Below are 144,179 nucleotides of genomic sequence, written 5' to 3'. Positions count from 1 at the left end.
GCTAATGACACATCTACTCAGTTCTAACACACACAGTCCAACTCTAAATTCATACAGAATAGACCACAGCTTGCTGATAACATCTTTAAATCATGAGAAAGGTTCACTTGTTTATTCTAATTTAGTGCCAACAGATGTTCCTGCTCCGCTTCTCAACTTTTACATCTCTAAAGAGTTCAGTTTCTTGTTTAGTTTTAGAATAAATTAGACAAATTCAACATTTAAATACTTTATATCTGAAGTAAATATCAGAGTTGTTCTCATCAGGGGTAATTATCTTAAAGCTTACAGCTACATGTTTGATCAAGTTAGATGTTGAGTTTCTGCTGAAATGTGCGTTTGTTTTGGTTGACACAGAAGACACATAACGTAGCTGCTGTTTCTCACTCTTTTTAAGGTAAACTCTTTCTTCAAGAGAGTAATAACTCAGCATCAGTGAAGCAAACGTGTTCATAAACTGGCTGTATATCTTTAATCAGAAGCGTTTGTGGACATTAACCGTCATCTTTGTCACAGGCATAGTTTATTTATAAAGCACATTTAAAACAACCTCAGTCGACCAAAGTGCTGCACAGAAGCAAAAGCATAATAAAAATAATCATAAACACTACAACAACAAATACAACACAAGGGATACTAATCATTCAATATAAAACAAATTAAGATTAAAAGTGAAAATAAAAGACAGTAAAAGAGGGATAAAGACAAAGCGAGAGAGCCAAGATTCCTCGCTCAGCTGGGAGTGAACGCCAAGGAGAAGAGATGCATTTTGAAATGTTTTAAAATGCCCAACAGCTCTAACATGGAGAGGTGGGCTGTTCCACAGCTTAGGAGCTACTGAGAAGGCTCGAGCCTGGACCGAGGTCCTGCCAGGAGCAGCTGGTTTGACCACCGAAGTGCCCGAGCAGAACTGTGAAGCTGTAGAAGCTCTGATAAAAAAGGTGGTGCCAAACCATTTACACATTTAAAAGCAATTAATAAAACCTTAAACTAAATCCTAAAGTTAACAGGCAGCCAGTGTAAAGAGGCAAGGACTAGGTGATGTGCTCACACCTTTTCTTTCCAGTCAGCAAGCTGGTGGAAGCATTTTGAACGACCTGCAAACTGCGCAATGATGTCTGGTCAAGCCCAACAAACAAGGAATTACAATAATCTAAACGTGACATAATAAAAGTGTGAATTAATCTTTTTAAGCTTTCGCTTTTGCCAAAAGTCTAAGTTGAAAAAAGCTTGTCTTGACTATATAGGATGTATGTTTATCAAACCTAAAGTTACTCTCTAGGATAACACCAAGGTTTCTCGCAAAAGGATGACAATGAAACTTAAGGGAGCCAATGGCGCTGTCAATAGCAGATTTTGTTGACCAAATAAAATTATTTCAGTTTTGCCTTTGTTCAAAGACAGAAAGTTCACTTCCATCCAAGTCTGGATATCTTTAAGGCAATCCAGTAGAGCCTGAACAGAGGCTCGCTCATTTGTCTTTAGGGGTAAATAGATTTGTACATCATCGGCAAAGCAATGAAAAGAGATGTTGTACTTTCTAGGAATGGATCCCAAGGGCAACATATATAACGAGAAAAGGAGGGGGCCTAAAACAGAACCTTGCGGAACTCCACAACTTAGGGGGGGAAGTCTTATCTTTGAAGTGATTATCTTAGACTAAGATAATCACTTCAAACGAGCAGTGTTCCTCAGCATGAGCCACTGAAAACTTCTTCACACACAGAAAACAATCAGAGAGAGAATCAAAGCTGCAGAGGAAAAAGGAAAAACTCTCTGAGTCTTCAGCAGGTCTGGGTTTAACATATGATGCAGAATGAGCCGCTGGACTGGAACATCTGGAAGATCTGGAAGAAAAAGAAAAAGTTTTCAGTGCAATCTGTTGGTTTCCTTAGCTAGGAAATTGTTTTTGAATTGGCTCTATATGAACGAATTGGATTATTTTATGAATAATTATGATTACAATGAATTGAATTCCAATTGGCTTGAATTGGACTTTATTATCTAAGTGCCTTGAGATGACATTTGTTGTATTTGGCGTTATATAAATAAAAATGAATTGAATTTCATTGAATCTGGAACAGAGGAACAGAGAATCCTCATTAAAATCTTTGTTAGGCCTGGGCAACGATTAAAATGTTTAATCTAATTAATCACATTATTTCCCTGATTAATCACGATTAATCGCATTTGTACGTAAAATCCAAAAATGAATCCAAAAGTAGTGTATAGCTTTTAGCATTTAGCTTTATTTTAAATGTGCTGCCATATGAATGAAAGTGCCATAACATTTGTTGTGCAAACACACTTTTAACATCAGCATCTTTCTGTAGTTTTTATGTAGAAGCCTCGCTCCACTGTCTGTTTCCTTGAATGACTTGCTGCTATCAGTTGTGTGTTTTGCCTTTAAGTGATATTTTAGACTGGAACTACTACGCTGAGAAGACAATTCAACTTGGCTGTAAATGCAGGAGTTTTGTTTTTCAATTTATTTTGAAATACGTGCTTTTATGTTGAAACTAGTAAAACAGGAAGTAGCGCCGGTTAGCTCCGTGAGCTTCACACCTGTAGCGGTGATGTTACCTGCTAGTTTATCTTTATTTTATTCCTCCATGCTTCGTGGTGTTTGCTGTAACTGTGTGTATGTGATGCATTCAACAGACTTTTACAATAATAAAACCTGCGTTAATGCGCCATAAAATATTTATCAGCGTTAAATAATTAACAAGTTAACGCGATAATAACGAGTTAACGCATCCAGCCCCACTCTTTATGTAACCGTCAATCCAAACTGCTCCACCACTTTTTACATTTTCAGCTCGTCTTCTTTTCATTCCCCCAAAGTGTTCTTCGTATTTCTGTTTAAAATAGTTGGCTTTTTAACGTTAAACACACACAGATCTTTCCTGGAAGCAGACCTTGTTACATTCGTTATCCTCGCTCTTCTTCCTCCTCCTCCTCCTCCTCTTTGTGGAAGATCTCCCCATCTGCCTGCCTCCTCCAGCTCAGTTTGATGTCTCCATTCACTCCCTGATCCTTCAGCTTCTGTTTGAGCTGAAACACAGATAAAATGCCTCCTTCTCACAGGGAAAAACACTCTCCTCTATTCTCTTCTTTTTGTGACGACACTGTTCCAAACTTTTAATTATTCAGCTTCAGCTTGCATCAGGCTGAAGAAAACTCTCATCTCCAGCCTGATGTCATCAGCTGAATCTTATTAGAGGACCCAAACAGCTGCTGTGGGTGGGCCTTCAGAGAATATCTAACTTTTTCATGAAGAAATATGAGACATTTTTACTGTAAAATGCTCTGAGGGTCAGAATTGAATTTGCCTTCCCAGAGAGGCACAAGCTAACGTATCTGCGGGATTAACAGAACATAGTTTACCTGTTGCAGTAGGTCTTCCTGCACATCGGGGTCATTCAGGTCCACAGAGGAGCTTCTCACCAGCCTCACTCGCACCACATGCTTTGAATGAGGCACCAGGTCTTTGAAAACAACCAACAGACTGAATCAGTAACGTCCACTGATGGCTTTCATCTTCCACTTCTGTCCTCCATCTCGGGCGTTTTATGGTTCAAACAAGCCTGACTTACTTGTGTTCAACCCAAAGCATCTGCAGGTGTTAACGTTCTTCTGTCCAGCTAATGGATATTTCACTTTATTTTCTGTACTTCTTGTTCAGAGGTGTTATTATGGGTGCCAATGCCGAAGGCATGAGACACACATATTACTCTGTTGCCAGACTCTTATTATTCTCCCGTTTCCGCCCTAAAGTTCAGCGCGCTACTAGTCTAGCACCGATGGTCCGACCGACATAAAAAGCACACCGCTGCGTGCACAACGACCTTGATCGGTGTGCTATTACGTTTGGCTCTCATTAGTCGAAAGGAATTCCGGCAAAATGGGAAAAAGTGGGAAAATTGTGGATGGGAAAATGCATTGAAAAGCACTTAACTTAAGGGCATTTTGGCGCCAAAATGTCCTATTTTAGAGGCCTTATAACTCAGCCATAAAGCATAACACAGACCTCATTCAAAGTTTATATGTGACAAGAGACTCTCGCCTTTAACTGAACCAAAGGGTTTGTTGATACATTATGCAGCTTTGACACAACGGCAGTTTACGTTTTAGGAAGACTACATCTCGGCCGAGGTGTCTCTCCCACTCTGTTTCTCACTCTAATTTCGATACCGCACCAATTCCTCGAACAAATGTCTCTCATGTACAAAATATCTGCCCGATCTGGACAAATTTTACTTCAAAACGTAGGCATTTATGTCCTCTTTCACCCAAAGTCACACTCATTGACCTCTGCCACGCAGATTTATCAGATATCGCCTCTGAGCGCAGAGAGTCGGCCCTCCAGCTGACATTCCGCCCATTATAAACGCCTAAAATCATAAGAGACTCGCAGAGGCCCAAAATTCAAAAGCACTTAACGAGCTCCAAAATGCATTTTGAAAATGCCATAAAAATCTGTATTTTAAACAGGACCTTGATCAAAATGACATAGCTGTCTTCAGCAGACTCGTCTTCTGAATTTTGGGCATTGCAGGGACCCAAAATTCAATGGGAAAATCGATTGAAAAACACTTAACGAGCCAAAAATGCCAAAAACTGCCCTATTTTGGAGTTCTCATAACTCAGCCATACGACATCACAGAGACCTCATTCAAAGTTTATATGTGACAAAGACTCTCAACTTCAACTGAACTATGGGGTTTGTTGATAGGGCGGGCAGTAGATTGGCACCCATCAACATTTCTTCAGAAATTTTCTAGTGTTTAATTCATGCTGTTCTTTTGTTATTGTTTCTAATGGTATAGGGCTGGCTGCTTTTCTTGTTTCGGGTCTGACGGGCCGGCTTGGAGGAGCACTCTCACACCTTTCGCACCTGTGGCTCATCATCAATCGAGCGCCGGTTAAAGCTGCTCCCTCCTGTGCTCCGGTGCCAGATGATCACCTCTCTTGGGTGTGTTACCTATGCCTGCTCTGACGCCCAGCCAGACTTTAGTTTTCTGCTCAGCCTTCCACCGAAACCAGCCAGCAGCCCACATCCGAGCCCCTCTTCACCAGCACCAACCAGGATCACTGAACCTGGACCCTGAATCCTTTTCCAAGCTTCCTGGTGTCCCAGCTCCCCCCTCCCTAAATAAACCTATCTATTACACCTGTTTTTCAGTCTCCTGTTCGCCTCTGGGTCCCGTCTTCTCCAGCCCCAACAGTGTTTATTCTTTAACTCTCGTGCATCTTGTTGAGCTTTGCTACCTGCCTTTTCTAACAAGTCCTCACTTCCCTCGGTACACATGCAGCCAGGTCTCCCTTGCTCCTCGTCTTTGTTTTGCCCTGTACTCTTTCTCATACCTGCCCTGTTTTCTTTGCACCACCTAAGTCAACAGGTAATGGGTGGATTAACCATGTGAAAGCAGATACTGAAGGTGATTCTGCAGAGTTTCATGTCACACCATCAGCAGGGGAAACCTTTTAAGATATTTTCGATAGATTGAGACAAAAAGCTATTTTCACATCCAGGACATTGTTAATGTTGGCATGGTAACACGGTGTTGAGATTAAATTTTCGTGCCATTTCTTGTACTAAGTTCAATTCAAGTACAATAAAAAGAAAGCTAAAAGCTGAACGAATCACGACTCACCTTCATAGCACACAAATGGTGCCTTGGCGTCACATGTCCGGTCCTGCCATCTTCCAGATGATCCAAAGTTTGCTACGACACAATTCTCCTCCCTGGGACGTGGTTCTCCACTTCCCCAGTAACTAAACGTGACCTTCTCTCCATTCGACCACTTCCAGGGGTTTTTAACGAGACCAATCCAAACCGGTTCTGCTGTGGGATTCGCAGCTACTATCTGCTGGTTCTCGGATGTGTTCCTCACACTGGCCAGGTCTGTGTGATGCTCTCTGCAGTAGTTCTGAGCCTGAGTCCAGCTCATCTTTGCACTGACATAGACAAATGTCGCTTCCTGTCCTGAAAACAGAACAACACTGAAGTGAAGGGCTATAACTGAAACCTACTGTGCACATCTGTGCCCGGTTCCCACCATGAAAGAGTCCACATTTATTTTTTTAATGATCTCTCAGGAGAGCACAAAAAACTGGATGCAGGTGCAGAACATCTGCCCAAAAATGTACATTTCTGGAAGACTTATATAATATAATAACTGAGAGTTTTAAGGGATGCAGCGACGTGTTTAAAGTATTTTTGGATGGCTGTGCTGCATCACCTCTTCTTTTAACATCACCCTGTTTGGGAACTGAAAGGATGTGATGGAGGGGGGGCATCCTCCTCGTTTTGGTTCTCTTAACGTTGTGTCATATAAATAGCAATCGTTTCATTTTGTGAACTTGGACAACTCTGGGCCAACTTCCTGATAGTTTTTGTGGACTTGTCTCCTTCTTGCAAGAATAAATGTGTTGTGTTAATTGTCTCCAGCGACTCTGAGCCTAATTTTGAGAGAATTTTTTTGGCATTTTCCGTTAATGTATTAAAGGAATACGCGGTTGTCGGTGCCTGCCGACAGCAGCACCTGTTACGGTGTTTGCTGCTCGGTCTGCACTTTGGTCTGCACAGCAGGCAGTGATACGAAGGGAGAGAAAATAGGGCCAAGAGATTGTGAGGTCTGACTTTTTCCTGGAGAACGATTTTGTGATGCAAATGTATTACTCTGTTGAACGCATATTGTTTTGAGAAGCAAAACGCTTTATTTTTTAAGCCCCAGCCAACTAGCCGGACTACCTTCATCAACACCAAAACGAGGCTGGAACTCTGCTCACAGGACGCAGCAGGGGGTAAGAAGATGTTCATAAATGATGTTGCTGATATGGGATGTCATACAGCTTCATGTCAAAAGAGGCGAACTGTCCCTTTAACCCATCCAGGTTGGCTCCTGTTGAACACACACATTCACAGATGCCATACACTGGAGCGGTGGGCAGCCATTCACAGCGCCCGGGGAGCATGGGGGTACGGTGCCTTGCTTTTTGGGTTATTGGACAGTCCACTCTAATCACTGAGCCTTGGCCATCACAGGGCCACTCACACCCATTCCTGTGGTCAGTACATGATCACCAATCAGCTGCACAGGCGTGTTTTTGGGTGGTGGGAGTATTCAGAGAAAACTCAGGTATGTACAGAGAGAACATGCAAATGTTCAAGCAAATAAAAGCAGAGAAAGGAAGCACCAAGAGAACCTTTGAATAATTTGTTTAATGGATTTGCTTTAGTTAAAATCCTCACCATTGACATCAGAGCAGACTGGGCGATGGAGCCAGTTGCAAGGTGCATCATTCCAGAATCCAGTATTCAACAACTGTCCACACTGTATTGTGTTCCAGGGGCCATTTGGTTCTCTAGCCCCCCAGTTTCTGAACTCATCGTGTGGGTAGAAATCTCTGTCTGACATCGACCAGCTCCAGTTGTTGGTATACAGACCAATCCAGGCTGCCTGAAAACAACAATTGATTTGCATATTTTCCTTTTGTTTGATTCCAAATTAGATCTGGTTTTAACCCTGTAACACTGCTGAATAATTCCTCAGGTCATTTTCTTTAAAGAAACTCGTTTAGACACTTCAATAGAGTATATCCCTCTTCGATAAATCTGCTGGAGAAGCTGTCATATTTAGCAATATTTTAAAAGGAGTGATGTGTAATTAGTTACTTTTATCCAAACATTAGTGAAGTAGACATATACTCAATGATTTCCACTTTATCGTTAAAGTTATTGTTACTTATCTGCTGGATCTTGTGCTGTTTAACCCACAACTCAACTCATGTGTGTTTTGGTTTCCTCGCTGAGGTTTTTGTGATTTTCGTCAGCGAGCTAATGCCAGCATGCTAAATTAGCCATAGTAGCATTGTTCCATCGTGGTGTGCTTAGAACTCATGGGTTCCTGCTTCTTTTATTGGTTATTCCTTCAAGTATTCAGATATTTCTTTGTAGTTTATAACTATATGTTTCTTGCTTCTTTCTCCTTTCTTTGAACATCCCTCCTCAAGGTAACCAATGACCTTCTTTTAGCAGCCGACAGAGCAGAGAGTGCAATTTTAATTATTTTAGACCTAAGTGCGGCCTTTGACACTTTAGATTATGCCATTTTAATTTCAAATTTAGCACTTAGATGGTTTTATTCCTACCTTTTAGATAAAACCTTTGCGGTCACCATAAGCAATCACACATCCTCTAAAACCCAGATTTTCTGTGGTGTACCGCAGGGTTCAGTTTTAAGTCCAATTTTATTTTCCATTTACCTGCTCCCGCTTGGCCAGATTATTCAGCGCCACAATGTATCTTTCCATCGTTATGCGGACGACACACAGATATACCCCTGAGACCAGATGAACCAGGAAGCCTAGCTGCTGTGTCAGGCTGCCTCAAAGATATTAACTGCTGGATGGCCCAGAACTTTCTCCAACTTAACAACTCCACATCAGAAGTCATACTGTTTACTCCACCCGTTTCCATCATTCCTATCAAGAATGCTCTTGGTCCCCTCGCCGCAAATGTCAAGTCCAGTGCCAGAAATCTCAGAGCTGGGCTTCTCACTGGTTTTATCACATTTATCACATATTTTTTTTTAGAAAAGAATAAATAAATAAAACATGCGTTAATGCGCGATAAAATATTTATCGGCGATAAATAATTAATGCGTTAACGCGATAATAACGAGTTAACTTGCCCAGCCCTAATAAAAACATTTGTAAGCTACCTCAGATTTGTTGTTATCTAGCATAGCTATCAAATAATTACTGTTGATTAAAAAAAAATACAGGTTCCTTTAAATTTAAAGATCAAAAATTGGAAAAGAAGAGGAAATCGCCTGAGATCATTCCTCACACTTACACGATAACCCTAAAAGGTTTTTAAAGATAAGACAGAAGAAAATGGAATTTACCTGGCTGGTTCCCGAGTTGGCCGTTTGGACGGAAGAAGCCAGGTCGTTCAGGATCTTCACCATCTCCAGGCTGTCCACGGTGGCCAGGTCTGTGTGCTTCGCTCTGCAGTAACTCCGAGCCTCAGTCCAGTTCTTCAACTCTTCAACAAAACGGTACCGGCGTTCTGGGACCGAGGCGTCGGCCCACAGCGCTGCGGTGACACAAACTGATTAGGAACATAGCATGGATCTGGAATATTTCCTCTGTCAAATGTGGAGTTCTAGAGATTCCCTACTAACAGAGAACGGAAATATAACGTTTGACTTTGGTTCTCTAAAGGTTTGGTTATAACCAAACCAAAATCTACCACTTAAAAACGTTCCCTTTCGGTACAGTGAAACCCAAACGTTCCTTGGATGTTTAGGGAACCACCCATATGAAACGTTAGCCAGTAGTTACACTGCTACCAACCAACAACGTTATGCTTAGTTGTTTTTCGGTTGTTTGCAGAACTTAAGGTTAAATGTCACAAAAATGTCACAGGCTGGCCATAATGACATTGACATTGACATTTTTCATTAATTTCTTACAATGCATGAATTGCTCATTATTAGTATTATTCCACCAAAAAGAAAATATTAAAATACAAAATGTATGATATATTTGTTTTAAAGAAGGGACACAAAGGTCACGAAGAAGTTATTGTTTCATTCCAATTTAAGTGGGCCCATTTATTGTTTGTGTGTGCGTGTGTGCGCGTGCATGTGCGCGTGTGTTTTGTAATGTTTACAAAAAGTGGAATAATTGTTAATATTGCATACAATATTAACAATTATTCCCATTCCGGTGCACTGTGTAAGATGGTGGCCAGAGTAGGTATTAGCTGCAGATTGAAACTGTGCTGTCTACTGCCAAATTTGATCTTTTCATGAATATTTACTAAATAATGATCTCATATTTACTAGTACGACCAATGAACATTATTTTTTGCAGGTAAAAATGTATATTTTTGGAAATTGTGTGTGTGTGTGTGTTTCTGGTAGGCACGCGCTGCTATTAAAATTCCCCATAGTAAATGGCAGATTAGTTGGCCACTGCATTTTATCTTCTGCAAACATGTTTAAAGACAACATTATTGGATTTGTCCCTTCCATCAGCTGTCTCCTGACATGATCAGGGGTGAAAGTCAGTGTAGCGGTGAGGCGTGGAGGTGTTATGCCGGAGAGTGCAGTCAGCCTGGGAGCCGGGGGAGGAGGTCTGAGGGGGGCCATCACAGGAAGATGAGGCTGTGGGACGGGGGAGGTTCACAGAGTCTGTTGAAAAGCAGATTCATCTCGTTGGCCATGTCCACAGTGCCTTCCAATCCTCTGTTGCTGGATGGTCTGAAGCCAGTGATGGTCTTCATTCCACTCCAGACCTCTCTCATGTTGTTCTGCTGGAGTTTTGACTCCAGAATTCCTCCTGTACTTATCCTTGGCCTCTCTAATCTTCCCTCTCAGCTCCCTCTGGATCGTTCGCACCTCCTCTCTGTTGCCAGCTCTGAAAGCCCTCTTCTTCTTGTTCAAAGCTAAAATAATAAAGTTGTATGAAGTAAATTAAGTAGACTGCAATACAAATTAAGATGTGATGTCTCAAAGTAACCTATTACAAACTGAGTTTTAAATTCACACAAAAATAACTAGACATGATCCATTTGGCCTACTTTAATGCCTTGCCAGGGGTAGGCCTACATGAAATGGCTGGGCTATTAAGGTCATTGTGTGCATTCTGGCTTTTGGGAACTGGTTTGACTAGTTTTGTTTTAGACAAAGCAGCTACAGCAACACTTTGCAAGTCCAGCACATTGCCTTTCTATATAAAGTCCAACAGATTGCATTGCCTTGTGTGTAGCAGTGGACTGAAATTAATAATTATAATAAAAAAGAGGTATGCCTTTAAGACTTTCTCCAGTGTATGTGACGTCATGGCCTGCTCAGGCCTGCGTTATGTACAATAGAAGTAAATGCTATAGTTTGGATTAAAATAAAGAGCATAAGCTTACTACAACAGCTCTGTACTTTAATGCAGAAAGCAATTTTGTGGACAGGGAACACTGCCGTCCTGCCAGTAGGAAAAAAAGTGTTGCTTCCACATAAGGGATATACTCTATTTACTAGAATGAAAGGTTGTTGTTGCAAACTTTATGGCTACTGTATGTGGATAGAACATTAAAAAAAATGGTTTTATTTATCTATTTTAGTCATTTTAAAGACTTTACCATCTAAAGTTTAGATATCACAAAGACCGCCCCAGAGCCATGGCTCTGGACCGCCCTCAGTTTGAATTCCAAATAGTCTGCTGATTGGCCACCAGGTTAACTGACGTTGTGGGGGCGTGGCTGTGGGGACAGGTATGAATGGGCTGAGCACAGTGAACAGGGTCATTCCCTTTGGACGCAGCCGGGCACCTTTTGGATTCTGCTGGAGGACCTGTTATTGACTATTGAAAAGGTAACATTCATTTTTGTTGACTAGTTAAAGTTGCACTATGTAGAATGGCAGCAAAGGCGTTTTTTTTTAATCTCTTGGACTGAGCATACCACATTAGTGCAGCTTTCATTTATTGTTTCTCCATTCATTGTTTATATAGCATATTATTGAACCACAGATGAAATGGAATAAGTAAAATAGGCTACAGTAAAATAAGCTGTTGTTTTAAATTCAGTTAAATGCAGACACACTCAAGCAAGTCAAGGGCCTAATTACTTGATAATGAGTTCCATTGTTAGCTGCAGTGCCTGCATGTTTTTGTAGCCTTCCTTTAGCAACGTGCCCTATGCACCAAATCACCAAAACCCATGTTTTGGGTTCTTGATGATCTGGGGAAGTGGAAAGACAACTGGAGCATTCTTAGAAATGTGTTTATTACTAGCTTATTTAAAACAGCCTAAAAAAAAATTGCTCAAATAAAAACACCCATTTACTGCAATTTATTATTGTACGGACTGAATTATTTACAAAATTAAATAAATGTTTCCCTGTCAGTACAAATTATGGTCTTTCGTTGCAGAAGAGTCTGCTCTGCAGCCAAGGAAGCAGGCCAGGAATGTGCGGCGACGTGAAAGCCCAGTTGGTAAGTTTGGTGCCAACATCACAGAAATCACCCATTACATGTTATGTGACTAATCTAATTGGTTCTTTTTTTTCTTTTCAGAACAACACATTCCTTCACCACCATCATGTAAGAGTTTTCCCAATTGTGCGATGTATTGGCATGGGCTTCTGTTTTCAAATTACATTCATAAGAATCTCGTCATAACATAATTGACATCTGTGTCATCTTTCTATGCAGATCAGAGCCGTGTAGCCGCCAGTCCCTCCAGCCATGCACCCAGCACACAGACGGGTGAAGACTCAGATATTGAGCATGAAACACTACCCCTGGAATTCGAGGGTATATTTGCTTTGAATTATATATTTATGCGATTACAAGCTACTAACCAAGAAAGCAGGCTAACAATTTTCTTTTCAAAAACTTCAGGAATGACCCTTGGCGAAGGCATGGCTGTCCTAATAAAGCGTAAGTACTTGATACACAATTGATGTTCACACAGCAAAAGTGTTTTGAGTGTAAAACTACAATGAATTTTATCTCAATTCCACCTTTAGTTATGAAGGAACAGAAGGCCATCCAGTTGCAAACAAGAAGAAGTAAGTACTACATGCACACATTTTCACATATAACAAGTATATTAATTTTTAAAAAATAAAATCAATTCTATAATAAATACACCTAGCAATGGAAGGCTTTTCATTTGTTTTCACTTCATTTAATTTGTTTTGTCTTTTTCTAGAAACGTTTCCTGGGAAGCCTGGGTGGGGCGAATCCGGGGGCCGCCGTTCGGCGCATGTTACGCCAGGTGGCTACAAATCAGGTCCTGGGGGAGTACAGCCTGAGGGGGAGGAGGGCAAAAAAGGCCTTCCAGGGCCTGGCCCTGTACAAAGTTGTTACCGGTAAGTTTAACAGGTATTTTTTTACAATTCAGTGTTATGCCAAGTTTGATTGAGGTTTTAAAGTGTAACTTTGTTTAAACTTTCATTTAACTTTCATTTGTAGAGGCCTGAATGCAGAACTACCCGCTAACAAAGGTTGCTGACATAGAAGAGTGCATTAGCCATGCACTGAAATTTGCACCGCACAGAAGGTAAATGTAAACTTTAGTCTGTCATATCAATCTCTGAATAGTCACATTAATGAAATTAAATATTGGTACTAAGTTGGATTAAACCGTTTTGTATTCTTTTTAGGCCAGCTCCTCAAGACGGAACAGACTGAACCATATCACCATCAGCACCAGCACCAGCACCCACACCCATTTTTTTTATTATTGTAGTAAATTGTATTTTATTCATACTGTTTTTTTGTTTATATTTTATTATTATTGTTTTATTGTAATAAAACCATGCAAATACACCCATTTTTTATGTTTATTCTTGTATTTAACAGTATTGATTTGGTAAACATTCTCGTCCTGCAACATTTGCCATCACTGCTTAGCTCTGAAGTAAATAGTTGTCGTGCATTTTTACAAACTAGAAATATGACAACATTGTGGGAAAGAACCCAAATATGTACCATGTTACTAAAGTGCATAATAACCTTGTTACAGAGAACTGAAACGTTTTGACTTTGGTTCTCTAAAGGTTTGGTTATAACCAAACCAAAATCTACCACTTAAAAACGTTCCCTTTGGTTGTATAGGGGAACCAACACATAATAAACAAGGTTGGGGGAACCTCATGAGAACATCTAGGGAACCAAATATCTAACCAACTACGTTGTGGGAACCATATGGGAACGGCAAGGGAACCATATGGGACCCACAAACATAACGTTCTGGGAACAAAAATAGGTGTAACCTGCTAACCATATTAGAACCCAAAAAAAAACAAAAATCAACGTACTCAGAACCTAAAAACAACCAAGGGCTAACGTTCCAGGAACATTCTCGGAACGAAAAATTGTTAGTAGGGTTAAAGCGAAATAACTTCCGAATGCGATGTTTCCTTCTGCGTGGACAGCAGAAAATAAAGAGGCACAGTGTGTGCTATGATGAGTATTCTCATTGGAAGGATATTTATTACCTGATAAAGAGAGTATGAGGCGCTTACCTGATGCAGCGATGATGAACAGAACCGCCTCCATCCTCCTTCAGGCTGATCTGCTCCTTCAGGCTGGGACTTCTCTAAATTTCAAAAGGAACATGCAAAATGCTGAATCCATTTGCCTTTTAGGCGGCTGAAGTTTATTCAGACATGGACATCACGTCAAAACAGCCCAAGTCAGTTTTAAATCACAAATTACTCATTTGCCTTCAGGCTTCTGCAGCTTGTCAACACCTGACGGCATCCTGAGAGCCGAGGGCCTCAGGAGGATACCTTCATGAAGGAAGGAGAGCAGAGCGCCGCAGACAAAGGAGACCACGTCTGTGTTCCAAACCGCATACTTCTTTTTTTTTATGAATTATATATTTATTCAGGTTTTTTACATAAGGTGAAACAATACAGAAAAGGGGGGGGGGGGGGGGGGGGAACACAGCAACACACACACAAAACAAAATAAAAAAATAAAAATAAAAAAAAATAAAAAATAAAAAAAAACTAACAAAACAGCGCTGGGTGAGTATGAAAAGTAACAATACAGATGTGCATCACAAGTATCAATATATTTACACACAAAAAAAAGAGGTAAGCGGTACACTTTTAAGCTTGACTGCAATCATCCTGGGTAAGGTGGTCTAGAATGGGCTGCCAGATCCTATGAAATGTTTTCAGTCTGTTTGACATGTCATATCTGAGTCTCTCCAGATGTAATACACCAGTCATTTCTGACAGCCAATCCTTAAATGTAGGCACAGATTCTGATTTCCACAGTCTTAATATCAATCTTTTAGCAATAATCATACCGTACATGAGAGTATTTTGAACAGAGAGGCTTTGGTCCAGTAGTAAGAGAGAGTAACCAAAAAGTGCAATTCGAGGATCTGGCTTAAATTCATTATCATATATTTCAGAGAACCATTTGAAAATCTCACACCAGAAATTATACAGGTTAGGGCATGTCCAAAACAGATGGGCAAGAGAGCCCTCGGCAGACTTACATCGATCACATAAGGGAGAGATAGTAGGATAGATTCTGTGCAACTTGGTTTTTGAATAATGAAGCCTATGTATTACCTTAAATTGAATTAGCTGATGTCTTGCATTAACCGAACATGCCTGGATCCTGTTGAGGCCCTCATCCCAAGTAATATCATCGATTTGTAGTCCCAGTTCCGCCTCCCATGATGTCTTAATAAATTGTGTGTCAACATTAAACTGTTCCAAAAATATTTTGACAAAATCAGAGACCAAGTGTTTAGAGTCAGGACGGCTCAACAAGAGTGTGTAGCACCTTTGTTCTTCAGGAAGCTGCTCAAAGTTAGATATATTCTGACGGGTATAATTCCTTATTTGTAAATACCTAAAAAAATGTGTTGATGGAATAGAAAACTTTTCTTGTAATTGAGAGAAACTAGCAAATTGTTTATTAATATATAGATCTTTTAAAGTAACAATGCCTATTTTCCTCCATTCATCAAAAACCCTGTCAGAAATAGATGGGAGGAAGGCATGATTATGATGAACTGGAGTATATATGATGGTATTGGGGAGTTTACAATTCTTCCTGATTTGCTGCCAAATTTTCACACTGTTCAGAACCATTCTATTGTGCAGCTTTGTGTTTGCAGGGAGACCAGGAGCTGAAAAGAGGAGTGCTGGCAAAGAGCTATTTGTAACACTATTTTTTTCAATAGCAACCCAAGCAGGGGTATCTTCTGAGACATCCATAGAATAACCATACTGCCAGTATACCAAGGCTCTTAGATTAGCTGCCCAATAGTAGTGCAGAAAACATGGTAAACCTAGCCCACCCTTCTCTCTGGATTTATGTAAATGAGTTTTTGATATTCTGTGGGATTTGAAATTCCAAATAAAAGGAACGATTAAAGAATCTATGGTTTTAAAAAAAGATTTTGTGAGAAAAACAGGAAGACTTTGAAAGAGATATAAGAATCGTGGCAGGGTGACCATTTTTATTGCATTTACACGACCTATCATAGAGATGGGGAGATTGCGCCATCTACCTATGTCTTCCTTCATCTTTTCTAACTTAGCAAGAAAATTGAGCTTGAAGATTAATTTAGGGTCTTTTGGTAAAACAACCCCTAGATACTTAAATTTATCTGTGATTTTAAAAGGTAAATTGAGCAGAAAGTTAGCATCCAGGTCCTTATGCAATGGCATGAATTCACTTTTCTGCCAATTAATTGTATAGCCAGAAACCTCACCAAATGACTTTATAAGATCCAATAGCACAGGGATGGTCTGCACAGGTTGAGACATAAAAATGGCCACATCATCTGCATACAGTGAAAGAAGGTGGTCCACATTCCCAAGACGTATTGGTTTGAGAGCTGGGTGTTGCCTGATACTAATAGCAAGGGGTTCAATCGCAATTGCAAAGAGTAAGGGGCTTAGAGGGCAGCCCTGCCGTGTCCCTCTATGTAGTGAGAAAGGAGTGGACCGATCTTGATTAGTTAGGATACATGACGAAGGATTAGCATACAGTATTTCAATCCACGAGATAAACTTGTTGCCAAATCCAAATTGCTCCAGCACTTTCCACATGTATTTATATTCCACCTGATCAAATGCCCGTTGTGCGTCTAAACAGAGTGCAGCTACCTCCTGGCCCTTCTCATATTTATGATACAGTATGTTCATTAACCTTCTTACATTAAAAAATGAAAATCTACCTGGAATAAATCCAGTCTGATCCGCGTGAATGATAGTGGTAATGTACTTGTTTAACCTATTTGCTAAGATTTTAGTAAAAATCTTCACATCTGTATTTAGCAATGCGATGGGACGAAATGATGTGAGATCCATCTCATCCCTCCCTTCTTTTAATAATAATGAGATATTGGCCTCATATAAAGAACCTGGGAATTTCTGAGCTTCGAATGAGTGATTAAACATTCTTAGCAAAAGGGGGGCAAACTGTCCTGGAAATTTCTTATACAATTCTATACCATACCCATCTGGGCCTGCACTCTTACCATTGGGAAATGACTTTATAGCATCTAAAATCTCCTGAATGGTAATGTCAGCATCTATCGCCTCCCTTGCTTCATTGTTCAATTTAGGAATGTCTAAACGTGCCATCCAGTCAGCAATGTTTCCCTTGGCTTTTGATTCATATGGTTCTTGGTAATATTCCCTAAAGGACTCATTTATGGTCTTAGGGTCTGTTATAATCTCTCCAGTTTCTGATCTGATTTGATGTATGGCCCTGTCGGCCTGCAAACTCCGCAGTTGTCTGGCGAGAAGTCTTTGGGGTTTATCTCCTAATTCAAAATATCTTTGTTTCAGTTTCAGTAACTGGTGCTTAACTTGATCAGATAAAATATTATTATATTCATACTTAAGCTTAAGAATCTTTTGCAGAATGGAAGAGTCAGTAGTGGCAGATTTATAAATGGCTTCCAGTTGTGTTAAGTCCCTTTCAATGTCCTTAAGCTGTTTTTGCTTTTCCCTTTTCATTGAGGATTCAAAAGAAATTATATGTCCCCTGAGCACAACCTTAAACGTCTCCCATAAAGTGGAGTATGTTACTTCTGCATTGTCATTAGTGTTCATGAACTCAGAAATTTTAGAGACAATAAACACCTCAAATGAGGGATCAGAAAGCAGTGAAGGGTGAAAGCGCCACCTGTAGTGATGCTGTTTATGATTGAGATTCAGAACTAGTGAAACAGGAGCGTGGTCAGAAATGAGAATATTATGATATTTGGAGGAAAGCACATTCACAATTAGATTAGAGTCTAATAAAAAGTAATCAATTCTTGAGAATGATGCATGTCTCTGAGAAAAAAATGAGTAGTCCCTGTCTGTGGGGTGTTGCAGCCTCCATATATCTACCAAGTTCAAGGAGGTTGCTAGACTCTGCAAAACCTTAGATGCAGCTGAAGGAGACTGACTTGTCTGGGCCGACCTATCCAAAAAATAATCTAGCACACAATTGAAATCACCGCCTATAATTAGGTGTGTATCAGAAACACTGGGGATCAAATTAAACAATTTAGAAAAAAAATCAGGGTCATCAAAATTTGGACCATAAATATTCAAAAGAGTAATATGAAATGAGTATAAAAGGCCAGTTACCAGTATATATCTGCCATTTGGGTCACACACAGTGGAAATATGTCTGAATGGTATAGTTTTACGGATCAGAATTGCCACGCCCCTGGAATTACTAGAAAAAGTTGACTGAAATATCTGGTTAACCCAACTACACCTCAGCAATTTCGCTCCAGAGGGCCTAATGTGAGTTTCCTGTAAGAATAAAATATCTGCAGCTAAAGATTTTAAATGTGAAAAAACTTTGGCACGTTTAACAACATGACCCAATCCACGGACATTCCAACTGACAAATGTAATGCCGCTACCTCGAGGAGAAGTGTTAGGATGACTTCTTTTTTTTTAACAAAAAAACACACACTCATACAATCGGTGTAAACAATACTTCAACATAACAGCATTCACATCAATTATAGTCACAACAAGAAAAATACATAAGCTAAATGATAAACAAATACAATTTAAGGTTTAACAAGGAAAAGGAAAAAAAATTATCATAAAAAAAAAAGAAAAAGTACACAACATAGATATACTTGCAGGTTAAGTTATGCAGTAGCCTGTACATAATGAAATACTTTAAGTGGCTAGGTCTAAACATAAATTAAGAGAAGTGCTATTTTGCAAAAAGGTCACAAAGCTTCCCCAGCATTTATCAAAAAGCAGAGTTTTTTTCCTGAGATTAAACATAATCTTTTCTGAGGGTAAGTATGATGAGAGCTCTTTAAGCCACAAGGAAACACCAGGGGGTTCCCCACTTTTCCAGCGAATGGCTATAAATTTATTTAGCCGCAATTAGAGCCAGTCTGATAAAGCGAACTTTGTCCCTCACATTGATTGGCAAAACTGAGACGTCCCCCAGTAGCGTCAGTCTCGGGTTGGTTGGGATGTCTACCCCCACAATTCCTTTAATATTGTTTAAGATAGACCTCCAGTATTGTTCCAGACAACTACATGTCCAGAACATATGTAGAAGAGTCCCTTTTTCCATCTTACATCCAGGACAATATTCTGAATAGCGACTACTTATTTTGTGAAGGCGTTGAGGTGTCAGGTAAACCCTGTGTATAAGGTTAAACTGTAAAATTTTGTGCCGGCTATTATAGGAGAAAGACTGAGAGCTATCACAAATCAGCTTCCATTCAGAGTCCTCGAAAGCATAGCCGATGTCCATTTCCCATTTAACCTTTGCATTAAGGAATTTACTTTCATGAGTCTGCTATAGGCAAAGGATAGAAAACCCCTTAGAATTGTGTTTTTCTCGCATCATAGTATCTATCTGGAAATCCTCTAGAGGGGCAAGTTTCCCACCCTGTTGTACTCTAATATAATCTCTAACCTGTAGATAGTGCGCTGAAGAGAGTCCAAAAGAGGATCTCAATTGTTCAAAGGACGAAACCGCATACTTCTCCTACTTCTCCTACTAACTTTTTGAGTTAGTATGCGAGTTTGAGTAAGCGAGAAGTTCCCGGATGCATACTAGATTCTCTGAAATGTTGGGTATGCATCATGAGGTTACTACTCATACTCAAACTACCCAAGATGCAACGTAACGTGACGTCGCCGATCGTCATTTCCTGTCAAAACGGCAGTTTCAAGCTAGCTACAACGAGGGTAGGTTCACTTCCTGTTTTCAAAACAAAAGCACCAATTGTATGGTAATGGCTTTCCCTGTGATAAAAGGCAACGGGTATTTTATTTTGTGAAAATAACCTGAAGTGCGTTGCTCACTGCGGCTAGCTTTAGTAGCGCCGAATTCGTGGGAATAAAATTGTAAACAGCCGGTATTTTGTCAGGTTTTCAACACGTTGGGGATCTAAACGACTACTTTCTCGCCTGAAAATGTTTCAAATGTTGCTAAAGTTTACAGAGTTTAGAGCTTAAGAGAAATCAGCTTCAGGCCGGCTGATTTCGGCTCGGGCAGGAGCAAGATGCATTGTGGGTAAACGCTCTGCATACTGTCTGATCGATGAGTATGTAGTATGGAAGTATGTAGTATGTACTATGTAGTATGTAGTATGCAGTATGCAGTATGGAAGTATGGAAGTATGTAGTATGCAGTATGTAGTACGCAGTATGTAGTATGTAGTATGGAAGTATGTAGTATGTATTCATGGCTGAAAGTGCCCTTGAGCAAGGCACCTAACCCCACATTGCTCCAGGGCCTGTAACCAATACCCTGTATCTAAATAGATGTAAGTCAGCTAAGTGTAATGTAATGTAATGTAGTAAGTAGTATGCAGTATGTAGTAAGTAGTAAGTAGTATGCGGTTTCGAACACAGCCCACATGTCAGTTTAACTTATTAAACACGCGCCGGTTGTGTCCGTGTCGTATGAGGAAACATTTCAGCCATGACAACATGACAAGGCGCGGAGCTACCAACCACCAAACACCTCCGTCAGATGTGTTGCTATGGAAACCAGAACAGACCCAGCCTCGGAGAAGGAGCTAAAATGGTTCCAGGAGCTGAGCGTCATGGTCCCTAGTTCCTGTATGTGGGAATGTGGGGAAAAAACGACCCCGTTCCTGAAAAGGTTCTAGGAACTGCAGAAGGTTCCTACTTTGTCTTGATCCCAGAAAGTTTAGGTCCCTGATCTACTTTCTCATCACCTGCAAACAGTCTGAATCCACTTTTATTCATCATCCTTCTTTCCATGTCATGTCATTTCTCTATGTGAAAAAATAAAGTGCTATGACAGTTTCTCTGTGTATTTGTGCTTTTCTTAGGCTTTTAATACGATGCTGGATCCATTGTTTCCGAAGGCCTCTATGATACCCAGAAAAAATGGATTCATTTGGTTGGCCATATATCAGCGTTTCAGTGATCATTGTCTCTGTTACTTTGAGCCTCTTTGAGCCGCAACTTCTCCTGAAACAGCAGGATTGATTCTAAATTACTGTGTGCATGTAACAAACAAAAATTACGGTTATGGGGATCTTTATTGACGAGGCGGTAAGTTAGGCACAAGCCTTTCCGCCATCTTATAATTGTCACGCCCACGGGACTTTCCCCATGTTTTTAGTTTTATGTTTTATCATGTTTTAGGTTATGTTTTGGTTTTCAGTTCATGTCCTGCATTTAGTTTGGTGTTCTAGGTTGTTTCATGTCTTGGTTTTTGAGTTCACGTTTCGTTTTTTTGTCACTCACTCAGTTCGTTAGTTTTCCCCATCAGCTGCACTGCACTGCATTCCAGTCTCTCAGTTTGTGATTTCCTTACTCCGATTTCACCAGTCCCGTTTCATGCCACGCCACGTCTACCCAAGCTAAGTGCTTTCTTGTCATGTCAAGTCATTTGTTTTATTTTGTCAGTCTAGTTTCATCATCCGGCTCAGCCGCGCCTTGTTTTGACTTTTGTTATTTTTTAAATAAACCAAGTGTGCTCTCACCTTTTGAAGTCCGCATCCGTGTCCTACCATCCCACCCCAACTTGAAAATAATTACATCTTATGAATGTGTTTAAATGTTAGAATAAAGTGAAACACCAGTCAAATAAACAACCCACAAAGATGAGCTCAGATTATGTTCTTTAATGTCAATCCAAAACTGCAGAGAAACATTACAGTATTCTATAATATCATATGTGATAGTTTAAAGACAAAAGGACCAAACTTTGGTTGGTTGTCCCAGATAATGTGAAAGCATGATAATAATTCATCTCTGCTTTGTTAGATGTCAAAGACAACGTGAGATAATCCAACACAAAACAGTTAAGATGCTATGGAGCAACAGAAGGAAATTAAAATAGAACCAAAACCCTTTTTGCTAATAAATGTGAACCCCGTATTTAAATAAAACAGTAAAAACACAACACCAATCAAAAAACAGTAATCAAAGGTCAGACAGTAGACATGGTCGAAAATTACAAACATCTTGGGACTATTCTGGATAATAAATAAAATTTCAACCGCCTTTCAGAGAACCTGCAAACAAAGGGCCAGAAACGACTGTCCTGTCTGAGAAAACTCTCCAGGTTTCAGATGGATAAGTCCCTGATGATCTTAATTTATAGACCATATACAGAATCTGTGCTGACCTTAACACGAGGTCCAAAAATGCACTGAACAGAGAGATAAAGACGAGCAACAAGATTCTGGGAGTCGAACTTTCACTACTTTGTAGGGGCTGCTAATGATGTTGTCTCAGCACACTGTATCATCCCTCCCTCTTAGACTTTTAATTATATATCTTTTATGTTTTATGTCCTTTTTACTTGCTGCAACACTAATTGCCCTACGGGGACACAAATAAGACTAATCTGAATTAAATATTACGCTACTATTCTGTACTTATTGTCACGTGTCATCAGCATATTGTATGAACTTAAAGTAAAACGCATAATTTTCGGTCCTCCTCCTCCTCTTTGTGGAAGATCTTTCCCTTTTGAATTCAGGACAGGGTAGGAGGAGTCGTACCTGATTGGTTGATATTGTTTCTGTTTCTTGTCTCCATGTGGTGTTATTGATGATACGAACTGTTCGAACTTTCGCTCCTTTGTAGGAGCTGCTACGGATGTTGTCTCAGAACACTGTATCATCCCTCCCTCTTAGATTTTTAATTATATGTCTTTTATGTTTTATGTTTGTAGAAGCTAAGCTAATGCTTTAAGCCACTGAGGTATTTCGATCTTAAAACCTAGTTGACGCGCTTGGACCATACCATCACGGATGAATAAGAATCTTGTTGTTTTTGAGTTTTGATGCAAACAACTCCATTTAATTTGCATCTCACTAAATCACATATCTCATGGTTACATCCACACGGAGCAAAAAGAAACATGCAATATATAGGCTGACCCGCCAATCACAATCTGACAATTACACACAACAATTAACATAGATCTGCTCTTACAATGTCCTTTTTACTTGCTGCAACACTAACTGCCCTACGGGGACACAAATAAAACTAATCTGAATTAAATATTACGCTACAGTTCTGTACTTATTGTCACGTGTCATCAGCATATTGTATGAACTTAAGGTTAAACCCATTATTTTCGGTCCTCCTTCTCCTCTTTGTGGAAGATCTTTCCATCGGACTGCTTCCTCCAGCTCAGTCTGATGTCTCCTTTCACTCCTTGATCCTTCAGCTTCTGTTTGAGCTGAAACACACACAAATTCAATCTCCTGAGCACACCTCAGGAACATGCACCATTGTGCTGCATATATACCGTATATGCTATCTCTTTACTGAAGTTTGAACTCACGAACACACCCCCCCGGGCCTGTTTAACGCCAGAGGGGAGAGCACACTTGCCTCCCTCCTATCTGCAAAGTTAAGACACTTTCACACATTTCAATGCTTTGTCCATCAGAGTCAGACGTTGACTGGTTTGGACTTACTTTGGCCTCAGCTGTTCTGTGCAAGCCCGCCGATAGGGGGGGACAAACGGGTATTTTGTCCCGGGCCCAGGAATGGGGGGGCCCAAAAAAAAATAATATATATATATATATATATATATATTGTTTAAAATAAGCCAGTATAGACAAGGCAACGTGTGAAATTGCCATTTAGATAGAGTTGAATGTAACGAATGGGTTATAAACGTGACGTTTTGGGGTAGCCTGTAACTTTCCTTTAGACTGGGGGGGGGGGCATTCAGAGAATTTTGTCCCGGGCCCAGCCAAACCTGTCAGCGGCCCTGGTTCTGTGAGCATGACTCCAGATCCAAACCACTTTTATAAGCTAACCACGCTCGTGCTGCCCAGACGTACAGGAACTGAAGCCTTTCAGGGGCCGTGTAAGCTGATCTCTGAGCATTATTCTGGGACGTGTTTCACCTTCTTCAGCAGGTCTTCCAGCACAGCAGGGTCGTTCAGGTCCAGAGAGGAGCTCCCCGCCAGCCTCAGTCGCACCACTTGCTTTAAGGCAGGATCTTTAACAAACAAAAACATGAACAAGTTGATCAGCTCCATGAGTGCTGGTTAGATGTTGATGCCGTTCTCTGACGGGACTTTTTTTCAGCTTCGTGTTTTAGTGCATTTAGCTTAGCATTCTAGCATCAGTGAGTTGGAGTTCAGCAACAACTACATCTAAAGGTGAGGATGACAAAATATTAACTCTCTCGTTAATCTCTTCAAATTTGTTGGATGTTATTTCATTTCCTATAAATAGATTACTGTGGAAAAGTCTCCTCATTCTTTATATTTTGTCATGAAAAGAATAATAAAGTTGAGCTCCGGGCTCTGGGGAGGATTCATCCCTCCATCAGACCTGCTGCCACTGATTTTCAGCCCACTTCTTGTGTCCTTTGGCACAGCTCAGCCTTTTCTCCCTGTTTCCCTTCCTTGACCCTCATACCTGATTTTATACACAACTTAATTTCTTAAAGGGGACATTTTTGTCCCAGACCATAATTATCCCTACTCAATAATTCCACTTTGTATTCCATATCTTGAAAATACTGGCACCTTAAAGGTTTAAAATTTGGGCTAAAAAGTTCAAATTGGCATCTAAAGGGTTAAATTTTTGAAAATAATTGAAAACTTGGTAGTTATTCTGAAGCATTTCTGAAGCAGGTTGAGAAGAATCAAAATTAGGCAAATACCGGAGACAGCAGTAAACATCAAAAAAGCGGTGAGGGGGGTTCTAAAACATTGCAGACGACTCAAAAAAGAGGCTTAATGTTGAAAATACCGAAGTTCCCCTTTAAGGACATCACTTTCAGATCCTGTTCATCTGCTGGAGATAGTTCTTTAGGCCTGACACTTCTTCTTCTGTCCTCCACTTGTCCAGTTTCCTCAAATGTTTTAAGGACACGCTGCACACCATGCTGAGATATGCCAAGTTTTCAGCTAACAGCTCTTTGGGAATCACCTTGTTGCTGCAGAAATCCTGTTTTCTGTCTGTCACACTGTGTTATCTTAAAGGAAAATGGCCGACCTTTGTTTACTGCGGACCAAACGCTGTGTTGCATTATGCTGGAAGAATGCTGGTTGCCCCTCTTTTACCCGCTGGTTAAATAACTTAACATGGAGTTTGGCTCTTGAGAAACTGACCTATATTGTTAGAAAGAGGGCTTCAGAATTTTATGATATTCGGAGGATATTTCTGGAACTGTTGAGGGAGAATGAGATAATGAAAATTATTTAATTTGTTGTTGGGAGTGTAAGCTGTAACCTACATTTGGAATACTTTTTAAAATTTCTTCTTCTTCTTTTTTTTATTTATATATGTGTTTATTTTCTGATTTATTTTTATTATTTTCATTATTTCATATTCACAAATTACTATTTGCTATTATTACTATTAGCAAATAGTAATTTGCTGACTAATTACTGCGGTTTAATGTATCTTTTTTAATCATTTAATTATTATTTTCTTTACTGCCAAATGTTTTGGATGTTTAAATTGTTGGATGTTGTTATTTTAACGTAAAAAAAACAATAAATATATATATTTTTTAAAAACTGTTATCTTTGCTGTTTTTCACAGATGCAACTAAAGAAATGGGAACAAATGATGTGTCTCTGTGACAGGCTGCTGGGAACAAAGTGCCTAAAGATCCAGTTTAAAGTGGCTTCTTTGCTAAGTTGGACACAACACTGGTTCATCCCTTGAGTTAGGAGCCTTTTTCCTGTCTGAATGGTTCATAGCTCAGAGTTACGTGGCTTAACAAAGAAAAAACAGACTGAAAATGAGGGGAAAAAGCAGAAAATGTCCAAATAAAAACGATGAAAAACCTTCAGAAAGTGTTGAAACTATTGCTGAAGATCACTTAAGCTGCTTGAATGCAAAATATAAAGAAATGAGAGGCGCCTCGTGACCAAAATGCTTCAAATACCACATAAAATACTTAATATGGCTGTCAAAGTCATACAAATATGGTTGGAAATTAATTATTATACAAGAAATTATAATTAAATGTCTGTTTATGTTCATTTTAGGACCCTATTTGAGTAAATTAATGTTGCTCGTCTGACTCCAAATCTGAGTGAATTTTATTCCTGTTTGGTGATATAAAATCCTGTTTTTCACTTTTACTGGAGGAGAATGTGTGACAGGCTGCTGGGAACAAAGTGCCTAAAGATCCAGTTTAAAGTGGCTTCTTTGCTAAGTTGGACACAACACTGGTTCATCCCTTGAGTTAGGAGCCTTTTTCCCGAGTTCAGTGGCTTAACAGAGAAAAACTCTCTGCTTGGAATAAATATATAAAGAAATGAGGGTTGAATCGGGACTTCTTGGATGTCTGCTGCTTTGAGTGATTTCGGCCACAGTAACTTCAGACGATTTTCTGTCCTTCTGGCAGAATTTTAATATTCAAACTGTTCAATACTTTGCTTTGTAACTCTACATGCTAAATGCTAAAACTGCTAGCATCTTCTGCAGGGATGGCGGACATGTTGACCAACCTGCATGTTTTAATGTTATTTTGTGTGAACACTGAATAAAGTGTGGCTCACCGGTAGGGATGGGAATTGATAAGATTTTTACGATTCCAATTCCATTTTCGATTCTGCTTAACGATTCGGTTCTTTGTCGGTTCCCTTATCGGTTCTCATTTGGAGAAAAGGACAACAAACCGGTCGATTAGCATCAACTTTGTTTAGTTTAGAAGTAACACGAGTCATGACCTTACAAACCCAACAACGGTGAGGTCCACATTGGTCTATCCTGGCCTGGGTAATTTAACTCTTCCCTGCTCTGGTGAAAGGAGAAGCTGGAGGTAGAGGTGAACTGGGGGTAGTACCACCAGCCTCTGGCTCTGAGCCAGTCTGCAGTGTTAGCCGAGGACATGCTAACATTGCTAACGTTGCTAACGTTGCTGGGTTCAGATTCACCAACGTTAGTCCGGAGCGGATCGAAAACGCGACATTCATTCATAGTTATTGCATGTTGGTAGTTTTCCTCCCTTTGGTGAAATATTCACTTTGCAAGTTGCCCTGTTGTCGTCTTTTTTAGGGATGTGTAACCAAACTTTCGAGCGTTTGTACCGCTTGGGCGCCATGTTTACTGTTGGCTGCTGGCTGCGCTGGACTCGCCACGCAACGCTGCGTGGTGACGTCATTCGCGCCCACTGGAATCGATGAGGGAATCCTTTGCAAAATTGCCAAACGATTCCAAGGAATTGAAACACTGGGAACCGGTTCTCAACAAGAACCGGTTTTCGATTCCCATCCCTACTCACCGCTGTAGCAAACGAACGCTTTCTTCTCATCACAGACCCAGGACTCCCATTTTCCAGAATCCATGAAGTTTGCTGCTGCACAGTTATCACGGTGGCCGTCAGGATCATTTGCTCCCCAGTAGCTGAACGATGAGTTGCTTCCATCCGCCCACTTCCAGGCGTCTCTGGAAAGACCGATCCAGGCTACACTTCCTGCAGGCATCACCTGCGTTACCCTCCCGTTCTCGGCCATGCTTCTCACGCTGGCCAGGTCGCTGTGGTGCTGCCTGCAGTAGCTCTGAGCCGCAGCCCAGGTCATGGGGATGCTGATGTAGACAAATGTTGCATTCCGTCCTGAAATGAAAGCACGATGAAGTGATGTGTAGTTACGGAATAAAGCCTGAAGGATTTCCAGCTGTTTCCAAAGATGTGCCAACTGTTGAAACTCTTTAATGAACTGAAAATGCTGTTAAATAAAAACTGGTAAAACCAAAATTTAAGCTGATTAATCACGATTAATCGCATTTGTACGCAGAATCCAAAAATGAATCCAAAAGTAGTGTATAGCTTTTAGCATTTAGCTTTATTTTAAATGTGCTGCCATATGAATGAAAGTGCCATAACATTTGTTGTGCAAACACACTTTTAACATCAGCATCTTTCTGTAGTTTTTATGTAGAAGCCTCGCTCCACTGTCTGTTTCCTTGAATGACTTGCTGCTATCAGTTGTGTGTTTTGCCTTTAAGTGATATTTTAGACTGGAACTACTACGCTGAGAAGACAATTCAACTTGGCTGTAAATGCAGGAGTTTTTTTTACATTTATTTTGAAATACGTGCTTTTATGTTGAAACAAGTAAAACAGGAAGTAGCACCGGTTAGCTCCGTTAGCTTCACACAGAGACCGAGGAGCACCTGTAGCAGTGATGTCCAACTTTAAAAGGAAAATGGCCGATTAAAAGTTCCATACCCTTCTCCATGTTTGGTGGATCCGCAGCAGAAAGCAACAGACTTTTACAAAATAAAATAAATAATAAAACAAGGGTGGCGTAGTGGGTTGAGTGGGTTTTAATTGTTGTAACTTTAACGTTTTGGCCAGGCTTCCCTTGAAAATGAGGTCATTACATCTCAACGGGACCTGCCTGGTTAAATAAAGGAATAAACGTCTTATCGCCATAGATCAAAAGGTTGTTTTGGTTGTGTGCATCGGATAAAGATTGGAAAATATCTCACCAGGTTAAAGAAATATGAAAATAAAACATTAAAATGTAAAGGACTGGTTATAAGAAGAATAAACTACGAGCTGCGATAACTTCTGTCGGTTCCAACACTCACTGAACACATTTTAATGAAGGAATTAACAGATTTTTCAGCCTTTAGAGTGTTTATGCTTCTAGAAAAAAATGCTTTATTGATTTTTAAATGAAATGTTTGAACAAATGTTGATGCCAGGGATATAATATAATAAATGGGAAGGAAAACATCCTCACCTCTGACATCAGCGCAGATGAAATTACCTTTCCAGTCACAAGGCGCATCGTTCCACACTCCGCTGGTATACACCTCTGCACACTGAAATCTGCCACCGGCATAGTTGGGCTCCCCAGTGTTCCAGTTCCTGAACTCCAGCTCATCGGGTCCGTAGAAGTCTCCGTCCAGCATCGACCAGCCCCAGCTCGTCATGCTGTTGTACAAACCGACCCAAGCTCGCTGAACAAAGAAGAAATCACATAAATGACGCGTTTCTTTGGTCTCTGCAGTGATTTAAAGTCGTTCATCTGGTCTCGTTCACAGATTTGAAACTACCTGTTGTTATTTAGATATATAAATGATAATCATAACTCTACGGAAGCCCAGAGCGGACGTGGTACGTATAAACTTTTTTGCTGCTGGTCCCCTGATTTAAAGAGAGAATGGAATTATATAACTACATCATCATTTGTTTACCTAATTGAATTAACAGATGCTAATTTCAATAAGTTCAAAATTGTCTTTAAAGTAATCAAATTTCATAGTTTTAAGTTAATTTTTAGATTATTTCATCTGGGCTATACTGAGTTAAGATTGATATTCATAGAAAATGTCTCCAACCGTCTTTCGGGCTTACTGTAAAAGTGTTCGTCACGGCCCTTACTTTGGAAGATTTGCACAATAATATAATAATAGGTGAAAGAGATGCTATAAAATGTGCAATTGTCGGATTATTACGGAAGCCCAGAGCGGACGTGGTTACGTATAATCTTTTTTTTTTTATGGTTTTCTCGAGATAACGAGTTCATTTAGCGATGGGTTTCGAGGCCACTTTTTCTCCCCAGTCCGCCCCTGTTTTTATGTGTTTATATGTGTTTATATGTGTTCGCAATTTGTTTGTTTTGTAGAGATAACTTTCATATCAGCCCGCATCCTTTAAGGAGCCGGCCTGCTCCCCTCAGCTGGTCACTGATGAAGTCGACTACGTCAGCAGGATCACTGAGGTGTAAACGCCTGCTGAGCTGCAGTCCAGCCGGCCGTCTGCTTAAAGGACAAAAACTGATCGTGAGCGTTCAAGGAAAGATAGTTAACTCTAAAGCCATCGGTAAATGAACTCGTTATACTTATGCTTCGGCTCCCTGTGGCTTTGGGGAAATAAACGATGAGCATTTCATCTGAATTTATCACATTTTTAAAAAATATAATCCTAAATGTGAAGATAACGGTCATAGTTTATCATTAAAACGTGTTTTATGTCGCTCAAAATGCGCCTTAACCCCACGCGAGTTACGAGATAATTATGTCGTTATCTCGAGAAAACCATGAAAAAAAAGTTCATGGGTACCACGTCCGCTCTGGGCTTCCGTATAACTCCACCCTTTCTCCAGACATTGCACATTTATTCCTCATCTTTAAGGTTTTAGACTCATTCTTAAGAGTGAAGCATCTTCAGCTGCTGCTTATCTAACTCGTGTTGGAGACTTTGAGCTTTAAGTCTGCACAGTTTTAGCTGTGACTGGAAGAAGCCGTTAGAACGTGTTGCACTGATTTAACTACATCCCCAAAGAGTTTACTTTTATGGACAGATCATACAGCAAACAGACACGATACGAAGGGTTTAGTGTGAAGGATTAAATGATATTTAGTGCAGAAGAGCAAAAACATGCTGGAGGAGAACCTGTGTCCTCAGCTTTTTTTGAGTCATTAAAGGGACAGTTCGCCTCTTTTGATATGAAGCTGTACGACATCCCATACTAGTAATATTATTTATGAACATTTTCCTACCCCCCGCTGTGTCCTGTGAGCAGAGTTCCAGCCTCGTTTTGGTGTTGAAGTAAGTAGTCCGGATAGTTGGCTGGGGCTTCACAAATAAAGCGTTTTACTTCTGAAAAGAATATGCATTCAAAAGAGTAATACATTTTCACAAAATCACAAAATCGTATCTTCCGAAAAAGTTACACCTCACAATCGCTTGGCACTAGGTTGCAGTATCAATGCGCGCTGCCGCCTGCCGACAGCTGCGCCTGTTTCTCGGTGTTTACTGCTCGGAAGGTTAACGTAGTCATGTCTGACTACGACACCCATGATGAAGACATCCCTTTCACCACAGAGCTAAAGAGATATCTTTATGAAGCAGAATATACAGATGCCGAACTTCACCAGATGGAGTTAGAACGGGCAGAGAGAGAGGGGGGGGGGGGCAGAGAAGTGGTCCCAGCTGAAGTTGGAGCCACAGCTGCAGCTGTGAGACACAGGGTGACCGACAAATGGTGGTGCACTTGTTCGAAGCGCCCAGTAATGCCAACGGAGGTGGAGAGCTGGCCTGGGTCGCTTCTTCCAGTTCATTTTGGGAACGTGGAAAAAGGTCCAGCATTCAGGATTGCGGGGAAGTCTTTATGATTTGTGATGCAGACAGAACAGAAGCTGGTACACTGGCCTCTTCATCAATTGAAAGGTCTCGCATCTGTGGCATGATGAGTTCCCATTCGTGGCAGCAGTAGCTCTCCACCTCCGTTGGCATTACTGGGCGCTTCGAACAAGTGCACCACCTTTTGTCGGTCACCCTGTGCCAAGCGATTGTCAGGTGTAACTTTTTCGGAAGATACGATTTTGTGATGCAAATGTATTACTCTGTTGAACGCATATTGTTCTGAGAAGCAAAACGCTTTATTTTTTAAACCCCAGCCAACTAGCCGGACTACCTTCATCAACACCAAAACGAGGCTGGAACTCTGCTCACAGGACGCAGCAGGGGGTAAGAAGATGTTCATAAATAATATTACTAGTATGGGATGTTACACAGCTTCATGTCAAAAGAGGCAAACTATCCCTTTAATGATGCAAATACAATGTAAAAATCCACAGCTCCATCTGAGCTGTGAGGAAGGAGAGATTTAAAATAGGGCTGGGCGAGTTAACTCGTTATTATCGAATTAACTCGTTAATTATTTAACGCCGATAAATGTTTTATCGCGCATTAACGCAGGTTTTATTATTTATCTTAATTTTGTAAAAGTCTGCTGCTCACAGGCTTTTATTTTGTAAAAGTCTGCTGCTGTCTGCTGCGGAACAGGAAAAGAAAGTAATCGGCGGATCCACCAAACATGGAGAAGGGTACGGAACTTTTACTCGGCCATTTTCATTTTAAAGTTGGACATCACCGTTACAGGTGCTCCTCGGGCTCTATGTGAAGCACACGGAGCTAACCGGCGCTACTTCCTGTTTTACTCGTTTCAACATAAAAGCACGTATTTCAAAATATATATTTTTTTAAACTCCTGCATTTAGTGTGTTTGCACAACAAATGTTATGGCACTTTCATTCACATGGCAGCACATTTAAAATAAAGCTAAATGCTAAAAGCTATACACTACTTTTGGATTTTGCATACAGATAGATAGATAGATAGATAGATAGATAGATAGATAGATAGATAGATAGATAGAAATATTGAGTATATGGATAAAATATAGGGTATATGGGTAATTTACATTATATTGTGAAGGTATTTGTGCAAATGTTATTAGTGCAAAATGAGCAGTTGTGCAAATTGTCATTGTTATTGTTCAATTAGTGCAATTAATTAATAAATTAATTAATTAGTGCGATTAATCGTGATTAATCAGGGAAATCATATTATTAATTTGATTAAACATTTTAATCGTTGCCCAGCCGTACTTTAAAGAGATTATTTTAAGAATCTAAACACTGAGGACAGAAACTAAAACACAAGACAAGGGATAAGCTTAAATAGACCGACTAATAACCAGAGTGAGAAAGGGAAGGAGAAATTAGATTCAACTTTATTGAACACAGTAACGACAAAAATGCAGTTTTTATCTGAGCAGAAGTGCAGAGTAAAGTGCAGAGTTAACCCAAAACAGAGAAAATCACCACACAGCTAACTATGGAGGACAGAAACGAGGTGAAGAAGCAGCATAAATGTATTAAAATGCTTCCAGAGCAGAGAGGCAGAAAGCTGTATTTACATGGCTGTACTCAGGGTAGATCATCCTGCCTGGATCTGCCATGGCCTTCAGGAGCCCCACGTCCTCCATGTTCCGGACTGTGGCCAGCTCAGAGTACATCTCTCTGCAGAAACTCTGGGCCTCGGCCCAGCTCTTCGGCTCATAAACAAAGTGATACACGCCTCGCGGGAGCGAGGAGACGGCGCCCAGGACTGCAGCGACACACAGTAACGCAGTGATTAGGAACGGAACTCACACTGTAAACCATTTCCCCGTTAAATAACAGTAAAATAACAGTAAAATAACAGTAAAATAACAGTTAAATAACAGTAAAATAACAGTTAAATAACAGTAAAATAACAGTTAAATACTGACAGCACACTGGAAAAAGTGACTTTTTGGTGAAGTAAACTCTATTAGAGTCATAATTTCTACCTTTTTAAGATTCAGTAAGAACTCGAGCTTCTTAAGTGAAATTAAACATTTTATTAACGTAATACATGAATTATGGGGGAAGAGTAAGTTTTACTTAGGTTTCCTCATACAATTTAAATGTTTAATAGTTGTATGTACATAAACCTAGAAATACTATTTTGAGTAAAATGATGTTCCTGCCTATGAAAAACAAGTAGACTTGACTTAATTTGTTTAAATAAATATTTAAAACTTAGATGTAATTAAGTAAATGTTACTTAATATCTTCAAAACTGTTATGTTTTATGGTAAGTAACATTTACTTGATACTGCAGCATTAAATATTACTTAAATCATTTGAGTGCAAATACTTACAAAGGGTTTTTTAAGTAAATCTTATGAGTTGTTTTTTTCAGTGCAGGGACGCCAGTATTTTACTGTTATTTTACAGTGCAACTACTGTTATTTATTTTAACAGTATACTGTTTTTTGGATTACAGTATATGACGGTAGGATAACTGTGTTTTAGTCATTTTACAGCGCATCTATTTATTTAACAGTATAATAACGTATTTTGGATTTGGACAGCAATTCATTACAAATACTGTTTTATGCTGTTAAAACACAGTTATCTACTGGTATTGTTAAATGATTTAACTGTTAATTTACAGGTGAGGGATGAATATTCAACAGTATTTTACAATTATTGTCAAATACAGTCGGATACTGTTGTAAATCCAGAGTAAATATACAGCGATTCGTTACAGTGTACTTATTTAGGATTGCTTTTAATACCCAGTAGTATGACGGCACTTTTATCTTATTTTATCCTATCCTATTTATCCTTTTATCCTCGATTTTCTTATATTTTGAAAATATAAGAAAATATTATTTGCAATTATTATTTATCTAAATTAATTATTAATAATTGTAATAATTGTTATAATTGTAAAACAGTATTTTACAATTATTGTCAAATACAATCGGATACTGTTAAATCCACAGTAAATATACACCAATTCGTTACAGTGTACTTATTTAGGATTGCTTTTAATACCCAGTAGCATGATGGCACTTTTATCTTATTTTATCTTAATCGATTTTCTTATATTTTGAAAATATAAGAAAATATTGTTAAATTACTGATTTAACTGTTAATTTACATGTGAGGGATGAATTAATTGTAAATAATTATTAATAATGATCTATTATTATTATTTATTACATTATTATTTTCGCTTTCTGTAACCATGACAACCAGTTACTATTTCTCAGAAGATATAAATGTTTTGCCGTCATCATTTCCCTGATTCTGTAAATATTCTGTAAATATTCCCTGACATTTTGTCAATATTACAAAATATTGACAAAATATTATTTACATTTATTATTTATTTAAATCAATTATTAAGAATTGTAAGAATTGTTATAATTGTAAAACAGTATTTTACAATTATTGTATGTAAGAGCCAGTTTTCCTTTGTTCCACATCATACCATTATTGTCCACTGGGTGGCACCGTGATGTAATTGGGTTCACACCAATATAAGGGGGAACCTTTGTTCAGGTGACAGGTGTTGCCTGATGGAGGGGAACACATACAGTTTTGACCGCTGCGCTCTGCGTCTGCATAATAGACTTCAGTTGTGTTTAATATGCGTTTAATCGACAAAAGTAATGGATGATTATTTTGGATGTACTACTACTGGATACACTTCAACATTGCGGTGAGCCACAATAAATACGCAAAGAAAAGAAGACGTCAAGTTGTTTATTCGTGCATACAAGTGATTCCACCGGCAGAGCAAGCGGGTCTGATTGGTGTCAAGTCAAGCAATGCCTCAGGGGCTTTAAGAGTAGCCTTAGCCTCTACATTGTAAAATGTTGTAAATCCACCGTGGATATACAGCAATTCGTTACAGTGCACTTTCACTGTGCACTTTCCCATTTCCATCCGTCTTTCCAACAGGAGCACGAGATTACTTCCAAATGTAAAGTTTCCTTCTGACTGACCTGGGCTCCGGTGTTATTGGCGGGACCAGCAGGGGATGCATACTTCGGCAGACCTTTGGCAAACTATGCCTCCCCTGCTGGTCCCCTGATTTAAAGAGAGAATGGAATGATATAACTACATCATCATTTGTTTACCTGATTGAATTAACAGATGCTAATTTCAATAAGTTAAAAATTGTCTTTAAAATAATCAAATTTCATAGTTTTAAGCGTAATTTTTAGATTATTTCATCTGGGCTATACTGAGTAAAGATTGATATTCATAGAAAATGAAATTACTGTATTTACTAATTTACTTTCAGGTTTGCTGTAAAAGTGTTCGTCACAGCCCTTACTTTGGAATATTTGCACATTATATAATAACAGGTGAAAGAGATGCTATAAAATGTGCAAATGTCGGATTATCATAAGTGTTCATGTATTATTGATCCACATGAAAAAATGGGGAAGAAGATGAACGAATGTAACACCTGTCAGCTCAATATTATCACTGTAACTTTAGTGGATAAATGGAATAATCCACACCTGAAACGCTCCCGCGAATGAGGATGCATTTCTAAGAATAACACGGTGTGGAAGTCTGCGGCTCCACGTATAAAACAACTGTTAACGCAACAGTTATCCTACAGAAACGAGCCGTACGTTATTAATAAGGTTCATTACTGTGCACATACTCCCCCACTGTTTATGAAATCACATGATCTGGTATATTACAAAATAATGCAAATAATGTATAAATCAAAGTTACTCCCAGTCAGCGTACAAAGGTTTAAAGTATAATTTAAGAGACAAACTTACTGTAGCAAAGGCCAAAAAAGAAATGAAAAGGAGACGCATACCTGCTGTTGAGCTTTCATTATGGAAGGATGCTAATATAAATGTAAGAAATTGTACATTTATTATTTATTTATTATTATTATTATTTATATTTTTTTTATATTATTTACATTTTTGGTTTTCATGAGGATGGTTTCTAAGAGATTTTTGAGGGCTTCAAGTATTTATAATTTGTGAAGGATTTTGTGTTTATTCATGATTTTGCTTCATTATTCTTCTAATTAATTATTGAAAATTTTCTGGTTTTTTGTCTTTTCTCTTTTTACTATTACTTTTCTTCTTACTTTAGTATTTATAAAAAATATATAGGTTGAGGGGTAGCTTCATTTTGTTCAACAGGACAGGCTTAAATACAAGCATTACGCTTCAGCCTGCAGGCCTTTTCAGGCACTTAAAGAACGCTGATTGTACTGTTGTTGTTTACTGTGTGACTGAATAAAACAAACAAACAAACAAACAACACCTTTCAGCTCTGCTGCGGCTCCCTGTGGCTTTGGGAAAATAAACGATGAATTTATCACGTTTTTTAAAAAATGTAAGCCTAAATGTGAAGCTTATGGTCGTAGTGTATCAGGGAGGAGACTGCGGAGCCTCCGAGCCAGAACCAGCAGACTGAGGGACAGCTTGGTTCCCCAGGCAGTCAGGAGGATCAGCCCCTCCCTGCTCTGCCTCTCTAACCTCATCTTAAAACACAATGACTCTACTTAACTCACAAATTCAACACCGAACTCATTAAGAACTGTTTCTGCACACATCTCTGTACAAATCTGAACATTCAACTTACACTACTGTTTATATTTGCACTACTCTAAATCCACTGCATACCATCATGTTAAATCGTAGGAATACATAGAGGACCTTTACATTTAGTTAGCACATATATATTTGATGTCAATGTCAGAGACTTTATATATATATATCCACATTGTGCTGTCACTCTGTTTACCGGTTACTATAGTTTATTATTAAAGTGTTAAGTTAAAAGTTACCGCCGCACTACGGAGTCTGAGAGAAACGTAATTTCAATCCTGTGTATGTCCTGTACGTATACAGATTTGACAATAAAGTTGACTTTGAAACCCCACCCGAGTTATGGAGCCGGCAAAAACGGGTCCAAACGGACCAATCAGAACACGGCAGCAGTGCCAGGTGGACAGCAGGGAGTGTTCTGTAACCGGTTAGTTCTGAGAGCGCTGATGGAAGTAAAAGACTCACCTGATGCAGCCATGATGAGCAGAACCCTCTCCATCCTCTCCGTCCTCTCCTTCCTCTCCGTCCTCTCCGTCCTCTCCGTCCTCTCCGTCCTCCTCCAGCCTGTGGCTGCACATATATTCTGCTTCTGGAACATTTCAACACGAACATGCAAAGAGTTTGACAGCATTTGCGTCCCAGGCGGCCGAAGTTTATTCAGACATGCTCCGTCATTTTAAAACAACCCGAGAATTTGCCTTCAGGCTCCTGAGCTCAGGGTCACGCCACCGACAGCCTCCTTCATGATGTCTGAGTTCCTCTCAGGATAAATAAAGTATTTTATCACATTCAGTGGGGTCACATGGCTCTGAAAGGATCGGATTATTGGCTAAATTACAATCAGACTGAGCTGAGCGAGGGTAATTCTCCTTGGATATATGGCGGTGAATGAATGTGATCAGAGGCACAAAGCGTGTCATACCCCGGTACGATAGGTGGCGCTGTACCCATTCCAGCTGTTGCTAATAGAGCCACTTCCTGTTGACCTCTTCACCACCAACAACAACAACAAACTCAGGCATTGGAGAAAGATGGAGAACGCAGAGCCAGATGAAGCTACGTCCCTCTACATTTGGTCTGTGATGAGCTGCTTGTTGCACAAACTCGATGCCCAACGGAGCATTCTCCATCGCGTTGTTTGTTTCTTTCTGACGGCGACAACAACAGGAATATCGTCTCCTTTGACTTCCGGGTCACGACCCCGGGAAAACATCTGGAGCATGCGCAGAACGCAAAGTCTGATTCACCACGTGCTTCAGCGTCTACAAGCAGGTTTAGAGTGACTTTAATCCAGTTATCTCGGGGTCTGAATCCCATCCGATCCAGTTCTTAGTCAGATTAAGGTGTCTACATGCACTTAATAACTCAGTCTGATTGTGATTTAGCCAATAATCCGATCCTTTCAGTGTCATGTGACCCCACTGAGTGTGAGCCCAGCAGACTGCCATCATGGAGCCTGATGTAGTTCTCACAGCTTGGATGAGATTTGGATCTTTTCCTTAAATCTTAAATATTTTCCTTTTAATACCACGAAGGCTGTTGATTTTATGTACACAGATATTTTATTCACCAAATGGAGACATTTTTAAATCCAGGTTATGAACATTTCTGTTCTCATGTGTCTATGCATGAAATCTGCACGATATCTTTTAACTTATCTGGACTGTTGCTGGTTTTTAAATTCATTTAAATTATTTTATTTGTTTGTCTTTATATTCTATTATGTATTTTTAATGCTTCTTCCACTCCCTGCTGCAATGCTTTTATTTCATGTGAAGAACTTTGAACTGTTTGTACATGAAATGTGCTACAATTAAATTTGATTTGATTTGATTGGATTTACTGTTAAAGCTGTGCAGTGGACAGGATGCAAATCCTCCCTTATTCAGATGCTCTGGTCTGCGGCTGCTGCTCCTCTTTAACCCGCTCAGACTGCGGCAGCAGATTTGTGTAACTGATCCTTTAACAGCTGTCTGCACCGTTTGATGCATCCGTAACGACACACTGAGCTGAGACTCAGATAAAAACGAGCAGGTGTCTGTGTTCTGTCCTGCTGGAACACATCGGCCTTCTTAAGGTGGATCCGTCCCCCGTCAGTTAGGAACCGAACTTTGATCAGCCTTCTTAAGGTGGATCCGTGCCCCGTCAGTTAGGAACAGAACTTTGATCAAACTTCTTAAGGTGGATCCGTCCCCCGTCAGTTAGGAACAGAACTTTGATCAGCCTTCTTAAGGTGGATCCGTCCCCCGTCAGTTAGGAACAGAACTTTGATCAGCCTTCTTAAGGTGGATCCATGCCCCGTCAGTTAGGAACAGAACTTTGATCAGCCTTCTTAAGGTGGATCCGTCCCCCGTCAGTTAGGAACAGAACTTTGATCAGCCTTCTTAAGGTGGATCCGTGCCCCGTCAGTTAGGAACAGAACTTTGATCAGACTTCTTAAGGTGGATCCGTCCCCCGTCAGTTAGGAACAGAACTTTGATCAGCCTTCTTAAGGTGGATCCGTGCCCCGTCAGTTAGGAACCGAACTTTGATCAAACTTCTTAAGGTGGATCCGTCCCCCGTCAGTTAGGAACAGAACTTTGATCAGCCTTCTTAAGGTGGATCCGTCCCCCGTCAGTTAGGAACAGAACTTTGATCAGCCTTCTTAAGGTGGATCCATGCCCCGTCAGTTAGGAACAGAACTTTGATCAGCCTTCTTAAGGTGGATCCGTCCCCCGTCAGTTAGGAACAGAACTTTGATCAGCCTTCTTAAGGTGGATCCGTCCCCCGTCAGTTAGGAACAGAACTTTGATCAGCCTTCTTAAGGTGGATCCATGCCCCGTCAGTTAGGAACAGAACTTTGATCAGACTTCTTAAGGTGGATCCGTCCCCCGTCAGTTAGGAACAGAAATTTTATTTTGTATTATTTTTATATTATTTTGTAAAAGTCTTTTGCTCACAGGCTTTTATTCTGTAAAAGTCTGTCGCTCACAGGCTTTTATTATCGTAAAAGTCTGCTGCTCAAAGGCTTTTATTTTGTAAAAGTCTGTTACTAACAAGCTTTTATTTTGTAAAAGTCTGCTGCTCACAGGCTTTTATTTTTTAAAAGTCTGTTGCTCACAAGCTTTTATTTTGTAAAAGTCTGTTGCTCACAGGCTTTTATTTTGTAAAAGTCTGTTACTAGCAAGCTTTTATTTTGTAAAAGTCTGCTGCTCACAGGCTTTTATTTTTTAAAAGTCTGTTGCTCACAGGCTTTTATTATTGTAAAAGTCTGCTGCTCACAGGCTTTTATTTTGTAAAAGTCTGTTACTAACAAGCTTTTATTTTGTAAAAGTCTGCTGTTCACAGGCTTTTATTTTGTAAAGGTCTGTTGCTCAAAGGCTTTTATTTTGTAAGTCTGTTTCTCACAGGCTTTTATTATTGTAAAAGTCTGCTGCTCATAGGCTTTTATTTTGTAAAAGTCTGCTGCTCACAGGCTTTTATTTTGTAAAAGTCTGTTACTAACAAACTTTTATTTTGTAAAAGTCTGTTTCTCAAAGGCTTTTATTTTGTAAAAGTCTGTTTCTCACAGGCTTTTATTTTGTAAAAGTCTGTTTCTCAAAGGCTTTTATTTTGTAAAAGTCTGTTTCTCACAGGCTTCTATTATTGTAAAAGTCTGTTGCTCACAGGCTTTTATTCTGTAAAAGTCTGTTGTTCACAGGCTTTTATTATTGTAAATGTCTGCTGCTCACAGGCTTTTATTTTGTAAAAGTCTGTTACTAACAAACTTTTGTTTTTTAAAAGTCTGTTTCTCACAGGCTTTTATTTTGTAAAAGTCTGTTTCTCAAAGACTTTTATTCTGTAAAAGTCTGTTGCTCACAGGCTTTTATTTTGTAAAAGTCTGTCGCTCACAGGCTTTTATTGTCGTAAAAGTCTGTTGCTCACAGGCTTTTATTCTGTAAAAGTCTGTTGCACACAGGCTTTTATTTTGTAAAAGTCTATTGCTCACAGGCTTTTATTTTGTAAGTCTGTTTCTCACAGGCTTTTATTTTGTAAAAGTATGTTTCTCAAAGGCTTTAATTTTTTAAAAGTCTGTTTCTCATAGGCTTTTATTTTGTAAAAGTCTATTGCTCACAGGCTTTTAGCTTGTGAAGGTCTTTTGCTCACAGGCTTTTATTTTGTAAGTCTATTTCTCACAGGCTTTTATTTTTTAAAAGTATGTTGCTCACAGGCTTTTATTTTGTAAATGTCTGTTGCTCACAGGCTTTTATTATTGTAAAAGTCTGCTGCTCACAGGCTTTTATTTTGTAAAAGTCTGTTACGAACAAGCTTTTATTTTGTAAAAGTCTGCTGCTCACAGGCTTTTATTTTGTAAAGGTCTGTTGCTCAAAGGCTTTTATTTTGTAAGTCTGTTTCTCACAGGCTTTTATTATTGTAAAAGTCTGCTGCTCACAGGCTTTTATTTTGTAAAAGTCTGTTTCTCAAAGGCTTTTATTTCGTAAAAGTTTGTTACTAACAAACTTTTGTTTTTTAAAAGTCTGTTTCTCAAAGACTTTTATTCTGTAAAAGTCTGTTGCTCACAGGCTTTTATTTTGTAAAAGTCTGTTGCTCACAGGCTTTTATTCTGTAAAAGTCTGTTGTTCACAGGCTTCTATTATTGTAAATGTCTGCTGCTCACAGGCTTTTATTTCGTAAAAGTTTGTTACTAACAAACTTTTATTTTGTAAAAGTCTGTTTCTCAAAGGCTTTTATTTTGTAAAAGTCTGTTTCTCACAGGCTTTTATTTTGTAAAAGTCTGTTTCTCAAAGGCTTTTATTTTGTAAAAGTCTGTTTCTCACAGGCTTCTATTATTGTAAAAGTCTGTTGCTCACAGGCTTTTATTTTGTAAAAGTATGTTTCTCACAGGCTTTTATTATTGTAAAAGTCTGTCGCTCAAAGGCTTTTATTTTGTACAAGTCTTTTGGTCACAGTCTTTTATTTTGTAAAAGTCTTGGCACTATTATCATATCGTGTTAAATATTGTACCATAAACAAATAAATAAAAATGAGGAGTTGATGGGCATCCAGGGGAGCTTTACATTCATAAAGCTTCCCTTAGCACAGCAAATGTGTTTAGCATAAACGGTATTCAGATTACAATTCTGCTGCCATAATGCTGGACAGGACAAGGGTAAAAAATAAAAATAAAAAATAAAAAAAGCAGATGTTCCTTCATGAAATCTGCTCTACACTGCCATCTACTGGACAAAACTAATGAAACAGGTTAAATTATGACAGTGACACGACTTTCTGAAGTGAGTTGAACAGCTGGATTACAGCATGCGTTAGCTTTGAGGAGGCACCTTAGGCCACTTCTGGAGCCCTGAACCAGCCCTGGGAGCACTTTGGTGTGAGAAGGAAGCAGGCAAAGAATGACCATCAGTCACATTAATGTTGGCATCAGTGGCCAGATCAGCCTGTAGGAAAGACCGAAGGACCAACACTGCTTCTATTAGACTGAACAAAGCAAAAAAAGAGAAATTAAAGACTCCAAACAGTGAGAATTTAATTTATCAGTAAATTTAATCAGTAAAGCAGCCTGGCTGTCAGCAGCGTTCACATGGTTTCATGGCTCTGCTCCTTTAAAGCTCCTCTCGTTTCTCCTTCTTGTCCTTCTCCTTTTGGAAGACCTTTCCATCGGATTGCTTCCTCCAGCTCAGCTTAATGTTCTTACGCTCTCCGTCCTCCCCCAGCTTCTCTTTGAGCTGAAACACAGGAAGATCAGCGTCCTTAACATCACGCGAGGAGAAAATTACACAGAAAAATGTTGTCGTTAAGACATTTCTGCCATTTTTTTCCTCTTTTGGAAGCTCTGTTTGAAGGCCCGTAAACACCAAGTCAACAGATGGTTGTTGGGAGCGTCTGAAGGGTCAGTAAACGTCTCTGTTGTGTTTTTAAGCTGCGTTACCTGCTGACGCCGCGTGTGACATCATCAGCTAAGCTGTTGCTACGCTACGAAAACAACACCCAGATGCATTCAATACATTTATGTATAAAAATAGAATATTTCAAATGATATTTTATTAGGACTGGGCGAGTTAACTCGTTAATAATTTAACGCCTATAAATGTTTTATTGCGCATTAACTCGTTTTTTTTTAAAATTTATTTATTTATTTGGGGCTTTTGTACCTTTTATGGATGGAAAGTTCAGAGAGACAGGAAGAAGGTGGCAGAGAGAGGGGGAACGACACGCAGCACTTTCTGTAAAAGTCTGCTGCTCACAGGCTTTTATTTTGTAAAAGTCTGTTGCTCACAGGCTTTTGTTTTGTAAGTCTGTTTATCACAGGCTTTTATTTTTGTAAAAGTCTGTTGCTGTCTGCTGTGGAACAGGAAAAGAAAGTAATCGGCGGATCCACCAAACATGGAGAAGGGTACGGAACTTTTACTCGGCCATTTTCATTTTAAAGTTCTTCCAGACGGCGGAGTCGACAGAACCAAAGTCATCTGTAAACACTGCCAAGTTGAATTGTCTTCTCAGCGTAGTAGTTCCAGTCTAAAATATCACTTAAAGGCAAAACACACAACTGATAGCAGCAAGTCATTCAAGGAAACAGACAGTGGAGCGAGGCTTCTACATAAAAACTACAGAAAGATGCTGATGTTAAAAGTGTGTTTGCACAACAAATGTTATGGCACTTTCATTCATATGGCAGCACATTTAAAATAAAGCTAAATGCTAAAAGCTATACACTACTTTTGGATTCGTTTTTGGATTTTACGTACAAATGTGATTAATCGAGATTAATCAGGGAAATCATGTGATTAATTAGATTAAACATTAAATCGCTGCCCAGCCCTACAGAAATGAAATCAAACTAAATGATAAAATACTTTATTTATCCTGAGAGGAACTCAGACATCATGAAGGAGGCTGTCGGTGGCGTGACCCTGAGCTCAGGAGCCTGAAGGCAAATTCTCGGGTTGTTTTAAAATGACGGAGCATGTCTGAATAAACTTCGGCCGCCTGGGACGCAAATGCTGCCAAACTCTTTGCATGTTGGTGTTGAAATGTTCCAGAAGCAGAATATATGTGCAGCCACAGGCTGGAGGAGGACGAGAGGACGGAGAGGACGGAGAGGACGGAGAGGATGGAGAAGGTGGAGAGGATGGAGAGGACAGAGAGGATGGAGAAGGTGGAGAGGATGGAGAGGATGGAGAGGATGGAGAGGATGGAGAGGGTGGAGAGGGTGGAGAAGGTGGAGAGGTTGGAGAGGATGGATGGAGAGGTTGGAGAGGGTGGAGAGGGTGGAGAAGGTGGAGAGGTTGGAAAGGATTGATGGAGAGGGTGGAGAGGATGGATGGAAAGGATGGAGAGGGTGGAGAGGGTCGAGAGGGTGGAGAGGTTGGAGAGAATGGAGAGGGTGGAGAAGGTGGAGAGGTTGGAGAGGATGGATGGAGAGGATGGAGAGGGTGGAGAGGGTGGAGAAGGATGGAGAGGGTGGAAAGGATGGAGAGGGTGGAGAGGGTGGAGAAGGACGGAGAGGACGGAGAGGACGGAGAGGGTGGAGAGGACGGAGAGGACGGAGAGGGTGGAGAGGGTGGAGAGGACGGAGAGGGTGGAGAGGGTGGAGAGGACGGAGAGGGCGGAGAGGGTGGAGAGGGCGGAGAGGACGGAGAGGACGGAGAGGACGGAGAGGGTGGAGAGGACGGAGAGGGTTGAGAGGACGGAGAGGGTGGAGAGGACGGAGAGGACGGAGAGGGTGGAGAGGGTGGAGAGGACGAAGAGGGTGGAGAGGACGAAGAGGATGGAGAGGAAAGAGAGGGTGGAGAGGACGGAGAGGACGGAGAGGACGGAGAGGGTGGAGAGGGTGGAGAGGACGGAGAGGGTGGAGAGGACGGAGAGGGTGGAGAGGGTGGAGAGGACGAAGAGGGTGGAGAGGATGGAGAGGACGGAGAGGACTGAGAGGACGGAGAGGACGGAGAGGACGGAGAGGACGGAGAGGGCGGAGAGGATGGAGAGGACGGAGAGGACGGAGAGGGCGGAGAGGGTGGAGAGGGTGGAGAGGACGAAGAGGATGGAGAGGGTGGAGAGGGTGGAGAGGGTGGAGAGGACGAAGAGGATGGAGAGGGTGGAGAGGGTGGAGAGGGTGGAGAGGACGAAGAGGATGGAGAGGGTGGAGAGGGTGGAGAGGGTGGAGAGGACGAAGAGGATGGAGAGGGTGGAGAGGGTGGAGAGGACGAAGAGGATGGAGAGGGTGGAGAGGGTGGAGAGGACGAAGAGGGTGGAGAGGATGGAGAGGACGGAGAGGACTGAGAGGATGGAGAGGACGGAGAGGACTGAGAGGACGGAGAGGACGGAGAGGACGGAGAGGGCGGAGAGGGCGGAGAGGGCGGAGAGGATGGAGAGGACGGAGAGGACGGAGAGGGCGGAGAGGGCGGAGAGGGTGGAGAGGGTGGAGAGGACGAAGAGGACGGAGAGGGTGGAGAGGGTGGAGAGGGTGGAGAGGACGAAGAGGATGGAGAGGGTGGAGAGGGTGGAGAGGACGAAGAGGATGGAGAGGGTGGAGAGGGTGGAGAGGATGGAGAGGATGGAGAGGACGAAGAGGATGGAGAGGGTGGAGAGGACGAAGAGGATGGAGAGGGTGGAGTGGATGGAGAGGGTGGAGAGGATGGAGAGGATGGAGAGGATGGAGAGGACGGAGAGGACGGAGAGGACTGAGAGGATGGAGAGGACGGAGAGGGTGAGGAGGACGGAGAGGACGGAGAGGGTGAGGAGGACGGAGAGGACGGAGAGGACGGAGAGGATGGAGAGGGTGGAGAGGATGGAGAGGACGGAGAGGGTGGAGAGGACGGAGAGGACTGAGAGGACGGAGAGGACGGAGAGGATGGAGAGGACGGAGAGGATGGAGAGGACTGAGAGGATGGAGAGGACGGAGAGGACGGAGAGGACGGAGAGGGTGGAGAGGACGGAGAGGGTGGAGAGGATGGAGAGGGTGGAGAGGACGGAGAGGATGGAGAGGGTGGAGAGGATGGAGAGGATGGAGAGGGTGGAGAGGACGGAGAGGATGGAGAGGGTGGAGAGGATGGAGAGGATGGAGAGGGTGGAGAGGGTTGTGTTGATGTGTCCCACCTGCTTCAGCAGGTCTTCCAGCACAGCGGGGTCGTTCAGATCCACGGAGGAGCTTGTCGCCACCTTCACTCTCACCACGTGCTTGGAAGAGGTCACAGCATCTTTGAAGTTTACAACAGAAAACAAGATTTGTGTTACTTTTGCACGACTGCTCTGGATGTTAATGTCACTCCTCAATGCACAGAGAATGCATTCCCCAGTAAGTAAACACGTCTCCTTACCGGAATAATATTATATTTAATAACAGCTTTAATCTCGTAATTTATTCTCGCCATATTTAATAACAGCTTTAATCTCGTAATTTATTCTCACCATATTTAATAACAGCTTTAATCTCATAATTTATTTTGGCCATATTTAATAACTTATTTCTCGTATTTTATTCTCGCCATATTTAGTAACAGCTTTAATCTCTTAATTTATTCGCGCCATATTTAATAACGACTTTAATCTCGTAATTTATTCTCGCCATATTTAATAACTTTAATCTCGTAATTTATTCTCGCAATATTTAATAACAGCTTTATTCTCGTAATTTATTCTTGACATATTTAATAACTTTAATCTCGTAATGTATTCTCGCCATATTTAATGACGACTTTAATCTCGTAATTTATTCTCGCAATATTTAATAACTTTATTCTCGTTATTTATTCTCGCCACATTTAATAACGACTGTAATCTCATAATTTATTCTTGCCATATTTAATAACAGCTTTAATCTCGTAATTTATTCTTGCCATATTTAAAGCAATACTATGTAACATTTCTACCTTAAAATAACAGATTGAATAATAATTGTGCGGCTGGAATGAGTTTTAATATTACGATTGGCCTGTCTCCTATACCCTTCGGGGGTCTGAGTTATGAAAACTGCGCTATGTAACTTTGCTGGAGCGGCCCGGGAGCTGAGCGGAAGTACTTCGACTTGATTTCTGGCACACCTACCGCAAAAACAAATAGACCCCTCTCACGCTCCCAGGTACATTTGATTACTCTTACCTTCTCGGTCGACATAGCTTGCACCTTCTGACTCCTCGCCGGTTCATTAACAAACGTGAAACATGAAAGCGAAAGGGTGTTGTATTTACGACCATACATTACCTCCAAGCCTGTTGGGGGAGCTCCATAGTGGGCTTATTGAGAAGTTAAATTGTATTGCTTTAATAAAGACTACATCCTCGCAATTTATTCTTGCCATATTTAATAACGACTTTAATCTCGTACTTTTTTCTCACCATATTAAATGCCGACTTTAATCACGTAATTTATTCTCACCATATTTAATAACAGCTTTAATCACGTAATTTATTCTCGCCATATTTAATAACTTATTTCTCGTAATTTATTCTTGCCATATTTAACAACGACTTTAATCTTGTAATTTATTCTCACCATATTTAATAACAGCTTTAATCACGTAATTTATTCTCGCCATATTTAATAACTTATTTCTCGTAATTTATTCTCACCATATTTAACAACGACTTTAATCTCGTAATTTATTCTCGCCATATTTAATAACTATATTCTCATCATTTATTCTTGCCATATTTAATTACAGCTTTAATCTTGTAATTTATCCTCGCCATATTTAATGACGACTTTAATCACGTATTTTATTCTCGCCATATTTAATAACGACTTTAATCTCATAATTTATTCTCGCCATATTTAATAACAGCTTTATTCTCGTAATTTATTCTTGACATATTTAATAACGACTTTAATCTCATAATTTATTCTCGCCATATTTAATAACAGCTTTATTCTCGTAATTTATTCTCGACATATTTAATAACGACTTTATTCTCGTAATTTATTCTCGCCATATTTAATAACTTTATTCTCGTAATTTATTCTCACCATATTTAATAACGACTAATCTCATAATTTATTCTCGCCATATTTAATAACAGCTTTAATCTCGTAATTTATTCTCGCCATATTTAATAACTTTATTCTCGTAATTTATTCTTGCCATATTCAAAGCAATACTATGTAACATTTCTACCTTAAAATAACAGATTGAAAAATAATTGTGCGGCTGGAATGAGTTTTAATATTACGATTGGCCTGTCTCCTATGCCCTTCGGGGGGTCTGAGTTATGAAAACTGCGCTATGTAACTTTGCTGGAGCGGCCCGGGAGCTGAGCGGAAGTACTTCGACTTGATTTCTGGCACACCTACCGCAAAAACAAATAGACCCCTCTCACGCTCCCAGGTACATTTGATTACTCTTACCATCTCGCTCGACATACCTTGCACCTTCTGACTCCTCGCCGGTTCATTAACAAACGTGAAATGTGAAAGTTTAATAACGACACTAATCTCATAATTTATTCTCGCCAAATTTAATAACGACTTTAATCTCGTAATTTATTCTCGCCATATTTAATAACAGCTTTAATCTCGTAATTTATTATCGCAATATTTAATGACGGCTTTAATTTCGTCATTTATTTTCGCCATATCTAATAACTTTATCCTCGTAATTTATTCTCGCCATATTTAATAACGACCTTAATCTTGTATTTTACTCTCGCCATATTTAATGACGGCTTTAATTTCGTCATTTATTCTCGCCATATTTAATAACGACCTTAATTTATTCTCTTTAATTTTTTTTTTAAATGTGGCCCTAATACTATGTCGTAGCGTATTAACCTGATGTGTAATGTCATTCTTCAATGCACAAAGAATGCATTCCCCAGTAATTAAACACGTCTCCTTACCAGAACAGACGACACCAGCGTCCTTACTGTGTCCACAGTTATGAACCCCAAACCCACGGTGAGAACACTCAGACAGGCTGCTTTCACTTCCTGAACAGGCCATGTCATCCAGCCAGATGGGCCCAGCTCCCCGACCAAAGTGTGCCCCTCCCGGAGCCTCCACTGCCCGCCCACAGCCCAGCTGCCTGCAGACCACCTCAGCATCCTGTACGCCCCAGCCGTCATCGCAGACCATTCCCCAGGAGCTGTTGTAGAAGACTTCCACTCTTCCAGAGCAGCGAGTTGGGCCGGATACTCTGATCAGAGCGTCTGCTGCACCTAGCAGATTAAAGATATTCTCTTTGTTAGCATTTATACAGAACATGAGGCCATGCATCTTTTCCATGTTCTCAGCATAACTGAACCATTTGTTGTCATTATTATATCCATCTTTAACTTTTCCATATTGTTGGGAAGCTGAACAGAGCGGGATAAGTAGGAGGCAGTTTCACGGCAGTTTGTCCAAAAATATCACCACAAGCTGTTTATTTACATGTTCCTTCTGCTTCCCATGTAGCAAAAAAAAAAAAAAATATATATATATATATATATATATATATATATATATATATATATATACAACAAAAATATAACTGAACAGTTAACTTAGTTGAACTAAATAAACAACAAAAATAAATTAATTTAAATGTAAATTGCTACACCCAATCAGCATGATGGTTGCCACTGCTTAAATAGCCTCACCTCACTGGGCACTGCCTCCTGGGTCGTACCAACAGAGGAGGGGACTCTACTGGCTTCTAACTTCACCATTTCACTGTTTCACACGTCACCAATCAAACAAATTACAGTAAAAACACTGTTACCTGATTTACCTTTTCATTTACATGTTAAACAAACATACATAAATTAAATACCAAATAAACCTAAATGATATCTAAACCTAATGTGTCTCACCTTCCTGATGTGGACTAGTCCAATGACCTCCCCCAATCATGTTCCCCAGAGTATAAAAGCAGAAATATTGCAGCACTTCCTCCCTTTGTCTCACACTTAAATGTTAATTTAACTCGTTCTAAGGAAATATAAATCAATAAATTATAACTGAATTTAACAAAAGTTGTCAGTGTTTATTTAAAGAAAATATGTTGAACTATGAAATATAACCAAACATAATACAAAACACAAACGAACCTGGGATAGTCTGTATCTGTACAATGATAATTACTGATAGTAAAATGATTGAAAAAAACCAAGTATGGTGAACTAAAGATGATATTAATAAAGGAGACAAATGGTCTCACCCACTTTGATCTTTGATCTTGACTTAAATCTCGTAATTTATTCTCGCCATATTTAATAACGACTTTAATCTCGTAATTTATTCTCGCCATATTTACTTCTCTTATTGACGTAGTTAACGATTATTATTATTTCTGGGAAACCTCTTATTATTAGACTTGTAAGCGAGAGTTTTATATATATATAAAAAAATGTAATTACATTTTTTTTTAATTTCTAAATTAAAGGCACAACAGCCCTAAATTATTATTATTTTTTAAATTGTAAAAAAAAATTTAAAAAATGCGTTAATGCACGAGAAAATATTTATCGGCGTTAAATAATTAATGCGTTAACGCGATAATAACGAGTTGCCCAGCCCTAATATGTATATATATATATATATATATAAATACAAAGATTTTCATACATTGGAATGTCTGTTTTACCGTCGTATTTAAGGAAAAGGGATGCATACTGAGCAGCCACTCCCTTGTCACAACGAGCTGGGTGGTAAAAGGGTCACATAAGCATGGATGAACCCCAATTAGTCAAGCTGAGCGCTTACTTGCAGCAGTTATTTCAACCCCAGCCACGTTATCTGGGTGTGTTAATTCCACTTTTAGAGCTTTTTTGTTCAGTGTTGTCCAAATTCGGTCAGACTTATATGTTTACATGTAATTTTAAAGTCACGTTTAAATCAATATTCTTTAATTATTCTCACTGATCTTCGACCATTAAAGTCTGATCAGTTTATCCGAGTCAGAGTCGATGATGCTGCCAAATCTGAGAAAAATCCCCTCAAAGCTCTTTAGAGATATCACATTCAGGAAAAGAGGATTTTCTTTCCTCTTCAGGACAAACGGGTAAGAGTCTGAGAGCATGAACGCTTTCAGCCGGGGCCAACGCCAAAGTTGAGGAATTCTGCTTAACTGCACAACAACACAATCTTCCCTCATTTAGCTCCAGACTGTAGTTAATGGTTTAGTTTTTATTAGTCCCTTATTATCATTACTCATCAAGCGTATTTTGATTAGTGGCAAACTCGGGGCCAAACCTCCAATCAGAGCAGGGAGTCATGAATAATGCAAAGTTAATGTAAATAGCTTCTCAGAGCTCAAAGAGTAACATGAACTAGAAAATTTTTGAAGAAATTTTGATGGGTGCCAATCTACTGCCCGCCCTATAAAAAAAAGTTAAGTTTAGTTGAAGTTGAGAGTCTCCTGTCACATATAAACTTTGAATGAGGTCTCTGTGATGTATGGCTGAGTTATGAGAACTCCAAAATAAGGCAGTTTTTCGCATTACAGGCAAAAGTGCCTTCTTTTTCTCTCCTTATGACCATGAGTTTTAATCCTGATGCATATGCTTGGAAGAAACCCTGTAAATATGAGAGTCTCCTGTCACATATAAACTTTGAACGAGGTCTCTGTGATGTTGTATGGCTGAGTTATGAGGCCTCCAAAACAGGGCATTTTTGGGCATTTTTGGTTTGTTAAGTGCTTTTGAATTGATTTTCTCATTGAATTTTGGGCCTCTGTGAGGCCCAGATTTCCAAAGACAGGTCTGCTGTAGACAGCCATGTCATTTTTATCAAGGTCCTGTTTAAAAAAAACAGTTTTTTTAGCATTTTAAAATGCATTTTGGGGCTCGTTAAGTGCTTTTCAATCGATTTTCGAGACAGGTCTGATGAAGATAGTTAGATCATTTTTTTATCAAGGTCCTGTTTAAAATATAGCTTTAATGGTATTTTGAAAATGGCCTCATTTTGTGCTTTTCAATCGATGTTCCCATTCCATTTTGCGCCTCTGCCAGTCCCTAAATGAAGGAGACATTTATGTCATTTTTATCAAGGTCCTGTGTAAAATACAGTTTTTATGCCATTTTAAATATGCCGAAGTGCTTAATATTAAGTGCTTTTCAATGCATTTTCCCAATGCATTGTGGGTACTTGCATAAAGGCATCTGCAAGGCCCAATATGGCTCCAAAAGGGCTCCATCTTGGCTTTGCCCACATAACCAGTGTCAGCCCAGAGCAGGCTGTTAAGCTTGTTGCTAGGAGACAGCTCGTCAGCATGCGAGCAGCTGCACCAACTGACACAGACTTTTGCCTGTTTAATTTGACCATTTTGGACTTTCGCCTACTTTCTCGAACAAACGGTCACAGCTCGAAAAGTAAATGTCGTATCTGAATCATTTTTGTACCGTGAGCGCCCAAGGGACGGCAGAAGCCAGTGGTGTAATTTTCATTCGGCTACCAAGTGGGGCTTGTTTTTTATGGCAGTTTTAAAATCATATCTAAACATTGATTTTATGATTTTAGCCATTTATAATGGAGTGGAGGGACGAAACTCTGCGCTCAGAGACAATTTGTGATGAATCTGTGTGGCAGAGGTCAATGAGTGTGACATTGTGTGAAAGAGGACAAAAATGCCTATGTTTTGTGATAAAATTTGTCCAGATCGGCCAGATATTTCAGACATGAGGGAGTTTTGTTTGACGAATCGGTGTAGAATGAAATTAAGAGTGAGAGGTAGAGTGGGAAAGACACAGGACCTGACACTTTGGCACCCCAAAACGTAAACTGCCGTTGTGTCAAAGCTGTATAAGATATATACAAACTTTTCGATTCAGTTAATGCCGAGAGTCTCGTGTCACTTACAAACTTTGAATGAGGTCTGTGCTATGCTGTATGGCTGAGTTATAAGGCCTCTGAAAAGGCCATTTTCAAGCTTGTTAAGGCCCAAAATGGCTTTTTTTTAAATTTTCCATGCGTTTTCCCATCCGCATTTTTCCGACATTTTCCCATTTTGCCGGAATTCCTTTTAACTAATGAGAGCAGTGTGCTTTTTATGTCGGTCGGAGTATCGCTGTCAGACTAGTAGCGCGCCAAACTTTAGGGCGGAAACGGGAAAAATAATAATCTGGCACAAGAGTAAGATGTGTGTCTAATGCCTTCGGCATTGGCACCCATAATTATTGTCAAATACAGTCGGATACTGTCATGGGCGTCAGTTTGATTTTAGAAGTGCTGGGGACAATTACCATAAACCTGAGTAAGGTTTGAAAAGTGCTGGGTACAAGCTAGGCCCATTACTTCCGAATTGAGGTTTCATGATAAATAATAGGCATTGCATTAGATGATGCGTATTGACGCGATATTGTCCCCATATTAAAAGTTAAAAGCCATCTGCGCGGTCTTGTTTAGGCCGTCGGAAACATCACTGCAGTCACGCCATCTACGCTTCAGAGAGGCACAGTCGCACGATCTACACTTGAAAATCGAGTGCGCGTCTACATCGCGTCATACGGTAAAGCGTTTGAGCCCAATGCACGATGTATATGGCTAGATTAAAATATTCATAAAAACAAAAATTCAAATTGTTTTCTGCAAACTCCATCTGATTCTTGTTCCACATGTCCCCAGCTACCTTTGTTGTAATTTTCAAGTTATTTCACTGCATCATTGTTTAATAATCTGATGCTGAAATCATACCCAATGCATGATGTATATGGCTAGATTAAAATATTCATAAAAAAATTTTAAATTGTTTTCTGCAAACTCCTCCAGATTCTTGTTCTACATGTCCCCAGCTACCTCTGTGGAGATTTCCAAGTCATTTCACTGCATCATTTTCTAATAATCTGATGCTGAAATCATCGGTGACATCCCCCCATCTCTTTATATCACTCTCCTTCTTTCCTTTTGCATAATGTGGTTTCATTTCACAATTTTTGCCTTTTACTTGCTTGATGTCCTTGTATGTGTATGTGTGTGTGACCATATTCCTTATTGGACATCCAGCCCTACCTGCACCAGCCCAAATCAACTCGTCATCTCTACCTTGTCTGCACCTCTCATCAGTGTACTATAGCCAAACAGGGAAGAGACAGAACCAAACTCAAATTATCACCACAACACCTCACAGTGAGCAGTTTAAAAAATACACCTATCATATCACTTGCATGGAAGATTTTGTTGAGAATTTTCATAAAATGTCTTCTCAGATTCCCAAAGAAACTTAATGTTGATAAATCTGATGTAGCAATCAAATTTAACATATTTAAAACTCAACATATTTAAAAATGATTTAACAGAACTATATATGATGCCGTTACACAACTCAAACTATAATTTCTTTTCCATCCTAATGCCTACACTGAACTGTCAACTTCGATATAGATTTCTGAGTTCACAGGGTGCACTTGAATGCACCATAAAACCGCTCACACGCTTTACCGTACGACGCGATGTAAACGGGAACTCGATTTTCAAGTGTAGATAGCGCGACCGTGCCTCTCCGAAGCGCAGATGGCGTGACCGCAGTGAAACATCCTGGGTTGGGACAAACTTAAGTGTAGGCCCTATTCGTAATTTTCAAAATCTGCATTTTAGTACAAGACACGATTTCAGTTATTGCACAGCCCTTGACACACCAACAAATCTCAGACAAACCTCGACCAAGCAAGAGCGCATCAGGAGACGTAGCCTGGCTACAAACAGCCCTCGCTTGACAAAGTTTTCAAACATCGCCAGGCTATGAAACGACGGGCAAAAGTGAACGAGCAGCAACCCCTCTGTGAAATAAGTTTTCATTCATTGTCTATCTCGCCTGATATGCATCATAAACACTGACGAATCTTCACCTGCAACACCAGCGACGTCTTTCATTACACTGTAACAGACTGCAGACCGCCAGCGCAGTGTGTGGGAGCGGATTCAACATAGTTGCTATTCAGCAATGGGGGCTGATCGCAAGCGCATTCATACAAGAAGAGTGAAAGCAGAGCGGATCAAATAGTCTTTGGTTAGGAGAATGCCATGATATAAAATGATAGTTTTTAGGTTCTGCACCAAAAGCGGCGTTTGCACTTTCTCTACTTTTTTAAAGTGGTGGGGACAAATCTGCTCGTCAGACAAAGTGCCGGGGACGCGTCCCCACCGTCCCCGGCGGAAATGACGCGCCTGGATACTGTTGTAAATCCACCGTAAATATACAGTGATACAGATACAGTGCACTTATTTAGGATGGCTTTTGATACCCAGTAGTATGATATAGTATATTTTGAAAATATAAGAAAATATTGTTAAATGACTGATTTAAATGTTAATTGTGTAACCATGACAACCGGTTACTATTTCTCAGATGATATGAATGTTTTTGCCGTCATCATTTCCCTGATTCTGTAAAGATTCTGTAAATATTCCCTGATATTTTGTAAATATTACAAAATATTTACAAAATATTATTTACATTTATTATTCATTTAAATTCATTATTAATAATTGTAATAATTGTTAGAATTGTAAAATAGTATTTTACAATTATTGTAAAATACAGTCGGATACTGTTGTAAATCCACCGTAAATTTACAGCAATTCGTTACAGTGAGTTTCACTTGTGCAGTTTCCCATTTCCATCTGTCCTTCCAACATGAGCAACGAGATAACTTCCAAATGTAAAGTTTCCTTCTGACTGATCTGGGCTCCGGTGTTATGCTAAGTGCTCCCACATTGGTGAAAGAGATGCTATAAAATGTGCAAATGTGGGATTATCATAAGTGTTCATGTATTATTGATCCACATGAAAAAATGGGGAAGAAGATGAACGAATGAAACACCTGCCAGCTCAATATTATCACTGTAACTTTAGTGGATAAATGGAATAATCCACACCGGAAACACTCCCGCGAATGGGGATGCACTTCTCGGCACAACACCGGAGCCGCGGCTCCCTGTGGCTTTGGGGAAATAAACGATGAGCATTTCATTTGATTTCATCACATTTTATTTAAATGTAATCCTAAATGTGAAGATTACGGTGGTAGTTTATCATTAAAACGTGTTTTATTTTGTCGCTCAAAATGCGCCCTATTCAAATGACGGTATGTGTAATTTTTTGATAAAAGGTCTAATTTGTGTATATGTGGTGCTAAAGAGATGGTCTGACCTTTTTATTTATCTTTGTTCAGCCAAACTCTACCTTTCATGGTCAGTTTCAGAATAAACAGCATGTTGATTGTTGTCATTGTTATTTACAAATACTGAAATAAAAATAAAAAACATGTTCATAATGCCATTTTGTCAATTTTTATTTTTAAGTTGGATAAACTAAGATATGTTAAGTACATTTATTTAAAATTAAGTAGTGCTCACTTACTTTGGAACAGTATATTAAGTTAATGTCACTTATTTTTATTGAGTTCCTGTCAACTTGACATATTGAAGTGGATTACACTACGATGCCTCAAGTGTAATTTATTGCAAATTTCAAGTGATGCCCATTTTTTTTGGCCGAATATATTAAGTTAATGTGACTCAAAGTATTTGAGTTGTAACAGCTTGATTTTAATTTAACTATACTGAGATACATTAAGTTCTCACAACTTCAAATACTTAAATACTTAAATTCACTTAAATATAATAATTTCACACTACTTCACACAATTAAGTTTGTTTACTTACTTTTCCCAAGGTAATCGGTTTCCTAAATTTATTTAAGTAAACTCAACTTGTTAGAATTTACAGTGTAACCCCAAACCCCACGCGAGTTATGGAGCCTTTCGACCCCCGGCAGGCTCCCGGTGTCTTCTTTTTAGTGGGAAACGAGCCCAAACGGGTCCAAAAACGGGTCCAAACGGACCAATCAGAACACGGCAGCAGTGCCAGGTGGACAGCAGGGAGTGTTCTGTAACCGGTTAGTTCTGAGAGCGCTGATGGAACTAAATGACTCACCTGATGCAGCCATGATGAACAGAACCCTCTCCATCCTCTCGTCCTCCTCCAGCCTGTGGCTGCACATATGTTCTGCTTCTGGAACATTTCAACACCAACATGCAAAGAGTTTGACGGCATTTGCATCCCAGGCGGCAGAAGTTTATTCATTTTAAAACAACCCGAGAATTTGCCTTCAGGCTCCTGAGCTCAGGGTCACGCCACCGACAGCCTCCTTCATGATGTCTGAGTTCCTCTCGGGATAAAGAAAGTATTTTCTCATTTAGTTTGATTTCATTTCAGGACTGTGAGGCTCGCTGTTTCTCACTGTGAGCCCAACAGACTGCAGTCACTGCCGTCATGGAGCCTGATGTAGTTCTCACAGCTTGGATGGGATTTGGATCTTTTCCTTGGCTTTTAATAGGCTGTCAATTTTATGTACACAGATATTTTATTCACCAAATGTAGACATTATTAAATCCAGGTTATAAACTAGGGCTGGGCGAGTTAACTCGTTAATTATTTAAAGCCGATAAATATTTTATCGCGCATTAACGCAGGTTTTATTTACTTTTTAATTTAAAAAACATATATATTAAATTAAAAACTTTTTTGCGGGGCTTTTGTGCCTTTAATGGATAGGAAAGTTCAGAGAGACAGGAAGCAGGGGGCAGAGAGAGGGGGAACGACATGCAGCACAGGGCCGTCTGATGAGGGACTCGAACCGGGGCCAGCTGAACCCACTATGCCACGGACCACCCCTGTTTTATTATTACCTCCGCCAAGGAGGTTATGTGATCGCCCGAGTTTGTCTGTTGGTTTGTCTGGATGTTCGTCTGGATGTTCGTTCGTCTGTTCGTGCTGCAATCTTGCGACCTCCACAAGGTGGCGCGACCTCAAGGTGCCAAAGCCAAACAGAGACAAAGCCAGACAGAATGCATGTTGCGCGGATTTGCTGTAATTAGCACAACAAAAGATTGCAACGGTAAGCCAGTGTGCATAACTGCATATAGCGTAATAATAACGGCGAACACTGCTTCCCCACAAAACATTATAATAATAATAATATTAATAATAATTAATAATAACGGCGAACACTGCTGTTCAATAATGAATAGGGAGAAGGGAATGCCTCTTCTGCTGACAGCGCCAAACAACAAGTAGCCCACATCAGGAACGTATGTCCATACATGGCTCGCTATCCACAGGTAGGTTGGCGGTTGGCGGAGGTCTGCACTCTCTGAGTGCATTTCTAGTTATATATACAAATGCAATGAATCGTGATTAATCACAGAAATCATGTGATTAATTAGATTAATCGTTGCCCAGCCCTAGTTAAAGACATTTCTGTTCTCATGTGTCTATGCATGAAATCTGCATGATATCTTTTAACTTATCTGGACTGTTGCTTGTTTTTAAATTCATTTAAATTATTTTATTTGTTTGTCTTTATATTCTTTTATGTATTTTTAATGCTTCTTCCACTCCCTGCTGCAATGCTTTTATTTTATGTAAAGCACTTTGAACTGTTTGTACATGAAATGTGCTACAAATAAAGTTGATTTGATTTGATTTGATTGGATTTACTGTTAAAGCTGTGCAGTGGACAGGATGCAAATCCTCCCTTATTCAGATGCTCTGGTCTGCGGCTGCTGCTCCTCTTTAACCCGCTCAGACTGCGGCAGCAGATTTGTGTAACTGATCCTTTAACAGCTGTCTGCACCGTTTGATGCATCCGTAACGACACACTGAGGTGAGGCTCAGATAAAAACGACCAGGTGTCTGTGTTCTGTCCTGCTGGAACACATCGGCCTTCTTAAGGTGGATCCGTGCCCCGTCAGTTAGGAACCGAACTTTGATCAGCCTTCTTAAGGTGGATCCGTCCCCCGTAAGTTAGGAACAGAACTTTGATCAGCCTTCTTAAGGTGGATCCGTCCCCCGTCAGTTAGGAACCGAACTTTGATCAGCCTTCTTAAGGTGGATCCGTCCCCCGTCAGTTAGGAACAGAACTTTGATCAGCCTTCTTAAGGTGGATCCGTCCCCCGTCAGTTAGGAACAGAACTTTGATCAGCCTTCTTAAGGTGGATCCGTCCCCGTCAGTTAGGAACAGAACTTTGATCAAACTTCTTAAGGTGGATCCGTCCCCGTCAGTCAGGAACAGAACTTTGATCAGCCTTCTTAAGGTGGATCCGTCCCCGTCAGTTAGGAACAGAACTTTGATCAAACTTTTTAAGGTGGATCCGTGCCCCGTCAGTTAGGAACAGAACTTTGATCAGCCTTCTTAAGGTGGATCCGTCCCCCGTCAGTCAGGAACAGAACTTTGATCAGCCTTCTTAAGGTGGATCCGTGGCCCGTCAGTTAGGAACAGAACTTTGATCAGCCTTCTTAAGGTGGATCCGTCCCTGTCAGTTAGGAACAGAACTTTGATCAGCCTTCTTAAGGTGGATCCGTCCCCCGTCAGTCAGGAACAGAACTTTGATCAGCCTTCTTAAGGTGGATCCGTCCCCCGTCAGTCAGGAACAGAACTTTGATCAGCCTTCTTAAGGTGGATCCGTCCCTGTCAGTTAGGAACAGAACTTTGATCAGCCTTCTTAAGGTGGATCCGTGGCCCGTCAGTTAGGAACAGAACTTTGATCAGCCTTCTTAAGGTGGATCCGTCCCCCGTCAGTTAGGAACCGAACTTTGATCAGCCTTCTCAAGGTGGATCCGTGCCCCGTAAGTTAGGAACAGAACTTTGATCAGCCTTCTTAAGGTGGATCCGTCCCTGTCAGTTAGGAACAGAACTTTGATCAGCCTTCTTAAGGTGGATCTGTCCCCCGTCAGTTAGGAACCGAACTTTGGTCAGCCTTCTTAAGGTGGATCCATCCCCCGTAAGTTAGGAAGAGAACTTTGATCAGCCTTCTTAAGGTGGATCCGTGGCCCGTCAGTTAGGAACAGAACTTTGATCAGCCTTCTTAAGGTCGATCCGTCCCCGTCAGTCAGGAACAGAACTTTGATCAGCCTTCTTAAGGTGGATCCGTGGCCCGTCAGTTAGGAACAGAACTTTGATCAGCCTTCTTAAGGTGGATCCGTCCCCCTTCAGTTAGGAACAGAACTTTGATCAGCCTTCTCAAGGTGGATCCGTCCCCCGTCAGTTAGGAACCGAACTTTGATCAGCCTTCTTAAGGTGGATCCGTCCCCCGTCAGTTAGGAACAGAACTTTGATCAGCCTTCTTAAGGTGGATCCGTCCCCCGTCAGTTAGGAACAGAACTTTGATCAGCTTTCTTAAGGTGGATCCGTCCCCCTTCAGTTAGGAACAGAACTTTGATCAGCCTTCTTAAGGTGGATCCGTGGCCCGTCAGTTAGGAACAGAACTTTGATCAGCTTTCTTAAGGTGGATCCGTGGCCCGTCAGTTAGGAACAGAACTTTGATCAGCTTTCTTAAGGTGGATCCGTCCCCCGTCAGTCAGGAACAGAACTTTGATCAGCCTTCTTAAGGTGGATCCGTCCCCCGTCAGTTAGGAACAGAACTTTGATCAGCCTTCTTAAGGTGGATCCGTGGCCCGTCAGTTAGGAACAGAACTTTGATCAGCTTTCTTAAGGTGGATCCGTCCCCCTTCAGTTAGGAACAGATCTTTGATCAGCCTTCTCAAGGTGCAGGGGCGTCTGTAGCTTGAGCAAACATTCGGGGCTGTAGCCCAGACATGAAAATAATTTTTAACGGGGGTCAGGGGGTTTTTCCCCCGGGATTTTAAAAAAAAAAAGGGGGTGTTAAAATGAAAATTTAACACAGTTCATGACCAGCTGCTTAACATGTTGAATGCCGAGCTGTGAATGTTGGCATTCATGTTTTGATAAAATGCCGAGATCCATATATCCAAATGCTGCCATTGTGTCTTTGTTAGCCTAATGCACAAGAGAGAGAGAGCGAGCGATTCTGTTGTCAAGAACCTGGGAGCTAATGTGCGCTGTTAGCACTTAAGCACTTCGTGGATACTACTGAAACGTGAAGATTGTGACGACGTGACAAATTTGTTTTGTTTAGATCAACCACTCTCAGAGATCGCATGAAACACCGATGACGGTGTCTTAGTTCTGTGTTTTGGTAACCCAGCTTGACCGTCGGAGCCCAGTCCACTGACAGCAGCTAACAACGCGCTGGGGCAGCCTTCAAAACAAAGCCCAAACGTAGCCCGTATTACATTACTGTTGATCGGCATTTAGCAACATAATACTTTACTGCACTACTACAAAACTGTTAGATTTACCACATACCTTTGAAAAGTGGTCACCGCAGACACGAGCATTTGCAAATTCAGCTCCTCCAGTCTGTAAACGTAGGTTAACTATCCACTTTTTGCGGCGTTGTTCTGTGAGTTTTTTTCCATTTCTCACCTCTATGGGCGATTACCTTCGGTACCCGATAGTAACCCTTTCCCTTCTCTCGGTTAGACCGATTGCTACATCCAAAAACGGCACAAAACTGAGGTATTTTGGGCAAAAAGTGGCAGACAAAGAGAGAGGGGGAACGACATGCAGCACAGGGCCGTCTGATGAGGGACTCGAACCGGGGCCAGCTGAACCCACTATGCCACGGACCACCGCTGTTTTATTATTACCTCCGCCAAGGAGGTTATGTGATCGCCCGAGTTTGTCTGTTGGTTTGTCTGGATGTTCGTCTGGATGTTCGTTCGTCTATTCGTGCTGCAATCTTGCGACCTCCACAAGGTGGCGCGACCTCCACAAGGTGGCGCGACCTCCACAAGGTGGCGCGACCTCAAGGTGCCAAAGCCAAACAGAGACAAAGCCAGACAGAATGCATGTTGCGCGGATTTGCTGTAATTAGCACAACAAAAGATTGCAACGGTAAGCCAGTGTGCATAACTGCATATAGCGTAATAATAACGGCGAACACTGCTTCCCCACAAAACATTATAATAATAATAATATTAATAATAATTAATAATAACGGCGAACACTGCTGTTCAATAATGAATAGGGAAAAGGGAATGCCTCTTCTGCTGACAGCGCCAAACAACAAGTAGCCCACATCAGGAACGTATGTCCATACATGGCTCGCTATCCACAGGTAGGTTGGCGGTTGGCGGAGGTCTGCACTCTCTGAGTGCATTTCTAGTTATATATACAAATGCAATGAATCGTGATTAATCACAGAAATCATGTGATTAATTAGATTAATCGTTGCCCAGCCCTAGTTAAAGACATTTCTGTTCTCATGTGTCTATGCATGAAATCTGCACGATATCTTTTAACTTATCTGGACTGTTGCTTGTTTTTAAATTCATTTAAATTATTTTATTTGTTTGTCTTTATATTCTTTTATGTATTTTTAATGCTTCTTCCACTCCCTGCTGCAATGCTTTTATTTTATGTAAAGCACTTTGAACTGTTTGTACATGAAATGTGCTACAAATAAAGTTGATTTGATTTGATTTGATTGGATTTACTGTTAAAGCTGTGCAGTGGATAGGATGCAAATCCTCCCTTATTCAGATGCTCTGGTCTGCGGCTGCTGCTCCTCTTTAACCCGCTCAGACTGCGGCAGCAGATTTGTGTAACTGATCCTTTAACAGCTGTCTGCACCGTTTGATGCATCCGTAACGACACACTGAGCTGAGACTCAGATAAAAACGAGCAGGTGTCTGTGTTCTGTCCTGCTGGAACACATCGGCCTTCTTAAGGTGGATCCGTGCCCCGTCAGTTAGGAACCGAACTTTGATCGGCCTTCTTAAGGTGGATCCGTCCCCCGTCAGTTAGGAACAGAACTTTGATCGGCCTTCTTAAGGTGGATCCGTCCCCCGTCAGTTAGGAACAGAACTTTGATCGGCCTTCTTAAGGTGGATCCGTCCCCCGTCAGTTAGGAACAGAACTTTGATCAGCCTTCTTAAGGTGGATCCGTCCCCCGTCAGTTAGGAACAGAACTTTGATCAGCCTTCTTAAGGTGGATCCGTCCCCCGTCAGTTAGGAACAGAACTTTGATCAGCCTTCTTAAGGTGGATCCGTGCCCGTCAGTTAGGAACAGAACTTTGATCAGCCTTCTTAAGGTGGATCCGTCCCTGTCAGTTAGGAACAGAACTTTGATCAGCCTTCTTAAGGTGGATCCGTCCCCCGTCAGTCAGGAACAGAACTTTGATCAGCCTTCTTAAGGTGGATCCGTGGCCCGTCAGTTAGGAACAGAACTTTGATCAGCCTTCTTAAGGTGGATCCGTGCCCCGTAAGTTAGGAACAGAACTTTGATCACCCTTCTTAAGGTGGATCCGTCCCTGTCAGTTAGGAACAGAACTTTGATCAGCCTTCTTAAGGTGGATCCGCCCCCCGTCAGTCAGGAACAGAACTTTGATCAGCCTTCTTAAGGTGGATCCGTGGCCCGTCAGTTAGGAACAGAACTTTGATCAGCCTTCTTAAGGTGGATCCGTGCCCCGTAAGTTAGGAACAGAACTTTGATCACCCTTCTTAAGGTGGAGCCGTCCCTGTCAGTTAGGAACAGAACTTTGATCAGCCTTCTTAAGGTGGATCCGTCCCCCGTCAGTCAGGAACAGAACTTTGATCAGCCTTCTTAAGGTGGATCCGTCCCCCGTCAGTCAGGAACAGAACTTTGATCAGCCTTCTTAAGGTGGATCCATCCCCCGTAAGTTAGGAACAGAACTTTGATCGGCCTTCTCAAGGTGGATCCGTGCCCCGTCAGTTAGGAACAGAACTTTGATCAGCCTTCTTAAGGTGGATCCGTGCCCCGTAAGTTAGGAACAGAACTTTGATCAGCCTTCTTAAGGTGGATCCGTCCCTGTCAGTTAGGAACAGAACTTTGATCAGCCTTCTTAAGGTGGATCCGTCCCCCGTCAGTTAGGAACAGAACTTTGATCAGCCTTCTTAAGGTGGATCCGTCCCCCGTAAGTTAGGAACAGAACTTTGATCAGCCTTCTTAAGGTGGATCCATCCCCCGTAAGTTAGGAACAGAACTTTGATCAGCCTTCTTAAGGTGGATCCGTCCCTGTCAGTTAGGAACAGAACTTTGATCAGCCTTCTTAAGGTGGATCCGTCCCCCGTCAGTTAGGAACAGAACTTTGATCAGCCTTCTTAAGGTGGATCCGTCCCCCGTCAGTCAGGAACAGAACTTTGATCAGCCTTCTCAAGGTGGATCCGTCCCCCGTCAGTCAGGAACAGAACTTTGATCAGCCTTCTCAAGGTGGATCCGTGCCCCGTCAGTTAGGAACAGAACTTTGATCAGCCTTCTTAAGGTGGATCCGTCCCCCGTCAGTCAGGAACAGAACTTTGATCAGCCTTCTTAAGGTGGATCCGTCCCCCGTAAGTTAGGAACAGAACTTTGATCAGCCTTCTTAAGGTGGATCCATCCCCCGTAAGTTAGGAACAGAACTTTGATAAGCCTTCTTAAGGTGGATCCGTCCCCCGTCAGTTAGGAACATAACTTTGATCAGCCTTCTTAAGGTTGATCCGTCCCCCGTCAGTCAGGAACAGAACTTTGATCAGCCTTCTTAAGGTGGATCCGTGGCCCGTCAGTTAGGAACAGAACTTTGATCAGCTTTCTTAAGGTGGATCCGTCCCCCTTCAGTTAGGAACAGATCTTTGATCAGCCTTCTTAAGGTGGATCCGTCCCCCTTCAGTTAGGAACAGAACTTTGATCAGCCTTCTTAAGGTGGATCCGTCCCCCTTCAGTTAGGAACAGAACTTTGATCAGCTTTCTTAAGGTGGATCCGTCCCCCTTCAGTTAGGAACAGATCTTTGATCAGCCTTCTCAAGGTGCAGGGGCGTCTGTAGCTTGAGCAAACATTCGGGGGTGTAGCCCAGACATGAAAATAATTTTTAACGGGGGTCAGGGGGTTTTTCCCCCGGGATTTAAAAAAAAAAAAGGGGGTGTTAAAATGAAAATTTAACACAGTTCATGACCAGCTGCTTAACATGTTGAATCCCGAGCTGTGAATGTTGGCATTCATGTTTTGATAAAATGCCGAGATCCATATATCCAAATGCTGCCATTGTGTCTTTGTTAGCCTAATGCACAAGAGAGAGAGAGCGAGCGATTCTGTTGTCAAGAACCTGGGAGCTAATGTGCGCCATAGCCGTGGGAACTAGGGGTGCAGGGGGTGCGGCTGCACCCCCTGCTGAATGTGCATTGCGAGATGGTGGGGAGCTAACAAAAATATATTTCATGAAAACTTATTGTAGGCTACAGTCTCCTCCGATCGGGATTTGAACACGCGTCTCAAAACACAAACGTTCCGACTCAAGCAACGGAAGCACGTCTCTTACCAAATGAGCCACTGCTCCGGTCTACCGTTACAAAGTTGTTATTGACATCTGTAGCTACTCCGTAATGCGAGACAGCGCGGTTTACTTATGTAGCCTATGCTTAGACTCGACTGTTCTCTGCTAGTTTGCATCCATTACAAATGCATCGATAAACATAATAAAATAGTAAAAAAAAAAGGTTAAACAAAAATAAAGTTAAGACTCAGGACTCGCGTGCGGCACGCGAGTCCTGCTCCTGCGTGTAGGCTCATTCCATGAGGAGGCTGAGAATGAGACGTGGTTTATGATATTATGGCACCTCTGGTTTAATGTCCACCGTCTGTCTGTCCGTGCTCGTCATCCACAGAGACCCTCGATGGAGGTGTGGCCAACAAGTTCAGGCCAGCAACATTCTGTTCTCTATATAGCCGATTTTTTTTTTTTAAATGCTGTTAAGCCAGCTGCCGCCGAGCAGTAATGTATGCATAGTTATTTTTTTGAGTTTTGAGTTATTTTCGACGATGCTGTTATTGCAGCTACCTCCGCGCAGCATGTAGTTAATTATTAATTAGTTCTGTTAGTGATTACTTTCGACTGATGCTGTGTGAGCTGACGTGGGACACATCACACACATGAGTTCAGTAGGCTTAATGTATAGGCTACCCTTGTTGCCATGAATTTTTAGTGCTTTAATAAAATGCAATATTTTACCAGTTGATGAGGCTGCATACTTTTTTTTGGAATGGTATGGGTGTTTGCGTTGACCATAACGAGGGCGAAAAAGCCGCCACTGACCTAAACTGTGTGTTCAGGACACGATTAAACACAATGTAACAACAGGAACTTAAACAACGTTCTAATATAATTAAAGCTCGCAACAATGTTGCAAAATATGCGCCCTTTACACACGAGCACGGGTAGAGTTCCACGGTCAGATTGCAGGAAAGGCTCCGTTTTTTGCTCATTAAAATATTTCATTGAAGGAAATATATACAGCTATTTATTGTATTTACATAATATTCTACAAGTTTGAGAACCCCCCCCCTTTTTTTTTTCTTTTTTTTTTTTTTAAACCGCACCCCCTGTTAAAAACTACTTCCCACGGCCCTGATGTGCGCTGTTAGCACTTAAGCACTTCGTGGATACTACTGAAACGTGAAGATTGTGACGACGTGACAAATTTGTTTTGTTTAGATCAACCACTCTCAGAGATCGCATGAAACACCGATGACGGTGTCTTAGCTCTGTGTTTGGGTAACCCAGCTTGACCGTCGGAGCCCAGTCCACTGACAGCAGCTAACAACGCGCTGGGGCAGCCTTCAAAACAAAGCCCAAACGTAGCCCGTATTACATTACTGTTGATCGGCATTTAGCAACATAATACTTTACTGCACTACTACAAAACTGTTAGATTTCCCACATACCTTTGAAAAGTGGTCACCGCAGACACGAGCATTTGCAAATTCAGCTCCTCCAGTCTGTAAACGTAGGTTAACTATCCACTTTTTGCGGCGTTGTTCTGTGAGTTTTTTTCCATTTCTCACCTCTATGGGCGATTACCTTCGGTACCCGATAGTAACCCTTTCCCTTCTCTCGGTTAGACCGATTGCTACATCCAAAAATGGCACAAAACTGAGGTATTTTGGGCAAAAAGTGGCAGACAAAACACAGTGTTTTCAATGGGCTCCAGCTCAGGCTGCCCACCACCTGGGTAGAAAAATACGGAAGTGACGTCAAGTGAAACCCTCCTATTAAAGGCACAATGTGCGATTTTTATGTCATTTTGAAGTGTATTGCATACAAAAAACACCTATACATACCATAAGAGTGTGCAGAAATGATCCTACTGGCATGTCCTAACCAAAGTTTATACGCAGCATAGCTGAGTTTTACTGCAGAATTAGCAGGCTAACTGATAGCGCCGGACCGGCAGTTTTTCTGGCCAGGAGGTGGCGATATAGAGTAAAATCAACCTCCGTTCAACCCCAGGCAGGAGAAGAAATCGCTGGTCTGGCGCTGGCGCTGCCCCCGCCCCCGCCGCCCCCACCCCACTCACTCCTCCTCAGAGCAGGTGGAGCCTGCGGTCTGAGCTGGTTACAAAGTTGCATGATGACAGCAGCGCCGCGGTAGTCTATCACCGCTCAAAGTGTGGTCCCGTGACGGAGCTCTCCTTCTTTTTCTTCTTCTTCGTTCTTCTTCTTATTATTATTATACATATTTTTCTTTATGTCAGTCCAGAGAGATTCGGGGCTGAAGCCCCGAATGACCAGGTCTCTCGACGCGCATGTCAAGGTGGATCCGTCCCCCGTCAGTTAGGAACCAAACTTTGATCAGCCTTCTTAAGGTGGATCCGTCCCCCGTAAGTTAGGAACAGATCTTTGATCAGCCTTCTTAAGGTGGATCCATCCCCGTCAGTTAGGAACAGAACTTTGATCAGCCTTCTTAAGATGGATCCGTCCCCGTCAGTTAGGAACAGAACTTTGATCAGCCTTCTTAAGATGGATCCGTCCCCCGTCAGTTAGGAACCGAACTTTGATCAGCCTTCTTAAGGTGGATCCATCCCCCGTAAGTTAGGAACAGAACTTTGATCAGCCTTCTTAAGATGGATCCGTCCCCCGTCAGTCAGGAACAGAACTTTGATCAGCCTTCTTAAGGTGGATCCGTCCCTGTCAGTTAGGAACAGAACTTTGATCAGCCTTCTTAAGGTGGATCCGTCCCCCGTCAGTTAGGAACAGAACTTTGATCAGCCTTCTTAAGGTGGATCCGTCCCCGTCAGTTAGCAACAGAACTTTGATCAGCCTTCTTAAGGTGGATCCGTGCCCCGTCAGTTAGGAACCGAACTTTGATCAGCTTTCTTAAGGTGGATCCGTCCCCCGTAAGTTAGGAACAGAACTTTGATCAGCCTTCTTAAGGTGGATCCGTGGCCCGTCAGTTAGGAACAGAACTTTGATCAGCCTTCTTAAGATGGATCCGTCCCCCGTCAGTTAGGAACAGAACTTTGATCAGCCTTCTTAAGGTGGATCCGTCCCCCGTCAGTTAGGAACAGAACTTTGATCAGCCTTCTTAAGGTGGATCCGTCCCCCGTCAGTTAGGAACAGATCTTTGATCAGCCTTCTTAAGATGGATCCGTCCCCGTCAGTTAGGAACAGATCTTTGATCAGCCTTCTTAAGATGGATCCGTCCCCCGTCAGTTAGGAACAGAACTTTGATCAGCCTTCTTAAGATGGATCCGTCCCCGTCAGTTAGGAACAGAACTTTGATCAGCCTTCTTAAGGTGGATCCGTCCCCCGTAAGTTAGGAACCGAACTTTGATCAGCCTTCTCAAGGTGCAGGATCCGTCCCCCGTCAGTTAGGAACAGAACTTTGATCAGCCTTCTTAAGGTGGATCCGTCCCTGTCAGTTAGGAACAGAACTTTGATCAGCCTTCTTAAGGTGGATCCGTCCCCCGTCAGTTAGGAACAGAACTTTGATCAGCCTTCTCAAGGTGCAGGATCCGTCCCCCGTAAGTTAGGAACAGAACTTTGATCAGCCTTCTTAAGGTGGATCCGTCCCTGTCAGTTAGGAACAGAACTTTGATCAGCCTTCTTAAGGTGGATCCGTCCCCCGTCAGTTAGGAACAGAACTTTGATCAGCCTTCTTAAGGTGGATCCGTCCCCGTCAGTTAGCAACAGAACTTTGATCAGCCTTCTTAAGGTGGATCCGTGCCCCGTCAGTTAGGAACCGAACTTTGATCAGCTTTCTTAAGGTGGATCCGTCCCCCGTAAGTTAGGAACAGAACTTTGATCAGCCTTCTTAAGGTGGATCCGTGGCCCGTCAGTTAGGAACAGAACTTTGATCAGCCTTCTTAAGATGGATCCGTCCCCCGTCAGTTAGGAACAGAACTTTGATCAGCCTTCTTAAGGTGGATCCGTCCCCCGTCAGTTAGGAACAGAACTTTGATCAGCCTTCTTAAGGTGGATCCGTCCCCCGTCAGTTAGGAACAGATCTTTGATCAGCCTTCTTAAGATGGATCCTTGGCCCGTCAGTTAGGAACAGAACTTTGATCAGCCTTCTTAAGGTGGATCCGTCCCCCGTCAGATAGGAACAGAACTTTGATCAGCCTTCTTAAGGTGGATCCGTTCCCCGTCAGTTAGGAACAGAACTTTGATCAGCCTTCTTAAGGTGGATCCGTCCCCCGTCAGTTAGGAACAGAACTTTGATCAGCCTTCTTAAGATGGATCCGTCCCCCGTCAGTTAGGAACAGAACTTTGATCAGCCTTCTTAAGGTGGATCCGTCCCCCGTCAGTTAGGAACAGAACTTTGATCGCCCTTCTTAAGGTGGATCCGTGGCCCGTCAGTTAGGAACAGAACTTTGATCAGCCTTCTTAAGATGGATCCGTCCCCCGTCAGTTAGGAACAGAACTTTGATCAGCCTTCTTAAGGTGGATCCGTCCCCCGTCAGTTAGGAACAGAACTTTGATCAGCCTTCTCAAGGTGGATCCGTGCCCCGTCAGTTAATAACCGAACTTTGATCAGCCTTCTTAAGGTGGATCCGTCCCCCGTCAGTTAGGAACCGAATTTTGATCAGCCTTCTTAAGGTGGATCCGTCCCCATCAGTTAGGAACAGAACTTTGATGGTTCAGTTGGCCTTCAGTGGCTCACTTTTACTTTGTCACTGTGGGTCCATCTGAGCAGATTTTAAACTGCACACAGAAGCAAAAATGTTTTGTTTCTGACCCACTCATAAAGCATCTGTTGTTGTTGGTAAGGCAAATGTATTCATGCAACACATTTCAACAAAAAAAGTGCTTTACAACAAAATTTAGTTTAATACGAGAGAAAAGGTTCAGGGTTGGGATAATCTGCAGCAAAACCTCTGAGGAATGTTTGCCCTGAAGATTCGCTGCCCGGCCCTACAGAAATGAAATCAAACTAAATGAGAAAATACTTTATTTATCCCGAGAGGAACTCAGACATCATGAAGGAGGCTGTCGGTGGCGTGACCCTGAGCTCAGGAGGACGTCAGCAGCTGACGAGCTGCAGGAGCCTGAAGGCAAATTCTCGGGTTGTTTTAAAATGACGGAGCATGTCTGAATAAACTTCTGCCGCCTGGGACGCAAATGCTGTCAAACTCTTTGCATGTTCGTGTTGAAATGGATGGAGGATGGAGAGGATGGAGAGGGTGGAGAGGATGGAGAGGATGGAGAGGATGGAGAGGATGGAGAGGGTGGAGAGGATGGAGAGGGTGGAGAGGATGGAGAGGATGGAGAGGATGGAGAGGGTGGAGAAGGTGGAGAGGGTGGAGAGGGTGGAGAAGGTGGAGAGGATGGAGAGGGTGGAGAGGGTGGAGAGGATGGAGAGGGTGGAGAGGATGGAGAGGATGGAGAAGGTGGAGAGGATGGAGAGGGTGGAGAGGATGGAGAGGATGGAGAGGGTGGAGAGGATGGAGAGGATGGAGAAGGTGGAGAGGATGGAGAGGGTGGAGAGGATGGAGAGGATGGAGAGGGTGGAGAGGATGGAGAGGGTGGAGAGGGTGGAGAGGATGGAGAGGATGGAGAAGGTGGAGAGGATGGAGAGGATGGAGAGGACGGAGAGGGTGGAGAGGATGGAGAGGATGTCTCGCCATATTTAATAATGACTTTAATCTCAAAATTTATTCTCTTTTTTTTTTAAATGTGGCCCTAATACTATGTCGTAGCGTATTAACCTGATGTGTAATGTCATTCTTCAATGCACAGAGAATGCATTCCCCAGTAATTAAACACGTCTCCTTACCGGAACAGACGACACCAGCGTCCTCACTGTGTCCACAGTCATGAACCCCAAACCCACGGTGAGAACACTCAGACAGGCTGCTTTCACTTCCTGAACAGGCCATGTCATCCAGCCAGATGGGCCCAGCTCCCCGACCAAAGTGTGCCCCTCCCGGAGCCTCCACTGCCCGCCCACAGCCCAGCTGCCTGCAGACCACCTCAGCATCCTGTACGCCCCAGCCGTCATCGCAGACCATTCCCCAGGAGCTGTTGTAGAAGACTTCCACTCTTCCAGAGCAGCGAGTTGGGCCGGATACTCTGATCAGAGCGTCTGCTGCACCTAGCAGATTAAAGATATTCTCTTTGTTAGCATTTATACAGAACATGAGGCGATGCATCTTTTCCATGTTCTCAGCATAACTGAACCATTTGTTGTCATTATTATATTCATCTTTAACTTTTCCATGTATTTGTCTTACTTTTAGCACAATTCTGTTTTTTAGGGGTGAAAGAAGCTGGAGCTCCATAACTTTTGTTCTGAAGACTCTTTTTATTTTCATCTCCACCGGAGTTTGTGTTGGTTTAATATTCATGTGAATGTCAACATAGTATTGTTTACTAAATGATAAGCAGTAGTGGCAATGTTTGTCTACCTCAACTCACACTCAAGGAATTTATTCTCGCCATATTTAATGACTTTCTTCTCAAAAATTTTTCTCAATTTTTTTTTTTTTAATGTGGCCTTAATACCCCGTCGTAGTGTAATAACCTGATTTTTAATAAATCTATATATTTTGGTTTTGATTAAACGCTTTTCTCTAGTACTAGTTACATTATTTCATGGTTTGATGTAGGGGTGGGCGGTATGCACGGTATCATACCTTATGCGGTATTTTTCACCAACGGTAGAGATTTTTTTGCCATACCGTATACCGCAATAGCTCATGAGTCCTGTAGATGGCAGTAATGCAAAGTTTTGAACATCCGCTTGGATATGCCGGGCAACAGTAATCGCAAGACAAGTGTTATGTATGGGAAATGGGGACCTATTTTATGTTATGTTAGTTGCGCATTGATAGTAATTGTTTAACAGGTAACAAGCGCATGAGTACAACTGTGTATGACTTCTTTTGAGCAAGTTCAAAGTAAAGGAGCCACGGCTCGTTAAAACGGAAACTTCTTGTCTGTGCTTATTGGAGCACATAAGGTTGAATGTGTGTAACTGCATACACAACAACAAGGTAACACGAGTAATTTGTTTTACCACCTGCGGGCTAACCGTGCTCCAGAATATGAAACGAGTCAAAGCCGGTGTTCTGTCGATTTCTGCTACTTGTCGAGATTTGCTACTTTGTGGTTTTGCGCATGCGCCGAGCCGATTTTCTAAGTTTCGTTTTCACGCCCATAATGTTTTGCTACCCTGCGTCTCAGCTGGTGTGTAACAGTAACATCCTCAAAATCCTGATTATTTTCTCTTTTGGAAGATATGCAAAGTAATAAAACACTTATCGTATAACAAGCAGTTAGCTTAACATGCACAAATGGGGTGTCTGAAACATGACGCATATTTGAGCATGTTGAATAAGTGGAAGGCGCCTATGAAAGTTACGTTATCCAAGAGGCAGCAGCTTTTCTCTCAGAGTTTATTCGAGGAAATGTACCTTTTCTTATTTTTTAAATATAAATATAACGTATATATTTTTTATATTTCCTGTTTTTTCTGTTTTGCACAATACATTTAATTTAATATTGCTGCAAACATCCTGATTGAAAGTGTTTATTTGGTGCTATGGTAACCACTGAGAAACTGTTCTGTTGTAATTTATATACAAAAGTACCATACGGCAATATATACCGTAAACCGTCAGTGGCTCAAATTTTACCGGGGTATACATTTTAGGCCATACCGCCCAGCCCTAGTTTGATGTTAAAATAAGCATTTTGCATAATGTTAAAAACGTTTGTAAATATTAAGAAATTCATAGTTATGTTGTCAACTGAAAAGTAAAACCGCAGATCCATTTAGATTTATTATTTTTAGGATGCTTTGAGCGTGGGACGTTAAACCGGAAGTGGAGAAAAAAAGGGAGAGTCAAGAGGCGCGACGAGGGCATGAGCATGTCGTTCTGATGCATGGAGGACACGTGCGCTTGGGAAAACACTAAAATAATAAAAGCTAAGTTACCTGGAACCTGGATAACTGTTCCTCACATCCGTGGACTGCAGAGGAGTTTATGAACGACGCGAGCTGAGTGAGCTAGGCTAAGCTAATTCTGAAGCTAACGCTAATTCTGAAGCTAACGCTAATTCTGAAACTAACGCTAATTCTGAAGCTAACGCTAATTCTGAAACTAATGCTAATTCTGAAGCTAACGCTAATTCTGAAGCTAATGCTAATTCTGAAGCTAATGCTAACTCTGAAGCTAACGCTAAATCCGAAGCTAATGCTAATTCTGAAGCTAACGCTAAATCCGAAGCTAACGCTACTTCTGAAGCTAATCACCTTTGTGGAGGACACAGGGAAGAGGGATTCTGCATGCTCTGTGTCGGGAGGACGAGGATTTTACTTCAGACTGGTAGGATTATCGCTTTCAAGGTGTTTTCCAGTGGATATGAGCTCCAACGCGCGCCAACGGTCCTAACTGCTAGCTTGCATAAAACTTTCATAGCGCACTTTTAAAGACTAAACTGGGATTTAACAGGGTTAAAACATTATTTTATATTCCTATTTAATTGTGTTTCTTTTTTTTGCATTAATTTAATACAAAGGGGAAATAATCCTAAAACTGCATTTATTGTGTATGTTTATTAATTATTTAATCCAAGCGGTACATTAAAAAAAAGTAATATTCCTGAGTTAACTGGTAAATTACTTCTCTAATTGACGTATTTAACGATTGTTATTATTTCTGGGAAACCTCTTATTATTAGACTTGTAAGCGAGAGTTATACATATATACTAGGGCTGGGCAACGATTAAAATTTTTAAATTAAATTTTTTTTTTAATTTCTCCATTATAGGCACAAAAGCTCTCAAATTTATTTATTTATTTTTTTTATCAATTGTAAAAAATAAAAATAAAACATGCGTTAAATAATAACGTTAACGCGATAATAACGAGTTGCCCAGCCCTAAAATATATATATATATATATATATATATATATGTATATACAAAGATTTTCATACATTGGAATGTCTGTTTTACCGTCGTATTTAAGGAAAAGGGGTGCATACTGAGCAGCCACTCCCTTATCACAACGAGCTGGGTGGTAAAAGGGTCACATAAGCATGGATGAAGCCCAATTAGTCAAGCTGTTATTTCAACCCCAGCCACGTTATCTGGGTGTGTTAATTCCACTTTTAGAGCTTTTTTTGTTCAGTGTTGTCCAAATTCGACTTACATGTGTAATTTAAAAGTCCCGTTTGAATCAATATTCTTTAATTATTCTCACTGATCTTCGACCATTAAAGTCTGATCAGTTTATCCGAGTCAGAGTCGATGATGCTGCCAAATCTGAGAAAAATCCCCTCAAAGCTCTTTAGAGATATCACATTCAGGAAAAGAGGATTTTCTTTCTTCTTCAGCCCCAAACAGGACAAACGGGTAAGAGTCTGAGAGCATGAACGCTTTCAGCCGGGGCCAACGCCAAAGTTGAGGAATTCTGCTGAACTGCTAGCCTGGGAATTCCCATGCTGCTTTGCGCTCGATTTCATTCTCACTGCAAAGTCAGCCTGGAAACCACCGCCCTTATTTTTGCCAGAGTTTGGGAACCAATCACAGAACGGGGGGGCAGCAAGACGATGACGACGTCTATGCGCTACACCGAAGCTTGTAGAGTGTTAATCCAACATGACAGCGGACACAACGTTACCGTTCGATGCAGCCTTAGAAAGTGTTTCAAGTAGATTCACCCTGGGGTCATTTGAACCGTGACATCCAGCCAAGTAGCCCACCCGAAGTTTTTCCGATCTTGGCTGAACATCAGCTGAGTTACTGAGTTATCCCGAATAGCTTCGTACAAGGGTTAATGGATCCTGGCAGTATCTCCAAAATTACCACACTAAAATCACATGCCATGACACCAAACTTCTACAGTAGCACAAATATGGTCTGTACTCACAAAACGATGCATTTGGAAGTTTGTACATAGTCCAGGAGTTTATTATTATCATCAACACAAGCCTGATAGCTTTTCTGCTGCTAAAGCTTTGTTGACGTCACTTCTGGGAGCTGGGAGCTTCAAAGTAAGATGAGGGTTGATCTACTACTGTAGGCAACAAAGCAAGGCTGCTCAATTTCTCCATTGATAAAATAAATTCACAACTCTACAACATAAAAATTCATGTAGAGTATAGCATATAGGCCTACTTTGTTGTCAATTTAAGTAGCTTAGAACGCAAGTTTACTTTTATTTTACTTTTTTTTCTTCTTCCTCGTCGAATTTCTGTCGTCATCTGGTATAAGTGATACAATTGGCTATGAATCGCGCGCAAAGCAGCATGGGAAGAACCTGACGTCATTTGATAGACATTCGTAGCGCCCAATAAACGGCTCTAGGCATTCGTAAACCACGCCTCATATACGAGAAAATGCACACCTAGTTCCCAGACCACCATCTCATCGAGATTGTGGACGCGTCAGCCAGGCTACTGAACTGCACAACAACACAATCTTCCCTCATTTAGCTCCAGACTGGAGTTAATGGTTTAGTTTTTATTAGTCCCTTATTATTATTACTCATCAAGCGTATTTTGATTAGTGGCAAACCCGGGCCAAACCTCCAATCAGAGCAGGGAGTCATGAATAATGCAAAGTTAATGTAAATAGCTTTTCAGAGCTCAAAGAGTAACATGAACTACAAGGAAGGAGGGTCTAAAAAAATCCACCTGGAATCCACCCGTCTGGAAGAACTTTAAAATGAAAATGGCCGAGTAAAAGTTCCGTACCCTTCTCCATGTTTGGTGGATCCGCCAATTACTTTCTTTTCCTGTTCCACAGCAGACTTTTACAAAATAAAAGCCTGTGAGCAACAGACTTTTACAAAATAAAAGCCTGCGTTAATGCGCGATAAAATATTCATCGACGTTAAATAATTAACAAGTTAACGCGATAATAACGAGTTAACTCGCCCAGCCCTAAGATATATGCATCCATTTCCTATACCTGCTTCATCCAACTCAGGGTTGCAGGGGGCTGGAGCCTTTCCTAGAGGGGCGGGGTACACTCTGGACAGGTCATCAGTCGAGACAAACAACCATCCACACTCACAGTCACTCCAAGGGACCATTTAGAGTTACCAGCATTCAAGGACTCCAATAGTGCCGCACTGTGGCCAAACCTGGAGCACTAATTCAACCTCTTGGCAGACCTGCCTCTCTCAGATATCCCTGCCCTTTGATTTGAATATAAGGAATTGAAATAAAAGGAAGCCATGAAATAAAAGTGGTGAAAATTTCACATTGTATTCACTTTATTTCTTATTTAATTGACATCATTTAATTACATTGCTTTTTGAAAGGGCTCTCCACATGTATGATAACTTTATTTATTCTTGAATGTATGCATGAATAAAAACAATCTTCTCCTCTATATCTCAGCCATCTCACCACTAAAGCCCTTTTTCCTTACAAAAGCTTGATTATCAAAACAAACAATGCTACTTGAGTCATGTGCTCAACATTTTTATAACGGGAATGCTTTTTGAAAATCACCACACCAGCAAATTATATTTTCATAGATATAAACCATTGTATCAGGTTGTATGATCCAGCCAGGACTGACAGATGGGTTTTTTGTCTGTCAGTGTGACAGTTGCATGATTTCTCAAACTGAAGCTGATCACTCTCAAATTATTTCATATATTTAAAAATAGTTATTAAAAAGATGAAACAGAAGAAAATCTTTTCTGGACCAAACTTTTCATTGTTAAAGCTCATCGTTCTTTGAAATGGACTTTCTCTTCTTTGTCTCCTCCTCGGCCTTGTGGAAGATCTGTCCATCTGCCTGCCTCCTCCAGCTCAGTTTGATGTCTGCATTCAGTCCCTGATCCTTCAGCTTCTGTTTCAACTGAGACACTCAAAACATTCATCACTATGAATATAAGATGGAGGAAAAAAAAATGACTGGTTAATTCCTAAATGTTTTTCAGTGCCATATTTCTATGCTTTTCCAAACTCAAACCTGCAGACTTCTCATTAGATTTTTCATATATATATATATACATAAATACACTTTATTGCCAAAAGTATTCACTCACTCATCCAAATGATTAAATGCAGGTGTTCCAATCGCTTCCATAGCCGCAGGTGCATAAGTTCAAGCACCTAGGCATACAGACTGCTTCTACAAACATCTGTGCAACAAGTCCAGTGATGAAACTTCCTCCCTGCTAAATATCCCACAGTCAGCTGTCAGTGGTATTATAACAGAGTGGAATCGATTGGGAACGACAGCAGCTCAGCCAGGAAGTGGTCGGCCAGGTAAAATGACAGAGCGGGTCAGAGGATGCTGAGGTGCATTAGCTCAGGAACAGTGCGTGGAGAGCTTCATGGAATTGGTTTCCATTGCAACTGCATCCAAGCCGCACATCACCAAGTGCAATGCAAAGCGTTGAATGCAGCGGTGTAAAGCACGCCGCCGCTGGACTCAGAGCAGTGGAGACGCCTTCTCTGATGTGACCAATCATACGCTTCTCCATCTTGCGATCTGATGGAGGAGTCTGGGTTTGGCGGTTGCCAGGGGAACGGTGCTTGTCTGACTGCATTGGGCCGAGTGTAAAGTTTGGGAAACTTTGTGGAAACAGTTTGGGGAAACAGTTTGAGGAAACTGTCATGGACTATGTTTTAGATCATGTTTGGTTTTAGATCATGTCTTAGTTTAGTTCTTAGTTTTTTCATGTTTTAGGTTCAGGTCTTGTGTTTAGTTTCATGTCCTGCCATCAGCCTCACGTCCCTCACCTGTGTTTTCCCCTTCAGCTGCACTCTATCCCTAATCACCCTCCACAGTATTTAGTTTCCAGGTTCCCTTTCAGTTTTTGTGAGATCCTTCCCTGTCACCATCCATGCGACGCTACGCCACAGATAAGTCACAGATAAGTTTCCATGCAATGCCAAGTGTTTTGTTTTGTTACATATTTTTCCACAGTTTAGGTTTTTGAATCCAGCTCAGCCGCGCCTTTTGTTTGTTACTTTGTTTTGCAAAATACATCAAGTTTGCTTTTTTTCAAATATCCGCATCCGTGTCCTTCTCAAACCCTCCCACACTGACAGAAACAGTTTGGGGGAAACAGTTTGGGGAAACAGTTTGTGGGAACAGTTTGGGGGAAACAGTTTGTGGGAACAGTTTGGGGGAAACAGTTTGTGGGAACAGTTTGGGGGAAACAGTTTGTGGGAACAGTTTGGGGGAAACAGTTTGGGGAAACAGTTTGGGGGAAACAGTTTGGGGGAACAGTTTGGGGGAAACAGTTTGTGGGAACAGTTTGGGGGAAACAGTTTGGGGGAACAGTTTGGGGGAAACAGTTTGTGGGAACAGTTTGGGGGAAACAGTTTGGGGAAACAGTTTGGGGGAAACAGTTTGTGGGAACAGTTTGGGGGAAACAGTTTGGGGAAACAGTTTGTGGGAACAGTTTGGGGGAACAGTTTGGGGGAAACAGTTTGTGGGAACAGTTTGGGGGAAACAGTTTGGGGGAAACAGTTTGGGGGAAACAGTTTGGGGGAACAGTTTGGGGGAAACAGTTTGGGGGAACAGTTTGGGGGAAACAGTTTGGGGGAAACAGTTTGGGGGAAACAGTTTGGGGGAACAGTTTGGGGGAAACAGTTTGGGGGAAACAGTTTGGGGGAAACAGTTTGGGGGAACAGTTTGGGGGAAACAGTTTGGGGGAAACAGTTTGGGGAAACAGTTTGGGGGAAACAGTTTGGGGGAACAGTTTGGGGGAAACAGTTTGTGGGAACAGTTTGGGGGAAACAGTTTGGGGGAAACAGTTTGGGGGAAACAGTTTGGGGGAAACAGTTTGGGGGAAACAGTTTGTGGGAACAGTTTGGGGGAAACAGTTTGGGGGAACAGTTGTGGGAAACAGTTTGTGGGAACAGTTTGGGGGAAACAGTTTGGGGAAACAGTTTGGGGGAAACAGTTTGGGGGAAACAGTTTGTGGGAACAGTTTGGGGGAAACAGTTTGGGGGAAACAGTTTGGGGGAAACAGTTTGGGGGAAACAGTTTGGGGGAAACAGTTTGTGGGAACAGTTTGGGGGAAACAGTTTGTGGGAAACAGTTTGTGGGAAACAGTTTGGGGGAAACAGTTTGGGGGAAACAGTTTGTGGGAAACAGTTTGGGGGAACAGTTGTGGGAAACAGTTTGTGGGAACAGTTTGGGGGAAACAGTTTGGGGGAAACAGTTTGTGGGAAACAGTTTGGGGGAACAGTTGTGGGAAACAGTTTGTGGGAACAGTTTGGGGGAAACAGTTTGGGGAAACAGTTTGGGGAAACAGTTTGGGGGAAACAGTTTGGGGGAAACAGTTTGTGGGAAACAGTTGTGGGAAACAGTTTGTGGGAACAGTTTGGGGAAACAGTTTGGGGGAAACAGTTTGGGGGAAACAGTTTGTGGGAAACAGTTGTGGGAAACAGTTTGGGGGAAACAGTCTGTGGGAACAGTTTGGGGGAAACAGTTTGGGGGAAACAGTTTGTGGGAACAGTTTGGGGGAAACAGTTTGTGGAAACAGTTTGGGGGAAACAGTTTGTGGAAACAGTTTGGGGGAAACAGTTCGGGGAAACAGTTTGTGGGAAACAGTTGTGGGAAACAGTTTGTGGGAAACAGTTTGTGGGAAACAGTTTGGGGGAACAGTTTGGGGGAAACAGTTTGTGGGAACAGTTTGGGGAAACAGTTTGTGGGAAACAGTTTGGGGGAACAGTTTGGGGGAAACAGTTTGTGGGAACAGTTTGGGGAAACAGTTTGTGGGAAACAGTTTGGGGGAACAGTTTGGGGGAAACAGTTTGTGGGAACAGTTTGGGGAAACAGTTTGTGGGAAACAGTTTGGGGGAAACAGTTTGTGGGAACAGTTTGGGGGAAACAGTTTGTGGGAACAGTTTGGGGGAAACAGTTTGTGGGAACAGTTTGGGGGAAACAGTTTGGGGGAAACAGTTTGTGGGAACAGTTTGGGGGAAACAGTTTGTGGAAACAGTTTGGGGGAAACAGTTTGTGGAAACAGTTTGGGGGAAACAGTTTGTGGAAACAGTTTGGGGGAAACAGTTCGGGGAAACAGTTTGTGGGAAACAGTTGTGGGAAACAGTTTGTGGGAAACAGTTGTGGGAAACAGTTGTGGGAAACAGTTTGTGGGAAACAGTTTGGGGGAACAGTTTGTGGGAAACAGTTCGGGGAAACAGTTTGTGGGAAACAGTTGTGGGAAACAGTTTGTGGGAAACAGTTGTGGGAAACAGTTTGGGGGAAACAGTTTGTGGGAACAGTTTGGGGAAACAGTTTGTGGGAAACAGTTTGGGGGAACAGTTTGGGGGAAACAGTTTGTGGGAACAGTTTGGGGAAACAGTTTGTGGGAAACAGTTTGGGGGAACAGTTTGGGGGAAACAGTTTGTGGGAACAGTTTGGGGAAACAGTTTGTGGGAAACAGTTTGGGGGAAACAGTTTGTGGGAAACAGTTTGGGGGAAACAGTTTGTGGGAAACAGTTTGGGGGAAACAGTTTGTGGGAACAGTTTGGGGAAACAGTTTGTGGGAAACAGTTTGGGGGAACAGTTTGGGGGAAACAGTTTGTGGGAACAGTTTGGGGAAACAGTTTGTGGGAAACAGTTTGGGGGAAACAGTTTGTGGGAAACAGTTTGGGGGAAACAGTTTGTGGGAACAGTTTGGGGAAACAGTTTGTGGGAAACAGTTTGGGGGAAACAGTTTGTGGGAAACAGTTTGGGGGAAACAGTTTGTGGGAAACAGTTTGGGGGAAACAGTTTGTGGGAACAGTTTGGGGAAACAGTTTGTGGGAAACAGTTTGGGGGAACAGTTTGGGGGAAACAGTTTGTGGGAACAGTTTGGGGAAACAGTTTGTGGGAAACAGTTTGGGGGAACAGTTTGGGGGAAACAGTTTGTGGGAACAGTTCGGGGAAACAGTTTGTGGGAAACAGTTTGGGGGAAACAGTTTGTGGGAACAGTTTGGGGAAACAGTTTGGGGGAAACAGTTTGTGGGAACAGTTTGGGGAAACAGTTTGGGGGAAACAGTTCGGGGAAACAGTTTGTGGGAAACAGTTTGGGGGAACAGTTTGGGGGAAACAGTTTGTGGGAACAGTTTGGGGAAACAGTTTGGGGGAAACAGTTTGTGGGAACAGTTTGGGGAAACAGTTCGGGGAAACAGTTTGTGGGAAACAGTTTGGGGAAACAGTTTGTGGGAAACAGTTTGTGGGAAACAGTTTGGGGGAAACAGTTTGTGGGAAACAGTTTGGGGAAACAGTTTGGGGGAAACAGTTTGGGGGAACAGTTTGGGGGAACAGTTTGGGGGAAACAGTTTGGGGAAACAGTTTGGGGAAACAGTTTGGGGGAAACAGTTTGGGGGAAACAGTTTGGGGGAAACAGTTTGGGGGAAACAGTTGTGGGAAACAGTTCGGGGAAACAGTTTGGGGAAACAGTTTGGGGAAACAGTTTGTGGGAAACAGTTTGGGGAAACAGTTTGGGGAAACAGTTTGTGGGAAACAGTCTGTGGAAGACAGTTTGGGGGAAACAGTTTGGGGGAACCAGTTTGGGGATGGCCCCTTCCTTTTCCAACATGACTGCGCACCAGTACACAAAGCAAGGTCCATAAAGACCTGGATGAGCCAGTTTGGTGTGGAAAAACCTGACTTGCCTGCACAGAGTCCTGACATCAACCCAATAGAACATCTTTGGGATGAATCAGAGCAGAGACTGTGAGCCAGGCCTTCTGTCCAACATCAGTGTCTGACCTCACAGATGAATTTCTGGAAGAATGGTCAGAAACTCCCATAAACACTCTTAAACCTGTGGAAAGCTTTCCTTTTATAGCTGCAAAGCAGCTAGCTAGAGGACTAGGAACCAGTTTAATTGAGACTTCGGACTTGTGATACCTGACTCAGTTAGAAGATTCGAATCATTAACCCGGGTGATTCAGGAACTGGCCAGTTCTACTTTAAATGCACTGAAAACCCAAGAGTACTCTGCAGAGGAGTCATACTCTGGTTCCTCTTTCAGAAGGTGTTGATAAAGGCATTATTGTTTAGTTCTCTGATATCAAGACTTGACAACAAAGATGCATGAAAAACAATTGAAAATGATTTGCATTAAACATGATGGAGATTAGTTTTACTCTGTGTACACACGTCATTGGTTAAAGGACTGAAAACCCAATGAAGTGTAAAAACAAACATGATTTACCTGCTTCAGCAAGTCTTCCTGCACAGCTGAATCACTCAGATTCAAAGAGGAGCTGCTCTCCAGCTTCACCTTCACCACGTGCTTTGAACCACGAGCTGGTCCAAAGATTAATCAAATCAAATCAAATCAAATTTATTTATATAGCACATTTCATGTACAAACAGTTCAAAATGCTTTACATAAAATAAAAGCATTGCAGCAGGGAGTGGAAGAAGCATTAAAATACAAAAAAGAATATAAAGAGAAACAAATAAAATAATTTAAATGAATTTAAAAACCAGCAACAGTCCAGATAAGTTCAAAGATATCGTGCAGATTTCATGCATAGACACATGAGAACAGAAATGTCTTTAACCTGGATTTAAAAATGTCTCCATTTGGTGAAAGTTTAATCTCCACTGGCAGTTTGTTCCACTTGTTTGCAGCATAACAGCTAAATGCTGCTTCTCCATGTTTAGTCTGGACTCTGGACTGGACCAGCTGACCTGAGTCCTTGGATCTCAGAGCTCTGCTGGGTTTATATTCTCTGAACAGATCACAGATTGTAAACCATCAGCAGGCTTTTAAAATCTATTCTGTGACTGACTGGAAGCCAGAGTAAAGATTTTAAAGCTGCTGTGATGTGTTCAGATCTCTTAGTCCGGGTTAAAACTCCAGCAGCAGCGTTCTGATGAGCTGCAGATGTTTAATGCTCTTTGTGGGAAGTCCAGTTAAAAGAGCGTTACAGTGATGGAGTCTGCTGGAGATGAATGCATGGATGAGTTTCTCCTGGTCTGTTTGGGAGAGGAAACCAATTCACCAATTCAGCTTTTTTAACATGGTCAGCTATCCCCATTCAGCTCATAAGCATTTTTACTGCTGTTTCGCAGGAACAGCTCTTTCTAGTTATTTTCCCTTTTCTGTCATGAATTTCGGCGCGCTACTAGTCTAACACCGATGGTCCGACCGGCATAAAAATCACACCGCTGCGTGCACAACGACCTCGATTGGTGTGCTTTCTTTTTTTTCTCTCATTAGTGGAAAAGAATTCAGACAAAGTGGGAAAATTGTCAATGGGAAAATGTATTGAAAATGAAAAGATTTTGGAGGCCTCATAACTCAGCCATACAGCATCACAAAGTGTATATGTGACAGGAAACACTGAACTTTAACTGAACTACAGCCTCTGTCTCTGGGCAGGCGGTAGCTTGGCACCCATCAAAAACTTCTTCATAAATGTTCTAGTTGTTGTTAAAATGCATCATAGCATCATTGTTTATGTACATTTTCTAACTTCTGCATTAATAAGTCATTCTTAAATGCATTGGTGCTTTCTTCTGTCCTCACAAGTCTTTTTCCTCTGGCTGATTTCTCTTGTATTTAGTGTCATAAGCTGGTACATGGTCACTGATGTCGTTGATCAGTCCACTCAGTGTTGTTCTCCATATTATTAGTGAATATATTATACGGCTGATTGTTACATTTTACTTTTTTTTTCCTGACAGAATTAATTCTTGTACATGCTAATAAATGAACAACATAGTTTTAATCTTTCTGCCAATTTCTAAGTTTTTATCTACATACTCCCCCTCCACTGTTGTTCATTCTATTCATAAAGTTAACTTCATACTCATCCTGTAGCTAGTTATTTTGAAAGGTTCCGTGAACTGATTGAAATATTCCTTGCATTTAGCTAATAAAATGGATTACTGTTAATTTGCTATCCATTTTTTTGGTGTGATTTAACTGTTCATTGATACAAACCACATGTGGAGCAGCAGCCTGCTATGTTTTGCTATGAGATTAACTAGCCTGTACTCCAGTTCTGACTGGAAGGTTCAGTATAGATGGAAGCTGCCAAACTTTATGATAAATTGAATCATAGCTTACCTTGGTAACAAATAAAGGACATTCTCAAGTCACAGTTCCAGTTCTGCCATTTTCCAGAGTCATTAAAGGTGGCTGCTGCACAAAACTTTCTGCCAACAGGTTGTCCCGTTCCCCAGTAACTAAATGAGAAGTTAGTTCCATCCGCCCACTTCCAGGAGGTGTCTCTGAAAAGACCGATCCAGGCCATAGCTCCTGTAGGTAACACCTCGTTGATCTTCAGATTCTCTGACATGTTTGTCACTCTGGCCAGGTCTGTGTGATGTTCTCTGCAGTAGCTCTGACCCTGACTCCATGTCATCCTTGTGGGGTTGAAGACAAAGCTCACATTTGTCCCTAGAAGTAAACCACAGGGAAGTGCTACATATGAGCATAAATGACACCATCAATGCAACCTCTGTGGCAACATTCTGCTGAACTAAAAGGAGATGCAGAAATGACAAACATGAAAAATTTGGTGTTCTGCTCCTGCTTTTGTTACAATTCCCACCTTTTCCTTCGGAGCAGATCACTGCAAGAGGTCGGCTACAAACTTCATCATTCCACCGTCCATTACCATACATCACCACACAATATTCTGTGATATGGACGTTGTTTGGTTCCCCGGGTGACCAGTTTCTGAACTCTTCCTCATCAGGTTTGCTGAAGTTCGACATCGACCACCTCCAGTTGTTGACGTCATCATACAATCCAATCCAGGCTTGCTGAACACAAAAGTTGATTTGTGTGGTCAGGCTCAGTTATTTTTTGTATCAGGAAAGAAATTCTATCGAATATGGTACTTTCCAAGTCTCAAAATGAGGTACACACAACCTGAGATGAATACCAACATGTGACACTTTATACTGTTTGTAAGTTGTTGAACTAAAACCAAAATCTCTGCTTTTATAGAAGAGCTGACTGTTTCTGATGATCAATTCATCAAGTGGATTGATTGGCTGAGTTGAATTCTAGAATAGTCCTGCACTAGTGGCAGCCTGCTGCAGTATCTGGACATTCATGAGCACAGATTTCTTTTCAAACATTTTTCCATCCTGGTTTGTGGTGTTGCTGCTGGAAAGCTTCCTGCTGGGAAGCGGCACATGATGTATGGCCATGGCAACAGGAAAGTTGTTTGGGAGGGCTGTTACGCCCCCAGCTCTCTAGGGGAAAAGGGGAGATAACATGAAGGAAAATAAAAAAACAAAGATTCAGAAAAGTAACCAGAATTTAATGGACAAAATTAAACATAGAACAAAACAACTCTTAAAGTACCCAAATCTGACTTAACAACCAAAATTAAGAAGGATCTAACAAAAGAAAACTCAACAATTCACACAAAGTGCTCTCTCTTAAGGCGAGACACTACAGGTGAATAGGCTAATATTTTAGAATAATAGATATCACCATGAAACTTCCGCAGTTGATTACTTATACAAGTATGAAAAAAAATGTATTACAAGTTTTAGAAATTTGTATGTTTAATTATGCAAATTAGGCATGATCTCATTAAATATGCGCACATTTGCATATATTTCTGGAAGATAGATCTGAACATATGATAAAGCCTGGTGCAAAATTCTTTCTTCATTTTGTTTACACACTAAATGTAAAGAAAATTACAGAGGGATTTCAGGATATCTGCTTTCATTTCCTAGGAAATCAAAATATACTGCCCATAGTCTTAAAAACATCGATTTTTGCCGTATTTTTTTATTATAATGTCACATAAATCAGGCCAGGAATAATTTATCAACAAATCCTTCTGTAAATATCTTCAGAATACTGCTAAGTGTATAACTGGAAAGTTTGGTGTCAGTAGGTGCTCCATAGGCTGAGATTGTATTGAAAAATACAAAAAACTGATTTTGAGAAAACAGCATTTAAAGATTTAAATAGGGGAATTCAATACATTTGTATTGGAAACAATTGCTCAAAAACAGAATAAATGCTCAGGCCCTTAGTAATACTAATATTGAATAAAATAATCTTAATAATAAAGAATACAAGCAAATACAATAAAAGACCTTTTTCTTTGAAAGTTGTGGTGTTAGGGGGCATTTTCGGAGCGTCAGAGCGAATCACATTAGCAGAAACAAGCAGCAACCAAGATTTCGCCTATAAATCCGCCTTCAGACATTCACGATTGGTTACTGATAGAAAGGAAGTACTGTTATTTGGGTGACATATCATTGTGCAGGAGACTCGGAGCTTTCCAACGATACCGGTCATGACAGACTTCAGTAAATAGGTGAAGCTCGGCATGGCGCGTTGGAATGCTAACTTTTTGGTAAATTCGGGCGAAAAGTACTGCCGCGAGTAAACAAAATGTAATAAAATAAACCTTTTAATTTATGTTTTCAACGTTTTCTTTATAGCAGATTGAAGGAGCAGACTGGCCCAAAATCTCAAAATTGACCACTGCATGAAAAATCACTGTTTTTGCCTGCCGTGTCTCGCCTTAACAAGTAAGACACATACAATATCTCCAAGTGCCTACAAACAAATATCATAAATGAGCAGAGCACCGGGGGCCAGCTACCACCAAAGAGTCTTTTCAGGGCTCTCAAGTCTCACGCAATGAGCGTGAGACACACGCATTTCAACACGCTCACACGCCACACATGCCATTTCTCACGCTGAGAAATGATCAACTTCGTCGCACAGAAATTCTAATGGCCGATACTATAAACGAGTCAATGGCAGGTTACTGTGCGCTCGTACAGCTCAGAACTATAGCTCTGGTACAGCTGTCTTGATTTAGCAACCCATCGGCAAATCACAAAATAGAATTTCTCAGCCAATCAGAAAACAGAATTTCTTGTTGCCGGGTGTGAAATAGCTTTCAGCTGCAAGCACGCGTACCATGAATGCACAGCGGACATAGCCTATTATGCTCTGAATGCGTGCAGAAGTTGTAGACGAGCTGGAGGTGGAAGAGAACCGTCAGGATCATCAGCAGGTCATATCTTCATTTATTTGAATCTTTTATTAGTTACTATAGTTTTCCTACTCCTTGTAAAAGACCAATACCTGCCGATTAAAGTGTTCGTTGGAGTAGTAGGCCTAAATATTCAGCACACACCCTTTGACATGAGCAACTTAATGAAAAATGAAAAATATGTAGGAGTGTAATTAGGCTTCCGTGGTTAATTTTTTTCAAAGGTGACTGGTATGAGCAGATTCCCAATAAGGCTATCTACAATTGCCAAACTGGTATTAGTTCTGCCACACTGAAATGCTGATGCAGAGAGGGTTTTTTCCATGGTGGGGCTCAATAAAACCAAGAGCAGGAACACTTTGTTTCTGAATGGAACTCTGTCATCCATCATGACTGTGAAAATGGCTGACATTGAGCCACAGTGCTTTAAATGGGAGCCCCCAATATCAGTCATCAAGCATCAAAATCTGCCACAAACACTTACAACACTCATAAACAAACACACACAGAGAGGGACTGCTCAAGGGGCCCATTTGGGGTTATGTTTGTTTTTCTTAATTTAATTTGTCTGTTTTTTTGTTTGTTAAGACTTTGCATACCTAAATCAATTTATTTTAAAATATAGCAGAATTTAGTGGAAAAGTGAAGATTTGTGATTTTGGTATAAATAAAACAATTTCTTTGTTCTTTAAGTAGCTAGTTTATGGCGATGGGATACTGCAAGGGACCCCCCCCAAAAAAACCCCGAAAGAAACCCCCCCACGCACATGGTCTCATCAGAGACAAACAAACTAAGGATATGGATTGCTGGAACCATGTCCTGTGATCTGATGACACCAAGATGAACAAATTTGCTTTCGATGGTGTCAAGCCAGTGTGGTGGTAAAAAGTGATTTGTACAAAGAAAAGTGCCCCATGCTTAAAGTCAAGCATAGTAGTGGGAGTGACATGGTTTGGGGCTGTATGGATGCCATCAACAGTAGGAAGCTGAATTTCACCAAAAGAAACATGCTTGTCAACATGTACTGTGACTACTGAAGCAGATCATGATACTCTCCATAGGATTTCAGTCAAATCTCACACACGTCTCTTTTAGCCTGGTGCAGACTCAAAATGTAAAATTTCAATGTAAGGCTAGGATGAAACGCACAACGATGACCTCCCTTTTAATGCCTTTTCATTTCATGACATTTCGGGCCAACACGGCCCATTCTCAGGGAGTTTAACATAGGGGTGTACTCACTTTTGCACCAGCATAATTTCACAAAAATGGACAAATATGTCATTTAAGTTATATTATTGACCTTTCTTTTCTGTTGTAAGCTCAACAGATGTTGTATTAAACTTACTCTATGCACGTTTTGGGAATAACTTGTGTGTGTATTAAAATATTGTTCAAAATGTTACTTTTCAACAGGGGTGTACTCATTTTCACTGTGCACTGTAGGGATATGCAAAAGTTAGGGTATGCAAAAATGTTCAGGAAGGTGGCAAGAATTAAAATAACATCCGTGTGAGTCCCAGGATGCAGTTTTACCCAGCAGAACATTGTACTGTAACAAAATGAGCCGTGTTATTCCCTTTAGCTGTCAGTGGTCATAATGTTCCATCCATTATCTTCCGCTGGTCCGGGGATCGGGTCGCGGGGGCAGCAGCTTGAGCAGAGAAACCCAGACGTCCCTGTCCCCGGCCACTTCCTCCAGCTCTTCTGGGGGGACCCCGAGGCGTTCCCAGGCCAGCCGAGAGACATAGTCTCTCCAACGTGTCCTGGGTCTTCCCCGGGGCCTCCTCCCAGTGGGACGGGCCTGGAACACCTCACCAGGGAGGCGTCCAGGAGGCATCCTAACCAGAGGCCCCAGGAGGCGTCCTAACCAGATGCCCCAGGAGGCGTCCTAACCAGATGCCCCAGGAGGCGTCCTAACCAGATGCCCCAGGAGGCGTCCTAACCAGATGCCCCAGGAGGCGTCCTAACCAGATGCCCCAGGAGGCGTCCTAACCAGATGCCCCAGGAGGCGTCCTAACCAGATGCCCCAGGAGGCATTCTCACCAGATGCCCCAGGAGGCGTCCTAACCAGATGCCCCAGGAGGCGTCCTAACCAGATGCCCCAGGAGGCGTCCTAACCAGATGCCCCAGGAGGCGTCCTAACCAGATGCCCCAGGAGGCGTCCTAACCAGATGCCCCAGGAGGCGTCCTAACCAGATGCCTCAGGAGGCGTCCTAACCAGATGCCCCAGGAGGCGTCCTAACCAGATGCCCCAGGAGGCGTCCTAACCAGATGCCCCAGGAGGCGTCCTAACCAGATGCCCCAGGAGGCATCCTAACCAGATGCCCGAGCCACCTCATCTGACTCCTCTGGATGCGGAGGAGCAGCGGTTCTACTCCGAGCCTCTCCCGGATGACCGAGCTTCTCACCCTATCTCTAAGGGAGAGCCCAGACACCCTGCGGAGGAAACTCATTTTGGCCGCTTGTATTCGCGATCTCGTTCTTTCGGTCACTACCCACAGCTCGTGACCATAGGTGAGGGTAGGAACATATGACATTTATAACAGAGTGTCTATTTGCACCCCTGGTACAAATAGCCTTGGCCACACAGCTGAGCTATTCACACCCCGTGACGTAACACCAAAACAAAAGCTGCTGGCTTGCACAAAAAAACATGGCGGACATCCGTTTTTTTCGTCATCAGAAAGTGAAGAATACTGCTAGGTTTCGGCACTAATATCTGTTCCAATTAAAAACTAGATGGAAACATTGTGTTTTATTTTCATAATCGATGTTCAGTGAACACATTACAACCGTCAGTTTGTTAGTTTTTAGAAATTTCGCGATCATGACGTTCAGCCATATTAACTATAAAGTTACCTGCACACCACAGAGACGTATATGATCAACTAGCTTAGTGGTAAGCGATTTTGACTCAAATGCAGGAGTCCCGGGTTCGAATCTTGCCCGTTGCGTTTTGGCAGTGAGAAGTGATAGTGCGCATACCAACGTCTCTGCAGAGAAGGCGCGCAATTTGAAAAACAATTCAGTTCTCAAACGGAAGTTTTGATTGCAACAATTAGCTAGTCCACCAGGGTGTAAATAGCACACTTTGCTATAAATAGCGTACATTATTCTGAATGTCTATTAGCACCCCTGGTACAATAGCCTTACACTATTCACAACACTGCTCTATAAAGAAGGTTCTTTATAGATCTGTGATTCTTCACACCCCGTGAATTACCACCAAAAACACCTTGCTCGTGAGCACAAAGGCCATTGCGGACATTCGTTTTTTCCTTATCAGAAAGCGAAGAATTCTGATGGCACTAATATCTTTTTAAATTGAAATATAGATGTCTTTCTTAACTCTTAACTGAGGACATCTCTGGCCTAATGGATAGCGATGTAATCCTCCATACATGATCATGTAAAAAATGTCTTATAATAAGTAGATCATAGCTCTGTAAATGAGAATGCGAGTATCATAAAAGAGGCATTTCCATTGCAGATTTTGCATTAAAATTTAATTATGTGATCAATATGCCAGTGTAAAAACAAAGGGGTGTAAATAGCATACATTGCATTTTGTACCAGAGGAGCTATTACAGTAATGGAACACATTGCCATGTGCACCGGGGTACAAATAGCATACACTTCTAATTGCACCAGACGGGGTATCAATAGAACACATTGCTGAGTGCACCGGGGTACGAATAGCATTCACTTCTATTTGCACCAGGGTACAATCAGCATACAGTGCTAATTGTACCAGGGGTGCAAATAGCCTTACCCTTTATTTAATCATTTAAAAGCCTTGAGGGGAAAAAAGAAGGAAAAAGAGTTGATTTACTGTGATATTGCTTGAAGATGCCATGTTGTTCAGGAGCTGTATGTCCTCCATGTTGTCTACAGTGGCCAGGTCTTCGTGCTTTTCCCTGCAGTAACTCTGAGCTTCAGTCCAGTTCTTCTGCTCATGAACAAGATAGTACTGAAGTCCAGAGAGAGAGGAGACGGCACACAGCGCTGCATTGACACACGAGAACACAGTGAACAGATTAGTTAAAAAAGTCTAACTAAAGACACCTCACAATGAATCAAATAAGACAGAGAGAGAATAATGATGAACTCAGTGAAATACTTGCCCGATGCAGCAACGATGCACCGAAGAACTTTCTCCATCCTTCCACTTTCCCTGCTTCCCTTCTCTGATCTGCGACAGCAGACACGTAGCTGCTGAAATAACTCCCTTTCATCAGTTTCATGCAAACAAAATATGCAAACTGAAATTACAGTGAAATTCTGTATTAGACATTGTCAAACCATCACACGTCCCATTGACCATTGACTGAAAAAGTTCAACAATATGTAAATAATAATTCCACTTCCTCCAGATACTCAAATCAGTAAGCAAGAAAGAAGTTAAAAAAAACTTCCCTGGGATCCAAAGTGAAAAAGAAAAGGGGAAATTACATAAAACAGAGACACTTTTTTCCCTCTAAAGCTAAGATATAAGGACGATTACGATGTTTGATCGTCATTATGGGTTCCCAATGCCGAAGGCATGAGACACACATATTACTCTGTTGCCAGATTATTCTCCCGTTTCTGCCCTTAAGTTCAGCGCTCTACTTGAGCAGCGATGGTCCGACCGACATATAAAGCACACCGCTGTGTGCGCAACGACCTCGATCGGTGTGCTATTACGTTTGGCTCTCATTAGTCAAAAGGAATTCCGGCAAAATGGGAAAAAGTGGGAAAATTGTGGATGGGAAAATGCATTGAAAAGCACTTTGTAGCCCTTTTTCCATCAACGACATGATTCCCTTTAATTTGATGCGCATCAAGAAGTTAGTGCGATACATGTGATGGAAAAACGGTTAAATCGCTAGAACGCCTGTTTTGTCGCATTAAATCAATTCGCTCGAAATAGGTGGTTCAGGGCTAAGTTGTATCGCTACAGAAGTGATGGAAAAGGTTAATGCGATTCAGACTAGCCACGCATGCGCAGATGGTATTGGTAAAGCGCGAGGATTCGAATGTTGTTGTTGAGCCGCTCAGCCGCCCCATTTCACCTATCCTGTCGGTATCAAAACAGCAGCAACAACTAGTAACAACAATGTCCGATGATAAAAGAAACAACTGGTCGAGAGCAGAGACTCTGCTTTTTTTAAACACAATTCGGGAGGTCCTGAAGCAGCATAATTAATTCTCGCCTCGCTCTCATCGATGAGAGTGAGGAGAGAATTAATTATGCTGCGGATCCTGCGGATGAAGGATCCTCCTTCTTGAATTTCTGACGGCTATTATAAGCACTAGCAGCATGTTTAGTCCTATCCTACGGTCCATAACTCTAAATAAGTAACTAGCCTAATAAATAAAACGAAAGCCGGTGGTGAAAAGGTACGTAGCCTTGAAAGTTAAAGCAACTGTTATAACAGGAGGCTGATAATAACAGTGCGAGCAATTAAATTCCCGCTACCGAGCATTCTAATTCGCTACAATTCGCCACTTTTGTAATGGAAAATCATCTGGTCGAGTCAGAATAATGCGCATCAGCACGTTCCGGTGATGTCATTTTATTTCGCTAGAATCGTCCTGTTTGATGGAAAACCAACCGAACGCATCTTATATCGCAACAAAGTAATGCGATATAACTTTTAATTCGCTACAGAATCTGATGGAAAAAGGGCTAATGAGGGCATTTTCTCAGCCATAAAGCATAACACAGACCTCATTCAAAAGCCCCTTTCACACTGCGACCCGCTACCTTAGCGGGTCCAAATTGCACCTTCGACCCGCGTCGAGCAATGTGAACGCGTGGCGTGTTGGTGACCCATGCCGCTTGAAGCCGAGTTCAGGGGGCGTTGCCTAGTGGCAGAGCGTCACACGAAACACATAAAATGCTGGGCGTGTACAATGACGTAGGCACAAGCCATGCGTCGGAGGTAGGGTTAAATACACCTTGAGGACTCGTTTTTGCAATTGTATATGCAGTTCATGGAGATGTTATTTTACGGGGTGTGGATGGTTATAACGTGGGAATCCGCCGAAGAACATATGCGGAGAATACAAGAGCACTATAGTCCCCGAAATGTGGCGGTAAATAACGTCCTCTGCTCGGAGGCTGAGGAGCTCGAGGACCTCCTTGTCTCCCCAGTTGGCCATATTAAAAAATGTCTCGAACTTGATGTAGGCTAAAACAGAGTAAAACTTGTCCTCACCTGTCGCTGTTGTTCTGAATCAGCTGTCCATTCTGTCTTTTAAACTCCTCGCGTCAACTCGACTCGCCTTTCGACCCGCGTCAGACCCTAGTCTTTTTGCCGAGCCGAGTTTGATGTGAACGCAATCGACGCGGGTCGGACGTGGGCATGGCGTGAGGAGTTTAAAAGACAGAATGGACAGCTGATTCAGAACAACAGCGACAGGTCGGCAGTGTGAACGCAACAGCGGACACGCTAAATTCGCAGATTAAACGCGGGTTATTCGGCAGTATGAAAGGGGCTAAAGTTTATACGTGACAGAAGACTCTTTAAATGAACAAAAGGGTTTGTTGATACATTATACAGCTTTGACACAACGGCAGCTTACGTTTTAGGAAGACTACATCTCGGCCGAGGTGTCTCTCCCACTCTGTTTCTCACTCTAAATTAGATACTACACCAATTCCTCGAACAAATGTCTCTCATGTCCAAAAATATCTGCCCGATCTGGGCAAATTTAACTTCAAAACGTAGGCATTTTTGTCCTCTTTCACACAAAGTCACACTCATTGAGCTCTGCCAGACAGATTCCTCACAAATTGCCTCTGAGCGCAGAGAGTCGGCCCTCCCGCTGACATTCCGCCCATTATAAACGCCTAAAATCATCAAATTCAGGTGAAAAATGATTTTAAAACTGCCATAAAAAGCGAGCCACACATAGTAGGCGAATGAAAATTACACCGCTGGCTTCTGCCGTCTCTTGGGGCGCTGACGGTTCAAGAATTATTAGGATACGACTATTACTTTTCGAATAGTGACCGTTTGTTCGAGACAGTCGAGTGCAGTCAAAATTATAGTGCAATTTTAAGAAGCCATAGTGAGCGTACATGTCAGAGACACAGATGAGCCGCACCTGCTCCTGTTACCGGGGCAACGCCTAGTTAGCCTGCTCTGTTATAAGACTGCTTATGAGGGCAGAGCAAAGATGGCTGCCCTGTTATAACAGCTTCATGTTATAAATCTGATCTGCTTTTCTCCTTTAAACTGATAGTGAGGGGAATTTTGAAAATACCCATAATGCAATGGGAAAATGCATTGAAAAGCACTTAACGAGGCCATTTTGAAAATGCCATTAAAGCTGTATTTTAAACAGGACCTTGATAAAAATTACATAGCTTCCTTCAGCAGACCTGTCTTCTCCATTTTGAGACTCGCAGAAGCCCAAAATTCAATGGAAAAATCAATTGAAAAGCACTTAACGAGCCAAAAATACCAAAAACTGCCCTATTTTGGAGTTCTCATAACTCAGCCATACGACATCTCAGAGACCTCATTCAAAGTTTATATGTGACAGGAGACTCAACTTCAATTGAACTAAATGGTTTGTTGATAGGGCAGTAGATTGGCACCCATCAAAATTTCTTCAGAAATTTTCCAGTTCTACTTACTCCATTTAGAATATAGGCCTACAAATGTGCAAACAGACAGATTTACGTTATTTTTGTTTTTCGATGTCCGTCGTTATCTCGTCTCCGTGTCTGTCCTTTGTTGCACGTTTTACACTCATTAAGACTTAAATTGGCCTTGGTGCTCCGTGCATGCTCCAATGTTCAAACTTTCTGCAGTTCTTGTTGTAAAAACAGTGAGTTATATTAATACACCTGAATTCCCACTAAAGCATTTCACCTTCACCTCATGTTCTTTTCAGAGAGAAGAAGCTTTCTCCTGCAACCCTTCCAAACAAGTCGGAATAGCGGGATGTCGGGATTAAACAGAGTTAAATGTTACAATCTTAAAATAATACACTCTATATTTGATTGAATAATAATAAAGAAGGATCAGACCAAATGAAAGAGGCAAATCCATAGAGTATCTTTCAGAACATGAATCAATGTCTGATAATATCCAGAAAAGTTATGAAATGTTTGAGGTAAATCAGAAGATAAATGAGCATTTTCATGCATGAAATCATCTTTATTTTGAAAATGAACACGATGCAAACAGCTGAGACAGACTGTTGATATGCTTTCATTTATTTATTTGAATGATCTGAAGTCACATTTGTCATCATGTCTTCCAGCAGTAATGTCATCGAGGCTTGACATCCCGGTGGAAGCGACGTGTTCGTGTCAGCTGAGTGGAGCATGACACAACTATGGGCCTCTGGCGCAGATGAAGTAATTCTCTCTGGAACATCTTTCGTCGTTGACGTAGCTTTTTGCTGTAAAAGTATGAATACAGTCAGAGGTTTTATGCTGCAACTTTCTTGACAAATTAGTTTCTTTCCTGGTTAATTCTGATTTAAAAATAACAAAACACACTAATAAGAAAGTAAGAGGACATGTGACTGTTTTTAATACTTCATGGAGGCTTCGTGGAGAGAAAAGAGCTACTTTAACCAATCAGATTGATCATTCGTTCTGTAACAGCCTCTTAGCGCCATCGTTTCTGACCTTAGAAACCTCCATTTACACTGCAACAATGAGTTGGTACCTGCGTTCATGATCTCCATACAACTCTCACGACCTCCAGTGTTGTTGGGTTCACCTCGGCCCCAGGAACTGAAGGTAAACCTTGCACCGTTGGTCCACATCCATATTCCGTTCTGAAATTAAATATAATTTTATGTAAATTTGTATGTATAAAACTCTCATAATATCAAATAATTAATTAATCCAATTAAAATGGCAATAAATGCAGCAAAAAAAATAAAAATAAACTAATATTAAGATATAAAATGTGAAATAAATGGATATTTCTGCTGTAATTGAAATAGCATTTATTTAACTTTGTATTCATACAATTAAAGTCCTCCGTCTGAGCTGGACACTCATCCCTGAGCCAGCGGGGTCACGGTCGTGTTCTAAGCTGTCGGGAGCAACCTAAAGTATCACCTGTATAGCATCATGGCCTCCGACCCAAGTTCTTTCGTTGTTTCCTGCCGTCAAGATGATCCGCTTCAGGAAGTTGAACTCACTTGAGGACCGGATGGAGGCCAGATTTCCTCCGTATGCGTTGCAGGAACGCTGGAGAGGACAATTGATAATGTATTGCTTCATGATAAAAGATGTAGTAATAGATTGGTCTCCCTAGCATTTAAACAAAAAAATATTTTGTAATTTTAATGTCAACAATAAAAGACAAGACTTTAAAGAAGTCATTTTCTCTTTATATGAAATATCCAATTTCTCCTAAGGTAAAAGAAACCCACTTCAAAATTATATCTGATGTATACCCCGTTGGAGATTTTCCACATAGAAGATTTAAGTTTCTGATCCATGTGTCTTCTGCTCCTCTCAAATAGAAACTACAGATCTTTTTTTTTTACAGCTTCAACATGTTAATGCTTTCTGGTCTGATATTCATGGTTGGGTCTCACTTAAAATTTCTAATTTACCTTTTTTCACATCTAAGGACATTCTTTATTTCATGGACAATCTGAACTCTGATGTCAGTAATCTTGTGATCATTTTGAGTAAATATTTGATTCATACAGGTAAATGGAAAGATACTGTTCCGCTGTTTACTGTCTTTCTAAACTATTTTGTTCAATATTTTAAAACACTTAAATATGTCTCTAATCCAAGCAAGAAAACAACTGATGTATCAAAGCATTGCTAAATCTTTGCCGTTTTAAATAAGATGCTCAGCCCACGCCACATTTGTTCTTATTGTACTTTTCTTTTTCTTTTTTTTTCACTTCACGTTCGGTTTTGTAAACTGTAACAGTGGCTGTGTTCGAAACCACATACTTCTCCTACTAACTTTTTGAGTTAGTAGGCGGGTTTGAGTAAGCGAGAAGTTCCCGGATGCATACTAGATTCTCTGAAATGTTGGGTATGCATCATGAGGTTACTACTCATACTCAAACTACCCAAGATGCAACGTAACGTGACGTCGCCGATCGTCATTTCCTGTCAAAACGGCAGTTTCAAGCTAGCTACAACGAGGGTAGCTTCACTTCCTGTTTTCAAAACAAAAGCACCAATTGTATGGTAATGGCTTTCCCTATGATAAAAGGCAACGGGTATTTTATTTTGTGAAAATAACCGGAAGTGCGTTAGCTCACTGCGGCTAGCTTTAGTAGCGCCGAATTCGTGGGAACAAAATTGTAAACAGCCGGTATTTTGTCAGGTTTTCAACACGTTGGGGATCTAAACGACTACTTTCTCACCTGAAAATGTTTCAAATGTTGCTAAAGTTTACAGAGTTTAGAGCTTAAGCGAAATCAGCTTCAGGCCGGCTGATTTCGGCTTGGGCAGGAGGGAAATGCATTGTGGGTAAACGCTCTGCATACTGTCTGATCGATTAGTATGTAGTATGTTGTATGGAGTATGTTGTATGTAGTATGCGGTTTCGAACACAGCCAATGTCAAGATTACTTCCCTGACTTGTTTTGTATACCATTGAAGAGCTTTAATAAAGTTGGAAAAAAAAAGTAACACTGGAGGGAGATGGTGCAAAGCAAAGGTTGATAAACAGAACTGCAGCGACATCCCCACACTGTGCCGCTCAGGCTTCCTCACGTTAGGACTTAAAGCAGAAAAAAGGAGAATAAAAAACCCTAAAACATTTCCTCGTGCTTAAGATGGTTTAAAAAAAACTAAGAAATAAAACTGGAATGAGTGTTTCTTGCACTGCTGCCAGGTTTTCTTACGCTACTGAAGCTGGAATGTTTCTTATTTTTAACGCAGTGACAGGTGTTGTACCTCAGCAGAAATCCAGTTACTCTTACTTCTGAACAGCCGGTAACAGGAGCCTTGAAAAGAAGACCAACCGCTGGGGCAGGTCTCACAGGGAACAACTGCAAAACATCAAAGTGAGCATCAGAGCCGCGTTTTCAAGCTCAAACGGTCCACAAGAACAGGAAGGACACCAGGTTCTACATGTAAGTTAGTCGTAGTTCAGTCATTCATCGAGCTGAGACGGCAAACATCGGTTTTGGTCCGTTGTTCAATAAGTTAACGGAAGTTACTTGGTTTTAAGACCAGATCAAGTTTAGAATTTCATCAGAGTTTTCTGACTTTTTCACATCACTACTGAAAGCTTGTGAATCTTTTAAGCGCACTCGACAGTTTCATGGAAAGCTGAACAGACGGATTATCGATAGGTTCCTGAAAAGGTTCGCACAGTTCAAACATGAAACCTACTTTTTTGTATGAAGCATCCCGCCTGTGGATGGAAAAGACACAGTTTAGGTTTTCTCATTGAAACGATCAACTGGAAGCTGAGGTCCCAGAAAAGAGTCTAACCACCATGAAAATTACTACGACAGCTCACAAGTGGTACAGATTTCAAATAGTTCGAAGAAAAATTCTCACATCTGCTCCAATCCACAGCGCGCAGCTCAAACAGAGGAGCACAGCGACCTGAAGAGCTGATGCCATCTGCGTAAAAATGAGAAAGGTGAGAATGTAAATCAGTACGCAGGAAAGTTACGGGACAAAGTTACGGGACGGAATTAAAGGACAAAGTTACGGGACAAAGTTACGGGACAAAGTTACAAGAAGAAGTTACGGGACGAAGTTACAAGAAGAAGTTACGGGACAAAGTTACGGGACAAAGTTACGGGACGAAATTAAAGGACGAAGTTACAAGAAGAAGTTACGGGACGAAGTTACGGGACAAAGTTACGGGACAAAGTTAAGGGACAAAGTTAAGGGACAAAGTTACGGGACAAAGTTAAGGGACAAAGTTACGGGACAAAGTTACGGGACAAAGTTACGGGACAAAGTTACGGGACAAAGTTACGGGACAAAGTTACGGGACGAAATTAAAGGATAAAGTTACAGGACAAAGTTACAGGATGTTTCACTGCAAAATAAAGCCAGAAGATATCGAATAGAACAACAAGAATTCCAACTTTACCTCGAAGAAGCTGTTGCAGTCTCAGTACCTGGTGACAGGATGTCCTGAGGAGGGTAACACGCAGTCTTTATATACCTTCAGTTGCCTTTATATACCTTAGTGTTTGAGTCATCATGTTTTAAAAAGTTAAATATTGGTTTATCATGCAGGCAAAAAATATAAGAAAAACAAGCTGACGCCCTTGTTTTTATTACAACTCATCACGATACGGTTGATAGATGTTCTGGTCAGGCCATAACTAGAGCAATGGTGTCAGGTTTGGGGGGGAGGTAGGACACGGATGCGGACTTTCAAAAGAGCAAACTTGGATTTATTTCTCACAAAAATCAAAGTTCAAACAAAAAGCACGACTGAGCCGGATTCCAAAAATGAAAAATCAAACAAATAACTTGACATGGCATGGAATGAATAAATACTTAGCTTAGCAAGACGACATAACGAGGCATGAGGGGTGAAGGCCGGTAACAAGGGTAGGAAGTTAGGTAACATGGGTAAGGATCTGACAAACTGACAGGGGAGACTGGAAACTAAATAGAGGGCTGGGAGTGATTGGAGACAGGGTGCAGCTGGTGACAATGACTAACGGCTGCAGTAATGAACTAATGATGGGAATGAACTAATGACCAGAGTGAGGGGAAAAACAATGACAAGACTAAAAACAAGAACTGAAAACCAAAACATAACATAAAACTAAAAACATGGGCAGAGTCCCGTGGGCGTGACAGAGCCCCCCCCCCCCTTAAGTGGTGGATCCCAGACGACCCAAAAGTCTGAGGGTGGGAGGGAAGGGCTCAAAGCCAGAGACGGCCTGGCGGGTGGCCGGACATCCGATGACGTGGCAGGAGGAGGAGCCGGAGACTGTCCGGCAGCCGGACATCCGGCGAGGGGGAGCCCCCCCCTTAAGGGATGGATCCCAGACATCCCCAAAGTCTGAGGGTGGGAGGGAGGGGCTCGAAACTGTGGGTCCATGGGCCGGGGCCCCATGGGCTCTCAGGCTAAGTCAGCCTCTGTGGCTGTGGCCAGCTCAGGCTCTCTGGACTGTGTGGCTAAGTCTGGGTCTCTGGACTGTGAATCTTTGGATTCACAGTCCAGAGACTCAGCTAACATGTCTATCAGGCCCTTCGCTGTGGAACCAGCTGCCAGTTTGGGAGGCAGAGCCTTCAGTTATCAGGCCCCTCTCTGTGGAACCAGCTGCCAGTTTGGGAGGCAGAGCCTTCAGTTATCAGGCCCCTCTCTGTGGAACCAGCTGCCAGTTTGGGAGGCAGAGCCTTCAGTTATCAGGCCCCTCGCTGTGGAACCAGCTGCCAGTTTGGGAGGCAGAGCCTTCAGTTATCAGGCCCCTCTCTGTGGAACCAGCTGCCAGTTTGGGAGGCAGAGCCTTCAGTTATCAGGCCCCTCTCTGTGGAACCAGCTGCCAGTTTGGGAGGCAGAGCCTTCAGTTATCAGGCCCCTCTCTGTGGAACCAGCTGCCAGTTTGGGAGGCAGAGCCTTCAGTTATCAGGCCCCTCTCTGTGGAACCAGCTGCCAGTTTGGGAGGCAGAGCCTTCAGTTATCAGGCCCCTCTCTGTGGAACCAGCTGCCAGTTTGGGAGGCAGAGCCTTCAGTTATCAGGCCCCTCTCTGTGGAACCAGCTGCCAGTTTGGGAGGCAGAGCCTTCAGTTATCAGGCCCCTCTCTGTGGAACCAGCTGCCAGTTTGGGAGGCAGAGCCTTCAGTTATCAGGCCCCTCTCTGTGGAACCAGCTGCCAGTTTGGGAGGCAGAGCCTTCAGTTATCAGGCCCCTCTCTGTGGAACCAGCTGCCAGTTTGGGAGGCAGAGCCTTCAGTTATCAGGCCCCTCTCTGTGGAACCAGCTGCCAGTTTGGGAGGCAGAGCCTTCAGTTATCAGGCCCCTCTCTGTGGAACCAGCTGCCAGTTTGGGAGGCAGAGCCTTCAGCTATCAGGCCCCTCTCTGTGGAACCAGCTGCCAGTTTGGGAGGCAGAGCCTTCAGTTATCAGGCCCCTCTCTGTGGAACCAGCTGCCAGTTTGGGAGGCAGAGCCTTCAGTTATCAGGCCCCTCGCTGTGGAACCAGCTGCCAGTTTGGGAGGCAGAGCCTTCAGTTATCAGGCCCCTCTCTGTGGGACCAGCTGCCAGTTTGGGAGGCAGAGCCTTCAGTTATCAGGCCCCTCTCTGCGGAACCAGCTGCCAGTTTGGGAGGCAGAGCCTTCAGTTATCAGGCCCCTCTCTGCGGAACCAGCTGCCAGTTTGGGAGGCAGAGCCTTCAGTTATCAGGCCCCTCTCTGCGGAACCAGCTGCCAGTTTGGGAGGCAGAGCCTTCAGTTATCAGGCCCCTCGCTGTGGAACCAGCTGCCAGTTTGGGAGGCAGAGCCTTCAGTTATCAGGCCCCTCTCTGCGGAACCAGCTGCCAGTTTGGGAGGCAGAGCCTTCAGTTATCAGGCCCCTCTCTGTGGAACCAGCTGCCAGTTTGGGAGGCAGAGCCTTCAGTTATCAGGCCCCTCTCTGTGGAACCAGCTGCCAGTTTGGGAGGCAGAGCCTTCAGTTATCAGGCCCCTCTCTGTGGAACCAGCTGCCAGTTTGGGAGGCAGAGCCTTCAGTTATCAGGCCCCTCTCTGTGGAACCAGCTGCCAGTTTGGGAGGCAGAGCCTTCAGTTATCAGGCCCCTCTCTGTGGAACCAGCTGCCAGTTTGGGAGGCAGAGCCTTCAGTTATCAGGCCCCTCTCTGTGGAACCAGCTGCCAGTTTGGGAGGCAGAGCCTTCAGTTATCAGGCCCCTCTCTGTGGAACCAGCTGCCAGTTTGGGAGGCAGAGCCTTCAGTTATCAGGCCCCTCTCTGTGGAACCAGCTGCCAGTTTGGGGGGCAGAGCCTTCAGTTATCAGGCCCCTCTCTGTAGAACCAGCTGCCAGTTTGGGAGGCAGAGCCTTCAGTTATCAGGCCCCTCTCTGTGGAACCAGCTGCCAGTTTGGGAGGCAGAGCCTTCAGTTATCAGGCCCCTCTCTGTGGAACCAGCTGCCAGTTTGGGAGGCAGAGCCTTCAGCTATCAGGCCCCTCTCTGTGGAACCAGCTGCCAGTTTGGGAGGCAGAGCCTTCAGTTATCAGGCCCCTCTCTGTGGAACCAGCTGCCAGTTTGGGAGGCAGAGCCTTCAGTCATCAGGCCCCTCGCTGTGGAACCAGCTGCCAGTTTGGGAGGCAGAGCCTTCAGTTATCAGGCCCCTCTCTGTGGGACCAGCTGCCAGTTTGGGAGGCAGAGCCTTCAGTTATCAGGCCCCTCTCTGCGGAACCAGCTGCCAGTTTGGGAGGCAGAGCCTTCAGTTATCAGGCCCCTCTCTGCGGAACCAGCTGCCAGTTTGGGAGGCAGAGCATTCAGTTATCAGGCCCCTCTCTGATGGAACCAGCTGCCAGTTTGGGAGGCAGAGCCTTCAGTTATCAGGCCCCTCTCTGTGGAACCAGCTGCCAGTTTGGGAGGCAGAGCCTTCAGCTATCAGGCCCCTCTCTGTGGAACCAGCTGCCAGTTTGGGGGGCAGAGCCTTCAGTTATCAGGCCCCTCTCTGTGGAACCAGCTGCCAGTTTGGGAGGCAGAGCCTTCAGTTATCAGGCCCCTCTCTGTGGAACCAGCTGCCAGTTTGGGGGGCAGAGCCTTCAGTTATCAGGCCCCTCTCTGTGGAACCAGCTGCCAGTTTGGGAGGCAGAGCCTTCAGTTATCAGGCCCCTCTCTGTGGAACCAGCTGCCAGTTTGGGAGGCAGAGCCTTCAGTTATCAGGCCCCTCTCTGTGGGACCAGCTGCCAGTTTGGGAGGCAGAGCCTTCAGTTATCAGGCCCCTCTCTGTGGAACCAGCTGCCAGTTTGGGAGGCAGAGCCTTCAGTTATCAGGCCCCTCTCTGTGGAACCAGCTGCCAGTTTGGGAGGCAGAGCCTTCAGTTATCAGGCCCCTCTCTGATGGAACCAGCTGCCAGTTTGGGAGGCAGAGCCTTCAGTTATCAGGCCCCTCTCTGTGGAACCAGCTGCCAGTTTGGGAGGCAGAGCATTCAGTTATCAGGCCCCTCTCTGTGGAACCGGCTGCCAGTTTGGGAGGCAGAGCCTTCAGTTATCAGGCCCCTCTCTGTGGGACCGGCTGCCAGTTTGGGAGGCAGAGCCTTCAGTTATCAGGCCCCTCTCTGTGGAACCGGTTGCCAGTTTGGGAGGCAGAGCCTTCAGTTATCAGGCCCCTCTCTGTGGAACCGGCTGCCAGTTTGGGAGGCAGAGCCTTCAGTTATCAGGCCCCTCTCTCCACCAAAAATGGAGAAGGGTACGGAACTTTTACTCGGCCATTTTCATTTTAAAGTTCCAGACGGCGGAGTCGACAGAACCAAAGTCATCTGTAAACTCTGCCAAGTTGAATTGTCTTCTCAGCGTAGTAGTTCCAGTCTAAAATATCACTTAAAGGCAAAACACACAACTGATAGCAGCAAGTCATTCAAGGAAACAGACAGTGGAGCGAGGCTTCTACATAAAAACTACAGAAAGATGCTGATGTTAAAAGTGTGTTTGCACAACAAATGTTATGGCACTTTCATTCATATGGCAGCACATTTAAAATAAAGCTAAATGCTAAAAGCTATACACTACTTTTGGATTCATTTTTGGATTTTGCTACAAATGCGATTAATCGTGATTAATTAGATTAAACATTTTAATCGTTGCCCAGCCCTACTTTATATCCAAATGATTTTACTGCTATCTGTCAGTTGATTTGATGTGTTTTTAGTAATTCTTCCTTTTTTCAGTGGTACTGTTGAGTTGAGCTTTACGAGCTGCTCGATCATGTGGGGGGGGCTTTGCTTTTCACATTCTTCTCCTCTGTTGTCTCTAGGTTTTTGTTGAATAAATAATGACACAGTGTAACGTGTCATCATGATCAGTTGGAACTGGACGGTGTTATTCTTTGGTACAATAACTTGGACGTACATGACCTGCAAATGCAAAAGTCATGTGATCTGATATTTATTCTATCCGTTTACCATCGCTAACCCAGTCGTCACGGTAACATGGGTGTGTGCAAACAGCTCTAAATTACAAGTTGTCAAAGTCATTCCTTTCCTACACTTATGTAGTTTTGGTTGAATTAAAATGAACTGGTTTCTAATTGAATAAAGCCTTGAAGCAGATGGATGTAAATGAGGAAGGTGAACATGAAACGCACTTTATTTTCTATGATTCACCTCAGTAAAGATGGATGCACCTTTGTTGGAGCAGCTGTGTGACGTATGTCTCAGGAGCTGGTGTCTTAAAGCAGTCGGAGGGCTCTAAGTTTGCAGAATAAAGGGGGGACTCACTAAAGTAAGAACCAACGTTCGGTGCGGGACTCAACAGTACCACCGAAAAAAGGAAGAATTACTAAAAACACATCAAATCAACTGACAGAAAGCAGTAATATAAATTGTATTTATATTAGGGCTGGGCAACGATTAAAATGTTTAATCTAATTAATCACATGATTTCCCTGATTAATCACAATTAATCTCATTTGTACACAGAATCCAAAAATGAATCCAAAAGTAGTGTATAGCTGTTAGCATTTAGCTTTATTTTAAATGTGCTGCCATATGAATGAAAGTGCCATAACATTTGTTGTGCAAACACACTTTTAACATCAGCATCTTTCTGTAGTTTTTATGTAGAAGCCTCGCTCCACTGTCTGTTTCCTTGAATGACTTGCTGCTATCAGTTGTGTGTTTTGCCTTTAAGTGATATTTTAGACTGGAACTACTACGCTGAGAAGACAATTCAACTTGGCAGAGTTTACAGATGACTTTGGTTCTGTCGACTCCGCCGTCTGGAACTTTAAAATGAAAATGGCCGAGTAAAAGTTCCGTACCCTTCTCCATGTTTGGTGGATCCGCCGATTACTTTCTTTTCCGGTTCCACAGCAGACAGCAGCAGACTTTTACAAAATAAAAGCCTGTGAGCAACAGACTTTTACAGAATAAAAGCCTGTGAGCAACAGACTTTTACAAAATAAAAGCCTGTGAGCAGCAGACTTTTACAAAAAAAAGCCTGTGAGCAACAGACTTTTACAGAATAAAATAAATAATAAAACAGGACATAGTGGGTTGAGCAGGCGCCCCATGTACAGAGGCTATAGGCCCCGGTTCGAGTCCCGCATCGGACGGCCCTGTGCTTTATGTTTGTGGAGGGGGCGTGGTGCATCAGCTGCAGGAGAGAGGTGTGGAAGGGGCTCAGGGAAGCAGCATCAGGTGAGTGATTAGTGCACCAGAAACGAATTGTCTAATCACTCTCCCTTTTTAAAACAGTAGCAAGCTGGACCTGGAGGGAGAGGAAGGACACCAGGAGCGCATGTGGAGTCAGATACAGGAGCGGGAAGACTCCACATGAGCAGTATAAACGTGTCTAAATAAAGATAATTGAGACTGATAAAGAAAGGCTCTCTGTGTTTACTAGCTGACGAAACCCACGGTGGCACAGAACTGCCACAATGTTGTTCCCCCTCTCTCTGCCCCCTGCTTCCTGTCTCTCTGAACTTTCCATTAAAGGCACAAAAGACCTCAAAAATGTTTTTTTTAAATTGTAAAAAAAAAAGAAAAAAAAAAATAGAATAAAACCTGCGTTAATGTGCGATAAAATATTTATGGGCGTGAAATAATTAATGCGTTAACGAGTTAACTCGCCCAGCCCTAAAAGAAAGCAAAGACGGTAAATATTCACACCAATGATTCCACATCTTATAAAATAAGCTGACTGAGGGTTCATCAGTGTAGAAATTCTGCTGTTTGCAGACTCCAGTAACACACACATACATGTGTGCATGAGGATACACAAGGAAACATAACAAGTGAGTCCGCCAACACCAACAAGCGTTTGGCTCGCACTGCGCCGTCGTGGCTCCTGAAGCCGCCTCCTCCCATCACGATGCGCTGAGTTCCTGCAGCACAGATGAGCAGTTTGCACCATGTGCCTTAAAAAGGGAAGACTTCCCTGGTTCAGAGCGCTGACTGAACGCATGCATCAACACGTTAACGTGCACGGATCAGCAGTCCTGTGAGATGCAGCGCTTCAAGTTTCACCCGACGCACCACCGACCTGCAAAAATTCATTTTAAAAGAAACCCAAGCAGGCAAAAGTGAGTCAGAAAGAGAAAATAAAGCAACAAGAAGTTGATATCAAATGAAAGGGCATCAATCAGCTTCTTAACCTCACCTATTCCATTGAAACGCTTCTGGATTGTGGAGGTTTTCGGCTTGTAATAAATATAAAATATCTAATAAAGAGAATTGCCGTGTTTCTTTGAACGTTCGTGGGGTGGCGGCCGCCTCTGAGCTGTCATCATCTGTCTGCTGTCACACCGAGCACTTTCTCTGTGACTGGGAGCTTCAGAATGGGGGGAAAAAGATGTGTAAGGTTGAGGATTTAGTTAAATTCAAAGTTGACTTTTTGTTCCATGGAAGTGGAAAACGGCTGCTTTTAACAACATGAAATGAAAACAGTTCTTATTTAACTTGTCTTTGTTTTTCTTAACAGCGAAGAAGAAGAAGAAATTCCAGCCGTGACACTGATAATAGGCTAAAGTGCACGAGTTTCTGCTCCTCCTGTGACACTAAGGTTGCTTTAAAACTGTCTCATTCTACGGTGTCCCATCAGCTCATAAACAGGACACTGAAATCTAAATAAATGTGTCATTTCTGTTGAAAAAAACACTTATTTTAAATGTTTTACATCCACACATATTCAGACTTACTGCAACACAATATTTCAACACAAAACGTACGATTAAGATGAGTTTTTAAGAGCTCTGAAAGCTCGACTCCTGCAGTTTATTAAACTTTTATCTATAGAATAGTTCTCCAACACACCCTCTCTGTCCTTTCTTTAAGGAGTCTTCAGGAACAGTTCTCCAGGCTTCTTGAAGGACATCCCAAAGCTCTTCTTTGGATGTGGGCTGCCTTTTGTTGCGTTCTCTGCCAACATGATCCCACACTGCTTCAGTAATGTTGAGCTCCGGGCTCTGGGGAGGATTCATCCCTCCATCAGACCTGCTGCCACTGATTTTCAGCCCACTTCTTGTGTCCTTTGGCACAGCTCAGCCTTTTCAGCAAAAAAAAAAAAAAAAAAAAACATTAGAAAGATTTAAACTGGATATTGAGCACTCTTGTGATTTATGTGGCTTGTATGATGAATCTATTGCACATTTATTTTTTCACTGTTTATATTTTCAAATCTTTTGGTTGAATGTACATTTGCACGGAAAAAAAAGGACATTTTTCTTTACTTTGAAAATAACCAAATGGAAAAGCATTTAATTTTTTTTTGTTGCACAGCTTGTTTTATTTTTAGGTAAATTTCATATCCACAAAAGGAAATGGACTGACAGCAAAGCAAATTTTACTCTTTTTTTTAAAGAACTATATCAATACAGCACCGACATCAACGGTTTAGAAATGCCTAAGGCTTTAAAAACAAACTTTATTTTGGAAAAAGTTTTATTTAAATAAAAAGTTTTTCTCTACAGTGATGCATTTTATATGCAAGATGTTTCTATACTCTTTGTACATTTATACTATTATATATATTTCCTCTCCTGGCTAAAGAGTTTTGCTATTACGGAAGAGAAAATAAAGTTGAAATGTTGAGAATAAAGTCAATCTCAACATTTCGACTTTATTGTCGTCATTTCGACTTTAATCTCGACAGGCAAAATATAAATATTTTTACTTATGCTTGGCCCTAATACTCTTCCGTATGTTATGTATATAATTGTTAATAAAGTTTAAAAAAAAATGTTGATCAGGATCACTTTAAAGGGTACAGAAAGTCTGGCTGCTTGGAAGGAAGCAGAAAGCTTGAATAATTATTCCTTTGTTATCTGTTGCGTTAAATAAAGTTTTGGATTGAAAAAAAAACAACAACATCGCAGTCGTGATTGGTCGCGTTGACCATTCGCTGCCGTGTGACCAGCAGCGTCCAATGAGACGAGTCGTTAAGACAATCGTCAGCACACCGTGTTGGCGCATGCGCCTTTGGTCCACTTCCTGCTTCCTGACAGCAGCACAACAACAGCAGCAGAAACCCTCCTGATAGCCTCTGTTTTTCTCTGTTTTTCTCTGTTTCTCTCTGTTTTTCTCTGTTTTTTTCTGTTTTCTCACCTTTGTTTTGACTGTTTTTTTAAAATATATTTTCTGTGCGCGGTCTGTTCAGTCTCCATGCGCGCTCTCGTCTGCGCGCTGCTGTTTGTGTGGCTGCTGAACGATGCGGCGGCTCATCAGTTCACGGAGGAGGAGATGGCTGCGACCAGGTAAGCCCCCCCGGAGAGGGGAGGGGAGGCAGGTGGGGGGGTGTTTTTATTTGTGCTTTTACATGGTCTGCTTGAACAGTGCTCGGACGTCCCAGGAAAAGATGTGGTCTTAAAATCTGTGAGCTTTTCTGCATTAAAGGGACAGTTCGCCTCTTTTGACATGAAGCTGTATAACATCCCATATCAGCAACATCATTTCTGAACATCTTCTTACCCCCTGCTGCGTCCTGTGAGCAGAGTTCCAGCCTCGTTTTGGTGTTGATGAAGGTAGTCCGGCTAGTTGGCTGGGGTTTAAAAAATAAAGCGTTTTGCTTCTCAAAACAATATGCGTTCAACAGAGTAATACATTTGCATCACAAAATGGTTCTCCAGGAAAAAGTCAGACCTCACTTCGCTTGGCCCTATTTTTGCCTCCCTTGATATCAATGCGTCCAATGTAAAACTGTGCAGACCGAAGAGCAGACCGAGCACTCCCTAGCCACCTAGCGATAGCTGCACCTGTTACTGTATTTACTGCTCGGTCTGCTCTTCGGTCTGCACAGTTTACATTGGACGCATTGATATCAAGGGAGGCAAAAATAGCGCCAAGCGATTGTGAGGTCTGACTTTTTCCTGGACAACATTTTGTGATGCAAATGTATTACTCTGTTGAACGCATATTGTTTTGAGAAGCAAAACGCTTTATTTTTTAAACCCCAGCCAACTAGCCGGACTACCTTCGTCAACGCCAAAACGAGGCTGGAACTCTGCTCACAGGATGCAGCAGGGGGTAAGAAGATGTTCAGAAATGATGTTGCTGATATGGGATGTTACACAGCTTCATGTCAGAAGAGGCGAACTATCCCTTTAAGGTCTGAGGTCAAACTAGATTTTTTTTTAACAAATGTTTAGCATCAACAGGAGGGATAGTTCGCCTCTTTTGACATGAAGCTGTATGACATCCAGTGGCGACTTTAGGATCTGGTCTTTAGGGGGCCCAGCCCCCAGTGCTCACAGAGGCACGTTTTTTCTCACTAATTGAGGCGAACTAGTACATTTATAAATTTTGGAGCCGTATTAGTTTTGCTTTGAGTAGTGTTTTCCCCTACAACAGTGGTTCCCAAACTTTTTTGGCCTGAGTACCCCCTCACACATACAACGCGTGCGATGATTCTCCAAAAGTAGAGCAACACAGTGGTTATTACATGAAAATCATTTTATTTAATATCCTTAACTTGAACATAAAATTCTCAGGCTTTCTCTCTTTTTTTTTAACCTCAGTTGAATTCAACATAAGAATAAAAAACATTTTCTTGAAATATAAATAATTAACCAAAATAGCATAAATACTAAATCAACTTAAACAAGGAACATTTCTCTTATTTTTTAAGAATACATTAACAGGCCTAACTCATGTAACATTCATCACAAAACTGCAGTCTCCTTCATAAACAGTCCTCCATAAAAGTGTGACGCCTTAATAAATTTTTTTTTTTTTTTTTACAAAACTCCCCGTGCACCGCGTACCCCCTGCAGTACCTCCGCGTACCACAGTTTGGGAACCACTGCCCTAAAACATTCAATTTTGACCTCTTCATTTCAAAAGACTTGTGGCTCAACAGGGATAACAGAGAGCCTGCGACAAATATTGAATATTGAAGATAACTCAACATTTATTTTGGGAGTAAAGAGTTAAAACAAAAACAAATGCTAGAAAATAAATAAAATGGTCACTAAAATAATGCATCCTTAAGCAAAAAAAAAAAAGTGTTTTTGCATAATATAATATTTTAAAAATTCGCTGAGCCAGGGGGTGCCGAGCTATCTCACGGTGGGGCCTTGGCACCACTAAAAATACCTTAGCCTCGCCACTGATGACATCCCATATCAGCAACATCATTTCTGAACATCTTCTTACCCCCTGCTGCGTCCTGTGAGCAGAGTTCCAGCCTCGTTTTGGTGTTGATGAAGGTAGGTGAGTCAGTCGTCCAATAACTGGAAGGTTGGCAGGTTCGATTCCCACTCTCGCCACTCCAAAAAAAATGGTAGAACTGACAGCTGGAGGGGTGTCAGTCCACCTTGTCCTTGAGCAAGGCACCGTACCCCCATGCTCCCCGGGCATTAATGGCTGCCCACCGCTCCAGGTTGGCATCTGTCTCTGTGTCAACAGGAGCCAAGCTGGATGGGTTGAAAGCGGAGGACAAATTTTGTGTGTATGCATGACCAATAAATCGGATCTTAATCTTAAGCCCTATTCGGATGGGACTAGTTCAAAGGGGGGACGTATGGTAATGTTGGTTAACCAGACGACGCCAGGGAGAAGAAATGACCCATTCGGACGGGACAAGAAATCCCTGTAATATTCATCTAACATGGGAGGAGTTGTTGGTTACGCACAACCGTCACATCCTGGATGCTATGCACGTCTTCATTTCACTTCCGTAAACCCCATCTGTAAACAGACATGGCGCCGACCAGGTCGAAGCAAGCCAAAGTGCGGGCTTGCAAGCAGCGCTTCATCCAGAACCTCCATGTTTGCAAACAGACACACCTAATTGTTTCTCTCTTTAAAAGGATGTGACGACATATTCCGTACTTATTACCGAAGGTCGCATTCGCACGGGATTAGTATTACCTATGGTAGATACTCCGGACCGTTTCACAGGAGGTAGAATTCTCGGCAAAGTTTACCGACATACTCCGCTATCTTTACTGACATGGCGCGTTCGGACGGGACTAGATTTCCCGGTTGTTATTACTTTACCCCAGGTCCCCCCATTAAACTAGTTCCGTCCGAATAGGGCTATAGTCCGATACGAAGGGAGAGAAAATAGGGCCAAGAGATTGTGAGGTCTGACTTTTTCCTGGAGAACCATTTTGTGATGCAAATGTATTACTCTGTTGAACGCATATTGTTCTGAGAAGCAAAACGCTTTATTTTTTAAACCCCAGCCAACTAGCCGGACTACCTTCATCAACACCAAAACGAGGCTGGAACTCTGCTCACAGGACGCAGCAGGGGGTAAGAAGATGTTCAGAAATGATGTTGCTGATATGGGATGTCACACAGCTTCATGTCAAAAGAGGCGAACTGTCCCTTTAATGCTGCCATCACAGAAGTGGAAATGAGCTTTGCTCATTCGGGCCCTGATCCAACCCCACACCAGCTACAGTCTGCTGTGAAATCTGAATGTAAAGTAGCTGTAAGACTGTTTGTAGCTCGTTTTGTGAGCGTGAGCTCTCGTCCAATCAGACGACAGCTACAGCAGGTGTTTTACTTCCACTCGGCCTGGTTTTTTGTCTCTTTTTTTCCATTTTTAAACCTCGTGTTCGTCACCGTAACTCGCTTCGTGTCTCAGGCAGCGCATCAAGTCCATGTTCTACCACGCCTACAACAGTTACCTGGACAACGCCTTTCCCTACGATGAGCTCCGCCCCCTCACCTGTGACGGACAGGACACCTGGGGCAGGTGAGGCGCAGGAAGTTATCGTTGCTGTGACTCTGTTGCTGTTTAATTACACGTTTCTCACAACATTCATTTAAATGGATGAATTTTAGATGTAGTTTCTGCTCATTTTGGAGGCTGAATCACACTTTTTAGTGTCTTTATGCATAAAATGGACCTCTCCCCCAATGTGTTATTTCCTCTCTCATTCTACCCTTATCTCATTAACGCTTCACTAAGAGGAAAACTTAGTTATATTCAAATGGTTTATATTATTAATTAAAACTTAGTCATATTCAAATGGTTTATTAAGACCTATTATCACTGTATAAACCTTAATATTTCCTCTCAGATGAAAGTTTTTTACCCAAGTCCCCTTTAATTAAATTTATGGACCATTGAACGGCTTCTTAAATGCTCCCTCTTAGAGGAAAGCTTATCCATGTTTCTGATCTTATTAATGCTTCACTCGGAGGCAAACTTAGTCGTATTCATATATTGAAGATCTGTTATCATTCATGATATCAACCTTTCTGTTATTAGCTATATTTTTAAATGCCTCCTCTTAGAGGAAAGTTTATCCATGTTTGTTAGCTTTTGTTAGCTTACTCAAATTAGCTGTTATAGTTATACTAATCTTACTGTTAGCTAAAATTAATGTTTTTATTTACCTGTATTTCTGTAAAGCACATTGAGTTGCCTGTGGTATGAAATGCGCTATATAAATAAAGATTGATTGATAAAGTGTGACTACAGCAGGTAGCTTTAATGCTTCCTGTTTTGTCTCTGCAGTTTTTCTCTCACTCTGATCGACGCCCTCGACACTTTGCTGGTAAGTTAACGTTGGAACTCTGAGCTCCGGCGGCGTTCAGGTGAACTGTCCCTTTAACCGTTCGGCTCCTCTGCAGGTTCTGGGGAACCGGACCGAGTTTCAGAGGGTGGCGTCGCTGCTCCAGGACAGCGTGGACTTCGACATCGACGTCAACGCGTCCGTGTTCGAAACCAACATCAGAGGTAGGACCAGGGGCCACTGAATGATGTGTTCAGGGGCCGCCGAATGATGTGTTCAGGGGCCGCTGAATGATGTGTTCAGGGGCCGCTGAATGATGTGTTCAGGGGCCGCTGAATGATGTGTTCGGGGGCCGCTGAATGATGTGTTCGGGGGCCGCTGAATGATGTGTTCGGGGGCCGCCGAATGATGTGTTCGGGGGCCACGGTTCTGAGGGGAATGATGTGTTCAGGGGCCACGGTTCTGAGGGGGATGATGTGTTCAGGGACCACTGAATGATGTGTTCAGGGGCCACGGTTCTGAGGGGGATGATGTGTTCAGGGGCCACTGAATGATGTGTTCAGGGGCCACGGTTCTGAGGGGATGATGTGTTCAGGGGCCATTGAATGATGTGTTCAGGGGCCGCTGAATGATGTGTTCAGGGGCCACTGAATGATGTGTTCAGGGGCCGCTGAATGATGTGTTCAGGGGCCACGGTTCTGAGGGGATGATGTGTTCAGGGGCCACGGTTCTGAGGGGAATGATGTGTTCATGGGCCACGGTTCTGAGGGGGATGATGTGTTCAGGGACCACTAAATGATGTGTTCAGGGACCGCTGAATGATGTGTTCAGGGGCCACGGTTCTGAGGGGATGATGTGTTCAGGGGCCACTGAATGATGTGTTCAGGGGCCACGGTTCTGAGGGGATGATGTGTTCAGGGCCACATGTGTTTCTGTGTTAGTGGTCGGCGGTCTGCTGTCGGCTCACCTGTTGGCCGGCAGGGGGGGGATGGAGCTGGAGCCCGGCTGGCCCTGTTCTGGACCGCTGCTGAGGATGGCCGAGGACGCCGCCAGGAAGCTGCTGCCTGGTAAGAAAACACACGAACAGAAATGTGAGAGCAGCGAGGAAGAAGCGTTGCCGTGTCTGAGGGGGGGGGGGACACAGATGCAGATGATGTCATACCTCATGCTGCCCTCGTGGGGGCAGTGCGTTGCTCAGCGACCTCTTTGACCTCGTGTTGGCGGCCCGGCGGCGGCTCCCTAACCCGTCTCCCTCTCTCAGCGTTCCAGACTCCCACCGGGATGCCGTACGGAACCGTGAACCTGCTGCACGGCGTCAGCCCCACCGAGACGCCTGTGACCTGCACCGCCGGCGTGGGAACCTTCATCCTGGAGTTCGCCGCGCTGAGCCGACTCACCGGAGACCCGGTGTTCGAGGACGCCGCCCGCCGGGCCCTGGGCGCGCTGTGGAGGACCCGGTCCAACATCGGACTGGTAACTCCACCTGCTTCCGTAAACGTCCGGCGCGCTGCACGCCGTGGCGCCGCCCGCTCCTCAGCCCGTCTGTCCGTGTGCCCGCGCAGGTGGGGAATCACATCGACGTGCTGTCCAAGAAGTGGGTGGCTCAGGACGCCGGCATCGGAGCCGGAGTGGACTCCTACTTCGAGTATCTGGTGAAGGGCGCCATCATGCTGCAGGACGAGGAGCTCCTCAGCATGTTCCAGGGTACGGCTGGCGGCGCCGGGCGCCTCCTGACGCCACTTACTGTTTTTATTCCACCTTTAACCCATAAGAACCCGGACCCATTTCTACTTAAATGAAAATTAAGGGGGTCATAACACAGACTAAATAGACCACATAGAACACATTTCTGAAATTTTTGTCAAAATACCACCCCCCCCTAGCCTGGCTGACGCGTCCACATCTGGATGAGATGGTGGTCTGGGAACTAGGTGTGCATTTTCTCGTATTTGAGGCGTGGTTTACGAATGCCTAGAGCCGTTTATTGGGCGCTACGAATGTCTATCAAATGGCGTCTGGTTCTTCCCATGCTGCTTTGCGCGCGATTCATAGCCAATTGTATCACTTATACCAGATGACGTATGTAGAGCGACAGAAATTCGACGAGGCAATGAAATCTTTCAACGCCAAACGTTGCTCTTTTTTAAAAGTAAACTTCCGCTCTAAGCTACTTAAAACACTTTCTAAGGCTGCATCGAACGGTAACGTTGTGTCCGCTGTCATGTTGGATTAACACTCTACAAGCTTCGGTGTAGCACATAGACGTCGTCATGGTCTTGCTGCCCCCCCCCCCCCGTTCTGTAGTTGGTTCCCTAACTCAGGCAAAAAATAAGGGCGGTGGTTTCCAGGCTGACTTTGCAGGGTGAATGAAATCGCGCGCAAAGCAGCATGGGAATTCCCAGGCTAACCCCCCACTGTCAGAGCTCTGTAATGTGATATATATGTCACATTGGGCGTTAAGAACCTTGATAATTTCTCCATCAAGGAAAATGATGGGGGACATGTAACAGACTAAACCGACTATATAGAACACATTTCTGACATTTTTCTCAAAATAACACTCCCTAGTCTCAAAGATGTGTCATTGGGTATTAAATGGTTTGAATCTTTCCTTTAGCAACCAAAAAACAAGCGATTTAAATTTAGCTAGCTCTGCCCGTAGTGCTAACCTGGCACACAGACATCTTGGAAATGTCATTATGGGAAGACTAAATCACATATAACCTGTCACATGACCCACCAGGGTGTTAAGTATGGCTCACTCTGGCAATTCACGAGTTGAAATCAAGGATAAAGTTTTTCATGGAATTTTCCAGAACATTTAAAGGGCGAGTTACACCTGAGTCATGGTGGGTTCTTCTGGGTTAACCTGCAGCCTCAGCTTGACCTCTGATGTGTTCCCTCAGCGTACGACCGAGCCATTCAGAACTACACCCGCTTTGACGACTGGTACCTGTGGGTCCAGATGCACAAGGGAACCGTCTCCATGCCGGTCTTCCAGAGCCTGGAGGCCTTCTGGCCCGGGCTGCAGGTACATCCAGGCAGCGGCGTCGAACAGGGGGGGAAAGTCAGACTGATTCACAGGGTCCAGCCTACAGGGGGGGCCCTAAGGGAAATTTTCTTCTTCTTTCGTTTTTTAAAAATAATTTTTTAAATAATGTCAATATATGTTGGTAATTTATGCAAATCCAACTGGAAATACATCTGTTGAAATGTATATCCCAGCCTGCAAATAGGCTATGATCTATATCAGACACCCCCATTATCAGTGCGCATTGGTTTGGTCCGCCTTCTGGCGAACTTTTGATTGTACATGCGCAATAAATTCACTCACTTCATTATTAGGCATTAAACGCAGCAGCCGGCACATGAAAGATGTCATCCAAAAAAAAAATCAGGCTTTCAGAAAAGAAAAGAAAGGCAAGAGAGACAAAATGAAGGAAAGCAACTGCTGACTGATTTATTTCCCAAGAAAGGTGAGCCCAAATGTCAAAATTACAGCCTACAGTAACTGATTATCCCATTCCTTAGCATACCACTGTGATAGCAATTAAAAAATAATCTCTCATTTTGTTGGCTACCACATAATTGTGATATAGAAGCCATATTTGTCTTAAATGTATTTATTTTCATAATAACTATTAGCCTATACAAGTGTCCCAAAAGCCTAACATAGGGTCCATGTTGGTTCAAATATGCATGGTAGTGGTTGTTCCTGGGGCCCCAAATTTGGTGCTACGCCCCTGCATCCAGGGGCCTCACAAACCCGGTGCAGTCCCACCGTGGCCGCTTTAACTCCCTCTGTGTGTTTCAGTCTCTGCTGGGGGACCTCGACGGTGCCGTGAGAACCTTCCAGAATTATTACTCGGTGTGGAGGCAGTTCGGGGGTCTGCCCGAGTTCTACAGCATCCCTCAGGGCTACACTGTGGATAAGAGGGAAGGATACCCCCTCAGACCAGGTGAGCTGCCTGAAAGAACTGCTTTATTCCACTGAACTGGTGTCTAAATCAAGGGCAGAGCCACTTTTACCACAACATGCTAAAGTCCCCTTTGGCAAATATGCATTTCTACATATGAAACATCCCACAAAAAAAGAAACAACACAGCCAATACATTTTCAATTCAGACCATATTTACCTTAATACTGGGCTGAGCGGAAGCTGGCGTGCATGTCCTCGACTTTCTTCATGTTGTATTTGTAGTTTGTTGTTGTAATCATAGTGAGACATTCAGGATGAGCATTTTTGTTTTGTTTGTTTGTTCTTTTGTTTTGTTTGTTCTTTTGTTTTTTGTTTTGTTTGTTTGTTTTTGTTTGTTTGTTTGTTTGGCTTTTGTTTGTTCTTTTGTTTTTTGGTTTGTTTGTTTGGTTTTTGTTTGTTTGTTTGTTTGGCTTTTGTTTGTTCTTTTGTTTTTTGGTTTGTTTGTTTGGTTTTTGTTTTGTTTGTTTGTTGTTTGTTTGTTCTTTTGTTTTTTGGTCTGTTTGTTTGGTTTTTGTTTTGTTTGTTTGGCTTTTGTTTTGTTTGTTATTTTGTATTTTGGTTTGTTTGTTTGGCTTTTGTTTGTTCTTTTGTTTTTTTGGTTTGTTTGTTTGTTTGTTTGTTTGTTTGTTTTGGCTTTTGTTTTGTTTGTTATTTTGTATTTTGGTTTGTTTGTTTGGTTTTTGTTTTGCTGGTTTTTGCCCTTTTTTAATTAAAAACCGATCCATTGTGCCTGCATCTCGCGCTGGCTAAAGGAGCTAGCGTGCTCTGCTGTCAAGTGTGAGTTGGTTTAAGAGGGCTGCGTTGCCAGGTTTAACAGTTCCCCCTTTAGGAAACACCATTAAGCCTTAACATTAAGCCTTAATTAATACTTAATAAAAATACTTAATACTGTGCAGTATTCGCTGTGTGTTATTTGAAAAAATGTATTGTTATTGTTAGCATATTGTTATAAGCTACTATGCGAGTGCGAGCCGCCAATTAGAGCTGGAGGAGCCGCAAATGGCTTGTGAGCCGCGCAATGAGTATCTCTGGTTTAGATCCTGATCATTTTGAATTCAGCTTCGGTCCCGGTGAGCAGTCCATCTTCCACAGATCCACCGTCTGGGTGATTTGGTCAGATGGAACGATCCCAAAGATGGAGTAGGTGTTGTAGGTGACCCTCCCGGGTCGAGCTCATCGACCATGACCTACGCATCGCATCATCACCGAAGGCTAAGGATCAAGCATGTGCGCATTAGTTTGATACCCAAATGATTCATTCTGCATGAGGTGAGATGATGCAGGTGGACTCAAATACGCTGTAATAGGCGAAGCCAAACCCAGCAGAGAGGGACGGCCTGTTGTAGGCAACAAAGGACGACACCAAGTAGGGCCGAGCAATTTTATCGATATTTTGTTTGTTTGTTTTTTGTTGTGTTCATTTTTTTGTGTGTTAGTTTGTTTTTTGTTTTGTTTGTTTGTTTGTTTGTTTTGTTTGTTTGTTCTGTTGGTTTTTGTTTGTTTGTTTTTGGCTGAATATCGTGTATCGTATCGTGAGGTTAGTACAGCCCTAACAACAAGTCTAGAAAACTAGAGGACTGTTGGACCAAAATGGGGAGCAGGTGGTTGAAAGAGAAATAAGCTGCAGGTCTGACAGTTGGAGTCAACAAATCGATAAAAGCAGGAATTCACGGTTCAAAGGCAAAGTTGGACGAGTCTGAGCGGAACAGTGGAACAGATGCTCGGGAGTTGTTTCCACTTGTTCAGTTATGTGTTGCACCTTCTTTTTCATCTCTTTCGATTTAAAAAAACGGTCTGTTCCTCAGCTGCGTTCCTTGAGCTTGTTCAGGACAGGTGGTTTAAATATCTTAAAGACAACCTGCTGCTCTGAAACGCGCTCGATGAGTTTTCTACAAACGTGCTTTAGATAAATATTACTTCAGCATCTCTCATAAAGGAGGTTAAGGAAGCATCGGAGCTCCTTTTCTTTGGATTTGAGGATTTGAACTCAGTGTGGTTTGCAAAATATCCTGTTTTACACGAATTATTCGTTTCCACCTCCACCACAAACGTATGAACTCATAGATTAAAAACCTCAGATGCTCCCAGGTTGTCCCAGGATTCCCAGGATTTTCTCAAATACTTGAAAGATCACCAAAATATCTGAGATGCTCTTTTATTTGGACTCTGGGGGGTTTTTAAGCAGCAGAATGAGGTGAATAACGTGGTGTTGGTGTGTTTTCAGTGTAGAACGTCTCTCAGCTCTCTGCTTCTGTGTGTTTCTGCTGCAGAGCTGATAGAAAGCGCCATGTACCTGTTCAGGGCGACGGGCGACCACACCTACCTGCAGCTGGGCCTCGACGCGCTGGAGTCCATCGAGCGGATCGCCAAGACGCCCTGCGGCTACGCCAGCGTAAGTTTCCCTGCCAGCTGGTCGCGGGAATATCACTCAGTGGGGTCACATGACACTGAAAGTATCGGATTATTGGCTAAATTACAATCAGACTGAGTTATTAAGTGCATGTAGACACCTTAATCTGACTAAGGATTTCATATTCAGCGTGTTTGTTACTCTGGGGGTCACCTGTGCTTCCCTTTGATTGGCTGTTTGGTTGGGTGAAGTCACAGCTCCTCTTCCTCCCGCAGGTCAAAGACCTTCGAGACCACCAGCTGGACAACAGGATGGAGTCCTTCTTCCTCGCCGAAACCGTCAAGTACCTCTACCTGCTCTTTGACCCCGCCCACTTCCTTCACGGCGGGGGCACGGAGGGGGATGGGTCCTGGGAGGAGGGGGGCGAAGGGGGGCAGTGCGTTTTGGGGGCGGGGGGCTTCATCTTTAACACGGAGGCTCATCCTTTGGACCCGGCGGCGCTCTACTGCTGCAGCCGCCACGCCCAGGACCGCCAGGAGCTCCGGGACCTACTGCTCAGCCTGTCGCAGCCCAGAGAGAAAGCTGAGGGCCAATCAAAACGGCCGACCAAACAGACACAGGACCCCGCCCCCGGACAGCCTGACCCCGCCCCCGGACAGCAGGACCCCGCCTCCGGACAGCTGGACCCCGCCCACAGCCAGCCGGACCCCGCCCACGGCCAGCAGGACCCCGCCCACGGCCAGCAGGACCCCGCCCCCGGACAGCCAGACCCCGCCCCCGGACAGCCAGACCCCGCCCCCGGACAACCAGACCCCGGCCAGCCTGACCCCACCCACAGCCAGCCGGACTCCACCCCCGGAAAGCAGGACTCCGCCCCCGGCCGGTCGGACCTCGCCCACAGCCAGCTGGACCCCGCCCCTGGAAAGCAGGGCCCCGCCCCCGGACAGCAGGACCCCGCCCCCGGACAGCAGGACCCCGCCCACGGCCAGCCTGACCCCGCCCCCGGACAGCAGGACCCCGCCCACGGCCAGCCTGACCCCGCCCACGGCCAGCCTGACCCCGCCCACGGCCAGCCTGACAGCATCGCTCTGAAGCCGGGGCAGAAGAAGGCGCCCCCCCTGCTGTCCTGCCCCGTCCAGCCGTTCAGCGCCCGCCTCTCCATCCTGGGACAAGTTTTCACCGACAACACCTGAACGCGCCTCGGCTCATGGAGGCCGATGATTATACCTCCATGAAAGTTACCCGGGGCGTAGTGGGCGCTGTGACTCTGTACGGTTCCTGGATCTGGTTCCTGGATCTGGGTCCTGGATCTGGTTTCTGGATCTGGTTTCTGGTTCTGGTCCTGGTTCCTGGTCCTGGTTCCTGGTTCCTGGTTGCTGCTCTCTCAGCCTGGGCAGCAGCCCCAGCTAACCCTCAGCCGACTCTTCCTCTCGGCCCGGTTCTTCTTCTCTTCTTCCTCGGGGGGTTCTGGCCTCGCCTCTCTGGGACTGTGGACGGTGTTCTGTAGGTTCTCAGCAGAACTTTGCAGCCACAGCACTGAAGCCTGATTTAACTCACTATCGGACATGTTAACAAGCTTAAAAAACTGTACTTTTAGCAGAATGAGCCTTTAAAAAGGCCATCAGGAGCATTCAAGCCTCACTTTTACAGGCCTGTCTTTAAACTGCTTCAACACAAACGTTGAAGGCAGGCCTCAGAGCGCCTGCTGTCACTTAAATTAAAGCTGAAACATATTTTTATTTATTAAAAATGTTGAGAGATTCACTCCTTGGACTGTTTTTTTTTTTCTGTAGAAGAAGCTGAAGGTTTCAGAATCCTCGTTATTTAAAGAAAGAGTTTTAGCAGTGAGATTAAAGATGGATCATCCCAGGATAAACTTCCAGCCCTGCTTTGAACTGTGATTATCGGCTCTAAACGGCTCGTTTTTAAACCGCAGCTTCCCTCTGGAGGCAAATGAGGGCATTTAAACTTTAAGCAGCCTCACACCCGCTGAAAGCACCTGATGTGATGAGCCTAAATGTATTTAAATCAAAATGCAAAGCAGTGAGTGAGCACAGAAGCTCCCACACAGAAGGACTCGGCTGTAAACCGGTGAAGTCAGCCGGTCGTCACGGTTACGTAAAAAACATTAAACTGGGAAAAACAGAACTTTGAAAGTTGATTAATACTAACAGGGACTTGTTTGAAGACAATACATCTGGAATATCTTGAAAACAAATTGTTTTGAGTCACATATAATATGAAAAAGCTTTTTTTTACATTTGAAGAGGTTTTTAAGCTAATTTCAAGATCACTTTTATCTCAAAAGTCCCAAATATCATTAGCCTGGCTGACGCGTCCACATCTCGATGAGATGGTGGTCTGGGAACTAGGTGTGCATTTTCTCGTATTTGAGGCGTGGTCTACGAATGCCTAGAGCCGTTTATTGGGCGCTACGAATGTCTATCAAATGACGTCAGGTTCTTCCCATGCTGCTTTGCGCGCGATTCATAGCCAATTGTATCACTTATACCAGATGACGACAGAAATTCGACGAGGAAGAAGAAAAAAATGGAAAATAAAGGTAAACTTGCGCTCTAAGCTACTTAAATTGACAACAAAGTAGGCCTATATGCTATATTCTACATGAATTTTTATGTTGTAGAGTTGTGAATTTATTTTAATAATGGAGAAATTGAGCAGCCTTGCTTTGTTGTCTACAGTAGTAGATCAACCCTCATCTTACTTTGAAGCTCCCAGCTCCCAGAAGTGACGTCGACGCAGCTTTAGCAGCAGAAAAGCTATCAGGCTTGTGTTGATGATAATAATAAACTCCTGGACTATGTACAAACTTCCAAATGCATCGTTTGGTGAGTACAGACCATATTTGTACTACTGTAGAAGTTTGGTGTCATGGCATGTGATTTTAGTGTGGTAATTTTGGAGATACTGCCAGGGTCCGTTAGCGCTTGTACTAAGCTATTCGGGATAACTCAGTAACTCAGCTGATGTTCAGCCAAGATCGGAAAAACTTCGGGTGGGCTACTTGGCTGGATGTCACGGTTCAAATGACCCCAGGGTGAATCTACTCCGAAACACTTTCTAAGGCTGCATCGAACGGTAACGTTGTGTCCGCTGCCATGTTGGATTAACACTCTACAAGCTTCGGTGTAGCGCATAGACGTCGTCATCGTCTTGCTGCCCCCCTCTGTGATTGGTTCCCAAACTCAGGCAAAAATAAGGGCGGTGGTTTCCAGGCTGACTTTGCAGTGAGAATGAAATCGAGCGCAAAGCAGCATGGGAATTCCCAGGCTAAAATATCACATCTAATTTCAAGAAATCTTGACGATTTTCACTAGTTCCATTGGCAGATTTTTATGCTTATTTCAAGCAAAAACGTATTTTATTTGTTGTTTTTCTTACTTATTTTTGGAGGGGCATTTTTTCCAGTGGGAGTGGAAAAAAATCAAAGTCTTACCAAGTATATTTGTCTCTTTTCTAGTCAAAATATCTCATTACACTTAATATGAGACACAACTGCCTAACAAGTACCATTTCAGCCAGATATAGGGACTTGTTTGAAGACGATACATCTGGAATATCTTGTTAAATGAAAAAGTCAAAAGTACGTGAAACGTGTGGATGAACATTAAGAATAATAGCTGTAATGGCTCAGAGCGGCCACCAGGGGGCAGCATTGGCGCTCCTCAACCAGTTCTGAAGTGTAGTTAGAAACAAAACAATGTGAGATACTGCTAATAAACCATAAATATCTTTTAAAAATAGACCTAAATCCCACTTTAAATCACTGAGCTCACATGTGTTCATCCTTAAATAAAGCAGATTTTAGCTAAAGCATCAAAAACAAACTATATTTGGCTGGCAAATTCCATCATGTTGGGATGTTTAATGCCTGATTTAATGGGTTTAATGGATGTTTAATTTCCTTTAACCATTTAGAATCGAGCTCTGAATGAAAGGGTATTTCGCTGCCTCTTCATCATAGATCCTGATGCTTTAACAGCACATTTACAGTCATAAACAGAAGAAGTGGGATCATGCCAGCCTGACTGGATCAATAAATGTGATGGTTCTTTAAACGTTTTGGGAAGCAAGTGAATGAGCTTTAAATAAAAACTACCTTGTTTGGGGTGATGACAACACAAAGTTTAGACAGATTACAGAAATAAATCAAATCAAATCATGTTTATTAGTAGCACATTTCATGTCCAAAACAATTCAAAGTGCTTCACATAAAATAAAAGCATTGCAGCAGGGAGTGGAAGAAGCATTACAAATACATAAAAGAATATAAAGAGAAACAAATAAGATAATTTAAATGAATTTAAAAACCAGCAACAGTCCAGATAAGTTCAAAGATATCGTGCAGATTTCATGCATAGACACATGGGAACAGAAATGTCTTTTTTTGGTCTTTTTGTTTTAATATTTTTTATTGATGTGTATAAAAGAGTAACAGAGGCACCTACATATAGCGGTATACAATGGTGTGGTCATTAAACATCTTTGTATACACCCTTAGATATAAATTCTATTTTTATGTTTTAAGAACAAACGATTGCAGAAAAAAAAAGGCCAAATAGACTAAACAATGAAAAAGGATTTATGACATAGTCTGTTTAAGATGATTAAACTGTCCGCATAAACATAACAGATAAATTACATAAATAATAGAAAAGAAGGAGAAAGAAGAGGTGGGGGTTATATCCATAAATATTTGCCATTTACTGTAAAATTTGCTCAAGTTTCTTCTACTTGAATATCTAATTTTCTCTACTTTAAAAAATGACGTAGTCTCTTTGATCCATTGTGTGCTGGAAGGAGCTGTTCTGGGTTTCCAATTCAAAGAAATGTCTTTAACCTGGATTTAAAAATGTCTCCATTTGGTGAAAGTTTAATCTCCACTGGCAGTTTGTTCCACTTGTTTGCAGCATAACAGCTAAATGCTGCTTCTCCATGTTTAGTCTGGACTCTGGACTGGACCAGCTGACCTGAGTCCTTGGATCTAAGAGCTCTGCTGGCTTTATATTCTCTGAACAGATCACAGATTGTAAACCATCAGCAGGCTTTTAAAATCTATTCTGTGACTGACTGGAAGCCAGAGTAAAGATTTTAAAGCTGCTGTGATGTGTTCAGATCTCTTAGTCCGGGTTAAAACTCCAGCAGCAGCGTTCTGGATGAGCTGCAGATGTTAAAGGTAGGGTAGGAGATCCTGGACTTTGAGTCCAGCGAAGCTGCATTTTGAAAATACACAGGTCAAAAGTCCCAACCCTTTTCTTCACTTTCCCCCCGAAGCCACGCCTCTAGAGTACATGAACGAGCACGAAGGTGCACGAGCGCTGTTCTGACAGCAAGCATCGATCGTTGCCGTATTTAGTATTTAGTATATGCTAACTATATGTTTAATAATGCTAGGTGCTAGCCAAGCTGGCTCTAGTTTAGCTTCCTGCCAAGCTTCTGGACGCGTAATTCGTTCACGGAGCAGGGTACGCGCACGGGGGGGGGAGGGAGGAGCAGATTGCAGTTTGATAGACGCATCAGAATCCAATCATCGTTAACGGTCCGTTCAGTATGATTGGATAGTGTTTTTCCTGGATTGTACGTTCTAGAGGCCACTAAAACTTTTCATATTTGTGTCAAAACTTTTAATTAATTGGTTGCAATGGGGGTGTGAAGAGTATTTCAAGCAATATGTAAAAAAATGTTCCAGAAAAAGATCCCCTACCCAACCTTTAATGCTCTTTGTGGGAAGTCCAGTTAAAAGAGCGTTACAGTGATGGAGTCTGCTGGAGATGAATGCATGGATGAGTTTCTCCTGGTCTTTTTGGGAGAGGAAACCTTTAATTCTGTTGATGTTTCTGAGGTGGTAAAAAGCTGCCTTGGTGACAGCTTTGATGTGGCTGCTGAAAGTCAGATCTGAGTCTATCAACACTCCGAGGTTACCGACTTGGTCAGTGATTGTAAGGTCCCGAGTCTCAAGATATTTACCAACGCTGACCCTCTTCTCTTTGCTCCCAAACAGAATGATCTCAGTTTGGTCTTCGTTTAACTGGAGCTGAAACAGCTCCGATAGGTCTGACCTTTGTCCTTATTTTCTTAGTTTATTCTCCTTCCTCCCCCCTTCCTCTGAGGGTGTGTTTCTGGATCCGTCTGCCTTCATGACTCCATCATGAGTAACTGCTCTGAGTGTGTTTTTGAGGTCATTCTGAGCCTCTTTCAAACAGAGAAGGAGAAGATCATCTCTCTCCATCCTCCTTTCCACTCTGCCTCTCCTTCAGTCACGACAACATGTTGTCAAACTGTTTGGATTTTGCCCTTTAGGGGCCACGCAGTCAGTTAAAGTCACTTCAGACTGAACAAACTGTATCTTTCTAAACTTTATAACACTTGTTCAAAATCTAATGATTCAACTGCTTTCACAGCACCTGACGTGTTGGGTACGGTTGGCCGCGGCCACCGGGTCTGAAACATGAAGCCAATTGAGTTCTTTAAAGTGTAATACCAGTACTGGCCACTGGGGGCTGTCCCCAAAACATCTCAGAATCACAATCAAGTTTATTGCCAAGTAGGTTTTGACTTGGTCTAGTTGGTGCAAACAATATATATATCTATATATATATAGATATAGATGTATATATATAGATATATCTATATATATATATATATCTATATCTATATATATATATATATATCTATATCTATATATATATATATACATCTATATCTATATATATATATATACATCTATATCTATATATATATATATATACATCTATATCTATATATATATATATCTATATATAGACTTTGGTTCTGTCGACTCCGCCGTCTGGAAGAACTTTAACATGAAAATGGCCGAGTAAAAGTTCAGTACCCTTCTCCATGTTTGGTGGATCCGCCGATTACTTTCTTTTCCTGTTCCACAGCAGACAGCAGCAGACTTTTACAAAATAAAAGCCTGTGAGCAACAGACTTTTACAAAATAAAAGTCTGTGAGAAACAGACTTTTACAAAATAAAAGCCTGTGAGCAACAGACTTTTACAAAATAAAAGCCTGTGAGCAACAGGCTTTTACAAAATAAAAGTCTGTGAGAAACAGACTTTTACAAAATAAAAGCCTGTGAGCAACAGACTTTTACAAAATAAAAGCCTGTGAGCAACAGACGTTTACAGAATAAAAGCCTGTGAGCAACAGACTTTTACAAAATAAAAGTCTGTGAGAAACAGACTTTTACAAAATAAAAGTCTGTGAGAAACAGACTTTTACAAAATAAAAGCCTGTGAGCAACAGACTTTTACAAAATAAAAGCCTGTGAGCAACAGACTTTTACAAAATAAAAGCCTGTGAGCGACAGACTCTTACAAAATAAAAGTCTGTGAGCGACAGACTTTTACAAAATAAAAGCCTGTGAGCGAGACTTTTACAAAATAAAAGCCTGTGAGCGACAGACTTTTACAAAATAAAAGCCTGTGAGCAACATACTTTTACAAAATAAAAGCCTGTGAGCAACATACTTTTACAATAATAAAAAATAAAAATAAAACCTGCATTAATGCGCGATAAAATATGTATCTGCGTTAAATAATTAGCGAGTTAACACGATAATAACGCGTTAACTCGCCCTAGACGAGATAAAACATGAAATCCTAATTTGACTGATTCATGAACAGAAGGAGCTGACGTTTTCGTTCCGTTTGCCTGTTTTAATCAACTCTAAAGCGCTCTTTAGCGCCGAGCCTCTCGGTTTCTCCTCCCTGTGAGTCACCGGACCATCATCCCTGCGTCAGCGAGGCTCAAAGACGAGCAAAAGCTGCGGCCTGCAGTCAGGACGGCTCGCAGTCGAGCGTATTCATTCTGAGTTTATCGGCCTAAAGTTCTCACTCTGCAGGCCGGGTGACATTAGCTCAGGTACGAGTTCACGCCGTCTGCAGAGTTCGACGCGTTTGCTCGTAAATTGTGCAGGAGTTCCCGTCAGCCCCTGACGCTGCAGCCTGGGAACATCACAGCAGAGGAAAACATGCTGTCTGAGAAATGTCACTGGGTGTAACCTGCGCTGCAACCAATTACTGCATCTGTGTGGCGGTAAAGAGCCTTCGTGCATCCAGAGAAACCTCCTCACACTGGAAAAAATCAAAGTCTTACCAAGTATATTTGTCTCATTTCTAGTCCAAATATCTCATTACACTTAATACACACAAGTACTATTAATACTAACAATCTCTATTTCAGCCAGATATAGGGACTTGTTTGAAGACAATACATCTGGAATATCTTGTTAAATGAAAAAGTCTTGAAAACATCTTGTTTTGAGTCACATATCATATGAAACAAGCTTTTTTTTACATTTGAAGAGGTTTTTAAGCTAATTTCAAGATCACTTTTATCTCAAAAGTCCTAAATATCACATCTTATTTCAAGAAATCTGGACAAGCGGATTTTCACTAGTTCCATTGGCAGATTTATTTTGCTTGTTTCAAGCAAAAACGTCTTTTATTTGTTGTTTTTCTTACTTATTTTTGGAGGGGCATTTTTTCCAGTGCAGACCAGCTGCACCAGTGAACTCCCGGCCTCTCAAACTCAACCAGCTCCAGTCGCCGGGCGCAGCCCAGCAGCTCAGTTTCCCCCCGTTTCTAAGGAGGGGTCGGCTTCCCGAGGCCATGACATCAGCCCTGAGCACGTGTGCTGCCGGCCGGTCCAGGAACAGTCGATCAGCATCATCATCATCATCATCATCGTGGTGGTGGCAGCGATGTTAAACGCTGGTTATGTTACATAATGTTACATGTGTGTGAGATTTGGCTCGAGGTCCCCAAAGTAATCATAAACAAGGCTGAGAGGCTCCGCACACACACTCAGGATCATCTGTTTGCCATTAGCAGCCAGTCAATGACACCAGCATCACATGGGCCGAATCACATACTATTCCCATTATGCACGGACCTGTGTGAGCGTGGAGGCATATCTGCCTTTGTGAGGCCCGTCTGAGCGTTAAGCCGTGGGAGTGAGAGCCTTTAGTCTGGGTTAGCATCATGTTGGGTGTCAGAGGCCCCGCGGATCTGTGCTGTGTGCCCGTAAGCGTTCTCACAAGCCGGTTTTTGCTATGGGCAACGGCTGTGTTCGAAACCGCATACTACATACTGCATACTGCATACTGCATACTACATACTGCATACTACATACTGCATACTGCATACTGCATACTACATACTGCATACTGCATACTGCATACTACATACTGCATACTGCATACTGCATACTATATACTGCATACTGCATACTGCATACTACATACTGCATACTGCATAATGCATACTGCATACTGCATACTGCATACTACATACTGCATACTGCATACTACATACTGCATACTGCATACTACATACTGCATACTGCATACTACATACTGCATACAACATACTGCAAACTACATACTGCATACTACATACTGCATACAGCATACTACATACTACATACTGCATACTACATACTGCATACTACATACAGCATACTGCATACTACATACTACATACTGCATACTGCATACTGCATACTACATACTGCATACTACATACTGCATACTGCATACTACATACTACATACTGCATACTACATACAGCATACTGCATACTACATACTACATACTGCATACTGCATACTGCATACTACATACTGCATACTACATACAGCATACTGCATACTACATACTACATACTGCATACTGCATACTGCATACTACATACTACATACTGCATACTGCATACTACATACTACATACTGCATACTACATACTCATCGATCAGACAGTATGCAGAGCGTTTACCCACAATGCATTTTGCTCCTGCCCGAGCCGAAAACAGCCGGCCTGAAGCTGATTTCCCTTAAACTCTAAACTCTGTAAACTTTAGCAACATTTGAAACATTTTCAGGTGAGAAAGTAGTCGTTTAGATCCCCAACGTGTTGAAAACCTGACAAAATACCGGCTGTTTACAATTTTGTTCCCACGAATTCGGCGCTACTAAAGCTAGCCGCAGTGAGCAACGCACTTCCTGTTATTTTCACAAAATAAAATACCCGTTGCCTTTTATCATAGGGAAAGCCATTACCATACAATTGGTGCTTTTGTTTTGAAAACAGGAAGTGAACCTACCCTCGTTGTAGCTAGCTTGAAACTGCCGTTTTGACAGGAAATGACGATCGGCGACGTCACGTTACGTTGCATCTTGGGTAGTTTGAGTACGAGTAGTAATCTCATGATGCATACCCAACATTTAGGAGAATCTAGTATGCATCCGGGAAAAAAGTCAGTATGAGTAGTAGTATTTCATTCCTAAAATGAACACAGACCCATATACCTTCATGTAATTAACTGGGTTATGTGAAAAATGTAAAAAAAAATAAAAATCTGTGCAGCCATCTCCGTGAATGTGTTTACGTCACGTGACTCCGGTTGATTGACGGGTGAACGGACGGCGTTAATGGGAAAAGCAAAGGTAATAATGTGGAGTCATCATGGATCATCATCATGGGGAAAGACCAAAGAAGCCATCAGGTGCCCAGTTTAGAAAGAGAAGAAGAGGAGAAACGGGCAGAAGATAAAGGGATGCAGATTTCTGTGAGTGACGTAAGCTACAGGCTATCTGTTAGCCTCTTGCTAACATGTTGCTATTAGCCACAACTGTGTTTGATTTTCAGTTTTGCTGAACTAGAATTAGAATTGAAGCATCATGTCATGCAGCTAATTTCACCCAAAGGCAACCTGCTCTGGTTTGTGTTTGCAACACAACAAGTTAATGTTAAAGCTAATGCTAATGCTGATGTTAATGCTAAAGCCAGCTGTAAACAGGCTGAAAACAGCTGCTACAGAGCTCTGATGTTAGCATAACTGCAGGAATCTGTTTTTACGCTCCATAGAGTAGCCTTTATTTATTATTTAAGCTTTCTTCGGTTATTTTTTAGGATTTTGAGGTTATTTAAGGATTTGTGATATTTATATACTGTATTTCATTTATTTATCGTGTTTTTTTCAGTTCTTTTTGTACCATTTTTTTGTCCGATATTTTCCAACATTCACAAAGGAAAATGGGAAAATGTTTTGTGGGTGTTTTTAAGGATTCAGGTTTTAATCCAGGAGCAGGTGAGTTATTCTGTGAATGTGGGGTCTCACAAAGATAGAGAGACCCTTTGAGGAGTATTTCCAGCCCCTGCTAGTGCTGCTTTGGAGGCTTTAACACTCTGTAACAGCAGCCCAGTTTCACATCCTTCTCCGTATGTCACGGAGGGGAATTCCAGCCGTATCTGCTCCTTCTCTGCAGCATTATCATCTCATTTGTTACCTTTTTTATCCTCCCCACAGCACAACCACCCACCAGCAGGAACAACACATTGGAGCTGCAGGCGGTGACGTCTCAGTTGTCGAGCATTAATCCTCTTTCTGGTCCTCACAGGTGTCAGAATTCAGTGAATCCCGCCTCAGGTGAGCAACAACACGTGACTCATGACACAGAGTCATTATTTACTGAGCAAAAACTGAGACCAAACCCAGCAGCAGTGAGTGAAAAACACTGTCCGTGAGTGTTTTGCCAGATTCTGCTGCGATCCCAGAAGGATCCAGCTGAGGAATACAAGCCATCCGAACCGGCCTCCTCCCTGTTGGCTGGTTCCAAACTGCAATCCTGAGCCGTCCCTCCCTGAAGGCTCGTCTCAGTGCGGATCTGCTCAGACCGACAGTTCAACGCTGTAAAACAACACCTGCAGTCAGAGTCGTTCCTGACGTTTCACTGTCTGAGACGCTGAGAGGCTCCAGATCTTTCACACGGTGCAGTAACTGAGTTAATGTTAATGGCGGTCAGGCTAATGGTAGCACCTCCCGCGGCCTCTCTGGGAGGTGCAGCCCTGGCTCTGAACCTGATGGAGAGGACAGAGCTGGAACTCTTGGGGTCAGATGACCGGGACCTTAGTTAGAACTGGAGCTGGGCGAGTTAACGCGTTATTACCGCGTTATTACCGCGTTATTACCGCGTTGTTACAGCGTTATTATACAGCGCATCTAGGCTACTGTACGATTGAATGGATCCGGTTTTACTGTCACAAGAGTTGTGCATCTAATAATAAAGATCTCAATGAGGAAAACACGCTGTGTTTTTGTATTTTCATTGCATTTTGAATACAGCATATAAATCGTTTTTAAATAGTTTAATTTTAATATAAAAATATTAATGTTAAATTGATTATTCGTCGTTAATTCTCCCGACGAATGCCCATCCCTAGTTATTACTGCGTAATTGTGACATTAGCCTGATAATGAAGTTAGATTTTACCGAGTCAGTATTTTTTTTGATACAACATAACTCAGAGATTAAAGCAGCACAAACGCCAGTTTTAACGGCACAAACGGAGCACTAAAAAAGTAAAACTACTCTGCTTTGTTTTGGAGCAAGATGGGGGGACGGTGATGTCATCGGCCGAAATTATAATTCATAATATCTCATTAACCAAAGCAGCACAAACGGAGCACAAACTGATCGATCTGTTTGCTTGAATTTTTTACATGGGGGGGTGTCAGCTTCACTCAGCTGTGTGACCTGGATGTTATGAGTGTAACTCCATCCTGTACCAACTTTAACCTTAGAGCGTGCAGGCTTTACCTCTTTGGGGGAACCGGTAGGTTTAGGACAGACTGTGCTGATAACTCGGTTCAGTGTCACATTGATATTCTCTCTGTAGTCTAAAAGGCTTTTAAAGGCGTGTCCCATCCCTGCTACACCGATTACATCCAGCTGTAGGAGGCTGTTCAGCCTCAGAACATGTCCTGACTGTGTCAGCTGCATCAGAGCCTGCATGTTCTCATCTCAGCCGATATTTAGAGATTTCTTGTCTTTTTTTATCCGACCTGTGGTGGAATCTGGGAATCCAGCTGGGTCAGGCTTTGAGTCACCGGTTCGGCCCAAAGCTCTTTCCAGATCTAAGCCGGAGATGAACCAAAGTGGTCCAAAAAGCATCTGCCAAGCCGCCAACAGAATCATTTAAAAGGTCACGTGTCACACCGAGTCTTACATCTTTACCCCGGTTACCCATCGAATTCAGAATCCAGCTGAAAATCCTTCAGGTTCTTCATCTTACTGACGTTTTAAAGCCAAACCATCATCAGGCTCTGCTGTTTGGAGCGCACACCAGACCCAGTGGTGTAGTCCAGGGTATACGCGGGTATACGGGGGTATACGTGGGTATACCCACCTCTAAATCCCCCCTGATGCGGCCAGTACTCACTGCCAGGGCCTTCACTGATTACACCGGTTAACTTTAGGCTCGAGGACTGGTGAGACAATCAGAGGCAGCGGGGCGGGAGATGTGCTGGCCACCTCTGGAACCTGATTGGACACCTCAGGTGCCACTCCAGTTGATTGACAGGCATGTCTACTGTCGGAGTGAACCTACTTTCATGGAAATCATCATTTTGAGTTAAGATTTAATGTGATTTCCAAGTGAGTCATTGTGTTTTAAAGACACTGCACATTTAGAGAAGAGATTTTGCTGCCAATTGTTACATTGCATGAGTGGGCTAAAGTTAGGAAAGGCTAACGTGACGTTAGCATGAAGCTATGTAGCACTATGAAGTGGTACCTTGAGCTACGAGTTTTTTTGAGTTACGAGCCGTTATTCCGTCGATTTCCTTTTTTTTTTGCTTTGATTTGCGAGCAGAAATTTAAGTTACTTGTTATGAAGCTTCAGGAACACCGCCGCTAGTTGGCTTGTTGAGTGAATCCGGCCGGCATCCCGCCTCCTACTCGTTCACATGGAAGCATCTCATGTTTCTTCTGGACTTCTTCATTGTTTTTTAAAGACACTGCACATTTAGAGAAGACATTTTGCTGCCAATTGTTACACTGCATGAGTAGGCTAAAGTTATGAAAGGCTAACGTCACGTTAGCATGAAGCTATGTAGCAATATGAAGTGGTACCTTGAGTTACCATCTCGTGTACTGTACTTCTTGAGGAAGCTAAGGTCCTTCAAGGTTTGCAACAAGATGTTGCAGATCTTCTACAAGTCTGTTGTTGAGAGCGTCATTTCCTCTTGCGTCATCTGTTGGGGCAGCAGCATCAGAACCAGGGACCTAAAAAGACTCAACAACCTGATAAAGAAGGCTGGTTCTGTTCTGGGGACGACTGTGGAACCTCTGGAGACAATAATGCAAAGAAGGATTTTGCATAAAATCAAGAGAATTATGGACAACCCTGAACATCCTCTCCATGAGACTGTTATCGGAAAACAGAGTCTCTTCAGTCAAAGGCTTCTTCAGTTTGGATGCAAAACGGACCGCTACAGGAAATCTTTCCTGCCCACAGCCATCAGCATCTATAATAACTCTTTGATTTAATTGAGCTACATCAACATTTAATTTCCCTCTGGGATAAATAAAGTATTTTGAATTGAATTGAATTGAATTGAATTGTTTCTTCTGGACTTCTTAAAAAAAGGAGCAAAATTGAGAGTATACCCACTTCTCCAGGGACCACTACACCACTGACCCAGAACCCGTCAGAAGGATCCTGAACTGCATCTGCTGACGTTCAGGTGGAACTAGGGTTGCCAACTCCTTGAAAAAAAAAATAAGGGACACCTCATTGGCAGGAACGGCCGACCCGATTGCCTTCACCCTTCCTGGCGTGGTGATTTTTTTTTTTGGCTCTTTTTTTGTAAGTGAAATAATTTTTTTACTATTTGACTCGAACCTGAATTGAATTAAATGCATATTTTTGAGTGATATAAACACATGGAAAACAATTGTTTACCCAGAAATGTACTTTATTACAAAATAACAAAATAAACTGAATAAAATAAATATCTTTCTTAAACAGAAATCTGTCTTAAACTTAAAACTGTATAAATAAATATAAAACAATAGATGGACAATAACAAAAGTGCAAACAGACTTGTAAACTTGTAAACATATTTAAAAATAGAACTTATGAACTTAATGCGCAGCTCAACTCTACTTGATGAGCGGGATTCCGTATTGTTGTACTCCTTTATGAATGTGCTCTCAGCTCATTGGTCACAGAGCAGGAGCAAGTTTACCTTACATTTTCATATAAAGCGCCGTGTTATTCATTTGTTCCACTGACATTTGATTTTTTTTCATTCTCACGATAATACGGGACAAAGTGCGTCCCTTTTCAGCTCAATACGGGACGCGTACATTTGTTTCTAAATACGGGATGATTCCGTTTTTCAAGGGACGGTTGGCAACCTTAAGTGGAACACACACAACCTGAGGTGTGTTTAAGGGAGAAACCCAAAAAGCACTGAGCAGGTGCTGGTTTGGATGCACGGCCCACTGCGTTCCTGCAGCTTTCAGCTGAAGCTCTGCGTCATGCGCTGGAACACATGCAGCTAAATTACCTCCTAAACGCTTTCAGACATGAAATCCATGACTTCGCCTTGCGTCATTCTTCTTTAATCATTGAGAGGTTTCTTTCTTTTTTCCCTTTTCTGACAGAAACGGAGAGGCTCCGCTCACATGATGCGAGCCCCTCCGGTTCAGACCAAACGCTTTTTTAACAAGGGCGTCGCTCTTTCTGTCGCTGTTGCCCAGGCAACCTTCAAAGAATGGCATCAGAAGAAGAAACACGTCGCAGAGAGGGAGGGGTCACATCTGCCACATCTGTGAGTAACAAACTCCCGAGGGACGGTGACCCAACGGTACGACCCGTCTGAGGAGCCGACACCTTCACAGCTCAGGCTGAAGACTTAGTTAACAGTTAAGCTTCGGGTTTAAGAAACGTTTCTAGTTGGAGGAAATGAATACGAGTAATTATCTGTGAGCGATGGAAACGTGCAGCCTGGAGCGCAGGTCCAATCCCAGCCTGCGACCGATGGTGCGAACGCTCACTAAAAGCTGTGTTTTCCTTCTCCGGGCCGAGTGCATCACACCACAACACGCCCAGCTGTACCCACAGGCTCCCGTCTCCCTGAGCAGAGCAGCACATTCCTCCCTGAGAGGGAAGCAGAGGGGTTAACGCGTGGAACTGGATCCTCAGGGGTCACCGTCTGCAACACAACACCAGCCTCGTGCTGTCGGCCTGCACATGTGCGCCCTGACCTCATGTGTGGTGCTTAAACTCGGCCTAAAGAGCAGAGCAGCATCCCTGCAGCAGGTCGGGAGGGCTTTAGGGTTAAAGTCAGAGGATCTTTGTCATCGTTCTTAGAGCAACGAGCAGGTGGCTGAGGTTATGGAGTGGTCACGGTTAAAGCCAACGACCATCTGTGTGAAGCAGGAAATGAGCCGCAGCCTGAAGTCATGTGTTTTGCTGACAAGTCCATCGACCCCGGCCTCCTCCCCCAAACTGAATCAATCCAGAAAACTCTGAATCAATCAAGAAAACTCTGAATTATCCAGAAAACTCTGAGTTATCCAGAAAACTCTAAATTAATCAAGAATTCCTCAAGAATCAAGAATTTCCTGGGCCGGAAAAGGGTGGAATGCTCTCTCCGGGTCGGGAATGAGATCCTTCCCCAAGTGGAGGAGTTCAAGTATCTCGGGGTCTTGTTCACGAGTGGGGGACGAATGGAGCAGGAGGTTGACAGGCGGATCGGTGCGGCGTCTGCAGTGATGCGGGCTCTGCACCGGCCCGTCGTGGTGAAGAAGGAGCTGAGCCAGAAGGCCAAGCTCTCCATTTACCGGTCAATCTATGTTCCTACCCTCACCTATGGTCACGAGCTGTGGGTAGTGACCGAGAGAACGAGATCGCGAATACAAGCGGCCGAAATGAGTTTCCTCCGCAGGGTGTCTGGGCTCTCCCTTAGAGATAGGGTGAGAAGCTCGGTCATCCGGGAGGGGCTCGGAGTAGAACCGCTGCTCCTCCGCATCCAGAGGAGTCAGATGAGGTGGGCATCTGGTTAGGACGCCTCCTGGTGCATCTGGTTAGGATGCGTCCTGGGGCATCTGGTTAGGATGCCTCCTGGGGCATCTGGTTAGGATGCGTCCTGGGGCATCTGGTTAGGATGCCTCCTGGGGCATCTGGTTAGGATGCCTCCTGGGGCATCTGGTTAGGATGCCTCCCGGGGCATCTGGTTAGGATGCGTCCTGGGGCATCTGGTTAGGATGCCTCCTGGGGCATCTGGTTAGGATGCCTCCTGGGGCATCTGGTTAGGATGCCTCCTGGGGCATCTGGTTAGGATGCCTCCCGGGGCATCTGGTTAGGATGCGTCCTGGGGCATCTGGTTAGGATGCCTCCCGGGGCATCTGGTTAGGATGCGTCCTGGGGCATCTGGTTAGGATGCCTCCCGGGGCATCTGGTTAGGATGCGTCCTGGGGCATCTGGTTAGGATGCCTCCCGGGGCATCTGGTTAGGATGCGTCCTGGGGCATCTGGTTAGGATGCCTCCCGGGGCGTCTGGTTAGGATGCCTCCTGGGGCATCTGGTTAGGACGCCTCCCGGGGCATCTGGTTAGGATGCGTCCTGGGGCATCTGGTTAGGATGCCTCCCGGGGCATCTGGTTAGGATGCGTCCTGGGGCATCTGGTTAGGATGCCTCCCGGGGCATCTGGTTAGGATGCGTCCTGGTGCATCTGGTTAGGATGCGTCCTGGGGCATCTGGTTAGGATGCCTCCTGGGGCATCTGGTTAGGATGCGTCCTGGGGCATCTGGTTAGGATGCCTCCTGGGGCATCTGGTTAGGATGCGTCCTGGGGCATCTGGTTAGGATGCCTCCCGGGGCATCTGGTTAGGATGCGTCCTGGGGCATCTGGTTAGGATGCCTCCCGGGGCATCTGGTTAGGATGCGTCCTGGGGCATCTGGTTAGGATGCCTCCCGGGGCATCTGGTTAGGATGCCTCCTGGGGCATCTGGTTAGGATGCGTCCTGGGGCATCTGGTTAGGATGCCTCCTGGGGCATCTGGTTAGGATGCGTCCTGGGGCATCTGGTTAGGATGCCTCCTGGGGCATCTGGTTAGGATGCGTCCTGGGGCATCTGGTTAGGATGCCTCCCGGGGCATCTGGTTAGGATGCGTCCTGGGGCATCTGGTTAGGATGCCTCCCGGGGCATCTGGTTAGGATGCGTCCTGGGGCATCTGGTTAGGATGCCTCCCGGGGCATCTGGTTAGGATGCGTCCTGGGGCATCTGGTTAGGATGCCTCCCGGGGCATCTGGTTAGGATGCCTCCTGGGGCATCTGGTTAGGATGCCTCCTGGGGCATCTGGTGAGGATGCCTCCTGGACGCCTCCCTGGTGAGGTGTTCCGGGCCCGTCCCACTGGGAGGAGGCCCCGGGGAAGACCCAGGACACGTTGGAGAGACTATGTTTCTCGGCTGGCCTGGGAACGCCTCGGGGTCCCCCCAGAAGAGCTGGAGGAAGTGGCCGGGGACAGGGACGTCTGGGTTTCTCTGCTTAAGCTGCTGCCCCCGCGACCCGATCCCCGGACCAGCGGAAGATGATGGATGGACTCTAAATTAATCCTGAAAACTCTGAATTAATCCACAAAACTGTGAATTAAACGACAAAACTCTGAAGTATTCAGCGATAATCTCATAAAAGAAACTATTAAAGCAGATGAGGGGAGCTAATTTCATTTATCGTTCTCTGAAACCTCTAAAATATCAAACAAAAATCCTTGTTTCCATGGCGACGGATGTTTTTAATGTCACCGAGCACAGAATATCTGGGATACTGTATCATATTTGAAAAGGTTAGTCGTTAAGTTTATTGTTTGTCGGATCAGACTAGAAACAGACGGTGAATCTAATCTGAGGTAATATGAGGTAATCTGAGATAATCTGAGGTAATCTGAGGTAATCTGAGGTAATCTGAGGTAATCTGAGGTAATCTGAGATAATATGAGGTAATCTGAGATAATATGAGGTAATCTGAGATAATCTGAGGCAATCTGAGGTAATCTGAGGTAATCTGAGATAATCTGAGGTAATCTGAGATAATCTGAGGCAATCTGAGGTAATCTGAGATAATCTGAGGTAATCTGAGGTAATCTGAGGTAATCTGAGATAATCTGAGGTAATCTGAGGCAATCTGAGGTAATCTGAGGTAATCTGAGATAATCTGAGGTAATCTGAGGTAATCTGAGGTAATCTGAGATAATCTGAGGTAATCTGAGGTAATATGAGGTAATCTGAGATAATATGAGGTAATCTGAGATAATGACACATGCTTACTGTGTTGCTGTGTAATAAAAAACTGTGATATTAGTTGTGATTTGCTGCTGTATGAAACTGAAATGAAAAATTGAATTGAATTCACTCGGAACGCATGAAGGCATCAACACGCTGATGAACCTGCGCTGATGTTTCATGTGTTGAAATATCCTGTTATTCAGCATGAACTCGGACATAATGAGCTTTACGAGACGTTTGTTTCTGTCCTTTAGTTTCAACGCGTTTCTATTTGCACTTAAATAAACTGGAAGCAGAAACTCTGAGTTTCACCATATTCTCGCTTCGCTGGGAAGGAAACTTTCTGTAAATCCATTTTCATCATGTTTTCCATCGTTTGAGGTCTGACTGGAGCTCTTCGGGCCACATCTCGTTGAGTTTTTCTGCTCTGCAGCCAGCTGGAAGAGGAGATCCTGTAATTGTTCTGTTGTTTCTGTATCAGCAGATACTGCCAGATGCTTCGAACTCTGATCAGACTTGGAAGGAAAACTTGATTAATCAAAGGAAAAAATACTTGGGTTTTAACGCAGTTCTGTTTACATTTAATAAAACAATTGCAAATGAGACTCAAACTTAAAACTGACATGATGAGCATGAATCAGCTTCCCAAACTGGCTCTGGGAGGCACATGGACTGATGTTGTGCTTCTCTCTTTAAAGGCAGACTATTAAACCCAGAGAGAATATCACAGGAAACAAATGAGAAAACAAGACAGAAAGCAGAGTTACAGTGAATCCCATCCGGTAAGATTCCAGATATGTGAGAGCTGCAGGGTGTAGCTGAGCGTCTGTTTGTTCTTCTGCCCAGCAGCTGGAGCTGAGCTAAAAACGAGTTGGGTTCAGTCCGATGTGAGGAGCCTCTGGAGTGTGACGGGATCCGATGACACTGAGAGTTAAATCAATCAACCCATTCGTGCTGCTTTCATGCAGCGCCGTGCTGCAGGTGGACTGATTCCTGTGAAAGCTCAGCGCAGTAAAGTACCATTAGATTAAACTGTAAACCTTTAATAAACCCATTAGATCAAACTCTAAACCTGTAATAAACCCATTAGATTAAACTCTAAACCTGTAATAAACCCATTAGATTAAACTGTAAACCTTTAATAAACCCATTAGATTAAACTGTAAACCTTTAATAAACCCATTAGATTAAACTCTAAACCTGTAATAAACCCATTAGATTAAACTGTAAACCTGTAATAAACCCATTAGATTAAACTGTAAACCTTTAATAAACCCATTAGATTAAACTCTAAACCTTTGATTAACCCAATAAATTAAACTCTAAACCTTTAATAAACCCATTAAACTCTAAACCTTTAATAAACCCATTAAACTCTAAACCTTTAATAAACCCATTAGATTAAACTGTAAACCTTTAATAAACCCATTAGATTAAACTGTAAACCTTTAATAAACCCATTAGATTAAACTCTAAACCTGTAATAAACCCATTAGATTAAACTCTAAACCTGTAATAAACCCATTAGATTAAACTGTAAACCTTTAATAAACCCATTAGATTAAACTCTAAACCTTTGATTAACCCAATAAATTAAACTCTAAACCTTTAATAAACCCATTAAACTCTAAACCTTTAATAAACCCATTAGATTAAACTCTAAACCTTTGATTGACCCAATAGATTAAACTCTAAACCTTTAATAAACCCATTAGATTAAACTCTAAACCTTTGATTAACCCAAAAGATTAAACTCTAAACCTGTAATAAACCCATTAGATTACTCTGTAAACCTGTAATAAACCCATTAGATTAAACTCTAAACCTGTAATAAACCCATTAGATTACTCTGTAAACCTGTAATAAACCCATTAGATTAAACTCTAAACCTGTAATAAACCCATTAGATTAAACTCTAAACCTTTAATAAAGCCATTAGATTACTCTGTAAACCTTTAATAAACCCATCAGATTAAACTCTAAACCTTTAATAAACCCATTAGATTAAACTCTAAACCTTTGATTGACCCAATAGATTCAACTCTAAACCTTTAATAAACCCATTAGATTAAACTGTAAACCTTTAATAAACCCATTAGATTAAACTCTAAACCTTTGATTAACCCAATAAATTAAACTCTAAACCTTTAATAAACCCATTAAACTCTAAACCTTTAATAAACCCATTAGATTAAACTCTAAACCTTTGATTGACCCAATAGATTAAACTCTAAACCTTTAATAAACCCATTAGATTAAACTCTAAACCTTTGATTAACCCAATAGATTAAACTCTAAACCTTTACTAAACCCATTAGATTAAACTCTAAACCTGTAATAAACCCATTAGATTACTCTGTAAACCTGTAATAAACCCATTAGATTAAACTCTAAACCTGTAATAAACCCATTAGATTAAACTCTAAACCTTTAATAAACCCATTAGATTAAACTCTAAACCTGTAATAAACCCATTAGATTACTCTGTAAACCTGTAATAAACCCATTAGATTAAACTCTAAACCTGTAATAAACCCATTAGATTAAACTCTAAACCTTTAATAAAGCCATTAGATTACTCTGTAAACCTTTAATAAACCCATTAGATTAAACTGTAAACCTTTAATAAACCCATCAGATTAAACTCTAAACCTTTAATAAACCCATTAGATTAAACTCTAAACCTTTGATTGACCCAATAGATTAAACTCTAAACCTTTAATAAACCCATTAGATTAAACTCTAAACCTTTAATAAACCCATTAGATTAAACTCTAAACCTTTGATTAACCCAATAAATTAAACTCTAAACCTTTAATAAACCCATTAAACTCTAAACCTTTAATAAACCCATTAGATTAAACTCTAAACCTTTGATTGACCCAATAGATTAAACTCTAAACCTTTAATAAACCCATTAGATTAAACTCTAAACCTTTGATTAACCCAATAGATTAAACTCTAAACCTTTGATTAACCCAATAGATTAAACTCTAAACCTTTACTAAACCCATTAGATTAAACTCTAAACCTGTAATAAACCCATTAGATTAAACTGTAAACCTTTAATAAACCCATTAGATTAAACTCTAAACCTGTAATAAACCCATTAGATTAAACTGTAAACCTTTAATAAACCCATTAGATTAAACTGTAAACCTTTAATAAACCCATTAGATTAAACTCTAAACCTTTAATAAACCCATTAGATTAAACTCTAAACCATTAATAAACCCATTAGATTAAACTCTAAACCATTAATAAACCCATTAAACTCTAAACCTTTGATAAACCCATTAGATTAAACTCTAAACCTTTAATAAACCCATTAGATTAAATTCTAAACCTTCAATAAACCCATTAGATTAAACTCTAAACCCTCAATAAACCCATTAGATTAAACTCTAAACCATTAATAAACCCATTAAACTCTAAACCTTTGATAAACCCATTAGATTAAACTCTAAACCCTTAATAAACCCATTAGATTAAATTCTAAACCTTCAATAAACCCATTAGATTAAACTCTAAACCTTTAATAAACCCATCAGATTAAACTCTAAACCTTTAATAAACCCATTAGATTAAACTCTAAACCCTTAATAAACCCATTAGATTAAACTCTAAACCAGTAGCGGCTCGTGGTCTGGAAAATAGGCGGGGCAGATGATCTGCGTTATCAAAATGCAAGCTTTTATGGAGCATACGCAATAGGCCAATAGTCTATGCAACCATACGCACTCGCATAAAAGTCTGCCATACAACAAACACAAAAGCCCCATGAAAATGAGCGAAGAGAAAGTTTGTGAAAGGAATTAATACTGCCTACGTTTCAATTAGAGGGAAACTTGTCGCAAATGGTACGGACTTCGGTCGCGCATGGGTACGCAATGCGCACTTTGGATAAACGTGTCGGCTAAGTTATGTAGCCCTATTGTATTGTAATGCAACAAATAATGTTAATGTTAATTTTAAAATGCTTCATGTCACACACACCGACAGTGCTCCATATATCCCCTTGTCCCCCCGTGCCAGGCGATTGGAAGAGCAAGCATGGAAAACAGAACATTTTATTCCTATTGGAACAACCAGAGAGCCAGGGCTTTTTGTCATACCACGCACAGGAAAACGTCCGATTGAAAGACCTACCCTTATCCAATGTTTGCTGAACTATATTAATATCAAGTTTATGGGGGCCGAGGTTTTTAATAGCCAATTTTGTTCCCAAATCTAGTCTTTCAAATGAGTTCTCCAAGAGAAACTCAACGCTATTGAGTACAGGTTCGATGCTAGCAGCCATGCTTAAAACTTCACCGGCGGATTACTGCTTTCACTCACTGTAGCCTACTATCAGACTGACTCGCTCCTGAGGTTGTGCAGAGTAATATAGCAGTGGGCGGGACAGTGTGTAGCAAAGATTCTTACAACATTTTTAGCTAGTCTTGGGGAAACCTAAGCTAGCAGACAAGTAACCTACTGTACATGTACGAAGCTGTCAACACATTGTTTACTGTCTCAACATTGCTTTGCTCATCAAGCTAAGATATTTCATTAAATCACTCCCAGTTTCCCTTTTTGCAAAGACTTCGTTCACAATCACTTAAACTTTGTAAGATAGCAACTATAAAGCAAAATCTTTACCTACCACAAACGTGAATCCGGATTAAACAGCCAATATCCTTCATCAAATCCGACATAGTTATCCGTTTTATCCAACAAGTTTGTAGGGGAATTTGGGGCACTGAAGTTCCCACTGGCTAGATGGGCGGAGTAATTTATTTCTTAAACCCTTTGAGTCCTTTCCATGTCCAGGGCAGATCATACACCTGCCCCAATAGCATCTATACAGGCGCGCTAAATGTAACATGATATTATGCTACGTAGGGGCCTACAGTGATTCTGATTGGTAGAATGTGCTCGAGAGTTCTAAGAAGGGGCGGCGGGGCCGGGCTTAACTGAGGGCAGCCAGGCATCTGCCCTGGCCAGTGGCCATAGATCTAACGTTAAGCAGCCACACAGGAGGTAGGCTATATTTCAGCGAAAATAAAAACAGATTCCACTCGCAAAGTCCGTCACAAGCCACAATATGGTGTAATACGATTCCCACTGTGATTGAAGTTGAAATAAATATTTTATCTATAATTTCGGAAAGGTTGGGGGTGTGGCAAGTGGGGCTCTGCCCATCCTGCCCAAATACAGCGGCCGCGGCTGCTCTAAACCTTTGATAAACCCATTAGATTAAACTCTAAACCTGTAATAAACCCATTAGATTAAACTCCAAACCCTCAATAAACCCATTAGATTAAACTCTAAACCTGTAATAAACCCATTAGATTAAACTCTAAACCTTTAATAAACCCATTAAACTCTAAACCTTTAATAAACCCGTTAAACTCTGAACCTTTAATAAACCCATTAAACTCTAAACCTTTAATAAACCCATTAAACTCTAAACCTTTAATAAACCCATTAAACTCTAAAGCTTTAATAAACCCATTAAACTCTAAACCTTTAATAAACCCATTAAACTCTGAACCTTTAATAAAGCCGTTAGATTAAACTGCATGTGAGTGCATGTTAGTGCATGTGAGTCCCTGTTTGAATGTTTCCCAGCCTGAATCCAGCACACTCTGCAGTTTAAACTCCACATTGTTGTGTTTTCTCTGGGATCTCCAGGCTGTTAGGATGCTCCTCTCAGGTTTGACCTCAGGTTCTGGCTCTGTTTAGTTTGTTTGCTCTGGAGCAAACACTGAGTTCTTTAATCGGATCTGTGCGCTCCACACTGAGAGGTGTGTTTCCTATTCCGACGTGTTAGAACTGATACACCAAGAGCCCAAAACCACAGAGTCATGCTGCAGGAAGCATTCGCTCAAAGTTTTAGAGGAGAGCTGTGGAAGTTTGACTGGATGACTTCTGACGGACACCAAGAGCCGTCAGAATCCAGTCTGGAAATGCTTTAAGTGGCCAAAAAATGTACTCGAGTAAAAGTACTGTTACTTCAGAATAATATGACTCAAGTAAAAGTAAAAAGTATTCATCCAAATAATTACGTGAGTAAGAGTAAAAAAGTGCTCGGTGAAAAAACTCCTCAAGTACTGAGTAACTGTTGAGTAACGTCTGATTTATTTGTTAACACAAGCATTCAATCAGACAGACAAAAATACTAAATAATCATCTTTAGGCAAATTAGAGTTCATCCAATTGATAAAATACATTAAAATGAATTAATTAATTAATTACAAAATGGCTTAAATTAAAATAATCCAGGTAAATTCAAGAACTTCAATAAAAAATAAAAGAGACTTAGGAAATGTTTAAAACATATGTAACCCATATGTAACCTAAAAAACAAACATTCACCTATCCATGGGGGAAAAACGAGTTTAGGAAACTTAGCGCTACATGTTTCCTCAAGTTAGATGTTGAGTTTCTGCTGAAATGTGCGTTTGTTTTGGTTGCCACAGAAGACACATAATGTAGCTGCTGTTTCTCACTCTTTGTAAGGTAAACATGCTTTCAGTATGAGGCCTCGTCTGCGTCTTCATTTCCCACCGTTGGTTCTG

The 144,179-nt window shown here is 42.3% G+C and overlaps 3 protein-coding genes and 2 long non-coding RNA genes across 5 annotated transcripts; 3 read left to right on the top strand and 2 right to left on the bottom strand.

Annotated features, from left to right (window-relative positions):
- Window positions 1-11,942: 11,942 nt before the first annotated feature.
- On the top strand, window positions 11,943-12,317 carry LOC142390483 (uncharacterized). The gene is made up of 3 exons (XR_012770484.1): window positions 11,943-12,007; window positions 12,089-12,115; window positions 12,227-12,317. It is a non-coding gene; the product is annotated as an uncharacterized LOC142390483 (long non-coding RNA).
- Window positions 12,318-12,721: 404 nt separating this feature from the next.
- On the top strand, window positions 12,722-13,249 carry LOC142390482 (uncharacterized). Its single transcript, XR_012770483.1, has 3 exons — window positions 12,722-12,888; window positions 12,992-13,079; window positions 13,183-13,249. It is a non-coding gene; the product is annotated as an uncharacterized LOC142390482 (long non-coding RNA).
- Window positions 13,250-42,124: 28,875 nt separating this feature from the next.
- LOC142390481 (uncharacterized) lies at window positions 42,125-90,807 on the bottom strand. The gene is made up of 7 exons (XM_075475943.1): window positions 90,741-90,807; window positions 90,449-90,621; window positions 84,183-84,396; window positions 83,696-84,028; window positions 70,468-70,785; window positions 45,741-45,841; window positions 42,125-42,373 (listed from the first exon to the last, which is right to left on the bottom strand). The coding sequence occupies exons 1-7, from the start codon at window positions 90,775-90,777 to the stop codon at window positions 42,251-42,253; spliced, it is 1,299 nt and encodes a 432-aa protein (XP_075332058.1). The 5' UTR covers window positions 90,778-90,807; the 3' UTR covers window positions 42,125-42,250.
- A 4,006-nt stretch (window positions 90,808-94,813) lies between these two features.
- On the bottom strand, window positions 94,814-98,719 carry LOC142390480 (galactose-specific lectin nattectin-like). Its single transcript, XM_075475942.1, has 7 exons — window positions 98,667-98,719; window positions 98,120-98,185; window positions 97,949-97,970; window positions 97,508-97,602; window positions 95,693-95,824; window positions 95,292-95,403; window positions 94,814-95,019 (listed from the first exon to the last, which is right to left on the bottom strand). The coding sequence occupies exons 2-7, from the start codon at window positions 98,183-98,185 to the stop codon at window positions 94,952-94,954; spliced, it is 495 nt and encodes a 164-aa protein (XP_075332057.1). The 5' UTR covers window positions 98,667-98,719; the 3' UTR covers window positions 94,814-94,951.
- An 8,969-nt stretch (window positions 98,720-107,688) lies between these two features.
- Window positions 107,689-120,258, top strand: edem2 (ER degradation enhancer, mannosidase alpha-like 2). Its single transcript, XM_075475941.1, has 11 exons — window positions 107,689-107,949; window positions 111,288-111,398; window positions 112,167-112,206; window positions 112,283-112,388; window positions 113,106-113,231; window positions 113,426-113,637; window positions 113,727-113,868; window positions 115,071-115,195; window positions 115,979-116,123; window positions 118,415-118,536; window positions 118,770-120,258. The coding sequence occupies exons 1-11, from the start codon at window positions 107,858-107,860 to the stop codon at window positions 119,685-119,687; spliced, it is 2,139 nt and encodes a 712-aa protein (XP_075332056.1). The 5' UTR covers window positions 107,689-107,857; the 3' UTR covers window positions 119,688-120,258.
- Window positions 120,259-144,179: the final 23,921 nt, after the last annotated feature.

Source organism: Odontesthes bonariensis, chromosome 10 (assembly GCF_027942865.1).
Source record: "Odontesthes bonariensis isolate fOdoBon6 chromosome 10, fOdoBon6.hap1, whole genome shotgun sequence".
In the NCBI taxonomy this organism is placed as follows: domain Eukaryota; kingdom Metazoa; phylum Chordata; class Actinopteri; order Atheriniformes; family Atherinopsidae; genus Odontesthes; species Odontesthes bonariensis.
The sequence above is the reverse complement of the archived record's forward strand: the minus strand, read 5'-3'. Positions and strand labels throughout refer to the sequence as shown.

Excerpts from the sequence above, each read along its gene's own strand:
- LOC142390481 (XM_075475943.1), bottom strand. The coding sequence starts at position 90,777 with ATGGAGAAAGTTCTTCGGTGCATCGTTGCTGCATCGG. Across the intron at positions 84,029-84,182 it reads GATCTGCTCCGAAGGAAAAG|GGACAAATGTGAGCTTTGTC; the intron begins GTGGGAATTGTA and ends GTTTACTTCTAG. Across the intron at positions 70,786-83,695 it reads GTCCTTTATTTGTTACCAAG|GTGCAGCAGACGCTCTGATC; the intron begins GTAAGCTATGAT and ends TTAATCTGCTAG.
- LOC142390480 (XM_075475942.1), bottom strand. The coding sequence starts at position 98,185 with ATGGCATCAGCTCTTCAGGTCGCTGTGCTCCTCTGTTTGAGCTGCGCG. Across the intron at positions 97,971-98,119 it reads CGCTGTGGATTGGAGCAGAT|GCGGGATGCTTCATACAAAA; the intron begins GTGAGAATTTTT and ends TTCCATCCACAG. Across the intron at positions 95,825-97,507 it reads GTAACTGGATTTCTGCTGAG|CGTTCCTGCAACGCATACGG; the intron begins GTACAACACCTG and ends TGTCCTCTCCAG.
- edem2 (XM_075475941.1), top strand. The coding sequence starts at position 107,858 with ATGCGCGCTCTCGTCTGCGCGCTGCTGTTTGTGTGGCTGCTGAACGAT. Across the intron at positions 113,638-113,726 it reads CCCGGTCCAACATCGGACTG|GTGGGGAATCACATCGACGT; the intron begins GTAACTCCACCT and ends GTGCCCGCGCAG. Across the intron at positions 113,869-115,070 it reads GCTCCTCAGCATGTTCCAGG|CGTACGACCGAGCCATTCAG; the intron begins GTACGGCTGGCG and ends GTGTTCCCTCAG.